Genomic DNA, 144,179 nt, shown 5'->3' with positions numbered 1-144,179 from the left:
ATACAATATGTGGATGTAAAAATTTATACATAAATAATAAAAAATATACATGCAATTTTTTTGATTTGAAACAAAAATTCAATTAATTCAATTTCATAATCACAAAATAATACTTAAAAATATATGAAAATATTTATATAACTAATGAAAATATTTATCTGTATGTTTGATTAGAAGTGAAAATAAATTGGACCAAAACGGGACCAATGAAAATCAATAAAATATAATGAAATTAAATGAAGTTGAGATTTGATTCTTAGATTATAGATTTTTAAAGTTTGGTCGAGCTCTAAAATTTAAAACTTAAATTTAAAATGTAATATATCAATAAATTAAAATGTGTGCATGATTTATAAACCAAACCAACTATACTAGATTTATGGTTAGATTCAAATTCTAAACTTATTTTTGATTAAAAAATCTATTTTTTATTAAACTAGATCATATATACTTTAATCGTTTTTATATTTGGCATACAATTTTAAAAAATAAGTTTATTTAGTTGAACCAGTTTTAAAACCATTTTTTTAAACACTCGATTTTTAAATTTTAATATAACTCAAATTATTTTATTTAAAAATCATGACTTTAAGGTGGTAGCCTTATAATCTTGAGATTTAAGGTGTTTGGGAGTATTTGTGCAATAATGTAGATATCGAAGGTGGTAGGAGACTAGGAGTAGAACTAGTATTAATCATTAATTAGAATTATTTTAATTATTTAAATAGAATTAGGGGAATATTATTTAAATAAATATTTAGTTGGAATAATGATTATTTTAATTAGTTAAATAATTATTTAGTGAGATAATATTTGTTTAATTAGTTGGAATAAGTTTAATAAGAATGATAGTATATTAAAATAAGAAAAAAGAGAAGAGAGAGGGGAGAATAGACAAAATGTGAAAAAAGAAAAGAAAAGGAGAAAGAGAGTTAGGACAAAGGAAAAGAGGAGAAACTCCATTAGAGAAGCTTCGAAAACTCGACATCTAAGTTAAGGGTGAGACTTCCTCTCATATATGAGTTGTATGATAACATGTGGGTAGGAATTTTATTTGTTATAGGATTGTATTTCTCTTTTCGATGTTTTGGGCAATTAATGTTATTACGTTGACTTGATTTGGTCGAATTATGGTTTGATAATGCAATTGTGCTGTATAATTTGATGAATTATGTATTTGGTGAATGTTTAGATTGTTGTATGTTGTTGGAGATTGATGTGTGAAGCATGAGTAAACAATTTTTCATGATACACTGAGGTTTTTAGAAAGTTTTAGGATTGGTTTTTGTACCACAAGAATTTCAGAAAATTGATTCTGGTTCAGTGGTAATCGGTTACCATTTTTGGTGCAACTGATTACACCTTCAACTTGCTTTCAGGAAAAACAAAATTTGACGCAGGTAACCGGTTACATGTTTTCATGTAACTGTCTTGAAAACATAAATATTGGGCATTTTTTGGGACATGTTACCATTATGTAACTGGTTACCATTATGAAAAGCTGTGTACTCATCTACTAGAATTGATGTGACCGGTTACAAGGGTTAATTTATTGAAGTAACCCATTACCACCGTTATGTCAAAATTTCAGAAATTCATAACTTGAGCTTTGGGTGTCTGATTAAGGTGTCGTTCGAAATGTTGGAAAGCTAACGCATGGTACTTTAGTTTAAAAATAAGTTTGAGAATCTAGAAATGATTGATGTTGTTGTTTGGAGACAAATGGTGTATGATTTGTATGTTGAAGTGTAATGAATGTGTTAATGGTGCATTGTTATAATACTAATGTTGGATGCTTGTACTACATGTAGATATGATTTAAGGGTTGTTTGGTGTGGTACACTAGTTAAGGTGAATACCACTGTACATGTTGGTGTTGTTGCATGTTATTTATGAAGTCACGCATCATGGTGTTTGGATGGTGATCCGGTATGGTGGGGATTGTATGTGAGTGGATGATTCCAAATGGGAATCAGTGAAGCGTTACCTATGGTGATGGTAATGATTCCAAATGTTCTTTATTACTTTTATTTTAAAGTATTGTTGTTGTTTTACTGTGCTAATTCTAATTTAACAAATTAGATAAATTGTTCCGAACATCTAGTTCAACATCTATCCCATAAAAAACAAAATTTCACGATAGTCTTTTATTTTATAAGCATTAGTTGTGTTTCAAGACAACAAGGCTTAACAAGAGTCCTGAAGGCAATTAAGGTTTAGTTTCTCAATTTTCTCTAATTTACAAAATTGATCTATCTATTTAAAATTTAAATAATTTTAGTCTCCTTATTTTAGATATAAACAGTTTTGATTCCTCTCATATTTTTGCATTTAAAATTAACTATGTTTTTATTTTTTAAATGATAAATTATTTGTAAAACATAACAAATCGTCGTATATAAACTTATTATTAAATTTTTTAAATATAAATATAAATTAAAAAATAAAAAATTTCATTGATTTTTTTATGAAAAAACATAAGAAAGAGACTAAAATTGTTTAAATTTAAAATAGGATGACCAAAAGTGTTTGAATTTAAAATAACAAATTTTGGGAATCAGACTAAATAGAAGGACCAAAATTGTAATTTAACCAATTTTTAAAAATACTATTTTCATTTGAATCTTAAGTTGATGTTTCGAATTTATTTGTTAAAAACAAAGGGTTTTACTAAAAAAAAAAAAAAAAATACTAACCTACTATTTCCTATTGATGAAGGGAGGGAGTATCAATTAATAATCTAATTAGTTTTGCCTAAAGCTAAAAGTTATTGACACGGCTGCTCACAAAAGAGGCGAGGGAGAGACTTTATTTTGAGCTGAAAAAAAACACCGCATGCAGATAAAGTAACATTAGCACAAATTAAGACATTCGAAGTTAAATTAAATTAATCACGTTTTGTTCTAGCCGTCGTTATCATAACCATCATGATTAACAATATCATTAGTTACATTATTTGATAAACTCGATACATTTAAACAAGACAAATGAAAAATTTATATACAATTGTTGGTGACAAACACTTGTGCCAAAAAAGAAGAATATGCATGTGCCTAGCAATGCGTTTTGGAGTGATTTTCAATAGCATGCGTTGGGTTGAATTAAGGAGACAGGACCACTGATTTTGCACACTAATCTTAAGAGAATGTCTTTTATAGCATTGGTTAGCTAACAAAAGCACACATTGATTAATTAAAATACTAATTATGGTTATTCAAGAAAAATGTACTTACTAACTTAAAGTGACAATCACTTTCTAGGGGTTTTAATTAATTTCTAAACCTTTCTGCATGCTACTTAAAGGTAGTGTATTGGTCACCCATGTCAATTATTTTTCACTAGTTTTTGTCATAATCAATTAATGACAGCTTGTCCTCAAATGAACGTTTCATGAATATGATTTTGATTGATATTGATTGTATTTATTAAAATTGAATTTGAGATGTTTACATGTTTTTACTTTGAAAGATGCAAGACATTCATGCAAAGAAAACTACTTTTATAAAAATGAGATAAAAGCGATTTCTTATGAAGATAAAAAAAAAAAGTTGAGATAGCTTAACTCAATTAAATGATCGTGAATTCAATGGCGAAGTTAGAAATTTTAGAGAGTCTGGGCAAAGATTTTACAGTCTGTTTTTATTAATTTTACATCATATTTCTACTAATTTTGTCATTGATTTTGTTCAAAAATTTTACACCATATTTTTGCTAATTTTGCCCTTAAATTACTAATTTTGTCTCCGGAGTTATCTAAAAATCGACTATTAGGTGGGGAGTATACAACGTAAGAAGAGGTTGAGTCCGGGCACGTGCCCGGACTCGCTAAGCTGTAGATCCGCCCATGCGTGAATTTATGATATAAAACAATTATATAAGTTATATAATTCTTTTTTTTCGTAAAATGGTGAATATGATATCAATATCGATGCCTTCGGATCTCGTTTTTGTCGCAGCTGTTTTTTCAAAAACGAATCAATTTTTAAACTTTTTACTAAAACAATAAAACTATTTGATCATACAAGATGGTGCTTGTGCACCTAATGCAATGAGAGTAATAGTGCACGAATAACACTGTAACTAAAACAATGTAACTATTTGATCATACAAGATGGTGCTTGTGCATCTGATCAATTATGACAAGACCAAAAAACATCATAATTAATGAAAAATTTAAACAAAGTCACTGATAATTAATCATACTGAAGAAAATTAATGAAGATCAGATACATTAATCATTGTCTTTAGTACTAAATTACTAATAATGAAATGATTAGAGATGATCATCATGTGAATGATGACTGTAACTACTAGGAACCATTTGCATGGAAAAAGAAGGATTAAAAGAGAAAGCAATACTAGTTGGATTATTACAATCCATAGCATTAACTTTGTTACCAAAACTTTCAAGTGCCTTAATTTGTGACCTTAAAAACTTGAGATAATTTGCAGCCTCATCAAGCATTGAAGCAGTGTCCATTTTGTTTCCACCAGGTACTATCTTCTGCAAAACCCTAATCCTGTCACTTATTTTTTCCCTTCTTTGCCTTGCAGCCACTGTCTGTGGATCATTTGATATCTTAACATTCTTTCTCTTAGGCTTTTTTGCACTCACATCGATGTCATCGATTCCGAAATTCACTGGCCTAAATGCTGCAGCTCTATACATCATTTCCTTCATTTGCGCTATTGCTTCTCGGTCAGACTCTTCGGTTGAAGATGAACAGCATATTGATGATGATGATGATGGATTTGGTTGTTGGAAATTTATGTTTGTTGAATAAGGTTCTTTGTTAGATCTCGGTTTCTTGGTTTTCGGTGGTTTATCCGTGATAAGGCTAAAACTACCTTCAAGAGATGAAGAATTATGAATAGTACTTGATTTTATTGCTTTTCTTTGATTGATGTATTGATCCGATGAGGTTTGAGACATTGTTTCGTCAAGTTCAACAGTGAGTGGACACCGCATGTCTTTCTTACCAACATGTCTGATCAAAGATGTATCTGGTGTCTGTATTTGTGTCTGTGCTTTATAACTTACACCGTTTGAACCATCGCTTCTGATTGAATGTGTGTCTGGTGCGCGTGTTTGTCCCAATGTTTCGTAACTTGTATCATTTGAACCAACACTTCTGATTGAAAACTTGTCTGATATTTGTCTCTGTGTCCGTGCTTCATAGCTTGAAACATTAGTATCGGTTTCACCGGATGAGGATGTAGGACTGACATAATTGAAGCTCCATAAATTTCTTCTGTCAGAAAACAACTTTGAAATTCCACCATCACCATCAATTTCAACAGAAGTGTCAGTGTTGCTATTAGTATCAGAAAGCAAACAATCAAAAGAGTTGTTAAATTTGAGTTGTTGTTGTTGGTGGGCCAAGTTGAAATCTGGCATGTTGTAATGTCTATTGACTAAAAGGGATTGATCTGATTGATGTATTAAAGGCTCTTCCCAGCTGGATCCAGCTTTTGATTTCACTCTCATGCTTGTTGCATGCTGTAACAGATTTTTACTCGGCATCATAACTCTTTCAGAATTTGAATATGCACTATGATCAATTTCAACTTTATGCATCTCTTGTATTTGATGAGTAAGAGAGTTTGTTATGTTGTAGCATCCTTCAAAATTCTGTTGCTCATGTGTATTCCACAACATTCGCGCGCTCTCTTCCAAAACTTCCGAGCCATCCCAATTCAGATCATCCATAGATATGATTGAAAAATTTCTGTTGAAATGAAATTTGTAAGCATAAATTGATCTTGTTACCTATCTAACATGATGAACACAATATCTAGCCTGTGACACGTCAAATCAAAGGCGTGTCTGGTGTAAGAAACGTCTTAGTATTCAAGACCAACACGATACTAAAACACATGGTTACATTCAATTAATTTCATTTCTTTAAATATTACGACATGTTAGTGTAGTAACGTGTCTGTAACGTGTCTGATGACTGTAAGACTGTATCTGGTGTTCATGTATGTATCAGTGATTATTCGTAGTTTATGACAACTAAATTAACTATAAAAAAAAATTGATATGAAGATCTTACCAGTATTCTACTATTTGATGCAGCTTTATAACAAGTTTCTTGCAGAATCTGGTAGTTTGCAGCAATAATTATGATGAAAGAAAAGAAGCAAAGTTGAAAATTTGTATAGCATTTGAATTGTATAGAATAAGTAAAGTATAGAACAAGTTATTTGGTTTGAATACCTTAATTGAGCTGCCATGGAAGACTAGTACAAACAAACAGGTGCCGTGTGTGTTTGATGCATAATTGGTAAGAAGAACAAAAGGTACTTGCTTTTATAATAAAAACAAACATTGGTACTTGTGCAATTAAATAAGCACTTATATATAAAAATAAATTGAAGAAGCTATTAAAATATTGTTTTTACAGTTTTAGAGCATTGAAAAAGGATAATGCTTTTTCATGAGTTTAGCTTGGTGGTGGATCTGTAAAGCTATTTTTTGCAGTATGACACACTGAGAATTTCAGAAAATATATGTAATTTATTCTCAAAATTTTTTAAGTGAAGAAAGGTATGAACTCTTTTTGGTTGATTAGTGAAAACTGCACTGTAATTGAAGCATCTTACAACAACTTTTTCTAAATTAATCATGATTTTAATCATAGCTTGCAGTATGACTGTAATTAATCATGCATAAACTATACTACTAATTAGAGTAAAAATTGAACTTAAATATATTAAATGTTGAAACATACTCAATATGAAATTTTGTATAATTTATTTAGATTTAGAAGTTACTACATTATTGCATTCAGAAAGGGAGGATTCACTAAGTTCTGATACTCCTAAGTGTAAATACTTCACATGCACCCCATGCCATCATTACATGTTAGTGATGTTACATCTTGCTCAGTACAAATCACTAACACATATACAAATACAAGATACAACACAAACTTTAACTCATTGATATTAATAATTTCAAGACAAAATATAAGTAAGAGCAAAACTCTAGACTTAATACAAAAGTTTTTTTTTATTTTTTAAAGAATACACTCTCAAAACTCAAATCTACGCGACTTAATTAACTTCAGGAGTTTATGAAGTTATTTTGTGAATATCAAATACAATTTTTTTCAATGAAAACATTTGAAAAAAATAGATTTTATAAACAAGTCAGACAAATCCACGAAAATCACAATCGTCCTTTTGTAGTACCTAACTATCAAGTTTAAAATTTAAACTAAATTCGCGACGTCATTTTTATGTCATTTCAACATATATTAAAAAGCACATAAAATTTATACATATTTTTACCTCTAAAATATAATTATGACACAATAAAACCAATACTCTATTTAAAAATAATTAGAGATTAAACACAAAAAATGTGCAATTTTTCAAACTCTTTATTTTATGCTAGGTGAGTAAATAAATATACAAATACACTATAATTTTCTTTTTAAAACTTTTCAAGTTATTATTATTTTTTTAAAGAAAAATATTTTATTCAAAAATCTAGAAGGGAAATCTTTTTTTTTTTTTACTATTCAACTCAACAATGAATGTTCAAACATGGAATCAAGTTCTTATCGAGATTCATGTTTACTTTCTTGCTTTACAGCCACACTAATGTTTCAAAACATTTCAGTCAAATATGTTGGCATTTTTATATTAATTAATACTATCTTTACTTATTTTAATCATAAATCATTTAAAAAAGTAAATTATAAATTTTATAACATCAATAAAATATTCTTGATTTTTTAATCATCCTCTTAATTGTTTATTTTTATTATTTCAATTATTTCAATTTATTTTTTATTATATTATTAATATAAAATAATATTATAAAATAATTTAGACTTAATTACAGTTTTGATCATCTATTTTATTTGATTCACGAAATTGATTCTTCTATTTCAAATTGGCCTCCTCGCATATTTTTTACATTTAAAATTAACAATATTTTTATTTTTTAAATTATAAATTCCTTCTAAAATATTTCAAATATATAAAAAAATGAAAAGTAAAAACTCTAATCAATGCCATTATTTAGTATATTTGTTATTCACAACATTTTCTTTTATATATATATATATATATATATATATATATATATATATATATATATATATATATATATATATATATATATATATATATATATATATATATATATATATATATTATATGCGCTTCATCATTATTCAAACTATTTAATAAAACTTGTCCAAATAGTCTTTAGAGAAAAAATGTGTATATATATTATATATGCGCTTCATCACTATTCAAACTATTTAATAAAACTTGTCCAAATAGTCTTTAGAGGAAGAGCAAAGTGGTTGTTATAGTGTGAGGTCAGGGTATAGGCTTTGGAGGAATGCAATCAAAAGAGGTCGTGAGATACCCAATATTCATAATTGGAATAGTCTTTGGAGTATTAAAGCGCCGACTAGAGCTAAGCGTTTTCTTTGGAGAATTTGTAATGATTGTCTACCCTCCCGAGTGAGACTTTGTCAACATCATGTTCCATGTCTGGTTGAATGTCCTTTTTGCAATAATAGTTTGGGGGATGCGTGGCATATTTTCTTTGGTTGTGCGGAAACAAATCAAGGTTGACAGGCAGCAAGTTTGAGTAATATTATTGATCACCGTATTCTTTCGTTTGATGATGTAAAGTTACTAATCTTTGATATATGCACAAAGGAAGATAGAAATACAGCTGGTAGAGTTGCAGTTGTGTTAGAAGGTTTGTGGAAGAATCAGAACGACCTCATATGGCATAATGAGAGGGAGGAAGCAACAAAGGTTGGGTGGTTGGCGTACCATAGTTGGCAAGAGTGGTTTACGGTTCAGAATAAATCAGAGGATGACCATATTCCTTAACATAGACATCTATGGGAACCACCACCTTCTGGTTGGCTCAAATGTAATGTGGACGCTGGTTTTAACAAGAATTGTAGCACTTCTAATAGAGGGTGGTGCATCTGCGACAGTTCGGGTAATTTCCATACGGCAGGACATCTTGGGACGTTGGTGAGGTTTCGGTCCTTGAAGGGGAAGCATTAGCCCTCAAGGAAGCCATTCATATAGCTATCTCTATGTGTATAGACCGCATCATCTTCGAAAGTGATTCCCTTTGGGTAGTTCAAGATCTAAGAAATAAAATCATTGGTAATTCGGAATTCTTTACTACTTTGAGAGTCATTCAATCTACTCTTTGTAATTTTTCCAACTTTGAGGTGAAGTTTATTAAACGTCAAGCGAATATGGTTGCTCATTCGTTAGCAAAGGCGGTCAATTCTTGGACTAGACATAGTATTACTCATGATATTCCTCCTTGTATTGATCTCTTAATTTATAATGGAAGAAGTTTGTTTTGTTTTGCTAAAAAAAAACTTGTCCAAATATAACACTTGTCCAAATCTAACCAAAAATAGAACTTGTAATATTTAACTTACTAAATACTTTAATTTTGATTATCCTATTTTGTTTCTAAAAATATCAAAATTAATTTTATGAAAATAAATAAATGTATACATGCATGAATGGGGAAACCTCCATTAATTATGCTATTTTTAGATTGGCCTTAAAATTGGCCCTACCATTTTGTCTATTATAAGAATGTCAAATTCTCAATGAATGCTTTTGTTATAAAGCCGCATTCTTCTGACACAAACTACGTGAGCTGTCGGCTTATCGGCTCGGCTCACTTCATCCAATCATAATCGCTTCACACGTGAATTGAACACTCTTATTCATACGTGGAAGCCATTCATTGGAGAAAGTCATGATTAGATAGCTCTTTCCCACGTGATATAAAATCTATACATGGACCACCTCATCTAATCCATTTTATTGTTCTTATTCTCAATGTGAATGGAGATTATGATCATCTACAATCTTGTCCCTTTCATTTGAATATTTTCTTTATTTTAACATTTTTTCAAAGAATAAACAATATCTCCTCTTCAATACTTGACTCATAAGTTTAAAGTTTGTGTAATCAACTTAAATTCCTTTAAAAGCAAAAGGGTTAGAAATGTAATATCTAAGGCATTAGGTTGTCATCACAAAGAGACCATCTAAAAAACAATTTAATGAAATATATTAAAAATAAAATAAAAAATTTATAACTTTTTTTTGGAAGACTAGACCAAAACTCAAGGTATAAATGTTTTTATGTCTCATTAAAAATCGAATTAGTAAAAAGTTAATGGAATAAAACCTTGATAAAAAAAAATAGGAAGAGATAAGACAATGAAATATTTTTACGTCTATTACGATCGTGTTGTGTTCAAGACATCAAAAGCTTTAAGAATAAATTATTTTTCATGTTAGGAGCAGCAGGGAAGCTTGTGTAATTCTCATTAAGAAATATATAATACAACTAATAACAAATCTTCAATCTATTTTCTTATCTTAAAACCTTCTTATCTTGAAATCCGAAATGTTCCCACAACAAAATAGTGTTAAATATGCTACTAATGTCTATAGATGACAAGCATTAATAGGGATATGTCGCAAGAGTTAAGGATATGTTGCACAAAACTAGCATTAATAGGGATATTAATAATATTTTGCAACCAATTTCAAAGTTGTTGAACAAAATGACATAAAAGTTGTAAATATAATTGCAAACTAGTACCACAAAAGATCATATTCGGAATCAATAACAAAACCTTTAGAGCACAAGTTGTTATTAATAGATAACTCAATATAAATTAGTCTCCAAATAGTGATAGACTCAGAAGGTGGAATATCTTTGTGCCAAACTATTTTGGTCCAAGGAAGAATCTAACCAAGAACAAGAGACCTTTAAAACTTATAATCTTCTTTAAAATTGAGAAAGTCATCCATACTTTGAGTCCAAACAATCTTTTTAGAAAATTTAACCTTACAAATAGGTATCTAGCTATGAATGTTACACTTATTTGGAATGGTGTGCATAATAGACGAAATATTATGTCATTCATCATTGTGTATGAAATATGTCATCTTAAAGTTGAGGAGCAGGTTAAAGTTAATAGAAAAAGCATCCCTTAACCAATTATCAACCCAAACATTTAGAAAATTTCTTTAGCCACCTCTTTATGGGGTCACGCCCAGCGAAAAACCCAAATTACTCCTGCTTCGGAAATGAACTTCTGAAACACTTTTTTTTTTTAAAAATTTCCACAATTCGGAAGTGCATCTCCGAAAACACCTCATGGGGGGTGTTTTCGGAGATGAACTTCCGAAAACACCTTTGTTCAGATTTTGGGGGGTTTCGGAAATGAACTTCCGAATTATGCAGAAACTGTGTTTTTTTTTTTATGATTTTGGAATTAAAGATAGACGGCAAATAAAATAATCGATATATAAACAGAAAATACTAATATACTAATATGATAAGAAAAGTGATATATACAAACCGATCCGATCGAAATCCAAATAATAATAGTGTACGAAAGATACAATCCGAAAACAAAAAAAATAAACCCGACCACTACTGGGTGTGCCTAACCCTCTCACCCTGGGCCCTCCTCTGCCGCCTGTATGCCGCCGCACGGCCCGCATCAGTGACGATCATCTCCATCACGGCGACTGCCTCTGGACCGCCCTGATGAACGACACCTCGATCCAACGCGTCCCGCCCAAGCATCTCTATCCGCTGGCAGATCGGCAGGAGATCAATGGCGTGGTCATCCTCGGCCTGCTGGTTCTCCAGGATCTCCTCGTGTGCTGGCCTAGGAGCGCCGGGAGCGTCGGGTGTCAGCAGAGGATGTGACACCCGATAGAACCATGTGACGTACCCCTCCACACTGTGCCAGTTCTGGGTGACCCGCATGCGACGGTACTCCTCCGGTACCACATGATGCTCCCAATCGTCAAACATGGCAGTGAGCTGCACTCTGGTCACTGTGTCGGGAGCAGCCTCAAAGGGTGACCTGGGTATCATCTGCACAAATCCGAACTGCCGCATGCACCGCTCAGGGAGATACCGGACCATGATGGTAGTCTCGCATGCCAACCAGACAGAATATAGAGATATATCGTCAAAGGGGACAATCTGAGTGTAGTCGCTGAACGGCCTCCAGGTGACGTCGCCGTGCATCGTGCCGTCCAAGTACCCACAGTATGGTCCCACCGCATTGTTCCCCCTCTGGAGAACGTATCTGGAGGCCTTGGGCATGGCGTCAACGTACGCAGGATCGATGTGGAAGTCGTGGATGCGGGAGAAGTAGGAGATGATCCAGCTCTGAAACATAAATAAATACGAAACATAAGTAAATACGAAACATAAATAAATACAGAACAATTAAAATGAAATGTACCGTGAGTAGTGTGCAGGATCCGGTCAACTGCCTCGTCCTCCAGTTGGAGGCCTCATTCAGCTTCTGGTATAGGTATGCCAGAGTAGCTGCCCCCCAGTTCCACTGGTGAACGGTGGTCAAGTCTATGAAGTAGCGGAGGTAGGTCATGTCGACGTACCTCACACTCTTGTCGACAAAGATCGCAGCGCCTACCACATGCATGTACCAGCACCGGAGAGCACAGCCACGGTGATAATGTGTAAATAGCTAGTTACCCTCAGCCTCGGCATCGGCCGCCACGTCCAGGTGGTGCTCAAAATAGCGGCTCAGTGTGGTGAACCGGATATGAGGCCTAGATGTCGTGGCGCACTCAAAGTCAGCAACTTCGGGCTCCATACCCAAATAGAGCACCATCCACTTAGTGGCTTCGACCCTCTGGATCCGGGAGTGGGTCAACAGTGCCCCCCTGATCGGCAGATGGAGAAGACACTGCACATCATGCAAGGTGATCGTCATCTCCCCAACCGGCAAGTGGAAAGAAGACGTCTCCTTGTGCCACCGCTCCACAAAAGCCCCCTGCATGCCGTGGCTGATGGTGGTGTACCCCATCATGCAGAGCCCACTGAGCCCTGAACCTCTCACAGCGTCGTTAAACCACTCGGCAGTCAGTTTAAACAGACTGAAAATCTTTCGGGCATGGTTCACCATTTTCAACGGATCTCTCTCCTGTTACAAAAAAACAAATAAAAAAGTATGTTACAAGTTAAATAGACGGTTAAATAGACGGTTAATAAAATATTGAATAAACGTCTAAATTATAAACGGGTAAATAATGTAGTCGGGCAAATTATAAAAAATACCTCTCCCTCCCAGACCCGCCGAGCGACGTGGTCGCGGTACGATATCAGCACGGAAGTGTCAATGGGCCCTCCCGGGTAGCTGTCCTCCTGCTCATCCTTCTCCTCCTCGGGTGGAGGATCAACATCCGGTACTCCCTCCGCCTCGTGGTATGGCACTGCCACCTCCTCCTCCTCCTCCTCCTCCTCTCGCTAGCGGGAAGAAGATACCCGAGTCAGCCTACTCCTAGATCCAGATGAGGAGGTACCCTCGCCCATCTCCACGGGAACTCGCACACGTCGTCCCCGGCCCTACCCCCGTCCCTGTGTCGACGCCAGCTGCGCCACCGCCCGCTCGCGTCTAGTCGACGCAGTCTGAGTCTCTCTACCCTGTCTGATGCGTGCTGGTTTGTTGCCTGACATGTTCCTGAAAACAATTGAAATCGATTAATATGCGAGACAACAGAAAAAACTAAAAAAATTGAAATTCTGATACACTTCGGAAGTTCATTTCCGAAACTGGGAATGGAGGTGTTTTCGAAAATGAACTTCCGAAACACCCCTGCGCAGAAGTTCTCTGCAACCTCCAATGGCAGACCCCAAAATCCTAAATCAAAACTACTTTTATGCCTACTAAACAACCTAATATCAGTACCAACCTATCTTAATGTGATTTTTTCAATTTCTAAACACCCTAATAGAGTAATGAATAATGGATCTAAAAATTAAAATAAAATGATAAACTTACCAATTAGTGTTTGAGATTATTTAGGTTGAGATTGGAAGAAGACTTTGGCAATCTATTTGACTTCACACTTGCTTGTTGCGGAAATTTTGAAAGAGGATGAGTTTGGAAGAAAATTAGGGTAAATGAATGGGGGAGGGGTCTGTTTTGCTTAATCTGCAAAACGCCAAGTATTTCGGAAATGAACTTCCGAAATGCTGTTTTCGGAAATGAACTTCCGAAATAAGACAATTTTTTCAAAAAAAAAAGGCGCTTTCGGAGATGAATCTCCGAAAACACCTTTTTCTTGCATTTCGGAGATGCATTTTCGAAGTCAGGGGTAGTTTGAGTTTTTCACCCGAGATGGGCTAGAAGGTTGAGAGGTCTATAAAGAAATTTTCAACATTTATATAACTCCCATCACCAACAAATCATAGAGTTATTCATCGCATATGAAGTTTTGCTTTTAATTACTCTCTATATGAGTGAATGTGGTATTGAATAAAATAAGATGAGGTGCAATGGATCAACTTGCCTAAAACTTGTTTTGCAAGGGAAAAAACCTATATTATTTATCTAGCCTATTCAAGACAAAATCAATTTATTTATAAAGCCATGTGATTTTATATGTAATCACATAAGAAATGATATCATCCAGTGGCGGTTCTACAGCCCGGCTAGCCCGGACACGCGCCCGGGCTCAACCCTTATTTTCTTTGTATTTTTCCCAGTTTAATAGTCGAATTCTAGACGAAATTAAGGGCAAAATTAATAAAAATAAGGGTGTGAAAACTAAAATAGATGAGTAACCAATGGTCCAGACAGACCCAACCCAATTAATTATATATGAATTATAATAAAAATAATTTTAAAATTAATTATGCTACAGTGTTATAGACCGGCTGGTGTTTCATCTTTTCCCTCTTTATCTTTAATGGTTGGTGTTTCATCTTTTACCTCTTTGTCTTTGACGGTTGGTACTCCAAGATATACATATTTAATAATTATTATTAAATATTATAATAATAGTAGTTTTATATTGTTGATAAAACTTCAATCTGCTAATTATCTTTTTTCTTGAATGATACCATTTTCATTTTTTAGTTTTCTTGCAATTTATGCTTTCAAAAATTTATAATTGATTAGATCTTCCCTAATTTTATAATTTTTTTTACTTCTTTTCTATTATAATTTTATAGCGACATTATAATTTTTCATATATTATAAAATCAAACAAGAAATCATGGGCGTTTAAATTTAATTAAATGGTAAGAATAATACAAATTGAAATGGATGAAAATGATGAGTTTTACTATATGGTCAAATTAGAGAGTTCAAGGAAAATTAATTTGTCAATATGAGAAATTATCTAAGTTTTCCACATAATAAATAACATTAAAATTTTTGGGATTTTTTTTAAGAAATAAGTTGAAAATGTTCAACTATTATTTTATTAGCTTTTGAGGGATTATATCCATTTTTTATTGAATAATTTGTCTTTAATAAAAATAATATTAAAATTAATGTATAAGTAAATTTATAGTTATAAAATAAAATAAATGCATAATAATTTGAAATTTCAACTCAATTATAGACACTATAATAAACCAATATAAAAACTAAAGTGGAAAAAAAATTATTTGAATTTTTAGTTTTTTAGTTTCCTCAAGGGCACACACGTTTACAATTGAACATTTACTATTGTTCATTATAATGTATAAATAGATCCAACAAAAACTAAACGCAATTGGAATACTCTTTATTTCCTTATCATCTTTTTTTAGAGCACAAGTTAGAAAATGCAAGGTACTCGAAATCATGGGCTGAGCTACAGCCCAACGAATCCGGACACGCGTCCGCGCTCAACCCCTCCTTTCGTTGTATACTCCTCACTTAATAGTTGATTTTTAGACAATACCAGAGGCAAAATTAGTAATTTTTAGACAAAATTAAGGGTAAAATCAGTAAAAATATGACGTGAAATTTTTGGACAAAATCAAGAGATTTTTTTTAGATAAAATCAAGAGTAAAATTAGTAGAGACATGATGTAAAATTAGTAAAAACAAGGTGAAAACTTTTTGCTCAGGCTCCATAAAATTTCTGGCTCCGCCACTGATATCATCATGTCATCTATAAATTCTAATAGTATTCGTGCTCATTTTCTTGAAAAACTAGTTCAATAATTGAATGTCTAAAATTCAAAGCACTGATTGAATGAACTTAATTATTTTAGATAAAGATATGAACCCGATCATGAATCAACCAATTATTTAATTGAAACCTTGAGTCAAGAGATTGTATATATAAACTATTGTTTTGGAGTATATGCATGACGCAATGGACTATACTTATCTATATATTCAAATTATAATTCAACTCATCAAATTAGTTAAATTGGTAATAATTTGATGGAGAGAGATCATACTAGTTGTAGGTAGGGATGTCAATTGCATCTGTTAATGGGGATCCCTGTGGGAAATATCTGTGCGGAGATCCGAAATTGGGGATTTTTTTCCCTGTGGGGATGGGGATGGAGGGAAAAGTTCCCCCGATAACACTTTGGGGCGGGGATTGGAAAAGTATCCTCCGCCCCGTGGATTCCCCGACTCCGAAGATATATATTAATTTTTTTATTTTATATATTATATATTATATATTATATAATTATAAAATTTTACATGAAAAATATTAATGTATTAAAAAATGAAGAGTCATTAGAACTTAGAAGTTATAGATTTGTCACACATAATCAACCACTTGCGCTGGACGACATCGGTATTGTGGTAGTAAATTAGTGGAAGCACGGTAGCAAGAAATTATGTTACTATTTATTTATTTATTTATTTTTACATAAAAAATATTAGCAACATCAAGTTCTTTTGCTTTTTTTATTTATTATTAATGCAAGATGTATTTTGATTTTTTTATAAAATAAAGATGCAAATATATGCGTTTTAAAAAAAAACGGAAAAAAAATAACAAAATACTAGTGTCATAGTTTTGATCAAAAAATGTAGAAATTTTCTTAAGATTCGATCTCCGTGGATATCCGTGGGGATCTGTGGGGATGAGGATGGGGGGAAATATTCCCCCGTGGCGGGGATTGAGGATGGGGATGGGGAGTAAATTTGGGGGCGGGGCGGGGAGTGGAGAAGCGTCGTCCGAACAATATCTGCTCCGTTGACATCCCTAGTTGTAGGAAGCTAAATTGCTATAAGCTTAGTTGACTAAGGAAACATGGGGAAATTTAAGTTGCAGTTTTAATTTTCTATAAATTCATGAAAATAATCATCATTTTTTAAAATTAAACTTATAGAGACAAAAAGAGTGTTGGGGAGTTCAGGAGCTGTTATAATAATTTTAAATGAGAATATCAATATGTTATTGGTTTTACGCTTTTGATAAGGAAGGAAAATTAGGGGTGGCAAAATAGGCCGCCCGATCCGCCTTAAGTCCGTCAAAAAACGAGCGGGGCGGGCATGCCCGCCAAGTGAAATGGACATAAAAACCATGTCCGCCTCGTCAAGAAAAACGAGCGGGCGACGTGCTTGTCCGTCTATTTTTATTTATATTTTTTTCTTTATTTTTTTAATAGATTAATAGGTATTTTTACCTTTTACTTAAATTTTTCACTTATTTTCTAAACAATTTTTTATAAAAGCAACTTTTTAACAAATTTTACTTAAAAAGATATTACATATATTTACAAATAAATATATAAAATAAACTATCAAGAATTAGAATTACTATAATTAACTAAAAAAGAGGGAATTTTGGAGGAGGGGCGGACTTTGGCTGGCGGCGAGCATTGGCGGGACGGGCTATGGCGGGTTTTGGTGGGGCGGGCCTAAAATCTCAATCCAATGCGCCATATTTTGGCGGATGCGCGGGCCAGCCCGGCGGGCCACGGCCCGTTTTGCCACCCCTATGGAAAATTTCACAATTCAGTATTTTAAAAGTGAAAATAAATAATAAATGAGTATGCTCCAATTTAAAATGTCATAATTATTTTAAGGTGAATTCTTATCTACCCAACTCAAAAAGTCGGGTAGAGTTACCTTTAGTGTAAAATACTTTGGAAACAACCAAAAAATATATTATTTAATAATTAATTAAATAGGATAAAATTAATTGATGTAATATGATTGGTGGAATGTACACTACCCAACTTTTTGTGTTGGGTAGAGAAGTTGTCCCCTTATTTTAATTTCTTAAAAGATATTATATAAGATTACACAAATTTTTTCATTTTTTTAATCTAAAGTATTTTTAAAAGTATTCAAGAGACAAATAAATTTTCATTGAAGAGTATTAAATATGTAAAGTAAATATCTTTGGTATTTTTTATAGGGTCATGCTAACGAGTGTCCCGGGGACACTGGTTAAGCATTCCAAATAAAGAAATTATTCTAGATCAAAGCATTAAATAAACATAATATTCTTTAAAAAAATCAATTATTTATAATTTCAATGCATTGAATACATATATTTTAGGTAAAAAATTTATCTTTTTAATCTATTAAACGATACTCTACTTATCTTTTTAATCTCTTAACCAGTACCCCGGAGCACTCGTTAGCATTACCTTTTTTTATAATATTGTACGTTTGTTAAGGTGTTGTAATTGACTGATTTGCTCAAACAAAAATTAATATTTATTATTTTTTTAACAATTAAGTTAAATTCGAACATAACTATTTATATGATTATTTCATAAAGTATGTAATAAAGAAAAGGCTGAATCAAGAGTAAATAAAATAATATTTTATAATTTTTTTTTTATTTTCAAAAATACTATTTTATGGAAATATTATATGATCCAATGAATTTTCAATAATATTAAAATACACATTATTATGGAGGAAGACATGCTCAGTCTCATCATCGAAAGAGGAAGACATAGTGCTGGAGGAACGACGATTGTGGAACATGGTAGTAGGCGGTGTAATGGAAGCGGCGGCAGTGCTGGAGGAGGAGCAACGGAGGCGTCAGTGGTGCTAGAGGTCGTATGCTCGTGTATTTGAAGTTACTCAAGGGATGAACCACATGAGTATAACTATTTTTATTATGCATGATAATACAACGCACTTTAGGAAATAATATGATTTTTGGAGATTCATTATGACTTTGAAGGAGGTCGTATGCTTGTGAGGGTTCATCTTGTCACCATATTCTTTCATTCCTTGAATTTAGAACAGTCTTCGTATGTTCTTCATTCACTTTGTTTGAAAATCAATTTATTAATGTCCTTCTTCGCTCTCCTATGTGTTGGTTCACCCAAGGAATAGACTTTACTCCATGACTCCAAGTTAGACGTGTTATTGTGATGGTCATTTCTCCAAGGTGTGTGACTTCGACGCCTCTTATTGTTCTCAATGTTTCTTTATATTTCCCTAAGTTGTTTGATATGTGCTTCCATTCCATTACGTCATTTGTGTTATCTGGTGTCTTTCCTTGGTGCGTAAGTTGTGAGGAGTTACATATTCAAGATTCTTCTGCCTCGTTCCTTCAAACCTAACGAGAATGTTAATGGGGTATGACCTCTCACCCCAAAAACACGCCTATGGTGTGATGGATCCTTGTGTCTAAACCCTCTTATATGTATATGTTATTATGGGGTTTGTGATTATGATGGTTGCGTCTGCTTTCCAAGTAACTCAATGGAGCCTGGCTTCTTGTTAACTCCATGCCAATTGATCCTTAAGATGTATGGAATCTTTTATTAGCCATATAGTAGGCATCAATGTGCCCGTATGTACTCATTAGGTGAATCACCTGATTAAGTGATGCGTACTTTGCTTTACTAATCATATTGTCTCAATCTCGTATCATCTTTCTTTAGATGTGAATGGGATACATGGAAGACATACTACGATTCTTAAGTTAGACAATATGATAGCGAATAGTTAATGGTTGAATTGATAGTGTGATCATATGTCAGAGACGATACCCTTATTGATAGAGTGATTATATTTTGATACACTCCAAATGATTTCAATTCTAGTCGACAATCTAAAGGACCGTTATTGATCGATGTAAGGAGATTGACGTAACTGACTCCAATTAAGTATGGGTGTGCTTTATGTAACTTACAATGGTGCTAACAATTTCGTGCTTTCAAATGCTTGGTTAATAGGCACATCAACTCATAAGGATGATTATGGGGCATGGATCACATTGGATCATCATGCAACATCAAGGTGGGCACCTAGAAAAATAGCTCATAGTCTCCCTATTCAATTTGTTAAGTATTCTAAAGTGTGAACTTCTTTAATATGCAAATTTTGGGTAGGGCTACTTAGACCCCTACTATTTACATAAATATTTATAGTTATAAGTTCTATATAATAAATATTTTTTTAAAACAAATTAATATAAATCCAATCAATAATCATGCAATTTATTTAGTGACCAAATGGTTAGACCAATGATCTTGATTGTATTGATTAATTATACAAATTTTAAAACACATGTTAATTTAGTCTAGTTATATACATTTCAATCTTTCATATGAATATGATAATCAAACTAAACCAACTTTTAGTAATTTACAACAATGATTCACACATTCAAAGATGAGAATAGCTATTTTGAAATGCAAAGAACTAAAAGCAATCGATTTAAACAACGGATATTTCGTGAAAGATTGAAACGTGTGGTAAGAGTGAAATCACTTACCCTTTGGCATCGCCATTGGGAAAGAGAGAAAAATTGTGACTTGGTCACTGCATTCTTTCTCTCTTTTCTCTCCCATTTGAACACTTCATCAAACACATGGTGCCCTCACTCTTCACCACAATACTAGATATTCTCTACTTGCAAAGATTGGATTTTTCCACATTATTTGGGTCTCATCCCTCCATTACTATTTCCCCATTTTCCCTTTCAAATTTACTTCTCACTTTTTTCTTCTTTCTACTCATTGATTTAGTTTTGCCTCCGTTTGTTATATACTCTTTCTTTATACCTTAACCAATTTCATTTGGCTGTTATTGTTGGTTGATTTTGAGCTATAAAGTTTGGTTTTTGAGAAATGGGGTGTGTTTGAATCTGTGGTTTTTTCTTCTCAATTCTCTAATGTGTTCCCCTTCCTTATTGGTAATGTACAATCACAAAAACTGTTTCATGGAAGCTGGTTAATGTTGAATATGTGTTGCCCCTTGATTTGTTTTTATAGGTTCCTATTATTGGCAATTTTATTTCTTGTAAATTAAGGTATCTCTGTGTGCAATCGTAACTGCAGAGACTAATTCCTCGAGGTGACTGAGATCTATTGTAAATTCTATGTGAAAGGAATGGACATTATATGTTTTGTAAATTTGGAAAAGATAAGAAGTTTTTTGTGAGTGGATAGAGTGTGGAAAAAGACTAGAATGAAAGGGGCAATTGATGAGGGAAAGGATGTAAGTCCAATGTTCCCTAGGTTGCATGTTAAGGATGCAGAGAAAGGAGGACCAAAAGCACCTCCAAGGAATAAGATGGCTTTATATGAACAATTTAGTATCCCTTCACAAAGTATTGCAGCAGGAGGACCGGGTTCAGGATCCTTGTTTTCTCTGCCTTTAAGAAACTGCGCAGTTCCTGCAACATCAAGCCATGTGAGTCTTCTAATAGTTTTTTAAGTTTTACCATGTAATCAATTCTTGTACCATCTTATGAGTCTTATCTTTCATTTATTTTCATAGATAAAATGGAACTTGCTTTTTTTAACTATCACTATCCCTATTATACACTAAAGAAAGTTGAAGACTTTTGGTAGGAGTATTAAGCTTGATAGGTACTACTATTAAGTTGCATGAAATGAAATTGTCACTAGAAGAGGATATAAGTTGTTTATGTATAGTTTTATTGGGTATGCCTCATTGTTTCCTGTTATGTACCCTTAGGGCTTGACCCAAATGTTTGTTGTTAGACTGCGACTGTTCTCTCCTGCGGCACGGTTTAGAGGTAATCTTGTGAACTGGATCGTAGTATATGAACACAAGTTGTATTTTGTTAACCTTAAACTTGAATAATAGAAATGTACTGCAGCTGCTTTGCAGTGCAACGTAGACGCAATTAGTAGAATTCCGTTTTCAAATATTGTGTTGGATGTGTGGTAAGGTTAGACAGGATAAGATTAGAAATGACAATATTAGAGAGAGTGTTGGGATATCGCCTATAGAAGAAAAGATGGTGAAAAATATATACTTAGGTGATTTGGCATGTAGAGAGAAGACGCGTAGATTCTGTGGTAAGGAGAATAGATGAGATAGAGAGGAGTCAAACAGCTAGAGGTAGAGGAAGTAGGGGTGGCAAAACGGGCCTGGTCCGTCGGGCTTGCCCGTTTGCCAGCACTTTTTTGCAAGGCGGGCTAAGGGTTTAGGCTCGCACCCTCTAATATGCCCACCCATTCCCGTCCCGTTTTTTGCGGGCACGGGCATTAACATGAAAATTTGTAATTTTTAGGCTTACAAGGTGCAAAGCCTGCGGGCCCGCCCCGCCCCGCCCTGCACACATTTTTTTGTGTAGGCAGATTGTTATGGCGGAAGTTGATATACATAGCCGATCCCACTTAGTGGGATAAAACTTGGTTGTTGTTATTGTACTGTTGAACCAGGTTGTTGTTTTAACAATATCTGTATATTAAACTCTTGTGAAAATAAATGACTTTTTAAAAATCATAATACTAGTAATAATAATACTAAGAACTATTGAAGCTTTATCATTTGGTTATTCTATATACACTTTATTTTAGTTGTGATGTTTATACTGATTTGCAGCTTGGTTGTAATCAAAGCATCAAGTTCTGCAGCTCCAATTCCAATGCAATTTCTATTCTATCTGAGAAGACTCAAGCCTATAATTCAAGAAAGATTAACTTAACGAAGTTGACCGTGAGCCATGACTTAGAACACATGAAACCTGCAAAACAAACTACCAAACTTCAGCAAGATAATTACATCAATAGTAGCAAGAGTTCTCTTAAAACACTTGATGGTGAAGATGCTTTTATAACTCCGAGTTCCGTTCATGTGAAAAGTTCATATTATGGTGGCGTCGTCCAAAATGAAAAAGATGAAGACAAACTTGCTCGCTGCAATTTGAGCTTTTCGTTTAAAAGTCTAAATTCATTTAGAAAGGTGATGAATTCATCTGGAGCCATAGAGCTGAAATCATCACAATATGGGAAGAATCGGATCGAAGAGCATAAAGATGCGAGTCAAATTGATCAAAAGGCAAAGGAAAAATCTCCTCACTCATTAAATGGTTTTGACGAAACAACAAATGAATCGTCTAACTCATCGGCTAAATATACGAATTCTAAATCAATGAAAGAAGAAATTAAAAGTATTTCAGTAGATAGCTTGAAAGCATTGCAAGGCAGCAATGGTCATATACATGAAGATCGTGCAGCTTTTGTAGACAAAAACAACTTCAGAGATCATTGCATGGAGAAGCCAGCAATGAGTGATGTCCAAAAAAGTTCTGGTGAGTTAGAAATCGGTAGAAGGTCTTTACATGGAAAGAGAGAGAGGAGTAGAGATGAAGAGACTAGTAGAAATTGTGATGCCTTGAATAAATCAAGCTCAGAATGTAGGTTTGGTCTGGATATCATCCCCGACGATGTCGTAGGACTAATAGGTGAAAAGCAATTTTGGAAAACAAGAAAAACTATCATCAAGTAAGTTTATCTGTTTAGTATTATGTGTTTATGATTTTTACTCTCTCTCTTTTTTTGCTTACATAGGAACTATACTGAGTTTAATGTTATTTTACATGTGAAACCTGTAAGTTTCTGAATCTTCTACTATACTAATGGTGGCTATGATTACCCCAAAATTGTCTCTTCAATCATCAAGTTCTGTTAACTAATTAATTATACTACTTTTATAGGAATAGTCAAACTTGGAGACCAAGGAACACACATATGAAGTCCTCCACTAAATAACTAGCTTCCAATTGACATACATAAACCCCATCAAACATCACACCTTAAGGGTGATCCTGAAAATATGCTCCGATAGATCTAATTAATTGAAGACATAATCCTAAATTTACGGAAGTAACCTCATCCTTAAGAGAATTTTGAGTATAATTGTAACTACCCATTATACTAATTTTAAGTCCTAACGCCTATTGAGGTTTGTGCAATTGGTAAGGAGTTTATTCATACTTTGCAAGGGCGTTGATTCAACCCCCGCTGCCTACGTAGGGATCTGATGGGTAGTCTGTAAGCACCTTTGTTAGTGCTCTTTAAACTGAGGTCTGTCTTGATTCTGGTGAGTCCTCTGAGTCCAACTCACCTAAACTTTATAGAATTCTTCAACAAAATTTTGTAATAGATCTATGCATGAATGTAGGAACACATGAGATCTACAAAGTTTAGGTGAGTTGGGAAACCTCACTTTCCAACAAGATCCATCCTACTTGAAGTTTGACATTTTTGAAATCGTAACGCAGATTGAATCATGTGAACTATTTCTCGAAGTACTCATATTACACACATTTGTTTATTTTAAATGTCTGTATTTTTCTCCTGACATGAACCTGGCTCTGACATTGCTATATTCAGTCAACAGAGAATCTTCTTCATGCAAGTGTTTGAGTTACATAGACTGGTAAAGGTAATTTCTAAACTAAATGTTTATTGATTGTTTGCTCTGTTGAATATTTGTTGCTTTCATATGAGAAGTAACCAAACATATCTTAAAAGCAGGTCCAAAGATTAATTGCAGGATCACCTAATCTATTGTTTGAAGACAACCTTGTACTTAACAAACCACCAACAAAAACACCCTCCCCCGAGAAACTACAATCTAACTTTGTCAGTGAACAACCATTGACCGTTTTTAAACACGACAGCAAGTCCGAGAAAGCCCCTACGTCCGAGGATGTTAAAAACAGTGCAGTTGGGAACATTCCCTTTCCTTGTGTGAACAACATAAGCAAAGAACATAATCGGCTTTCATATTATGGCAATCATCATTTAGGAAATCTTGCATTAGCCTCTTCTGATAAAAATTCAAATTCCATTTCCATTTCCAAACAATCTTCAAGCATTGTCTACCCCCCGCCACCAAACCAATGGCTAGTTCCTGTCATGTCTCCATCTGAAGGTCTAGTATATAAGCCAATCATTGGACCATGTCCTCCAAACGCCGGCGGCATCATGACACCATTATACGGCGCTTGTGGTGCATTGAGCTTGACTCCAGGAACCAAAGATGTTTTGGATCCATCTCTTACAAGTTTTCATCAAAAGATTGGAATCCTTTCTGGTTCATCATTACCACAACTGTTACCACCATGCGTTCCTTCGTTCATGCATAGATCGATATCATCTTCATCTGTCGAACAAATGGGACAATCTAGTGGTCCTAAAAATCGTCACTCATATGCAGAACTCAATTCAGCAATATTGTACCAGAGTCCTTCAAACATGTCTACTCAGATAAGCCAAGTAATGTCAAGAAATATTTCAACTTATCAATCATTGGAAGATAATAAAGAATTACAAGTAAGTACAGCCAGTAGTCCATCCAAGAGAATGAAAGGAGATGAACTTCCTTTATTTCCACTAGCTCCGACATTTTGGTCATCGCCAGATCGCGACTCGCATGTTGAACATCAGTCAAAAGTAATCAAAGCTCTTCCTCATAATAAAAAATCAGCAAGTGAATCAGCAGCCAAGATATTCATGTCAATACAAGATGAAAGGAAAGTTTTGTAACTAGTTTCTATATATAATATGTCTAATAAAGCAAGATATTCTAATTTGAAACTATACCTTTACACTAACAATGTATCTATAGATTGATAACAATACTTAAGGCTTTTGGAGAGAGATGAAGAAGAAGCAAACTTGGAGAAGCTGGAGAAGGATTGTAAATTCATGGTAAAATGCCATTAAAAATAAATTCATGTACCAACCATTGTTGTGACCACCCAATTTTGGGTCTCGATCAAATAAAGTTCATTTCATTTTCATGCAAATTTTCAAATTCTTAGTTTTTTATTTTATTTTTAAGATTACCCTTTATTTTTAGGTTTAAATATATTTTTTGATCTCTGCAAATATATATATATTTTTTATTTTGGGTCTTGATCAAATAAAGTTCATTTCATTTTCATGCAAATTTTCAAATTCTTAGTTTTTTTTTTAATTTTAAGATTACCCTTTATTTTTAGGTTTAAATATATTTTTTGATCTATGCAAATATATCATTTTTTAATTTTAGTCTCTCATTTTATTGTTTTGTTTTGATTCTTGAAAATATGTCATTTTATTATATTGGAATCATCTCAATAATGTATATGTAATATTTATTTTAGAAAATTTCTTTAGCCACCTCCCTATGGGGGTCACCCCCAGCGAAAATCCCAAAATACCCCTGCTTCGGAAATGAACTTCCGAAGCGTTTTTTTTTTTAAAAAAATTTCCACAATTCGGAAGTGCATCTCCGAAAACACCTCATGGGGGGTGTCTTCGGAGATGAACTTCCGAAAACACCTCATGGGGGGTGTCTTCGTGTTTACGGTGATTTCCGGTAAACAACCGCTAGTCTTCCAAACTATAATAAATATGATTTGGTTACTCGCAGGATCGACTAGATTGATCCTAGGACACATAGTCAAGAAGATTGTTATCAATGTTCATTCGAACCATATTCATGATTTGTCTTCTTCAATAAGCGTTGTTCGATTAAAGAACAAATAGTCTTGATAATCACTTTGTTATATATAAATGTGACTTCAACGAAAAGATAAGTAACATAACATATGAAATTAAAAGGACTATTAAAACGTAAAAAATCTTAAACTGCAGAAACGTTAAAGACTTTGAAAGTAAATAACATGAAAGTAATTCGAAAGTAAATGACATTAAAGTAAAGATACAGAAATGTAAATGGCAAGAAGTAAACGAAATGCAGTAATTCTGGAAGATATTTAAAAACAAAAGATAATACACATGTATTAAAGTGGTGGTGTCATACGTACATTTTCTCAGCGAACTCTTTCTCTTAACGCTTGATACTTGAGTAAATATGTGAGTGATTTGTACAAAATGAACACACAGAATCCTAACATTAAGACTCCTATTTATACTAGTTTCGACCTTAACGGTCCTACACTAATCTGCTGCCACGTTTCTCATAAGAACTTCTAGCGACGCCATCTGTTACTTGGACAGTTACGAAACCGTCTTCGAATTTCAAATCTTCCCGCCTGAGTCCGTCTTCGACGCGTGGCAGTGTATTAAACAAACACTACGAAAAACACGCTAAGTAGTAATACTTGAATATATTTATAAATTTTGTCTAAGTCCCCGAAGACACATACTTTTCACTAGCTTTCAGTATTCATTATCTTCATAGCGAACTTAGAAATCTTTACTCTCGTAGCATGACCATCAGTAGCCATTCTTTTATTTTTAAGGGATGGCCATCAGTAACCATCTTTCCTTCGATTTTCTACTTCTTCGAAGGACAAATACTACAAAACGAAATCTTCAGCTAACAAATTGCCCCCAATAAATGCCTGTTTCGAGAGTCAACAGAAATAGGCGTTTCTTGTCATTATAAGATTTCGTTCTTTATTGATCTTTGAGAGTTCCAAGACTGCTGACTAACGTCATAATCATTGATGACCCTGTTTCCGAAACGTCTTGTCATTTTCAAAGATGTCTTCTCATAACTTACATTCCCACGTTTTAACCTTACTTCTTGATCATTACTCCTACATACTAGGAGTGAAGCTAACTTTATTCGACCGCCGTTGGATTAAATCACCAGCCGCCACGTGTTCTTTGGATTTTACCCAAAAGATTTAAAAAGGGTTTCCGTTAAACCTTTAAATACTTGGTCTTGCACTTCTACACAACCTTTCATTCCTATTTCTTCATCTTCTTCAACAAAAACCAAACATCTTCAATCTCTTCAAAATTTCGCTCCCTTAATCAGAAATTTCTCTATGGCTTCATCTTCAAATGTTCTTCAACCTGCTCTGAAGCTCCAATCAACAACACGGTCTGGGGAACAAGAGCACGTTCAAAACCCTAACACCGAAGAAATACGCGCTATTTACGCTTCCCAGGTAATCATTCCCTTTGAACTTTCTGGAAAATCTCTCGCTTTTATGGGTCCATTACCAGGTGAAAATATCCCATCTCTGAATAAATTCTTCCCTGCTTATTACAAGACTAGACCATTAGTTAGCAAAATTAGGATAGATGAAGATGGCTGTTCTCCCTCAGGAAAATCTGCTAACATGGAAGAAACTCCAACTGTAACTCCTTTAGCTTTAGCGAAAATTAGGTTAAACTATATGACCAACTCTGTAAAAGTGTTTAGGTCAATTCCTTTAGCCAAAGATCCTGATTTGTACTATGCCTGGTTAGAAAAAGTAGAGAAACAGAAAGAATCCTTCTGGAAATCGTTAGGAATATACGATTTGATTCAACTGTCAAAGACAGGTTTAGAATACAACCAACCCATGTTAGTAGCAGCGGTTCACTTTTGGGATGCTTCTCACAACACTTTCCATCTCCCCTGTGGAATGGTTACCCCTACTCTTTTCGATGTGGCTGCGATTACAGGACTTCGACCAACTGGCGAAACCTTCGATCCTAACGAAATGGATAATGATACTATTGGTTTTAATGACTCACAAGTCACTTATACTGCATTCATCCAGAAGCATCATATTACCACCGAAACGGCAGTATCCGATGAAGAACATATTGCTTTCCTAGCGCTATGGCTTTCACGATGTGCCTTCTGCTCAAGATCTATTCAAGTTGCAAAGAGGTACCTTTGCATGGCTAATCAATTGCATGCTGGAAAAAAGCTCAACCTCAGCCAACTGCTTTTAGGGTCTCTTTATGAAAACTTCAGCGAAGCTGCAACCCTCACCAAGAATTTCAAATCCGGTAGTTTACTTTATGCTGGCCCTTTCTGGCTATTACAACTGTGGCTTAATGCTACATTTGAAACTCATCTTCCCTTTCGAGGAAACGTCAATGAGGAGGATAGCAAAATCAAAAATTGAACTATAGAAGGGACCAGGTTAGCTTACCTAACTCCAAAAGAAGAAATTGGAAAGCTTCGTGAACACTTCCTGGCATATTCAATGATGTTTGCCCGGCGTAACCAGTTCGATCCTTCTATGGCCCCATTTGTACATAGAACAATAGGTCCCGAATGGTTTACTCGAAAATTCCCATTAACATCTCAGGATCAACAAACTGAGTCAATGGAAATTTGGGAAGCCTTTCTGACTCCAAGGTTATTTTCTCATCGCCTTCGACCATCAAAAGGTCAATGTATTCTCATGTGTTACCAACCAAATTTGGTCTCGAGACAGTTTGGGTTGGTTCAAATAAAACCCAAGTGTTTATATGAGAAAAGAAACCATATGTGTTTCCATACCTTGTACTTGACTGAAGAAGAATGTAAAACAAAAATCAACAAATACGTTGGCACCACCAATCTTCCTCCTGTCTCTTTCGAACCTGCTTTTTATTCTACACCAGACTTTCATCAATGGTGGACGGATTATTATAGCTCCCAAATCTTTGATGCTGATAGCCTTGCTCAAGAACTAACTGCAGCTTTTACTGATGTGCAGGAGAATTTTCAAAAAGGTACTTCAACTCATATTAAAGAAATCCAAGCTTTTCAAAAATTCTTTGAAACTATCTACAGGCCTGATGATCTTAGTCGGACCGTTCGTGAGGCTGCAGTCATTTTGCGCGAAAAGTTTTCCGCCAAACTGGATAAGTTGAAATTGCCCTCGTATGTTCGACCAGAACTACGCTATGAAGTGGCTTTCAAACTTAATCCTCCAAAATTCCCTCCACTACCGAGTGCTGATTTTGGTGTGGCTCTAAGTCCTCCTTTCCCAGACTGGTTCTTGTGTGGGAATGCTCTCAAAATTCTTTGAGAGAGTACCAAAAAACGCGCTGAACGAGTGGTTCCGACTAAGCATACCTTGGATACTTTCAAAGGACATCTTCATATAGATCTTAAACATGTTCGTGTCCTGACCCCAATACCTGAAGGTTTGGATTAAGACAATCTTTTCGACTGACTTTTCTTTTCTTTGCTGATATACTGATTTCAGTTTCAACTACAGCTGTTGCACGAAGGAGGAAGATCAAGGAAGCTTCTGCCCAAAAAGATTCTGGGACATCTAAGAGCAACAAGCCAAGTGAAAGTGATTCCATCGTCACTGGCAAGAAGCCCACGGTACATACTCATCTCATATTCTTGATTTTGTACAATCTGTGAGTAGTATCCACCTTACTTATCGTCTATTCGCCAGAGCTCGAAACCTCCAACAGGTTCGAAGCGGAAAGCTTCCTCGACAGCTGCCTCAGATGGCGAAGATAAATCCCCTCCCCAAACTAGACAAGGACACAAGAAGAGACAAAAAGTTGTTACCCCTTCAAGAAAAGGGAAAAGGATAAGTCCCTCTAAAACTGCTTCTCCTGGTGATAAGGCGTCCTCTGAAGAGTCTCCTTTGAAAACTGCTAGTAATGCTTTCGTTGTGGAAAGTCATAATTCAAGTCCAGACAATATCCCAACCAAGGTATTTGGGTTCCACCCCACATATTATCTTGTGATTTTAACCAACTAATTAAACTGACATCTACCTTGTTATTGCAGGATGACGCTGGCACTGCCACTTCAGGTTTCAAGGACCATGGCTTTACCATTAATGTTGACAAACTTTACGGTAATTGTCAAATTTTAACTTTCGTCAACTAAACCCCTCGAAGGCTTATCTTTATGACTAACTTTGCTCCGTTTAACATAGGTACCTCTCAAAACCAAACTCATGTTCTCTCGCCAGTCTTCGAAGACGTTAGGCCAATTGCTACCATATTGCCTAATGAACCAGTCGAAGAAAGTCACTCCACTGACGAATCCCCACCTACTCATCAAGACAAAAATTTGGAAGAAGATCATCCATTCTCAGGCAGCGACAATGTGAACCCCCAAACACATGACAGTGAAGATACTGCGTCGGAGCAAGATGCTATGGAAGAGATTTCTCAACCAGAAAAACAAGATCTTCAAGGGACTTCGACTCTTGATACGAAAACCATTCCTGAGACAACTTCGACGCTTGCCCCCGTGAAGCCTACTCCTTCGGAGCTGGAACAACTTAAGCAAACTGATCCTCTTAGTTTCTTAAAGGCTATCATGGATGCGAATACTTCTTCGCCTTCGGAACTTAATGTCTCTCCAGCTGTAACTGCAGAATCTAGTGATAAAGAAGATATTCCTAGCCTCCTCCGACAAATAAAAGAGAGATTCTTTGGGGTCAATCTTGTAGACGTTCTCAACCGGGAACCTATTAAGAGTCACAACTTAAATCAACTTCTAAAGAAGGTAGATTTGCTTCAAGTTTCCACAGAAGTTTCAGAGGTAATTGTTCTGTTAGGCTCTCTACTCGAGCAACTCCAGGCCAACATTCTTCGAAAGCAAAATGTCGAAAAAGAGCTATCTGAGACAATGGCCTCTCATGACTCTTCATGGAACTCTGCTGTGGACGCAACGAAACAAGGTGAGGCCCTCAAGCTTAAACATTCAGAAAATCAGAAGGCCTTTGATGATTATGAGAAGAACATCAACTCCTGGAAACAAGAGATAAAGACACTCGAGGACAAGATAAAAGAAGCTGAACGTTGTCAGGCAGCCATACAAAAATCTAACCAACAAGATTTGCTCGAAGTGGTGCAGTCGGGAATTAAACATTTCGAGACTGCACAGAAATTAGTGCCAGAGATCGAAAGATTGAAGAAACAACGGGCACTAATTGAGCTTCGTATGTCTTCGTGGGAGGCTCAATACTTGAAGATCAAAACGGATCTCCCTAAAGATTTTAACTAGATGTTTTCAGTCCTGTTACTTGTTGCACCTTTGTTTTGTAATCGAAACTACTGTAGACCCATAATATTTGTATGCTTGACTCCCATTTATATCTATAATGTTTGCCAGCATTACTTTTAGCGAATCTAAACATTTCTGCCAAAATATATCTTTAGATTTTCTACAGTGCTTTTTATTTAATGCAACGTGTAGAACCTGAACATCTTTCGCAGCATCCTTGCCTCTAGACTTGACGTTTCCCCTTCTCTAGCCATAATCATTATTAAACAGTGACGTCACTTTCTCCAAAACGTCGGTTTAAGACGTGCGTGCATCAGTTTCATGATTACTTCTCAACTTCCAAGGGCGGGAAACGGCGGAAGCCATAACTTCTTTCTTTGGAAAACCAACCGCAGTCCAATCACTCATTAACAATTTAAAACCACCCTTCAGTATTCCCAGTCTATATAAAGGGTCAAATATCGTCTTCATTTCTTCATTCATGCGCTTTTTCTCCAAACCAAACACAGAAAAAGAAAACACACAACTTCTCTCTCAGAACACCTTTCTTATCTTGCAATGGCTGAAACTCTCTCCTTTAACAACATCAAAGCCCTCATCAGAGGCGAGTTCAGACTCTCTGAGGATGAACTTGTTCGTCATTTTATCAATATCGAAAACCTCTTTGTCAACCAAGAACTGGACTTCTATTTTGAAGAAGTCTTGGAGGGTGCTATCTACCCCAACATGGTGGCAGAATTCTGGATGAATGCGTCTTTACGCATAGATCCTGAAGGTAGGACCACCATTGATTCTGAAATTCGACACGCTCGTCTCAGCATCACTCCCACCACTATTGCCAACCTAATAAGATGCAATAACTCTGGTGCAACTTTTGATGACAACAGTTTCAGCATGACTACTCATCTCATGTTGAGAACTCTTATGGACAACGATCGCTTCAGTGCCAAAGTCATCAGGATCTGGCACCAGATGCTCGTGGGGTTGTTAAGTGCCAAATTGTAGTTATTTTGTGTATGTAAATAGTGGCACTTATCAATACTTTTTGTTAATACCGTTTGAATAATCCCCCGTTTTTGTGTAATTACGTTTACTTTACGAATAATTGTATTTTCATATACTTTTATATCGTTTGATAGTTTTGTTGTATTTTTGTAGGTATTCTTGCGTTTTCGGAGCCTTGAGGAATAAAGTGTCGAAGACACGGCTGCGAGAGCAAAGAGGAAATAATTCTGCTGTTCTGGTACAGGGCTCTTCGCGCGCTGTAGGGCGCGTCGCGCCCTCTTTGAGTTTGAAGAACATAAGCTGGCAGAAGTTAGGGCGCGTCGCGCCGGATTAGGACGCGTCGCGCGCTAGGGCGGTTTGGTAAATTTATACAGGACGCGTCGCACTGAAGTAGGGCGCGTCGCGCCCACTGCGAAACTCAGTTTTGTAAAAATAGTTAATAACAGATTTTTTAGGTTTTTTATCACCTCTTCTTGACAAGTTGAGCTCTGATCCTTTTTTGGTAGTTTAGAGGCTTAGGAAACACCATTGGGTGCGACGTCATGTGGATTGATCATGGATCTGACTCGATTTCATTGTACCGGTGAGATCTTTCCGGTTCATCTTCTCTCTTCCCTTTGTTTCATTCCAATGGTGGGTGTTGTATGTATGTTTCTACTCTTATTGTATGTATATTTGTGGATCTTGGGATCGTTTATATATTCGCTTTACAAATCATCATTGTTGTTGTTCTTGATCTTTTTGCTTAAATGCTCTGGATTTGTGTTGTTGCAGACATGGACACCATAGATCTTGATTAGGAATGATAACTGTTAGTTTCTGGGTTGCAGACATGGATTTAGGACTAACAATCGTAGTGGGTATCGAGTTTAATGCCTCCGTGTTGTTTGTGTCGGTGGAGAAATCGCTGATGTGAATAGTACGGTTGAGCTTTCGTCGGTGTTGCAGACATGGGCACCGATGTGGCATCTCGAGTGATGCCCGGTGATGTTGATGCGTATTGTGAGTGTCGAGCGATAGATCTTCAGATTTAAGTATTCGACGGGTAGAACGAAATGCAATTCCATAACTATTTCTCTTAGACTATTGAGATTGTTTATCTGCTTTTATTTACTTTTCCCGCATTTACTTTCCGCACCCAATTCATGAAACTTAGAACGCGAGATAGTCGAACGGCAGTTCTTCTCACCGATCTCTGTGGACACGATAATTCCCGGATGAATACTTCCAAAACTTTTGTTGCTTGCCGCTCTACCGCTTCAACAAAATGGCGCCGTTGCCGGGGATTGGTTGAGATTAATCGCATTGCGATGGTTTTATGTTTTAAGTTTCGTATAGTTTTGATTAAGTGTTTGGGCAGGTCATTTTCTTTAGGTTGCGTTTGAGGCGAAAGCATTGGCGTACCGCGAGGAAGTTTCTTACCATTCGCGAAACAATAAAGGCGTCGAGCTAACGACGTTAAACGAGCGCTTGTTGGGAGGCACCCCAACGGTTTTATTTTTCTGTTTTTCTGTAATTGAGTTGTGTAGGTGTTAAGTGGTGGCTCACTGGAAAATCTGTCTTTTTAGACTGGTCTGGTTTTTCTGGTGTAGCGCGCGTCGCGCGCTCATGGGTGCGTCGCGCGCTGGGTTGCTTTTGGCCTGTGACCTCTTTTTAACGGGTCACTCGGCTCGCCTTTTTCCCACTTACACCAAGGCTTTATAGTATAGTATTTTATCGATTTATTTTTAATTCTTTTGTTTGTGTTTAGACTCAAATTTTGGCCCGATTACTTGGAGTCTCATTTGGTAATTCTCCAATTGTGATAGATTCAACATGCCGGTTGTGCGGTAATGATTGTTCGACTTTGTACATAACAAGGTACTCGTTTATCGCTTTCTATAGCATAGCATGTTTTTGAGACTTTTCAAATGTACAAATTTCATATTACTCATTCTTTTTGCATAACTTGCTCATGACTTGAATCACAATTAGTTTCCCCTTTTTACCATAAATGTGAGGTGGCTTTCCATTGTGTATATATGTGAGTGACCGACATTTCTTGTTTTCACTGGATATTATTATGTTTAATCTTTCGTCTGTATCGATTTTGTGAATGCACGAAAGTGATCAAGGCACTTGTTTGATTTTGAGCACAACTACCATAAGCCAAATGTCATTTTACCTTATGAGGGTGTGACCATTCGTACCCCCTTTGAGCCTTTTTGTCATTGTCCATTTTGTTTTTGAACTTGAGACATAGTTCACCCTTTTTGATGGATTTTGATTATCTTTGTTTTCTTGACCTTAACTATGATGTTTAGTTGGATTTTTACCTTGCCTTAGAAAGTAGGGAGTATTCACTTTATGTTATGGTTGAATTCAAGTTGGGGAGAAGGTGTTTGCCTCTTTATGTTGTGATTGATGTGAGGTTAAGAAAAGAAAAAGAAAAAGAAAAAAAAAGTGAGAAAGAAAGAAAAGAAAAAGAAAGAAAAAAAGAGAAAAGCTTGAAAAAGAAAAGAACAAAAAGTGTTTTGAATAAGAGTGTGCTAATAAGTTTTGTGTTTGGTGTGAAATTTGTGATGAAGAGAAAAGTTGGATTGAAATTGTATTGTTTGAAACATTGTGGAAGTAATTACTCCCTTAGGTTTAGGCAAGTTTTTGTTTCGATTAGCTTTAGGACTTATCACTTGTTTGTTAACCGAGCCACATTACAACCTTGAAAGCCCTTGTGATTCGTGTCGTTGCATTTTCAATACTATTTTTAGATGAACGCATAATTTTGTCTATTGTTTGCAAGATTGTTGGATGAGTGTTCAAAGTCCTCACCTTTCTGTGTTTTTCATCTACCGATGAGTTTTTGCTAGATGTGATTCGTGATTGAGCTTGTTTTTGTTTAGAATGTTTTGTATCATTTTTGTACTTAGGAATCGTTTCATTTTCATGTTGTCGTTGTAGGATAGTGGTAAGTGTTTACTTTGTTCGTACGTTTTTGTTTGAACCGTACAATTGTTTCATTTTTCTAAACTTTGTTGATTCTTGATTCTTTGGATTTTTACTTTTGCGATTTGAGTGTTTAGCCCTGTTTGAGGACAAACAGATTCTAGTTGGGGAGAGTTGTTAAGTGCCAAATTGTAGTTATTTTGTGTATGTAAATAGTGGCACTTATCAATACTTTTTGTTAATACCGTTTGAATAATCCCCTGTTTTTGTGTAATTACGTTTACTTTACGAATAATTGTATTTTCATATACTTTTATACCGTTTGATAGTTTTGTTGTATTTTTGTAGGTATTCTTGCGTTTTCGGAGCCTTGAGGAATAAAGTGTCGAAGACACGGCTGCGAGAGCAAAGAGGAAATAATTCTGCTGTTCTGGTACAGGGCTCTTCGCGCGCTGTAGGGCGCGTCGCGCCCTCTTTGAGTTTGAAGAACATAAGCTGGCAGAAGTTAGGGCGCGTCGCGCCGGATTAGGGCGCGTCGCGCGCTAGGGCGGTTTGGTAAATTTATACAGGGCGCGTCGCGCCCACTGCGAAACTCAGTTTTGTATAAATAGTTAATAACAGATTTTTTAGGTTTTTTATCACCTCTTCTTGACAAGTTGAGCTCTGATCCTTTTTTGGTAGTTTAGAGGCTTAGGAAACACCATTGGGTGCGACGTCATGTGGATTGATCATGGATCTGACTCGATTTCATTGTACCGGTGAGATCTTTCCGGTTCATCTTCTCTCTTCCCTTTGTTTCATTCCAATGGTGGGTGTTGTATATATGTTTCTACTCTTATTGTATGTATATTTGTGGATCTTGGGATCGTTTATATATTCGCTTTACAAATCATCATTGTTGTTGTTCTTGATCTTTTTGCTTAAATGCTCTGGATTTGTGTTGTTGCAGACATGGACACCATAGATCTTGATTAGGAATGATAACTGTTAGTTTCTGGGTTGTAGACATGGATTTAGGACTAACAATCGTAGTGGGTATCGAGTTTAATGCCTCCGTGTTGTTTGTGTCGGTGGAGAAATCGCTGATGTGAATAGTACGGTTGAGCTTTCGTCGGTGTTGCAGACATGGGCACCGATGTGGCATCTCGAGTGATGCCCGGTGATGTTGATGCGTATTGTGAGTGTCGAGCGATAGATCTTCAGATTTAAGTATTCGACGGGTAGAACGAAATGCAATTCCATAACTATTTCTCTTAGACTATTGAGATTGTTTATCTGCTTTTATTTACTTTTCCCGCATTTACTTTCCGCACCCAATTCATGAAACTTAGAACGCGAGATAGTTGAACGGCAGTTCTTCTCACCGATCTCTGTGGACACGATAATTCCCGGATGAATACTTCCAAAACTTTTGTTGCTTGCCGCTCTACCGCTTCAACAGGGAACTTCCAACCTCGGCGGATCGATGAAAACAACATCATGGTTGAAGACTTGGAGTTTATCCTCTGTGGTCTTCGAGGGAGGAAAATTAACATTCCTTTAATGATCTTTAAAGGACTTGTTAAAGCTGTCTCTATCGGTGTTGACCGTCGAGGGAGTGTGACTTGTCTTCCCTACGGGAGACTCCTCAGTTACATTTTCCTGAAGAAAGGTGTAGTGAGGCGGATGCGTGATTCTGGAGCCAGGGATATGTTCGAAGCTGAACCTTCGCCTGTGCTGTCCTTGGAAGGCTTGGACCAAAGGATCAACTAGCTAGTTTTTTCCTTAGGTTTTTTTTTTATTTATATGCCTTCTTTTTTTCTTCTTCTTTTTTTTTTTTTTTGTAATCTTGGATCCTGTTCTTTGGATCCTTTGTAATGCATGTACTTCTATGCTTTTAAATGAAAAATATTTTTGGTGTCTCCTTAGACTCTTTTCCTTCCATTTAAAATTTATTCTGATCGCAAAGCCATTTTGATCAACGTAGCGTATATGTTTTGACACATGCCTGACCATTTTGGCTTTTCGTAGTACCCTGAGTATCTACGTTTTTGCAATCCTTACTTCGTACATACTTGGTTTATATCTCTTCAAATATTTCCCGTTTACTCTTAAGATCCTACGATCTTCTGCTAATTCTTCAATTTCGTAAGCATTGTTCGAGAATACTTTCAAGATTCGAAAGGGTCCTTCCCAATGTGGGGACCATTTACCAAGTGCCTGATTCTTTCGATCTATAGGTAAAATAACTTTCCAAACTAAGTCATTATTAACAAAAGTTTTACCTTTCACCTTTTTATTATATGCTCTGGACACTCTTTCCTTTTGCCTTTTTATCATTTCCAGTGCTCGAAGTCTGTCTTCGTCCAAATCTACTAACTCATTCATCATTAACTCCCAGTATACGTTGGGAGGAATGTCTGCTTGTCTTTGTATTCTTACCGATTGCAAACATATCTCAATTGGGAGTACTGCATCATGTCCAAACGTCAACTGGAAAGGAGTTGTATTTGTAGCTTCTTTTGGAGATGTCCGACAAGCCCAGAGTGCTTGATCTAAAGTCTTATGCCAGTTCTTAGGTTTCTTTCCCACATGTTTCTTAATAAGGCCAATTATTATTTTGTTTGCTGCTTCAACCTGTCCATTTGCTTGAGCGTAATAAGGTGTAGAAGTAAATAACTTGAAACCTATTTCTATGGCAAAGTCTTGCATTTTTCGTCCAGTAAAGACTGATCCCTGATCAGTTGTTATACTTTCTGGGATTCCAAACCTATATATAATGTGTTTCTGAATAAAATCAATCACAGCCTCTTGATCCACATTTGCCAGTGGTATTGCTTCGACCCATTTTGTGAAATAGTCTATTCCTACCAAAATGTACCTTTGACCTTTAGATGACTTGGGGTGAATTTCTCCAATCAAATCTAATGTCCATCCCCTGAAAGGCCATGGTTTTACTATCGTACTTAATTCGTTTGCTGGAGCGTGTTGGATACCTGCATGTTCTTGGCACTCTTGGCACCCTTTCGCAAACTCTATGCAATCTTTTAACATCGAAGGCCAATACATCCCATAACGAAACAAGAGCCATTTCATTTTGTGCCCTGCTTGATGTGCACCACATGCCCCACTATGTACGTTCGACAGAGCCAAATATGCTTCTGCTTCACCCAAACATTTCAACAATACCCCTTCAGGAGTTTTCTTGAACAATTCATTTCCCATCAGAAAATATGACAATGCTCTATACTTGATTTTCATGTCTGTATCCGTCGAAGGGTTTTTTAGGTAGTTAATAATTGGACTCCTCCAATCTGTGTCTGCCAACGAGTCTATATTCAGTACTTCGAATTGTTCTTTGTTGGCATAACCCAATTGTGAGTTCTCTAGATCACTTGGCGAAAGTTTAGTAAACATTGCTCTTCCTCTTACTTCAATCAATTCTTCCAACTTTTCTTTTGATACTTTATATCCTGAAGCTAATTGTGCCAAGTCGTTTGCTTCCTGGTTATTCACCCTCGATACGTGTTTTAATTCCACATATTCGAATTTCTTGAGTAGCCTATTTGCGATGACAAAATACATGATCAAATTCTCTTTGATACACTTGTACTCCTTTGTCAATTGTTTGATGACCAATTCGGAGTCTCCTTTAATTTCGACTCTGGTTGCCCCCAATTCTAACAAAGCCTCAAGTCCAGCAATTAATGCTTCGTATTCAGCTTCATTGTTGGAGCACAATGGACCTTCGATTTTAAACTTGAGCTTTGTTGGAATTCCATCAGAAGAAATTATCAACATTCCAACCCCAATACCCTCTCTATACGTTGAACCATCGAAGTATAACTTCCAAGGTTTTAAGTCCACATAATGCTGATAATTCTCAACCACCGCATGGTCGACAATGAAGTCTGACACAATCTGACCTTTCATTGCCTTGAGAGGCTGAAATATTAATGAATATTCAGTAAGGGCCAAATCCCACTTGCCAATTCGACTATGTAGTATTGGCTTAGATAACATATGTTTAATAACATCACAATGAGATGAAACGTAAACATCAACTGGCTTTATATAATACTTAAGTTTGATACAGGAGAAATACAAACAAAGGCAGAGTTTTTCTATATCAGTATATCTAGTCTCTGCATCATTGAGTACTCTACTTAAGTAATAAATGGCTCTCTCGATGCCATTCTCATCCTCCTGGGCAAGCATGCTGCCTATTGTTTTATCTGATGCTGAAATGTATAGGCGCATGTGCTTCTTCCCATTTGGGGGAGACAGAATTGGTGGACAAGTCAAGTATTGCTTTATCTGATCGAAAGCTTCTTGATGTTCAACACGCCATTCGAATTTTCCTTGCTTAAGCCGAAGTAGAGGTGAGAAAGCTTGCGTGCGTCCACTCAAGTTAGAGATAAATCTCCTTAAGAAATTTATCTTACCCAATAATGATTGTAGTTCTTTCTTCGTGGATGGGGACTTGGTTTCCCTAATGGCTTTCGTCTTGTTCTGGTTAATTTCTATCCCTTTTTTGTGGACTACGAACCCCAAGAAATCACCTGCCTGCACAAAGAAAGCACATTTAAGGGGGTTCATCTTCAAACCATATTTCCTCATTCTTTCGAATGATTGGCTCAGATGATCGAGATGACTCATACCCGAGGTAGATTTTACCACAATGTCATCTATATACACTTGCATGAATGTTTCTATAAAGTCATGAAATATAGAATTCATTGCTCTTTGATAAGTTGCCCCAGCGTTTTTCAAACCAAAAGGCATCACAACCCATTCGTAAGTGCCTATTGCCCCTGGGCAACGAAATGCTGTCTTGGATACATCATCTTCTGCTATAAAAATTTGATTGTATCCCGAATATCCATCCAACATGCTCAAATACTCAAAACCTGCGGCTGAGTCTACTAGCATTTCTGCTACAGGCATGGGATACTTGTAACACGGTGAACTGACTTTTATTTTTTAAAGCAACAATGTTGCGATGAGCATGAGTCGCCACCGACTTTTATTTTGTCCAATTTTAGGAAAGGTAAAAAGTACAGAAAAAGACCTCTTTTGAAAGAAAATGGGCTCGGGGGGTAAGTTATGAAAAGGGAAGGTGTAAGCACCCTTTTCATCCGTAGTTATCTACGGGCTCTTAACTTGCTTAGCTCATGTTTGTTTGTTTGTTTTGAAAGGAGCATAAGGACTTTAGCGTAAATGCGTAGCCTTAGTTTTTTTTGAAATAGTATTGAAAAGATATTTTTATTGAGCTAGGCAGTTTAAGAGCACTACCCTATTTAACTGGTCTTTTTCTGTAAATTTTAAAGTTCCCAGGACTATCCATACTATATAGGAGTAGGTAGTCCTTGTTATATTGGACGTGCGGGTCATCGAAGGGTCATCGGAGGTCGTTGAAGGCAACATGTAGAGATACCTTAGCAATCCGAAGGGACTATCATCATTTATCGAAGGCAACAATTCGAGGGACCAGATCATGTATTCGTAGGCAACACTTTGAGGGTCATCGAGGGACCATGATCTTTGATGATTTTTAATCGAGGGCCAATTTGCTATTGGTACCTCTACATTTCGAGGGACACGACCATTATTAGTTTGTAAGGCAACCAAGAGGGGCGTACCCTAGAGGTGAGTGCGTGCAAGTGTGTTAGATTCGGTTATTTATTTATCTTGAGTTAAGGTTAGCTAGCGTTTGATTGATTAGTCTTGTCATACAATCCTATTAACATACATCTAAACAGTTATATAAGCAGAAAAGTAAAGGTGCGGAATGTAAAGGTCCTACGCTATTACATGGCTTCGGGGATGGGGATTACATAACCAAAAATGGGGATGCGGAAAAATCCTAATTAAAACTATTACAACCGTGAACAGTTACATAATTTGTAAAAATGCGAGAATAAGACGGTGAATGTACAAATCAAACAAAGCTAGTAGATGTCCATGATAGTAATCTGAAAGCCTCAGGTGTAATATCTCGCAATCAACAAAAAAATGTTAGTAATATCGCATGAAAATAATAGATGAGATATGATAAAAATATGAACAAGTATTCGTCGAAAATTCAAACAAAATAAACTAAAATTAACACAAGAGACAAATATTTTTGGTATTTTAGTATATTAAAAAAAATAATTTAAAATAAAAACATATTTTTGTATTTTTTTTGTATAATAATGAAAACTAATTAATCTACTTAAGGAAAAAAGTATTTTAATAAAATTAAATAAACTAAATATGATATATATATTTTGTATTTTCTTTTTGTTAATAAATAGAGAGTATGAATATTAAAAGATTACAATGCTCATAGCCACTATTAACAACCCTAATCCATAAGAAGATAAAAATCTAAAAAAAACTAGTTGATGAAGGTGGCCGCCGCCCACCCTTCATTGTTTTAAATCTTGACCAGTCTGAAGCTGACACGCGGCGGTTTTATTGGCAGAAAAAAAACAAAATTAGAAAATAACCAGTTCCATATTTCATATAGGCACACGTGAGAGAGACAGTAACATGACTATCAGTCCTCTCTCTTTCTACTCTGCTGCAGAACCACACAAACAAAACCTTATCTTCTCAAATTCATTCTCTATACAAAATATCAAACAAATTCTAAATTTTTTAACCAAACACAATATAACAAAACAAATCTGAATCTTTCTCATATAAAATCTCAAATCAAAACTCCACAAAAACAAACAATCTAAAGATTCAAATGTAAGAGTTACCGGTGGTTGTTCTAGCGGCGTCGGCACCGAATGAAAGGACTGAGAGATCTTTAGCGGCGCTTGCGGTGGAGGTGGGTGTGCGATCCAGCCGGGACTGCCGTCAATCGGAGTTGTTCTTCATGCGATGGTGCTCGTTTCATTTTATCACTCCTCTTTTTTTCCTTTACCGTGTATGTACGTGAGTGTGTTTTTGTGTAATTGGTTCACCGAAGGCGGAGCTTCCGGTGGTTGCGCGGAGGTCGGTGTGCGGCTGTTCCGTCAAGCTTCTGATTGGCCACGGCTTCATCCTTTTTCTTCTATTTTCCTGCAAAAAGAAATTTGACATTCATGTTATTGTAAAAACAGAGATATTGTTATGGTTAGTGTGTTAAAGAAGATGAAGGTTTGTGTTTTGTTTATGAATTTGGTTTTTTGTTTATGTGTAATTTACTAGTTTATGTGTTAGATTTGAGAGTGTTGGTATGTGGCTAAGAAAGTTTGAATGGTTGTAGTGAAATTGTTTTGAAGGACATAGCTTTGAGGATGAACAAGGTTGTATATGATGGTGAGATTAGTGTTAGAATTGATTTTTTTGGGTGGTTGTTGGTATGTCAAAAGCAGTTGTATAAGGGTTAGAAAAATTTGTGAACTTTGTACGTGACAGAGAATGTTTCTTTTTGGGTTTTTTCCTCTCTCTTTTTTCTGTGATATTTCTCTCTTTTTATAGCCACACATGATATCTTGAATTCAATTCTGATTGATTTTTTGGTTTAATGTTAATTGAAGGTAATTGATTTTTGGAATTAAGATTGAAGATCTTGTGTAGTTATAGGAATTTGATTGAGATTTGTCCTTTGAGAGCAAGTTTATGAACGGAGACCGATTTGCAAACATGATACATTTGGTTCAATTTTGGAAAGACTAAAATATAATTTTTTTTACTATTAACAATATGATAATGATAGCAATGAAACTTATAAAACTACTTAAAATAAAAATGAATTCCTAATATAATGAAAACTAGCAAACACGTGACATAATTTTTTTTTTTTTTTAATAAACTAATAACTATAAAAAATTACTTAATAAAAGGTAATGATAAAAAATTAATCCCTAAAATTAAAACGAACGAGTATTTGAAGAAATAATCATCTAAGTTTTTTTTTTGTTTATAGTAATGATAATGATAAAATCTAAAACTAAAAAAACTATGGAAATTTAATATGAAAAATAATAAGAGAAAAAAAAGTCAAAATAATGGAGACGGTGGGATTCGAACCCGGAACCTTGTAATTGCAAACCTTACACTCTTATCAACTGGACTATGTCATTTGAAATAAAAATGACATTTTGCAAACATATGAGGGCAAATTTTGGGGTGCAACAGCTGCCCCTGTTCAATCTTCTTAAACCTGAAGAGGTAGATTGGCATCTTTGCCTATCGGGATCTGAAGGTAGAAGATGATTGAACACTTAGTGCCCCAAAAATTTGCCTTGCTGATGCAGGGACCTATGTCGGAGATGGTTTGAATGGGCTCAAAGATGCCACTAATTGGATTGACATGATGTTGTCGGAGGTGGGCTTAAAGATGCCATCCAGATATTGACAGAAAATTGTCTGAGATGGGCTTAAAGATGCCATCCAGGTGTGTCGAGAAGATGTATGATGGAGATGGGCTTGAAGATGCCATCTGACTTGATGTACTTAAGAGTCAGAACGTGTCGTACGTTAGACTGTTTCTGAGGAAAAGACCTAGGTTGAGTCGTACGTTAGACTGGGTCTAGCTTGCATCAGCATATTTATGGAAAACCGTGCGTTAGGTTGAAGGAATGAGTCGTGCGTTAGACTGATACCCTGTGTTGAGGAGTATTTGAATGTTGATCGTGTCATTACCGTTCGTAGTAGATGAATTAGATCTTTGAGAGTTGGTCGTGTCAGCACCGTTCGTAGTGCCTGAATTAGACTTTAGGTAATAGTTGATCGTGTCCACACCGTTCGTGATGATGGAATTAGATCTCTGAGAGTTGGTCGTGTCAGCACTGTTCGTAGTAACTGAATTAGACTTAGAAGCAGTTGATCGTGTCCACACCGTTCGTGATGATGGAATTAGATCTCTGAGAGTTGATCGTGTCAGTACCGTTCGTGGTCACCGAATTAGATCTTGGGGAGATAATCGTGTCTACATCGTTCGTGATGATAGAATTAGATTCTCTTGTCGTGTCAGCACCGTTCGTAGTAACTGAATTAGACTGGGAAGGTCAGTGATCGTGTCTACACCGTTCGTGATGATAGAATTAGATCTCTGGGAGTTGACCGTGTCGGCACCGTTCGTAGTAACCGAATTAGATCTTTTGTCGTGTCAGTACCGTTCGTAGTAGCTGAATTAGACTTAGTTTGTCATTGATCGTGTCTACACCGTTCGTGATGATAGAATTAGATCTCTGAGTGTTGACCGTGTCAGTACCGTTCGTAGTAACTGAATTAGATCTTTGAAAATGACTGTGTCATTACCGTTCGTGGTAAATGAATTAGATCGAGCGTTGACCGTGTCAGTACTATTCGTAGTAGCTGAATTAGATCTTGGAAAGTTGGAGATTTCATTCATTTGTCTGTGCCTGTATCCTGCAATAGGTATAGTTATGCAATGTCATGATGCATGTATTATGTAATGAGTCCCTCAGAATAAAAGAGAAACTTTGTATGTTATGGATGAATTCATTATGAGGTAATGTATGCAATGTATGAATGTGTTTATGCCATACGATATGTGAATATGATTTATGTTGTCTTTATTGAGAAAATAAATCTCTATGCCTTTGTGGTTTTGATGTCTGATCTTGTTTTGAAGATGCTCAGCTGGGAATTTATGATTCTTGCTTGGGGATAACCAGTAACTTGATGTACCCTGACTGGAGATAAAGATATTAGTAAGCCATGTTGGAGAAGAGCAAAGTGTCGGAGAACCGGTGGTGTTGAAGATGTAAACTCTAGTGGGGAGCCATGTCTTTGTCGGGACGAGTATGTTCGAAGATATCTTCTTAATGATTACTCGGTGGGGATATGATCTTGTGAAATCGGAGCTGTGGGAAGGCATGGATGCCTTGAACATTGCCCCCAGTATTATATTATCTGTCATTCCTGGATTTATATTGATTAGGACACACCACTGAGTATTGATCAAGGTGTCAAACTAGACTTGCATAGATTTGCCCCCGCTAGTAGGGACTTCGGAAAGATTCGCCTCGCGAGGACTTTATGAGATGTGCACTATGGGCGTCATGCCCCTCGTAATCATTGGCCCAGGACAATGCCCCATGTTGATTGGAAATAGACTAAGATTTACTTGGATACATGCCCCTGATTGTTTTTTGCATCTTTGAGAGATTCTCGGAATCTTGACTTGATTGCCCCTGATGAATGAGATATGTCATGCCCCTTGTATATACAAGCTTTTGACTGACTGAGTCGGGCGTACGAGACGTCTCTGCAGCTTTATCTATCGGGGGACTTTCTGATATTCGTGCTATCATAAGCAACATGCCCCTGTATCATGAACTTAGGAATCATGCCTCTGGTTGATCAGGGTTGGAGGTAATTCTAGTTGTGCTTGGGTGAAGGCTCCTGGTAATTTCAGCACTTTTGAGAGATCCTTTGAATCTTGGCTTGATTGCCCCGAATATCTGAACGCTTAGTCCATGGGGTATTTCAACCGTTTTTGTGACCCTGAGGGTGATTATAATTTGAGATGTTCATGCTCGAACTCAACGGAGTTCCGAAGACAACTTGTCCCTGGAGAGGGTTAAACTTTTCATCTGCAGCTCATGATGGAAGTTTTCCTGGTGTCAAGTACTTGTTCATATGCAAAGAATGTTTAGTATGAGAAATATAAATCTAATGCAAAGTTCATGTTTGTCTTGAAGTTTGAAGAAGAATTTTTTTTTGAAAGGATGTCAAAACATCGATTTTTTTGTGAAAGGTGGTGTGATACCAACTCAAGCGTTTTAGCATAACTCCTAGGAGTCAGTTTACCGTATTCTCATTCACAGTATGCTTTCGAATTAACCCTGCCTCAATTAGGACTTTTAAAGGTTGTAACGTGGCCAGGTTCACGGTTTTTTTAGAAGAAAGGATTTTTAGGCTCAAAATTTTATTGGTGCCCACCCCCTTCGTAATGTTCTCCAACCTAAGTTCAGTTAACTCGATGCGAGCATTCATCCTTCAAGATGAGCTTGAGGCGATTGAAGAATCGATGAGGTGCTTGGACGTAGCAGTCACTCTACCTTTTGTATTTGGTGTTTGATCACACGACCACGACTTTTCCCTTTTGTTGAGGATTTTTTTTTTGTTTCCCTAACTTTTGTCTGGACAAATTCTTTTGAATTCCGAGTTTGAAGTCCAGCGGGATGCCCTAACTTTTGCCTAAGTCTTTTTTTTTTTAAGTTATTGACTTAGCGGGCTTTCTTTTTTCTTTTTTCGATTCGTTCTCTTTTTTTTTGGAACAAGTCGTATGATCCTGAGACGTCTTCGATTTGTTGGAAAGATTGTGACTGCCTCATTTCTTGGTCGACGAGGGATAGTCATTGTTGTATCATCATATTTTAACCTCCTATTGCGAGAGATGACCATTGTGGTCTTGACTTTTCCTCAACCTTTTGAAGGATAACCATTGTTGTATCCTTGGATACGTGCTCTTGATGAATGTTGAATGCTCGATCAAGTTAACTGAGCACTACCCTGCCCCTGGGTTAAATATGAGGGTTTTTTCGTATAGAAGAGAAAACTCCTACTTCAAGGCTCAAAGGGGTTGACAAGGGATTAACTTCCTTATATCTCCAGTGTTTGGGAATTTGAAACAATGCCTGTACATCATCAACAGGGTTTTACTCGAAAGCACACCATTTGAGATTATTGGTATTATGTGTTCGTCATTCTCCCTTCAGAGTCATCATGCTTTATCACAGAGAGCTTGGTATCACAAGCAAATAAGAACATATTAGAGCGAGAGCGAATGGATTTTTACAAGACAAACACATCCAATGCATCGTTATTATAGTTCAAAAACAAACAAGTATTGCATATAGACAGTATTAACAAGAACAAGAAAGATTACGCATGAAAATGCATGAGAAATTACGAATTGCCAACATTGAGGAGATTTTCTCCGTATGGACTTATTGCTTCAGAAGGTCCATTGAGTCGAAGGAGAACTTCAAATCTGGCCTGCAGGTGTGAATATGATAGCCTTTGCATCAATCAAGTCTTGTACCTTATCTCGGACTGGTTGGCAATTATCGATCGACTGACCAAGTGCCCTAGAGAGGAAACCAAACCCAGCGTTCGTATCTGAACTACAGATTACTTCTAAGAAGAAGATTCTGACGAAGCCACAAAGGAGTTGTAAGTATCAAGCTTTAGGGATTTGAGGCAGAAAATGAGAAGCTCGTTGTCTGGAAACCTGTTATGCAATGATTTGAATGCAAATGCATATGCAATGTTTTCAAGGATCTTTTTGGAACCCAATTTGCAACATTGAAATGTAGTTGCAGCTTTGTTGAAGAACTTCGACTTCCATCTTTGAACGTCCTTCTTTAAGAATCAGGCTCACCATATCCAGTGGGTCATAGCCTCTGATTCAGGGTATGGTACTTTTGAGCTTAAGAGCATGTGGCTAAAGGAAAATAAATCCTCCTGCCCCTTGATAAGAACTGTACCCTTGAGTTTGAAGACATTTGGCTAGAGGAAAATAAATCCTCTTGCCCCTTGATAGGAATTTTACCCTTGAGTTTGAAGGCATGTGGCTAGAGGAAAATAAATCCTCTTGCCCCTTGATAGGAATTGTACCCTTGAGTTTGAAGGCATCTGGCTAGAGGAAAATAAATCCTCTTGCCCCTTGATATAAATTTAGGCTCTTGATAGTCCTTCCATAGTACCTGGAAAGTATGTGTTATGAATCCCTAAGATCCTTGAAAAAGGTTAGTCAGCATGTTAGGTAAAAGCATAAGGTAATATGGACAAGTAAGTCCTACACACAAAACCTGTTAGGGTATGAACAAATCCTGCAAGGAAACCAAACGATTAGGGTATAAACAAACCTTGCAAGAAAACCAACGGTTAGATAAAGAACACAAACAAGTCACACAAGTAGCCTTAGGTTTAAAGGCTTGCATGAAGTTCAAAGGTAAGTACCCTCCCACTGAAGTTTAGTTGGTTCAACCTGTCCTAGATAAAGATCGGGTTCTAGGGAGCTCATATCATTGACCTTTCTCGAAGGCGCTTATTTCAGTTCGGCAATCGAATCACCAACCGAAAAGGTCCCGAAAGTCCAGTCCATATGAGTGTAGCTTCGAGTATCAACCAACTTCAGTCGGAACCAAAGCCAGCCATCTCGCTACTTTCTAAAAGGCCAAAGTTTAGTTCAACTAAGGTTCTAGTGGCGAATTAGTGCTTAATGACACCACGTGGTAGCCAAGCATTTCCTCGAGTCGGATCCCAAGGAACACCAGGACAAACCAATGTGTCACACTAACGATGGCCATCAGATCAACCACATCAGTATACGTTGTGCAGTCTCCTTGATCTCATGCCATTTTCCTAAGGTACTCAGATCCGGGTGTAGGATCTTTCACACAAGAACAAACCCAAGCAATTCCCTTAAAAATAAAGCATACAAACAAACAATTAAAAACATTTATAATGAACTAAGCCCTAAGGTAAACCCCTCTTAAAAAAAGTCCCCAGCAGAGTCGCCAGTTCTGTAACACGGTGAACTGACTTTTATTTTTTAAAGCAACAATGTTGCGATGAGCATGAGTCGCCACCGACTTTTATTTTGTCCAATTTTAGGAAAGGTAAAAAGTACAGAAAAAGACCTCTTTTGAAAGAAAACGGGCTCGGGGGGTAAGTTATGAAAAGGGAAGGTGTAAGCACCCTTTTCATCCGTAGTTATCTACGGGCTCTTAACTTGCTTAGCTCATGTTTGTTTGTTTGTTTTGAAAGGAGCATAAGGACTTTAGCGTAAATGCGTAGCCTTAGTTTTTTTTGAAATAGTATTGAAAAGATATTTTTATTGAGCTAGGCAGTTTAAGAGCACTACCCTATTTAACTGGTCTTTTTCTGTAAATTTTAAAGTTCCCAGGACTATCCATACTATATAGGAGTAGGTAGTCCTTGTTATATTGGACGTGCGGGTCATCGAAGGGTCATCGGAGGTCGTTGAAGGCAACATGTAGAGATACCTTAGCAATCCGAAGGGACTATCATCATTTATCGAAGGCAACAATTCGAGGGACCAGATCATGTATTCGTAGGCAACACTTTGAGGGTCATCGAGGGACCATGATCTTTGATGATTTTTAATCGAGGGCCAATTTGCTATTGGTACCTCTACATTTCGAGGGACACGACCATTATTAGTTTGTAAGGCAACCAAGAGGGGCGTACCCTAGAGGTGAGTGCGTGCAAGTGTGTTAGATTCGGTTATTTATTTATCTTGAGTTAAGGTTAGCTAGCGTTTGATTGATTAGTCTTGTCATACAATCCTATTAACATACATCTAAACAGTTATATAAGCAGAAAAGTAAAGGTGCGGAATGTAAAGGTCCTACGCTATTACATGGCTTCGGGGATGGGGATTACATAACCAAAAATGGGGATGCGGAAAAATCCTAATTAAAACTATTACAACCGTGAACAGTTACATAATTTGTAAAAATGCGAGAATAAGACGGTGAATGTACAAATCAAACAAAGCTAGTAGATGTCCATGATAGTAATCTGAAAGCCTCAGGTGTAATATCTCGCAATCAACAAAAAAATGTTAGTAATATCGCATGAAAATAATAGATGAGATATGATAAAAATATGAACAAGTATTCGTCGAAAATTCAAACAAAATAAACTAAAATTAACACAAGAGACAAATATTTTTGGTATTTTAGTATATTAAAAAAAATAATTTAAAATAAAAACATATTTTTGTATTTTTTTTGTATAATAATGAAAACTAATTAATCTACTTAAGGAAAAAAGTATTTTAATAAAATTAAATAAACTAAATATGATATATATATTTTGTATTTTCTTTTTGTTAATAAATAGAGAGTATGAATATTAAAAGATTACAATGCTCATAGCCACTATTAACAACCCTAATCCATAAGAAGATAAAAATCTAAAAAAAACTAGTTGATGAAGGTGGCCGCCGCCCACCCTTCATTGTTTTAAATCTTGACCAGTCTGAAGCTGACACGCGGCGGTTTTATTGGCAGAAAAAAAACAAAATTAGAAAATAACCAGTTCCATATTTCATATAGGCACACGTGAGAGAGACAGTAACATGACTATCAGTCCTCTCTCTTTCTACTCTGCTGCAGAACCACACAAACAAAACCTTATCTTCTCAAATTCATTCTCTATACAAAATATCAAACAAATTCTAAATTTTTTAACCAAACACAATATAACAAAACAAATCTGAATCTTTCTCATATAAAATCTCAAATCAAAACTCCACAAAAACAAACAATCTAAAGATTCAAATGTAAGAGTTACCGGTGGTTGTTCTAGCGGCGTCGGCACCGAATGAAAGGACTGAGAGATCTTTAGCGGCGCTTGCGGTGGAGGTGGGTGTGCGATCCAGCCGGGACTGCCGTCAATCGGAGTTGTTCTTCATGCGATGGTGCTCGTTTCATTTTATCACTCCTCTTTTTTTCCTTTACCGTGTATGTACGTGAGTGTGTTTTTGTGTAATTGGTTCACCGAAGGCGGAGCTTCCGGTGGTTGCGCGGAGGTCGGTGTGCGGCTGTTCCGTCAAGCTTCTGATTGGCCACGGCTTCATCCTTTTTCTTCTATTTTCCTGCAAAAAGAAATTTGACATTCATGTTATTGTAAAAACAGAGATATTGTTATGGTTAGTGTGTTAAAGAAGATGAAGGTTTGTGTTTTGTTTATGAATTTGGTTTTTTGTTTATGTGTAATTTACTAGTTTATGTGTTAGATTTGAGAGTGTTGGTATGTGGCTAAGAAAGTTTGAATGGTTGTAGTGAAATTGTTTTGAAGGACATAGCTTTGAGGATGAACAAGGTTGTATATGATGGTGAGATTAGTGTTAGAATTGATTTTTTTGGGTGGTTGTTGGTATGTCAAAAGCAGTTGTATAAGGGTTAGAAAAATTTGTGAACTTTGTACGTGACAGAGAATGTTTCTTTTTGGGTTTTTTCCTCTCTCTTTTTTCTGTGATATTTCTCTCTTTTTATAGCCACACATGATATCTTGAATTCAATTCTGATTGATTTTTTGGTTTAATGTTAATTGAAGGTAATTGATTTTTGGAATTAAGATTGAAGATCTTGTGTAGTTATAGGAATTTGATTGAGATTTGTCCTTTGAGAGCAAGTTTATGAACGGAGACCGATTTGCAAACATGATACATTTGGTTCAATTTTGGAAAGACTAAAATATAATTTTTTTTACTATTAACAATATGATAATGATAGCAATGAAACTTATAAAACTACTTAAAATAAAAATGAATTCCTAATATAATGAAAACTAGCAAACACGTGACATAATTTTTTTTTTTTTTTAATAAACTAATAACTATAAAAAATTACTTAATAAAAGGTAATGATAAAAAATTAATCCCTAAAATTAAAACGAACGAGTATTTGAAGAAATAATCATCTAAGTTTTTTTTTTGTTTATAGTAATGATAATGATAAAATCTAAAACTAAAAAAACTATGGAAATTTAATATGAAAAATAATAAGAGAAAAAAAAGTCAAAATAATGGAGACGGTGGGATTCGAACCCGGAACCTTGTAATTGCAAACCTTACACTCTTATCAACTGGACTATGTCATTTGAAATAAAAATGACATTTTGCAAACATATGAGGGCAAATTTTGGGGTGCAACAATACTCGTCTTTAGGAGTAGCTGCATTAAGGTCACGAAAGTCTATGCATACTCTTAATGAGCCATTCTTTTTAATTACAGGTACTATATTAGCAATCCACTCAACATACCTTGTAGTTTGGATAAATTTGCACCGTAAGAGTCTTTCGACCTCTGTTTTAATCTTCGAGTGAATCTCTGGCGCGAATCTTCTGGGAGTTTGCTTTATGGGCTTCTTCCCTTCTTTTATTGGTAATTTTAGTTTGACTAAATCCCTTCCTAGACCAGGCATCTCATCATAGTCCCAAGCAAAACAATCTCTGTTTTCTTTCAGCATTTTGATGACCGTTGCTTTCAATTCTGGTTCTAGTTTCGCGCTGATATACGTTATCCTTTTTTGATCATTGTCTCCAAGATTTACTTCTTCAAGTGGATCTTGGGCCAACATCTTTATATTCGACGCCATTGGGTCTTTTTCGAATCCCAAAGGTTCCTCGTCGTATATTGCATCCAACCTTTGGTTTGGTTCTTCTCTTATGATCTCTTCGTCTGGAGCCGTGTGTTCAGGGAGTTCGAAACTCGTACGTATCTCCAATTCTGTTATTCCTTCTTTGGTTAGAACTGCATCTATCTTTGTATTTGATAGTTCGGCTTCGAGAGCCGCCTTCCTTTTGTTCTCGGCCACATAGGCCGAAATCTTTTCGAAGAACGAAGACTCAGACATGATTAATGTCATCGTCCCAGCCTGTTGGCCGTACTGTCGGATAATTCTCCAATGGTGCTGTATCTGGTGGACCATCCATGATCTCTCTATCCCATTGGAATCCATTTGGGTGTAACGTTAAATAGTACAATGCATTTTTATTTGGGGTATACATCTCTTCTGCAGCATGACAAGGGCCTATGTTTGCCAGGTTCCTATCGAAGTTGGTTTTGTTCACCTGGTTGACTTCAGCCATGTAGTAACTCTGATCACCTTCGATATTCTCCACTATACCATCTTCTCTCCAAATTGTCACCCTCTGATGCATTGTTGAGGGCACAGCTGCTACCCCATGAATCCATTCCCTACCAAGCAAAAGGTTGTAGTTTGCCTTTGCTGGTATAACCATGAACATGGTTGGCCTGGTAACTGAGCCTACTGTCAAATTGACTTGAACAACTCCCAGTGTTTGTCCTATTTTGCCCTCGTAGTTAGATAAAACCATGTTATGTGGCCTTATATCCGTATCGAACATACCAATTATTTTTAGCATGTATTGAGGCATTAGGTTCACCGCTGCTCCCCCATCAACTAGGACTTTATTAATGCCAACGTTCTCAATCTTAGCCCTGATATAGAGTGGCTTCAAATGATTTCGCATACCCTCATCAGGCCTTTCGAAGAAAGCATTCTGTTCTTCTACTGCACCATTATTCAGCACATAGTAACACACAGGTTTGTGTTTTGTCATTTCTTCGATATCAGCCTCTTCACAGTCTTCCACTTCAGTTTCCTGATTAAACTCGTGAGGGAGTACGGAAACAACATTGCAATTCAAGTTTATAGATGACACTCCATCAGAATCAAAATCATTTGTCATTCTATCCTCTTCTTTCCAGGAATTTGAACGCATCTTTTCTTCTTCATCCAAGAGTTTTTCAGCTTCGAATAATCTGCGTTCCACCGGAGGTTTGTTTGACTTTGCCCCCTGGTATGGGACTTGGTTGCTACTAGATTCTCCAGCTTCTCTTGGCCTGTATTCCTTCTGAGCCTTTTTTATTCTCTGATGCCTTCTCCACTGGGACCGAGACATAGGATTTTTTCCTTTATAATTCTCCAATCGATACGCCTCTCGATTTGGTCTTTGAAATTGTTTCCTATATGCCATTGCAGTTCTACCACCTTGGTCCCAACTTCGCCATTTGTTGGTTCTTGCATCAGCTTGCACCCACCTATCCCTTGGCGCATCTGCAGGGATTCTGAAAGTTACCCTTCGAGTTCTGGGGTGTGGGCTATCAGGCCTCTTTGTTGGAGTCTATATGTCGAAACCGTACAGGTTAGGACGCAACCCCTGAGTTTCTTGACTCATGTAGCAATACACACGTTCGAATGATCGTGCTAGCATTTCGTCATAGACTGCCCCACATCTTGGGCAGAGAGCAACTTCAGTGTTTTCTTTGTGGCATCTGACCAAAAATCCTACCAAGCTTTCCTCCATCTTTGGGTACAGTTGTAGTAGGGGATTTGGCTCTCTTCCTGGGTGTTCCCACCTTTCGCGTCGAACCCTTTCGAAGTTGGCTTCGACCCTTCGATTCAGCATGATCGAACACCTTGGACACATCCATTGCTTACCACCATTTCTCTCGTGGCAATTCCAGAGATATTCTTTGAGGCTTTCGGTTCTTGGAGGAACTTCGATGCCCCCATTTTGCCTCGTCAGCCATGTCTCTAGTTCGCCAAATTCAGACACTGGTCGTCTGGCGCTGACCATGTTAACCGCTGCTGGAGGAACTTCAGAGATCTGGATTTTCTGGAGTTTCATCCTGAGGTCTTCAGTGGCCTCACTGTTTTCTTCCTTCGATGCTTCAGTTATTTCTGTCTTGGAAGATTCTTCAACAACAGTGTTGAAGACTATTTCACCTTTTAGGCTTTCAGTAGCCTGCTTTCCATTGAACATTGCTTTAGTCTCCACAACTTCAACTTCAGATGCCTCCACCATGTTGATATCTTCTACCTCGCAGAGGCTAGCGTCAGCAATGTTCAGGGGATTGGTATCGACCCTCATATGACTCTTGGTCTTGTCAGCAAATTTCAACCTTCCATCATTGAGAGCATTTTGAATTAGATCCCTGAAAAGAAAACATTGAGAAGTTTTATGGCCTAAAAACCCATGATATTTACAAAAACCTCTTTTCTTCCGTTGTTCCAACGGAGGAATTTTTGAATTTGGAGGTAGTATCATTTGGCCATCTTTTACCAATAAATCAAATATTTCGTCACACTTGGTAATGTCGAATGTATAAGTTTTCTTAGGGAACCTATCATTCTTATCGTTTTCTACTGGGTTTTTTCCGTTTGCAGGATTTAGCAATTTGCAGGCGTAAGGTGGCGCTTCTTTCAATTCAGCCAAGTCTATTTCGACTTCTTCAGGGCTATATGAGTCATTGAAAGACTCATCATCAGCGTCCTCGGCTTCGACGTACGCTACTCTTTCTTTCTTATAACTTTTATTCGCCCTAACTTTTTCTGCCTTCAGGCGTTCGACTTGTCGAACCCTGTCTGCTAATTGGGCCATGTCCCTAAGGTATTGGGTATCTAGTTTCTTTCTTATTGAATAATCTAGACCACATGCAGCCATTTCGACAAGTTCATGCTCTGGGACTGTTGTAAAACACCTTGATTTCAACAAACGGAACCTATTTAAATAATCATCAACTGTTTCTGTGAATTTTCTTTTAACACTGGCCAATTCTTTCAAACTTATCTTAGTTTGACCCATGTAGAATTGCTCATGAAAAAGCCTTTCCAAGTATGCCCATGCATCTATCGAATTTGGTGGCAAAGTAGTAAACCAAATGAAGGCATTCTTTGTCAGCGAACTAGGGAAATATTTGATCCTTAAATCCTCGTTTCCCGCTAAGTCTCCTGCTTCTGTCAAATATCTAGCAATATGTTCCACCGTTGACTCATTAGTTTCGCCTGAAAATTTTGTAAATTTGGGTACCTTAGTGCCCCTAGGCAATTCTGTCTGCATGATATAATCTGATATAGGGGATGTATAGTTTGGGCGTCTAAGTCCAGTACTAAGGCCATAACCCTTTCTATCATGGCAGTTAAGTTATTTTCTGTAGCCAGATTTTCTCTTCTGACTCTTTGAACAACCTCATCTGGGTGTTCGTTCCTACCCACAATCCTTAATCTGGGTCGCTCCTCCTCCGTTTCTTGTCGAACGGGGACGGCTCTTTGATTTGAAGCTTCTAAGTTAATTACTGGAGTTCCTTCGAACATCTCTGTTCTTCGTGAGGGGCCTACATCCCTAGTGGCTGTCCTAGATGACGGAACTATATCTTGTACACGTTCCAAAATGGGCCTCTCTTCTTGATTCGAAGGCTGTTTGTCTTTCCTTTTAGGTGGTGTTATTCCCATGAATTCCGCCATTCGATTCATTTGAGATGATATCTTTTGGAAAGTCTCCATGTTTTCTCTATTTGTAGTAGTAACATTTACCATTAGTGGGCTTAAAACTGAAGTCAATTCTCTGGCCAAAACCCCTACCATATCATGGTTGCTTGCATCCATTTCTTGTCGAAGTGCTGCTTGGTTATTTGTGGTAAAGTGGGGCACCTGGGTAGAAAAACCAGTGTTATGTGCACTTCGACCCACTGAACTAACATTCGGTGAAAATGTCGCATTGTTAGTTGGGGCATATATAGATCCTGCCCCTCGTGGTAGGGCACTGCCGCCACCTCCTCCTCCTGCTCCTGCTCCTCCTCCTCTCGCTGGCGAGAAGAAGATACCCGAGCCAGCCGACTCCTAGATCCAGATGAAGAGGTACCCTCTCCCACGTCCACGGGAACTCGCACACGTCGTCCCCGGCCCTGCCCCCGTCCCTGTGTCGATGCCAGCTGCGCCGCCACCCGCTCGCGTCTAGCCGACGCAGTCTGGGTCTCCCTACCCTGTCTGATGTGTGCTGGTTGGTTGCCTGACATGTTCCTGTAAATAATCGAAATCGATTAATATGCGAGACAAATGAAAAAACAAAAAAAATGCACTTCTGATACAGTTCGGAAGTTCATTTCCGAAAACTGGGATGGAGGTGTTTTCGGAAATGAACTTTCGAAACACCCCTGCGCAGAACTTCTCTGCAACCTCCAATGGCAGACCCCAAAAACCTAAACCAAAACTATTTTTATGCTTACTAAATATCCTAATATCAGTACTAACCTATCTTAATGTGACTTTTTCAGTTTCTAAACACCCTAATAGAGTTTATTCAAATGGATCTAAAACTTGAAAAAACAATGATAAACTTACCAATTAGTGTTTGATGATGAGTTTGGTTGAGTTTGGAAGAAGAGTTTGGCTACTTCACATTTGCTTTTGCAGAATTTTTGCAGAGAGTTTGAGTTTGGAAGAAGATTAGGGTAAATGATTAGGGGGGGGGGGGGCTGTTTTGCTTAATCTGCAAAACGCGCAGTATTTCGGAAATGAACTTCCGAAATGCTGTTTTCGGAAATGAACTTCCGAAATAAGACAATTTTTTCAAAAAAAAAAAGGCGCTTTCGGAGATGCATCTCCGAAAACACCTTTTTCTTGCATTTCGAAAATGCATTTCCGAAGTTAGGGGTAGTTTGGGATTTTCACCAGAGGTGACCAAGAAGACATGGGGGTTGATAAAGAAATTTTCTTATTTTAAACCTTATGCCATTAATATTGGAAAAATTAAAATTAAACATTCTACATATTATCAAAATTAATTTTCATATAAATTGATGGCTAAATCAAAAGAATAAATGTTTAGAGCAAAATAACTTATTTGTCTAGGTTAAAATATTCTTACATATGTTGGATGTTTTGATAAGATAATTGTGTGGAATGAGCCTTCTGGTTGGTTGGTTCTTTTTCGAATTTGTTATTCGTCATATACATCAGGAGAGAAGAAAAAAAAAGAGTGTAGGTCCTTAATTTTTGTCTTCCCAATAGCCTTCCATATGACAATCTAGGGCTAATAGCATGACGGGCTTCCCTTAGACCTTATACCTTGGCTGAAGTTCATTCTCCCGCTATGTTTGTACTTTTAGTTTTGGAGTCTTCGCTCTTTCACACTTCTTTTTCTACTAGTATATAAATACTTTACAGGGTTAAGTCTGTCAACTTTTCACATTTTTTCTATTCACATACTCTTTGCGATTGTTTGAATTACATTGTTGCTCTCTGTTGCTGCATTCGATTTTCTCCATGCTTCTCTTTGTATCTTTCATCTTCTCTAACTCTGGTAAGTCTTCTTGTTTTTTTTTTTACTTTATCTCCATTGTCTGGTGATTTTGTGGGAAGGATAGCGAGTGTGTGAGATTTTCATCTCCACCACTTACTTTCTTATATGTGTATCCAGGTGAGATGCCTCCCGCCATCAAATACCCATCTGAACATATTCTTAATAATGAGGTGTGCACCTTATTTTTTTGGGATAAATGTTACTTACTTAGGAAAGTCCCCAGTCTACACTGATTTGTCTGAATCGAAGAACTATAATGTTGTTAGTGAAATGGGGGGACTTTCTAATGTCCAAAAGATTAACATTCCCTCATTTAGCGATGGAATTTGTCAGAGTTTTCCCTATTTGACTTTTTTGATGATTGATGTGGTTTTCTGATAAATGAGTTTCTTCCTTCCTTTTACCCCTTTTGAATAAGAGGTTCTCCGCTATGTGATTGTGGCACCTTCATAGTTGCATCCCAATTATTGGACATTCCTACGAGCCTTCCAATCGGTGTGTAGATATTTAGATTGGGAGGCTTCTGTTAAAATTTTCTTTCACATCTTCCATGTTGGTTTGGTACATCAAACAACCTTTAAGACTGTTCGAGCCTTTTATTGATTCTTTGAAGAATTTTAAATTTTGTTTTGTGGTGGTAGGACTAGTTACAACTGATTCTAGATCTAATCTATGCGAATGCGAGAATGAGTCTTCAAATGTTGGTTGGAGTCATGACATTTATTTCAAGAGAAGTCAGATCTTTCTTTTAAATTGTTCGATCTTTTTCGAAAGGAAAGGGAAAGTCTAGTCATCATCAATGGTTTTCTTGGTGGTTTCAATAATGTTTCTTTATACAACCGTAAACCTAATACTCACATAATAAGGGATCACTGTATGTTTACTTAGTCTTTAGTTTTGGTTGTAGATTAGCAATAGGTTAAGAACTTAATGGGCGTGTATGTTAATTTCCTTGCCTTTCTTGTGTTTTAACCATTTTCACTGATTGATGAATTTTAATCTCCTTTTGGTAGATATAATGATGTCTTATGAATCGATCAATAGTTGAAAGAAGTACTTCGCTCAAATGGAAGGAAAGGTTGTTGAAGCCAAGTCTCTTAGTGAAGGCTTGACTTCTAGTGATGTGGAAAGTCTCTCATATGTGGTTGTGAATGCGGCGAATCATTCGCCTCTAGTGGAATCTTATATTCTTAAAAAGAGCGGAAAATCCAACCAATGGTTATGAAAAGGGAAGTTTATCCTGATCTTTGCTAGTCCCTTCCCAATTTCCCTTGACTAGATCTTTAGAATGATCTCAATTTTGCGTACATTTTAACAAGAACATTAGACTTGGTTATGAACTTGCCCAAAGTTTCTATTTGTATTCACTTCTTTCAAGTGTTAACATGGTCCTTTATAATGGATGACATCTAACTTGAAATTTGAAAGACCATAATGTATAACTCATTAGTGTGGGTGGGCCAAGAGACACTGAATATTTATTCTGCATTTGTTCGTGAGAGCGGTCTAAACCATGCTTTCACGATGGTGGGACCTCCTAAAGATTAGGGGGGGGGGGGGGGGCAATTCTCCCTAAAGAAGATAAAAGGATATGCAGCAAATACAACGAGTGCATCGTTTTCTTTCTTGAATGTTTATTCTCTTTGATAGGATTTTGTCTTACCTTCAATGGTTTCGAGATCGACGTGTTTAATCACTTACAAATTGTTCCTTCGCAGCTAACTGCATATGATGAGTTGAGCTTACATCAATGTCTTTCACTATTTTTTGAATACAAGAAGGGCGTGTCGATCATGCCACTATTGATTCTACGCGGGGTAACGCGATTCTGGTTTAATGCCTTAAATTCAAGATTCTGTTGATATGTTCATATGCCACATCTTCACGACTTAACATTTTTCTCAACATTTAACATAAATAACTAATTTGGCTAATGAAATAATTTTTAAAAGACTAAAATATAACATTTATTAGATAAGAGATTAAAGTAAAAATTGAAATTAAGCCAATATTATTTGATTGATTGGTGGTACTAGAAGAAATGAAAATAAAAAAAAAAAAAATGAACTTCGAGAAAATAAAAAGGTACTCCCTCTGGTCTCATTTATAAGAAAAAATTTTATTTATAGATTCATTAAAAAAATAATGTATCAGGACAACATATTGTCCAGATACATTATTTATTTAATGTATCTAAAAAAAGAATCTTTTCTTATAAATGAGACCGGAGGTAGTATTTAGCCTACATTAAATCACTCTTTAACCACAAACATTAATTATTTAATTAATTGATCACTTTGCGTGACACTTATTTTCCTAGTCTTTACTAAAACAATCATAAATGGAACGTTGCCATCATTAACATTAAAACGTTGAAGTAAAGACAAAGAGCAACCTATCCAGCTAAATGATTCTACTTTCAACTCAAAAAGTTTGGTGCCTCTTAAATGATTCTACTTTTACCTTTGAATAAACATCAAATTATTCTGCTACCTTGTAAAAACAGGTAAGCGAAAATGCTCAAAACAAGAAAAGTTTAGAAAATAAAAATAAATATTAAGTAACATAAATAAATAAGTATTAATTAAAAAATATAGTTTAAGTCCTTTATATTTATCAACTATTTGTTTTGTTTAAATATGTAATTAATATCATTTTTTTGTTTATCTATATTTCTTCTAAAAAAATTATTTTGTTTTATTATTTTATTTTAATATATACAAATTAATTTATGTTATAGTTGATTTTTTTAATTTCTAGAACATTTGTTTTAAGGTCGGAATATCATAGAAAGCTACACCTTTGTGTCCTAACTTATTCTTGAAAAAAATTGTTGCAAATCTTATACAATTTTAAAGGCAAGTTAATATTTATTTTTTCAATATACTTTTTATTAATTATTATTTTTTAAATGGTAAAATAATAATTTATTATTTTCTATATTTGGGTTATTTTTCTCTCTCCAAAATTATTAATGAATGATACTTCTATAAATTTTATCATAATTACTTTTTTCTATAAAAAATTAAATATATTTCTAATAAATTTGAAATGTTAAAAAATATTATTCTCTTTGGTTTTTAATGTAAATATTTTTTTAATAAATTAAATATTTTAATGTTATGTATCTATTATATACATAACATACATTAGTTATTTAATGAATATAAAATTATTATTTTTTATTATATCAATGATGAGAGGGAGTAATGCATTACCTTTTATTTTTAGTTTCTTAAAAAAAATACATTACCTTATATTATATTAAGCAAAAAAAAAAAAAGAAATCATAGAGACACAATATTGTCTTTATAAATTTGTTTTATAATTACTAATGACATTCAATAACATTTTGTTTTATAAATTTTTTACTCATTAATTTTGAGTAACAATTTTTAAAAAAAATAAAAATAGTAGTAATAATAATAATAATAATAAAATTAATTAATTTTAATATTTCAAATAAAATAGGAAAATTTAGTCAAAAAGTAGTAATAAATTTAATAATTAATTTTATGAAAAATACTAACTAGTACTCTCAGGACAATTGTTAAGATTTTAAAATAGTAAATTTATCTCGGTAATCTACGTATTTAATGTCTTGAAAATTGAAATATTAAATTTTCTATAAAATATTAGTTTAACTAAATTATATTATCATATTCATCTAAGTTAATTGATCGTTACAAGAACACCTAATTCAACCGTCCACAAATCTACGTATAAATTTACACTATCTTACTTTCTCATCTAAAATAAATAAATTTTTTTGTCATTAGATTAATAATAGATATACTTATCGCAATTTAAGTGAATTTTATAATGTATATACATAAAAATCAATTACATGAAATTATAAATGATAAAATTTTAAATTTCTTGAAAAATGAAAAATGTAATAACTCAAATTTTAATTACTATAATACACGTGCACCTATAATAGGCCACAAAAATAGGCATAGACAGACCAATAAATAACAATTCAATACTCAAAAAACCAACAACAAAACTCAAACAAAAAAACCTTTTTACAACGTTGTTGTTTCTTTTTCATTGGTTCTTTTCTCTCTCATCTTGAAGCACCCTGTTATTAGTATCAACTTTCCCTTTTACTGAGATTTTTTATTCTCATTCTCTCGCAAAGCAAAACCCACCACGTTCCTATACTGTTGTGAGTGAATGATGAATCATCAATGACATGAAAATTTTCATCTTTTCATGCTTACCCAGAATCACACAACAAATAAAGTTTAGATTTTTTTCATAACCCTTCGATTTTTCAATGATATCATAGTTGTTACTTGTGTTGGGCTGCAGAAATTTTCTCTTTTTATTTAGTTTTGATCTATTCTTTGATATAGGGTTTCATTAATTTGAATAGTGTGTATTTATGAGCATGACAGTTTTGTTTTGATCTGGTTTTGTTTATGGAAAGTGAGTTTTTTGTTTTTGTTTTTGTTTTGGGATTTGGTTGTGTATGAAGTTACACAAGTAACAAGATCTTAGATTTGATTGTAAGAGAAGAAGAAAACTATGCTTCCTACTAGATTGGAGGAAGGGAAGGACCCTGCTGCAATAGCTACATTAAGAGTGACACACACAAGGCAATTTCCTTTGAGGCTTTTGCAGTTTTTCTTACTCTTTCTGATAATTGGAATTGGTGGTTCATTTCTTAGTATGTATATGATTAGGCATTTCGGTATTTATAATGTGGCTTTCGTCCAATCGTCGTCATCGCGTAAGCCTTGTTTTCAGAGGCCGGCGGTTGTGGAGAATTGGTTTAAGGCTCCTTCTAGTTTGTTGCATAGTATGAGTGATGTTGAACTCTTCTGGAGAGCTTCTTTTGTTCCGAGGATTCAGAGTTATCCGTTTAAAAGAACTCCGAAGATCGCGTTTATGTTCTTGACCAAGGGACCTTTGCCAATGGCACCACTTTGGGAGAGGTTCTTTAAGGGACATGAGAAGCTTTATTCCATCTATGTTCATTCGTTGCCGTCTTACAATGCTGATTTTCCGCCATCGTCGGTTTTTTATCGGAGACAGATCCCCAGCCAGGTTCGAGCTAGCTTTATTTTATTTCAAGTTTGTTTGTTGGTGTTTCAATGTATGGCAGGGCCGGCTTTGAGGACGTGCCATACGTTGAAATTTGTTACGGTTAAATTGTATCTAAATAGGATCTCATAAATCTTTGATAAACCGTGGTTAAATAGGGCCTCTAATTGTTTTGTCACAGTTGAATCGTGATTAACCTACACAGAGCTTCCAAAACTTGAGAAGACTCTAATATATGGTCGCATGGTTCTCATGTATGGTCACATGGTTATCAGGATCTTACAATACACATGATTTGTATCTTGATTCAATATTAAATTGAATCCATTCGATACGAGTGTTTAGTGTGTATTAATTTAGACATGAATCTCGTATTGAATTCTGATTATCTTCCTTCTTTACAGGTGGCGGAATGGGGAATGATGAGTATGTGTGATGCCGAAAGAAGGCTTCTAGCGAATGCATTGCTTGATATCTCGAACGAATGGTTTGTTCTTCTATCCGAGGCCTGCATCCCTATCCAGAACTTCAGCATTGTATACCGTTACTTGTCGCGGTCAAGGTATAGCTTTATGGGCGCAGTTGATGAACTTGGGCCTTACGGAAGAGGACGCTACGAGGAAAACATGAAACCTGAAATCAACCTGAGCGACTGGCGTAAAGGGTCTCAGTGGTTCGAAATTAATCGAGAACTTGCAGTTAGGATAGTTGAAGACAGGACTTACTATCCAAAACTCAAAGAGTTTTGCGTACCGCACAAATGCTATGTGGATGAACACTATTTCCAGACAATGTTAAACATTAATACTCCTCATCTTCTGGCGAATCGGAGCCTCACTTATGTCGATTGGTCAAGAGGCGGTGCTCACCCGGCTACGTTTGGGAAGAACGACATCAAAGAGGAATTCTTCAAGAAAATTTTGCAGGATCAGAAGACATGTCTTTATAATAACCAGCCAACTTCACTTTGTTTCTTATTTGCTAGAAAATTTTCACCTAATGCTTTAGGTGCTCTCTTAGATTTAGCACCGAAAGTTCTAGGAATAGGAAATTAGTCTCGCTTCTGAGTCGCAGCATCCTTGAAGGAGCGCCATTTGGAGCGTGTTAGTTAGCTATCAGTTTACTCCATTTCGACCGCATAATGTTTTGCAGAAATTTTGAGTTGCTCTTATGGCATTTAGACGTGTAGGTCATTGAATTTAAACCATATATTTTTATACTAGTATTAGTCAAATTGTAGACTAGCATTTTATTGGATTACTTGTTAATCAAAAAAATATTTTAGTTATCTGTTTGGAATATGCATTCTTCCATTAAAACAAGTTTTGTGTATGACTATTTTATGATGCACTGTTATAACCTCCACTCGCCCGAGTTTCTTCCATATTTGAAGTTGCACCTTCAAGTTAGAATCAATTCTGAGAGCAAAATCAATTTTAGAAATCACCCGAACATATGCAATCTCAATTAACATTCAAGAACACTCCAAGAACTGAAATTGAAATTGAAAAACAAGTAATAAAATGGACATTAAAAAGGAATAAGCAATATGAGCATTGAGTTTGATGGACAATGGACAATTTTTATTTGAAACTAAAAAGAAAAAACTTCCAAAAGAAGAGAGAAATCTAAGGAGTTTATTGACATTTACAATTCATCGTGATATTTTCTCTCAACACCAGGTACATCCTGCTGATGTTTTAGAAGATAACTAAAAGCTAGTGATGCATGAAGTGAAGCTCCATATGGGAGTCCATCTTCATTGATTTCGAGATAAGGCGAGTGTAATGATGACTCAAACTTTTTATGCAAAGAACTCTTCACTCCAAGCATGAAGAAGTAACCAGGTATGGCCTCTTGATAGAATGAAAAGTCTTCAGATCCCATGAATGGGGTCATGGCACTATCAACTTTATTGATACCAAGCATATTCACTGCAACATTCACAAAATGTTCGTGTAAATCGGCATTGTTTACGGTTGGAGGATAGAAAGGTTTCACTCCATCTTGGAAGTCCACAGTTGCATTACACCTATGCACAGCCGCTTGCCCAATGATAACCTGCATAAATGAATCAACTGTCAATTATGTTGACTAACCTTTCATATGAATAGCATTTCCGATACATACCTCCTCAATCCTCTGTCTCAGTTGGTTGAAGCTTTGTTGAGAAAAGGCACGGAAGGTGCCACCAATTGTGACATAGTCTGGAATAACATTGAAAGCACTACCTCCTTGGAACTTTGCAATTGTCACAACCTGAGCAAACATGTGTTATGTATAAAAGAAAAGAGCGGTTGTATGTCGTTCAACAAGTATGCCATACATAATTTTTAAGTAGTCAGAAAATTTTCACAAATAAAAACAATCACACACTCACATACATCCTAAAGGTCTAGCTCATATATCCCTCTATTGTCATCAAAAGCTTGTTTTATAATTCTATTCTTCTTCTGTCATCTTTTGCATAGACGATGAATCTAAATGGCCCTTGCAGTCATGCTGCAAACTTATATATTGTGGTATGAACAGACAAATGCGGCTGTTGAATAGGTTGCTACTTAGGCTCCTTTCTATTACTTGTGTGCTTTCTAATGTCCAAATGTAGCTTATAAATAAACATGAAGAAGACACGCTGATTGCTTAGCCTAGTTATGGATTCAAGAATATCATGCAAGAAAGTAACTAAGATATTATTTGGAAGAGTTTATAAAAACAGCTTGTGACATGTTCATAAACTGTTTTCAGCTTATTTCCAAATATTCTTTGAAATAGCTTACGAAAACATCTTATAATATATGTGAAATTTTTTTAAACTTATTTTATCTTTTATCATAAAAACAGGTTATACAAAAGAACTTTTATGATGTGTGTTTATGTTATAAGCACTCAATTGAGTTGTTTATTTAGACATGGCCTAAGTATGAAATAATGAAAATGAAGAATAGAGAGAATTTACCTGAGAGTCGAGAGGATCAGCCTCGCGAGAAACAAGGTGCTGTAAGCTAATAATCACATTAGAAGCTGCCAATATGGGGTCTATAGCCTGTTGAGGAATAGCGGCATGACCTCCCTTTCCACTTATTTTTGCTTCAAAGAAGCCACTTCCTGCCAATATTGGACCAGACCTAGAGGCTACTTCACCTATTGGTAATTCAGGACCAATATGCAATCCAAAGATAGCTGTAACATTCTCTAATACACCAGCATCTAAAATTTTCTTAGCCCCTCCACCTCCTTCCTCCGCTGGTTGGAATACAAGAACGACAGTTCCCTAGTTTGACAACAAAATAAAGAATTTATCAGTAATCAATGAGAGGATCCATAACAGTTCCCTAGTTAGACATAGAATATGAATGCTATAATATGGTACAAACCAAAGAGATATAATTAGAGATCTCACTTGTATTTCTTTTTCATGGTGTTTGAGAATCTTTGCAGCACCAAGTAGCATTGTAACATGAGCATCATGACCACACGCATGCATCTTTCCAGCTACTTTACTCTTGTGCTCCCACTCCACCATTTCCTAAGGTTCAAACATCATAAATATAATAGCGAAAATCAAAATTCGAGAAAAAAAGACAAACAAAATAACCAAACCCCTTTATCTTAACTCCATATAGAAATTAAAACTTAGACCAGTCTCATTAACTACAGAAAACTGTTAAGAGTTCCAGATATAATGAAATATCGGCTGAAATGAGTTTATAATTGAGTGAGAGTCCTCTCCTTAGAGGTCAGTTTTGTAAGAATTGAATTAAACTCAACTCAAATTCTAATATAGTATCAAAGTCCAGAAGTCAGATTCCATATGTCTTCTCTCTGGACATGAAAGGGGTGTGTTAAGAGTTCTATATCGGATTTGATATGGTCTGAAAACGAATTTAGGGTTGAGTTAGACCTAATCCAAATTTTAGTAAAACCAAAATTCAACCATCATAAAAGAGCATCTATATGAATATCATGTAATTATCTTTGCAATAGTGATAACATTACTAAGAATGATGTAGTTAAAAAAATGATGCAATGAATGAACCTGCATAGGAAGAGCATCCATATCAGCTCTTATAGCAACAAAAGGAGGCAAACCAGTTCCTATGAAGCCAATGACACCAGTGATTGCAACTGGATGTTTATAAGGTATACCCAATTTATCCAATTCTGATCTTATCAGTTTACTAGTCTCAAATTCTTCAAAACCCAGTTCAGGATTCTCATGAATCTTCCTTCTGATACTGATCATCCAATCAAAAACCTCAGGACTCTTGGCAATATCTAGAAAGTTGTTGATTGAGGAACTATCTGACAAGATTGGTGTTGCTGCAAAGACATGTAAAATGAATATGATGATGCAAAAATGGAAAGTGTTGAATTTGATGGAAGTAGAAGACATAGTTTGGTTTGGTTTGGTGTATAAAGATATTGATGATTGAAGAACAACATAAAATGTTTTGATTTTTTTAAGATTAGTAGGTGGGTGGCTCTTCAATGGTAGCGTTAAGTATCTAATTTCTTGAATTCATGTTTTTTTTAATGGAGAAATAACATTTGGACGTCCATTTATGGTGGAGACCCTTATCAATACAGATACATATCCATAAAATTATTTTAGAGATACATATCCATAAAATAATAATAATAATAATAATAATAATAATAATAATAATAATAATAAATATTATTATTATTATTATTATTATTATTATTATTATTATTATTATTATAAAGATCAATGTTAAAAATACCTTTTTATAGATACACTTTAGAACTAGTTAATAAGAATAAAAATGCGGTCCATGTTTCGGGTCGATTTGAACTAAGATTAAAAAAATTCAAATATAAACCCCGTGTGCGATCAATCAATTTGATCTTTGCATATATTGTAGTTTATCAAATTTCCAGATCTTCAATCTCATGTATCTCTGACTTACTTGATATGTGGAAAATGGCTATATCTACAACTACTCGTTCCGCCACCGTGCGTGAAGCCTCCCTGACAGTTGTCGTTGTAGCATCAATGACTATAAATTGGCCAAATGCCACTTCTTCTCCTGGCGAAGTGAATTTCGGCATCGACATTCCTCCATGGCCAAATCTAATGTTCCTTCTCCAAGAGCGAGGGTTGTCCAATCTCTACCACTTGGTGTTCCAACTTCTCTTCCCGTTGAGCGACCAGAGATGTCGCATGGTTTTGGCATCCTCGAAGTGAACCTAGGCACGAACGAGTTGCTCGATAGTATCCATAACATCGTTCAGCAATGGAACTCCAAGGCTACAAAGGAAAGATGTCCTAGTAACATGAAATTTATCTTGCTTCTGAGTTGCAACGTCCTTGAAGGAGTGTTCGTTTGGAGCGTGTTAGTTAGCAATCCGTTAGTTCACTCTATTTTAATCGCGTAATTTATCTTCTGCTTTCTCTATTTTGCAAAAAGTTTGAGTTGATCTTATGGCATTTAGATGTGAAGGACATTGAATTTACAACAACAACTACTACTAAGCCTTATCCTATTATGTGGGGTCGTCTACATAGATCAACTTTCACCATAATGTTCTATCAACGACCATGCTTCTATGTAAATCATTAATCTCAAAATCTTTCTTAATAACTTTTCTTATAGTTTTTCTAGGTCTTCCTCTTCCTAGAATTGTTTGTCTTCTCTCCATTTAGTCTACTCTCCTTATTATAGAATCTACGTCTCATCTCTACATGCCCAAACCACTTAAATCTATTTTCACCATCTTCTCTACTATGGACGCCACCCCGACACTCTCTCTAATAATTTCATTTCTAATTTTATCATGTCGAATCTTACCACACATCCACTACAACATCCTCATCTCTTCTACACTTACTTTATTCTCGTGTTGATTCTTAACCGTCCAACATTGTGTCTCGTACAAAACTGCAAGTCTTTCCGTAGTCTGATAAAACTTTCCCTTCAGCTTGAGCGATAACTTCACATCACATAAAACACCTGATGCATGCCTTTCTCCATTTCAACCATCCAACTTGAATTCGATGGTTTCCATCCCCTTATATTTCTCCATCATTATGTATTACGGACCCAAGATATGACTTGAGTGATAATATAGTCTCCAACTTTTACCTCAAGGCTAGAAACACTTCTTCTTTTGTTGAACTTACATGCTATATACTCTATCTTACTTCTGTTTAGGTGAAAACCATGTGTTTCAAAAGCCCATCTCCATGTTTCTAACCTCTCATTTAAGTCATCTTTCGACTTTCTAAGAAGAACTATATAATTTGCAAAAAACTTTCATATTGGTGATAATTCTTAGACGTGTTCATTGAGTACATCCAAAATTAAGATAAACATGTAGGGGCTCAGGGTTGACCCTTGATACAAACTAATTGTATAGGAAAGTTATTTTTCTCTCCACCACGTGTCCAAACAGTAGTTAATACTCAGGGTCGGCCTTGGGCCAGGGCAACCATGCCCACAGCCAAGGGCCTCAAAAAATCGGGGCCTAAAAAATCAGGTGAAAAGGTAAAAAATTATAATAAATATTAACTAATAAATAAATTATTCACTGATCATGTAATAATTTGCGGCATCAGTAGCCCAATAATAATGGTCATGGTTTGAAACATGAAGGTCTTGAGTTCAATATTTTTGTTTTTATAAAAGTTTGCCTAAAATATAACACAACATCTACAAAGGGTTTCTCCAAAATAAAGTTGTATACATATAATAAACAAATCATATATGTATTGCATAGACCTTTTCAATTTCTTAAAATAAATTTTGGATAATATATACATAAATTATATTTAATTTAGATTTTAAAAATCCATCATAAAATAAATTTATTTATTATTAAATTTATATCATAAAATATAATACATTCTTATTTATTTATGTTTAGTTCTATTAATTTTTTATTTTATTTTATTTTATAAAAAATTTATAATTAAATTTTATTTTATAATAATAAATTAAATATAAGAAATTTAATATTTGTATATGGCCTCTAAAATGTCGAGACCGACCCAGTTAATACTCCTCCATACATGTTTTTAATAACTTGAATATATACATTTCTAATCCTTTTCTTATCTAGTAGTTTCCATACGCATTCTCCAAGTCAATAAAAATTAAGTGCAAGTCATGTTGGTCAATCCGATACTGCTCCTTCACACGTCATAATAGATAAATCGCTTATGTGGTTGACCTTCCTGACATAAAAGCAAATTGATTATCGGTGACTTGAGTCTATTTTCTTAATCTTTGTTCAATCACTCTTTTCCATAACTTCATGATATGACCCATAAGCTTAATCCCCCTATAATTTGTATAATTTTGTATACCTCCCTTTTTCTTATAGATTGGAAGTAAAGTGCTTCTTTTTCATTCATCTAGCATGTGTTTTGACCTCATAATTTTATTAAAGAGTTTGGTGAGCTACTTAATAACTTTTTCTCCAAGAATTTTCCACACTTCAAAAGGTATGTTGTTTGACCCAACCACCTTATTGCTACTCATTCTTTTCAACCGTTCTTTTACCTCCTGTTTCTGAATCCAATGATATAGTAACTATAGTTTTGATCCTCTTCTCTAATTTCGAGTCTCCTAGAGTCTGGTGAGATATCATATCCTTCATTAAATAAGTTGTAGAAATATGTCTTTCACCTATCCTTTATATCTTTTTTCCTGAACTAAGACTTTACCTTCTTCATTCTTAACACACTTCACTTGATCCAAATCTCTAGTCTTTATTTTCCTCCCTTTGCAAGCCTATATATAGGTTTTTCTCCCTCCTTGGTTCCTAGAAACTAGTATAATTTGTCAAAATATCGAGTTCTTGATTCCCTCACCGCCTTCTTGTTCTCATTCTTAGCTTTCTTGCACTTTTTCCAAGTTTCAGAATTTTTACACCTAGACCACTCTTTAAAACAATCATTTTTTACTTAAACTTTAATCTTGACACTTTCATTCCACCACCATGATTTTTTACCTCTAGGTCCAAAACCTCTTGATTTACTCAATGTCTCTTTAGCCACTTCTCTAATATCTTGGATCATCTTGTTACACATGTCAAGGGATGGCAAGTAGACTCAAATCCACGGGGCCCACCTACATCCGAACCCGAGTCAACGGGTGAAAATCCGAGTTGACTGGGTTTGAGTTCGGGTTCGGGTGCCACCCGATATTTTATATATATTATATATATAATACTGTGGAAAGTTGTAGGAAAATTGTAGGAAAAATGTATTTTGTTACGGATTCTGGTTTGGGTGAAAAAATTCGAAACCCAACGGGTGTGGGCGTATGTATTGTTTTGCCATCCGAACAGTATTTGGGTTGGATTCGGGTGCCGATTTCAGGCAGTGTGAAACTCGCACCCGACCCGACCCGTTGTCATCCCTATACATGTCATTTGTACTTCTTTGTGGTTGTCCAAACCCTCCGTCCAAAATTTTTTATTAAAAAATTCTTTATTTTTCACACTTAAAATGCCACCCTTAACAAAAACTTTAACCAAAACTTTGTTAGATTCCTGAAATAACTTTACAGTTCAAATATATTTATATACTACTATTAGTCCATATATAGACTAGCATTTTATTGGATTACTAGTTAATCAAATAAATATTTTAGTTATCTTATTATTCTTATAGAAATATGTATTCTGCCATTAATATATTTGTGTATGGCTTTTTTATTATGCACTATCATAACCTACACTTGCCCAATTTTCTTCCAATCTCATGATACATTTAAGCATTGATAAAGACACATATTTATACAATAGTTATACGTTTAATGACTTCATTATACATTTGGATAAGCGTTTCAATAGTCCATACCATATTGGTTTCTGGGTCGATGTGGCTTTTGATGTGGTCTAGCTCAATTTGGCTAAATACCAAACACATGCTATAAGAATACATGAAAGATACATGTAAACTGATTACCAACTAGTTTAGATAGTTATGCAATCTCATTCAACATTCAAGAACACTCCAAGAACTGAAATTGAAAAACAAGTAATAAAAAGGACATTAAAAAGGACTAAGCATCAAGTTTGATGGCCAATTTATTTGTGATTGAAACTAATTAGCATTTATAATTCATCATGATATTTTCTCTCAACATCCTGCTGATGTTCTACAAGATAACTAGAAGCCAATGATGCATGAAGTGCAGCTCCATAAGGAAGTCCATCTTCATTGATTTCGAGATAAGGCGAGTGTAAAAATGACGACGCCTTATGTTCGGAATTCCTCACTCCAAGGATGAAGAAGTAACCAGGCATGGCCTCTTGATAGAATGAAAAGTCTTCAGATCCCATGACCGGGGTCATGTCACTGATAACTTTATCAATTCCAAGCATATTCACTGCAACATTCACAAAATGTTCGTGCAAATCGGCATCGTTTACAGTTGGAGGATAGAAAGGATTCACTCCATCAAGGAAGTCCACAGTTGCATTGCACCTATGCACAGCAGCTTGCCCAATAATAACCTCCTCAATCCGCAGTCTCAGTTGGTTGAAGCTTTGTTGAGAAAAGGCTCGGAAGGTGCCACCAATTGTGACATAATCTGGAATAACATTGAAAGCACTACCTCCTTGGAACTTCGCAATAGTCACAACCTGTGCAAACATGCCATTCATATTTCTAATCAGAATTTGTTACACAAATAAACATGTCATCTTTTTCATAGACCAAGATTCTAAATTTACCTGGGAGTCAAGAGGATCGGCCTCGCGAGAAACAAGGTATTGTAAGCTAATAATCACATTAGAAGCTGCCAATACAGGGTCTATAGCCTGTTGAGGGATAGCAGCATGACCTCCCTTTCCACTTATTTTTGCTTCAAAGAAGCCACTTCCTGCCAATATTGGACCAGGCCTAGAGGCCACTACACCTATTGGTACTTCAGGAGCAATATGCAATCCAAAGATAGCACTAACATTTTCTAACACTCCAGATTCTACAATTCTCTTAGCCCCTCCACCAACTTCCTCTGCTGGTTGGAAAACAAGAACAACAGTTCCCTGAATTAGACAAAAAAATATAAAGAATTTATCAGTTATACATGAGAGAATGAATGCTATATATGGCTCAAACAAAAATTATCCTCTAAGACAAATTAAAGATCTCACTTGAATCTCTTTCTCATGCTTTTTAAGAATCTTTGCAGCACCAAGTACCATGGCAACATGAGCATCATGGCCACAAGAATGCATCTTTCCATCTATCTTACTCTTATGCTCCCACTCCACCATTTCCTAAGGTTCAAGTTCCAACATCATATATATAATATCATCAAAATTTAGAAAATGAAGTAATGGCTAATGAATGAACCTGCATGGGAAGAGCATCCATGTCAGCTCTTAAAGCAACAAAAGGAGGCAATCCAGTTCCTATGAAGCCAATGACACCAGTGATTGCAACTGGATGTTTATAAGGTATACCCATTTTATCCAATTCTGATCTTATCAGTTTACTTGTGTCAAATTCTTCATAACCAAGTTCAGGATACTCATGAATCTTCCTTCTGATACTGACCATCCAATCAAAAAGCTCAGGACTCTTGGCAATCTCTAGAAAGTTGTTGATTGAGGAATTATCTGACAAAATGGGTGCTGCAGCAAAGACATGTAAGATGAATATGATGATACAAAAATGGAAAGTCTTGAATTTGAAGGAAGAAGAAAACATGGTTAGTTTTGGTGTGTGGGGGAGTGTGAAGATTGATGAATGAAAGGAAGAACAATATATATATATATATATATAGTATGATTGGTAGCATTATTCGAATGCCACGTGTTCGTATATTTATTATCCATCTATCACTATAGATATACATCCATTCAAAATATTATCTATATGAATTCTATATGACTAACTTTTATATCTATCACTATAGATATGAAATTCTGTTTATTGAACGATATATACAATAACACCTTATTCAGAACCAAAATGAACAATTAATGTGTTGTGTTGAATTTATATTAACTTTACACAAGATGTGTACTTTGTACTAAGACAATACAATAGGAATTATAACACCACAATTTTCAGCTTTAATAAATAAATCACTTTGTTACGCTTAGTCAATAAATCACTACCCAAGCAAAGACCTAATGACATGAAATTCTAAGAAATTCGTAAAAGTAACCTAACTTGCAGTTTTTAAGAAATTAACAGAGAGAGGGGTGTGTGACAAATTTATAGCGGTTCGATTATTGTCGTCGCTAAGCCTACTCTATTCTCTAATGGTTTTCCATTGAAAATTTTGGTTTTCCACTATAGTTTGTGACAAATTACACAATGTTTAGTACAATCACAATGTCTGAAATAATGCTAAAAATATAAAATCTTCTATCTGAATCACTTGATTTGTACACAATATCCAAACTGAATTCTAGCGAAATCTTTTCTTGAATTCGTCTTGAATCTTTAAGCCCTAACAATCCTTTTCCAAAGTCTACAACGATCTTTCCTCGTTCCTACCGGTATCTTGAACGTTTGTATGTCTGAAGATTAAGAACTCCCACTTTGTCCGTAGGATTCCAAAGTGAATAAGGAGAGAAAAACCTCCTTCTTTTCCTATTGGACATGTAAATATCAGCCACAACACCACACACCTTACAAACCTCCAAAATCTTTAAAGAAACTTTAAACACAATAATAGAATCTCCTCAACAATCATAAATATCCAAAGATGAGAATTAGATCCACACGAAAAAGGAACTAGAATGAGTTAGATAATTGCAGAAATCTTTTGCAAACACTAAGAAAGATTCAAAACCGATTTTAAAAATGAGAGAACAAGTGAGCTGTGAGTTTTCAAATCAATAATAAAAGTTTATGTTTTCTAACTCTGTGTTTATTTCCATGTGGTATAAAAATTTACAATTATCTACAAGAAATAAAGACATAATCGTCTGTAGTACGAAATAATCATTTGTATTATAGTTAATAAGTTTGACCATCTAGATTCCGAGACATTGATTGTTTTGGTAAGTGTGGGAGTGTGAGTAGGGGTGAGAATAGGCTGGGCTGAATCAGGCTTTTGAAAGCTTGAGTTTGACCTGTTAAAAAATTCAAAGCCTAAGTCTGACATGTAGCATATCGTAGGCTTATTTTTTTTGGCCTGAGTCTGGTCTTTTTGAAGGCCTAATTGGCCTATTAGCCTACTTAAAATCCTATTTCATTTGAACATTTGTAAATAAGTCATTCAACTCAACTTTATACAGACTAACAAATTAAAAGATCATTGAGATTAAATGTTTGTTTGTATTTATTTTGAGTTTACATAGTAGCATAAAGTTTGTGATAACATTTGTTTGAAAGAACTTATGGAAGCAACTTATGACATTGTTCATAAGATTTTTTTTATCTTATTTTCATAATTTCTTTAAAATAATTAATATTTATTTTTATATTTTAATTTAAAGTACAAAATATAATATAATAATAATAATAAAATCATTCATATTTATTTAAATAGGTCCGATCTCATAGACTTAAAAAACTTTTTATATGGCATGTGACCTAGCCTTTTTAGCTAAATATATAAAAAAGCCTAAACTTTTTTATTTATATTAAAAATCTAACTTAACTTAAATTTATGTAGGTTGGACCGTAAACCCCTATTAATCGCCTTGATTCGTGAACAATTATTTGTTGATTACAAAAAGGTTGTTTTAGTTTTATAAGCCTCGTCTTATTTTGACACAAGTTTTAATATCTACACCGTATGCTATTGTTTCTAAATACAACTTTATTTTTATTTTTTGACTTTGCTCCTAAAATAAGAAGACAAGATATAGCATTTATATGTGTGGAATGATCTGTTGATAGCAAAAAAAATGTTGTTTAGTTTTTGCGAGTAGGTTTTGGACTCTTTAATGGTTCCATGTACTACCCATGCCTTGCATCTTTGTCTTACCCGTGTGATGTGATTTACGCGTGAAGAGATATATATTACTATATATTAGAAACAGTGTTTATATAATAATCAAAAGCCACTCTCAACTACTTACATTATTGTTTGGAATTACATTGTAACCATCATGTAGAGGGCTGTTCAAAACCGAATCGGTCCAATAAATTGCTGGATCATAATTCTAAAAAGTTTGTCATCGAAGAAATCGAGTCGAGTTGCGGACTAGGTCACTCTCTTTAAGACGTTTCGCAGTACTGCAAAAAATTATGCAAAACAGTCGAACTACCGCGCCGCCTCAAGGATAAAACAACTCAATTTAATAATGTACGATTACTACTTGCACAATAAATAATCGGTCTAGAAATACACCCTCAGATGATACTAAGACCATTCAAATATGATATACATACCACTTTAGTATCTGGTATAACGACCAATTGTAGTAATTTCTTAAACAATTTCACACTTGGATCATATGGTGTGCACGCAAGTTTACAATCAAAGTATTTATATTTCTTTAAGATCTTCTCCACATAGTGTGATTGATCTAAAGAAATTTCTTGCTCGAATTTCGTGATCTTGATACCAGGAATGGCACTTGCTTCTCCGAGAACTTTCATATCAAAGTTGTTGCACAATAATGATTTCACAACATTAATGGTTTGAATGTTTGATCTAAATATGAGTAAATCGTCTACATAAAGACATATGATAGTGCAAATGCGGTTCTCAGATTTGTAATAAACGCATTTGTCACTTTCATTTACTTTATACACATTCGATATCATTAAGCTATCAAACTTTTCATGCCATTGTTCAGGAGCTTGTTTTAATCCATACAGAGATTTGTCTAACTTGCAGACGTTGTTTTCTTGTCCGTGTATCACAAACCCTTCCGGTTGTTCCATATATATTTCTTCATCTAAGTCACCATTTAAAAAAGGTTGTTTTAACATCCATTTGGTATACTATCAAGTTATAAATAGCAGCTATTGAAATAAGTACCCTAATGGATGTAATCCTGGTGACTGGAGAGAAGGTGTCAAAGAAATCTATATTTTCTCTTTGTCTAAAACCCTTGGCTACAAGGCGAACCTTGTATTTATCAATAGTTCCACCAGGTTTTAGTTTCCTTTTCAAAATCCTTTTACAACCGATTGGTTCGCAACCAAGAGGCAAGTCTACTAAGTGCTAGGTCGTGTTAGATTCTAGCGATTCTATCTCATAGTTTATAGCTTCTTGCCATAAATCTGCATCCATATATGAGAAGGCTTCTTGAAGATTTACTAGATCTTCTTCTACATTATAAGCCGCATAATCAGGCCCATAGTCTTTAGAAACTCTTACTATTTTACTTCGTCGAAGTTCTGTTTCTACATTGTCGCTGCTTTCTGTGCTTCTTATCACATAAATGTGACTCGATTGAGCGCCCCCACTATTTCTCGATTTGAAGGGCAATTCATATTCATAGAAACCAGCATCATTTAATTTTATGATCACTTTTGCATTTAGGTCATAAAACCTATATGTCTTACTGTTTGTTGCATACCCAATGAATACACATTCATATGCTTTACTAGCGAGTTTAACTCGTTTTGGATCCGGAATTCTGACATAAGCCAGACATCCCCAAGTTCTCAAATAAGACAAGTTTGATTGTCTTTTCTTGAATATCTCATAAGAATAGATATTACTCTTTGACTTGGGAACTCTATTCAGGACATAACAAACAGTCAATAAAATTTACCCCCACTAGTGAGGTTCAGCACCAGAATTCATCATTATTGCGACAACAAGTTCAGTAAGAGTTCTATTCTTTCTTTCTGCTTTACCATTCATTTCAGGAGAGTATGGAGCAGTCGTTTCGTGTACAATTCCATGTTGTTTATAAAAATAATTAAATAAACTAGAATCATACAGTTTACCTATCACTACAAATTCTTACTAAATCATTTTCAAATTCTTTACAAAGTTTTTAAACTTATCAATTTCATTAACAAAAATATCATTCTTTGTGATGATGGTGTACAAATCTACCCCAATAAACTGACTAAATCTTTTCTTATTTTTTTAAAGAGAGAGAAAAAAACATAAACATGATTCTTTATAATCTCTGGAGTATACATGACATCCTTCAAGATTAAAGTCTTTTCATAGGTGGCCATGTTCCACTTCTCCAATATCGACAACATTAGTGGTCTGGACATCTCCCAACAACCCTTTCTTATCTTTAGTATTCGTGTATGTTTTAAACGTAACACGATCATAACAAACACGACGAGATGTTATGACATCTTGGCCAGCATCTGTCAGGAACCATGTTTTAGCAAAATTGTTGTCAATCCTAAAACCATGGTACTAACAATCTCCCCCTTTGACAAATTTTGACTAAAACAACCAAAGCACAATTAAGTCTGGAGATAGAAATAAAATCACAAACAAAAAAAAAAACATAAGATTCATGAAAAACATGAAAACTCTGTAAATTGTGTGTCATTTTCAATACATTAACACAACTCAATAGTTTGTACAATCAGACATTTTATTTAACACAACTTAATAGCTTGTACAATTAGACAGAAACATATCAGGGATAACATATTGTTTCAGATCTATCCAAGAATACCCCCTATCACACAAAATCAATTCTTGTCACAGAAAACTAATTCTCCCCCTTAAGTGAAAGAATAAACTTTTCCCGAAGCACAAGAAAATCAATTTGAACTCAGACTTGAACTATCCAAGTTCACCATACTAGAAAATCATGCAGCATAAGTAGCACACATAACACAGAGCACAGTAGTCAAGGTTTTCCATAAAACTCAACAGTCAGGATGTTATAACATCTCGTAGAATATCCTACACACATAAGTAGTAGAAGCAAAAGTAACAGCAACACCAACAGTAACAACAACAACAATCAGTACTAGCTCTATTTAGGTGCAAACAGTAAGAAACTAAACTAGACTTTTCTAATTAACATATGAAGACATGTGACATGTAACACTCTTTACTCCTACAAAAACAAAATAAAATACTAAACTTACTGATAATTACTAACACACTATACTATTTTTTTTAGTCAAAAATTGACAAAAACATAGTGAGTGTATAAAGACATTGGAAACAACCTAGAAAACAAAAATAACATTTTTTGTATTTTTTATTTTAACAAAAAATAAAACAGTCAAAAAAATTACCCAATCCTTCCACCCGAGTCCTTGTAGTTGACTCAATCTTCATCAGCATCTGAGTCAGAGTCATGAACATGATTTTTCTTGAATGACTTCATCTTTGACACCGATTTCTTCCATGTTACTGATGCTCCAGTAGATGTTCCAACATTGGACACATTCTTCTTTAGATTAGTATTCTTATCCTTCTTGGCTTTTAGTAGGAGATCCTTTTTAACCTCAACATTTTTGTTTGATTTGCTCATGTTGAAATGCAGCACGAGATGAGGAACAACCAGTAAGGTATTTTAAATACAAAGAGAGTTACTTTGTTTGAAACGATTCATTGCTTGTAACGACAACTCAGTCAATGAGAGAGTGTTTGGAAGACGTTAAATCATCTTTAGAAACAGTGCACCACTCATCGTAGGAGAGAGATACTCTCTTGTTTACCTTTTTCTCTTTCCAAGCATTGATTGTTGAAAAATGTTCCAACATTTGGAATGAAATTCTCTTATGTCATTGGAACATGTTTCTTTTGAATTTGCACGCATCACTAGATGAAGAGGGAAGAAATTTTATTGGCAAGCCTTCCAGACAATAATTGTTACGAGTCTTCAGCAGTACACAATTCTCAAATTACCCCTTAAAAACTATCAAAATGGATAGTCTCTAAAGACTTAAAAATATTTCTCTAAGTGGATTCACAGAAGTTCCAAGATTAGGATAAACACTATAACCTGTAGCAAGGCCCTTGACAAGGAGATGACCAGTAAAATGATCTTTTATCTGCTATACACACTGACATTCTTGAATATTTAGATTTAAACTATTTTCCACAGTACAATATCAGGACATTTTGTTGGACATTGCATTCCTTTAGCATCCAAAACAATTGGGAGTAACAGTCTCCTTCAGCATAATACATAACTTTTGAGAAGGACAAGAATTGGATTCTTGTTGATTCAAGGAACAACATTTGTTTCTAAATAACCAATTTTGGTCCATTAGTTATTTTATCCTAGTCCGACTCTTTTGGATAAATTACTTTAAGCATGGATAGCTATAATGGATCCAGGTTAACTCAGACCCATTCTAGAACTTGACCTAAGAGTTCAAACATGTATAAAGCCCCTTAAGCTTGAATCTTGTTAGAGGCAAAGTGGGAAAAGTCCTCCAAGAAACCGAACATGCACAATGGTCAGGGTCAGTCCTGGGTCAGGGCAACCAGACCCACAATCCAGAGCCTCAAAAAACTTGGGGCCTCAAAATAATTGTTCATGGGCTTGATAAAAAAACATTAAGTTTTGTATATATAATTTGTAACGAAAATAGTATAGGTATTATAGTCGTAGCTCAGTGGAAGACGATTGTTACTTTAAATCAAAAGGGAGCGTGTTCAAATCTTGGCTCTAGCAAATATTTTTTCCTTTTTCTTCAAAGAAGAACCGTAAATTGATATATATGCATCATACATACTTTTATTGTTATTATTTCTGTTTTATTTTCAAAAAATAATCCTTCTTTTTTTTTCAAAAAAATATAACCTTATTAATAAAGGTAGATAATATTAATCTAATAAGTAATTAAAAGTTCACATCTTTCACTAAAACAAAAGGGTAAAGTGGTGATTTTCTCCTTTCTCTTAAACAAAAGAGAAAAATAAAATTCAAAAATCAAAATTCAAGATTGATTACCCAATTTTTTCCTTTTCTAATTGGTCATTTTTACTTCTTTTTTATTCTTTACTATTCAATTTGTATAAATTTTTCAAATTGAAATTTGTTTAGTTCGATCGTGTTTGTTATAGCAAAAATTGTTTTGATATAAGTTCTTCAAAAATTAAAAGTAATTGTGAAAATTTTGTTTCAAAAAATACTAGAAAAGAGACTTTTTTTTAAATAGCTAGAAGGTATTTTGATAATATTTATTGGAATATGACTTTTTTTTTGTTGGTGATGCTATTTACAGTTTAAATAAATGATGTTATTTTTTTAAAAGAAATATATATTATTTACAGTTTAATATTAATTAAATTAATATATATACTAAAATATCCTCAATTTTATTTTATTATTTTAAAAATATTATTTTCTTTCACATTCCTACTTTTCTTTTTGTGATTTTTTCTCTATTGCTTCCATCAACTTATTATAATTATTCTTCACGTTCAAATTATTTTTTATTTTTTTATTTAATAAAAATTATAACTAATATAATTTTTTGTTTTTTATTATAATTTATTTTATGTATTCAAAATTTGTTATCAACACATAGTTTATTTTGTGTCGAAAGTTTTAATATGAATCAAGTGTACTCAATTTTTTTAATATTATGCGATAAGTTATAACTTTTTAATCACTCAGTTATTAAAATATTATTTCCAAGAAAATATTTATGAAATTTTTACAATTAAATATCATATCACTTATATAAAATTACAAGGATAAAATTGTAAATTATTATTAAAATCCCTCCCCTCCCCTCTTGAACCAAACATATTTTTAAACGAGATTCATTCCCTTCCCTCCCCTCCCCTCCCCTCCCCTCGTTTGAACCAAACATATATATAATTACAAAAAATCCCTCCCCTCCCCTCCCCTCCCTTCCCTCCATTAAAATCCCTCCCCTCGTGAACCAAACATATTTTTAAACGAGATCCCTTCCCTCCCCTCCCCTCCCCTCGTTTGAACCAAACATATATATAATTACAAAAAATCCCTTCCCTCTCCTCCCCCTCCCTTCCCTCCATTAAAATCCCTCCCCTCCCCCTCATTTGAACCAAACAGACCCTTAGGAGCAATGATACGTTATACATATACACCATTTCTTTACATCTCTCCCACATATAACTATTAGTGTGTAAAAGTATGATTAATTCAGTTAAACAAATAGTAGTAATTGATTCAATTTATAGTTAAAATTGTAGTTAATTTAATTACATAGAAATTGCGAGCAAAAAGTAAAAATTACTATCAGAGCTTGTTAAGCTCTCATACCATATTAATAACAATGACTATCAGAACTTCTTAAGCTCTCATACCATATTAAGATATGTGGTTGGTCCTAATTCAACTGTACAAAATCAATTTGTACGATGAAGATTGTCCCTACTTATAAACTCAATGCATTGATTAGCTATGTATATACATGTACATTAGTGTAGGAAAATAAATGAATAAACTATCACTAACTAACTGCATAATCACACTTAACTAATCTATACAACTATACAACTTAAATATATTGCCTATATATGTCAGTGCATAAACTAATAAAAATAAGAACAATTGACATTTTAACTATGAAATAATTAAAGTAAATATTTGAGATTTGTTTATTTATTTTTTCATTCTATTTCTTTATATAGTGAAACTGAAAGGTTCTATGACAAAAAAAATTATGTGCGAAGACAAAGAACAACGAAAAAACTAAAATAAATAATCTTTAACAAAAAATAATTCTCTTTGTAATAAAACAAAAATTTAATTTAACAGAAGAATAAAAAAAGATTACATAAAGTACAATAGTGCAATATGATCCTAAGTTCAACATAAAGACTAACAATACCTAAAGAATGTAACATAAAGGAGCAATTTGAGGAGAACAAATCTAACATTTATATTTCATCAAGATATTTAACGTCGGCAGCACGAGGCATATTTTGCCGATGTTTTAGAAGATAACTAAAAGCTAATGATGCATGAAGTGCAGCTCCATAAGGAAATCCATCTTCATTGATTTTCAGATAAGCTGAATGTAAAGATGACTCAGACGGGTTAGGTGGGGCATTTTGCATTCCAAGCATGAAGAAGTAACCAGGAATGACCTCTTGATAGAATGCAAAATCTTCAGCTGCCATGGCTGGTGTCATGGCACTATCAACTTTATCGATACCAAGCATATTCACTGCAACATTCACAAAATGCTCATGCAAGGTACTATCGTTTACGGTTGGAGGATAGCTAGGTTTCTCTTCATCAAGAAAATCCACAGTTGCATTGCATCTATGCACAGCAGCTTGTCCGACAATAATCTGCATAAAAGAACTGGTTTTAAGGTCTGTCTGTGTTTTACTCTCGCTCAATCAAACTGAATTGATTGATTTCGATTGTATACCTGTTCAATCCGCTGTCTCAGATGGATGAAGCTTTGATTAGAAAAAGCTCGGTAGGTGCCACCAATTGTAACATAATCTGGAATGACATTGAATGCACTACCTCCTTGGAACTTTGCAACTGTCACAACCTGTGGGAACATACATTATATAAGGAATGATGATCCTTGGAAACAAAGTTATATCAAACTATCTCTATAAAAGAAAAGCTCTAACTAAACCTCCTATCATTTTTAATTGCGGTCCTGCAATTGTGGCCACAAAATTGCTGACCGCTACCGTTCCGCAATCCCACAATTTCACCCATGTTTCTTTAAATACTTTTATCAAAACTCAAATTTCAGAACTCCAAAGCTCAATTTACCTGTGAGTCTAAAGGATCAGCTTCACGAGAAACAAGGTACTGTAGGCTAATGATCACGCTAGAAGCTGCCAATATGGGATCTATAGCCTCGTGAGGACTAGCAGCATGACCTCCTTTTCCACTTATTTTTGCTTCAAATCTGCCACTTCCTGCCAATATTGGACCAGACTTAGAGGCCACTTCCCCTATTGGTAAGTCAGGAGCAACGTGCAGTCCAAAGATAGCAGTAACATTTTCTAATACTCCAGATTCAAGAATTTTCTTTGCTCCTCCACTTCCTTCCTCTGCTGGTTGGAAAACAAGAACAACAGTTCCCTAGTTACACAACAAAATAAAGAATTTATCAGTAATCCATGAAAGGATCCATAAGTACAAACCAAAGAGAGTATAATTAAAGATCTCACTTGTATCTCTTTTTCATGCTTTTTAAGAATCTTTGCAGCACCGAGTAGCATGGTAACATGAGCATCATGACCACAAGCATGCATTTTTCCAGCCACTTTACTCTTATGCTCCCACTCCACCATTTCCTGAATGGGAAGAGCATCCATATCAGCTCTTAAAGCAACAAAAGGAGGCAAACCAGTTCCTATGGAACCAATGACACCAGTGATTGCAACCGGATGTTTATAAGGTATACCCATTTTATCCAATTCTGATCTTATCAATTCACTTGTCTCAAATTCTTCAAAACTCAATTCAGGATTCTCATGAATCTTCCTTCTGATACTGACCATCCAATCAAAAACCTCAGGACTCTTGGCAATCTCTAGAAAGTTGTTAAATTTGAATTTGAAGAAAGAAGACATGGTTTGTTTTGGTGTGTGTGGTAGTGTGAAAGATTATGTGTTGATAAAAAAAAAAGCTTGGTTTATGTATGATGATTAGGTAGTTGACAGTTCCAATTTCTTATGGCTCAGATATTATGTCTTTCTGGTATACACTGATCCACGGATGAATACAATAAAAAAATTTAATGAATTCATATTTTTTAGTCCAATGCATTAAATGCAATGCAGCCAATCATTAACATTTTATAATAAAAAACTGTTAGCATAGCTGTCATGAACCTAAAATTCTAAATCTCTGATTACTTACATAAGTTGCTCATTAATGCTTGCACCAACCACATTGTAGTCACTATGTACATATTAACCAGCATGAGTTCACGCAGATTTTTATCTGTTGATAACAAAAAATATTGTTTTTGTTTATGATCCACATGGTGAATATAAAAAAGTCGATGTTAAAAGAAATACATTATATGAAATACAGCCAACCATTTGTACATTTTATAATAGTAACAAGCTGTTAGCTTATCATAGTTAGTATGTACCAACTTTTTAATTCAAAATTCGAACATGTTACAAATGGAGTTGTTGTAAGTGTTGGTTGCTCTTCCTCTCATGCATCAGGAGATGTTAGATCCTTCTTTAGTTTGTCGGTATTTTGTTGGCTTGGTCCTTTCCTTGATCTTTATTTCTTGCAATGACTTGCCTACACTTAAAATTTCCATCAAGTACTCAATTCTTGAATTCAGCATGCGAACGAATTTAGTCATACCTTCAACTCTGAGATGGTTAACATGAGACGAGCTTTGTCTTGAAAAAGGGCTTTAATTTGCTCCTTTTTCTTCTCAACAACTTTATATTCTTCAATCTAGTCAAGGTACATTATCTTGTAAATTTCAACAAGAGCACCATCCGATAAGTCATCACCCCTAATGTCACCATCATTATGAACTTTTGAACTTGATTTTATTCGAGTAGTGAACGTCACCATACTGTTAGCTTGATCATATTCACTTCATCTGACTCATCAGTAGAGAAGGTGGAATTGTATCCATTTTACTATTTTTTAAGAAAGTTTGTACATTCAACCTGAATGTATCTGAAACCTTTTGTTCAGTTTTTTTTCCATCTTTTCCTTTACGCTAGAAGTTGACACATTTAGAATTATTTTGTTGATTGTCTTTAACATCTGTATAAACATTATTCTTGAACCTCTTGTCAAGTTTTCTCATTACTTTGCTAAAAATCTTAGCTAGCATGAAAATAGACTCAATCATATTATCATCATCATCACATTCTACCTGGTCATCACAATCTTCAGTATTCACTTTGAATGTCACACCTTTACTCGTTTTCTCGGATTTGTCAGTTATGGTCATTTCAAAAGTGAATAAGGGTCCAATTAACTCATTAACTTTCATTATGGAAACATCTTGAACTTAAATGGTTGTAACCTCATATCAATTTTGGGCAGAGATCTTGAGATTTTTCTTATAAGCTTTTCTTCACACATCTTTTCACCAAGAGCAAAGGAGTTGTTAGCAATGTCACCAAGTCGGATATTGAATTCAAATATAGTTTTGTCTTCCTTCATCTTCAAGTGCCAAATTTTGTTGTAAGAATTTGAAGTCTTGACATACGAACTTTGGATGTACCTTTATAAGCAACCTAAAGTGTCTCCCAAGCCTCCTTAGCATTGGTGCAAGTATTAATGATCCTAAAGATATTCTTATCAAATCCTTTATATATGGCATTAACAGTTTGAGTGTTGTCTTCAGTTGTTGATCTTGGGAGTCCATCCATGTATAACTAATTTTCAAGTCTTGTTTTCCATTGACTTTAGAAAGGAAACCATTCGAGCCTTCCAATAGTCATAATTCGCACCATCAAGAATTGGTGGTTGATTCACAAATCCTATTCCTTTGGCATTGCCCATCTTAAACAGATTAAATAGAAAACCTTGGAGCTCACACAACCAGAACAGTGTGTCAGCTCTGATGCCAATTAAAATTATGTTTGATCAACGACAAGATGTCACATACTGTGTTGAGACAATGTGCAAGACAATATGATGAACAAGTAGAGAAGAACAAATAAACAAATAATTAACACACATAATTGTTAGCCTAGTTCGGTGCAACGTCACTACGTCTAGAGGGCATTAGTCCAATGAAGAAAAATTCACTAATCAGTAGTCAATAGCACACAATAGTCTCATCTGAACTCTCTCAGTCCAGTACCCTTTTCTTAAAACTACCCTTGAATTTCGATCTAGGCTTCCCCTGATACATATTAGTACACTCATATCATACCTCTGAAACATCCTTATACAACCAGATATATAGCCGACGTTTTTGAAAGGGAAGTGGTCAAACTTCATCCAGTGCTAGTGTCGATTGTGAATGACAGGGACCATACTTTCATGAGCAATTTTCGGCATAATTGTTTAAATTGCAGGGAACTCAATTTCGTATGAGTACAATCTATAATACATAAGTACGGGTATGGTACCCGGTGCAGGTACCGGTACCGATACGGAATACGGCAATTTAAAAAATATAAGTTATTTAGAAAATACATGAGTATATAACTAAATTGCTAGATTCACAACAAAACATCATTATAAAAGTTCAAGAAAATAAAAAATAATATTAAGATACAATATCGAAGAAATTAAAATACGTAAATATACTATATTGATATTTGAGAAAACTACAAATTTCACTCAAAATCGAATAATAAAGAAAAAAAAGAAGTACCACGACTACAGTACATGTACCCGATACGGGTGGGTATCCAGTACCGGTACTTCACCATTTTAAAAATACCCATGCTTGATGCTTTAGATAGTACAATTTACCATCTAGAGTCGGATGGTCAAACTGAAGTGATTAATAGGGTGTTGGAAACCTACTTGCATTGTTTTTCTTCTGAGTAACCAAAGGTTTGGACGAATTTTATTCATTGAGCAAAATACTGGTACAACACTATTTTCCAGACTCAATTGGTTCTACATCGTTTGAAGTAGTTTATGGGAGATCACCACCCTCTATTTCCCACTTTATACTTGGTGAGATCCTTATAGAAACAGTGTCTCAATACCTAAGGGACAAAGATGAAGCCTTGAAACTGTTGAAAAAAACATGCTTAAGGCAATCTACATTGGCTGTTGGAGATAGAGTCTATTTGAAGAATAGAAATTCTGTCATTCATTAGTTCTTTCTCTTTTTTAGTTATTTCTTTCTCTCTTTCTTGTTATTGTTTAACTCTTAAAGTCACTAATAACTCAAACTCTACCAAATGTTATTTATGATCTCTAGTTGTAAAACAAAAGTTGTGGTTCGAATAGGTACGAAATATAATATAAATTACAAGATTATCATTTGTTAATAACTTAAAGTACAATAGTGCAAGATGATCATAAACTCACAACTTAAAATATAACATAAAGTAAAATAGTGCAAGATGATCATAAGTTCATAACTTAAAATATGACATAAATCATCATAAGTTCATAACTTAAAGACTAACAATACCTAGAGAATGAAACATAAAGGAACAGTTGGAGGAGAACAAATCTAACATTTATACTTCATCATGATATTTGGTATCAGCAGCACCAGGCATATTTTGCTGATGTTTTAGAAGATAACTAGAAGCTAATGATGCATGAAGTGCAGCTCCATAAGGAAATCCATCTTCGTTGATTTCGAGATAAGGTGAGTGTAATGATGATTCAGACGGCTTATGTGAGGCATTCTGCACTCCAAGCATGAAGAAGTAACCAGGCATGACCTCTTGATAGAAAGAAAAATCTTCAGCTCCCATGGATGGTGTCACGGTACTATTAACTTTATTGGTACCAAGCATATTCACTGCAACATTCACAAAATGCTCATGCAAGTTACTATCGTTTACGGTTGGAGGATAGCTAGGTTTCTCTTCATCAAGAAAATCCACGGTTGCTTTGCATCTATGCACAGCAGCTTGTCCGACAATAATCTGCATAAAATGATTGGTTCTAAGGTCTGTGTTTTACTCTCATTCAAAATGAATGGAATAATTTCCATTGCATACCTCTTCAATCCTCCGTCTCAGATGGCTGAAGCTTTGTTTAGAAAAAGCTCGGTAGGTTCCACCGATTGTGACATAATCTGGAATAACATTGAATGTACTACCTCCTTGGAACTTTGCAACAGTCACAACCTGCAGGAACACACATTTATGTAAGGAATGATGATCCATGAATAGGTTTTTTACCATTTCTTCTTATTTCTGATGTTAAAATATTATAAGCTATTTCTATAAGTTCTTCTAATCAATATCATAAACTTCAATTTACCTGTGAGTCAAAAGGATCAGCTTCCCGAGAAACAAGGTACTGTAGGCTAATGATCACATTGGAAGCTGCCAATATGGGATCTATAGCGTTTTGAGGAACAGCAGCATGACCTCCTTTTCCACTTATTTTTGCTTCAAAACGGCCACTTCCTGCTAATATTGGACCAGACTTACAGCCCACTTCTCCTACTGGCAGTTCAGGAACAACGTGCAATCCAAATATAGCTGTAACATTTTGTAATACTCCAGATTCAAGAATTTTTTTAGCTCCTCCACTTCCTTCCTCTGCTGGTTGGAAAACAAGAACAACTGTTCCCTGAATTAGGAAGAACGATAAATACAAATAATATAAAGGGATGGATTTTTAAAGTTGATGACAATTTGGACAGAATATAACATAAAGGAAACAAAAATAAGGGCAGGTCAAAAGGGGACACACTTGTATTTCTTTTTCATGGTGTTTGAGAATCTTTGCAGCACCAAGTAACATGGTAACATGAGCATCATGACCACATGCATGCATCTTTCCAGCTACTTTACTCTTGTGCTCCCACTCCACCATTTCCTAAGGTTTAAACATCATATAAATATAATAGCAATGACAAAAGGCAAATTTGAGAAAAAACAAACAAAATTACAAAAAACTCAAGCTGTTGGATTCAAGGGTTTAATGTTCGAATCCTGCCTGAAACAATCATCGGCTAAACTCTATTACCAAAATCCTTTTCCTTAAGAACTGCAGAGTTAATTAAAAAAAAAAAAAAACAGAAAAAAAGTCAACTATCTTTGCATCTATACTATAGGGTAAGGCAATATGAATATCATGTAAGAGTGGTAAGGAGTTTTGGTGGTTTAGGGGAATAACGTAGACTTGAATTCTCTAATAACATTACTAACAAAGGACTAATTATTAACATTTGTAGTTAAAAAAATGATGTAGTTCATGAACCTGCATAGGAAGAGCATCCATATCAGCTCTTATAGCAACAAAAGGAGGCAAACCAGTCCCTATCAAGCCAATAACACCAGTGATTGCAACCGGATGTTTATAAGGTATATCCATTTTATCCAATTCTGATCTTATCAGTTCACTTGTTTCAAATTCTTCAAAACCCAGTTCAGGATTCTCATGAATCTTCCTTCTGATACTGACCATCCAATCAAAAACCTCAGGACTCTTGGCAATGTCCAGAAAGTTGTTGAATTTGAATTTGAAGAAAGAAGACATGGTTTGTTTTGGTGTGTGTGATAGTGTGAAAAATTATCTGTTGATAACAAAAAATGCTGCTTTGTTTTTGTAATATGAGAGTAGGTAGTTGACTCTAATGGTTCCAATTTCCTATGACGTAGAGATTTGTCAAATTCGTATATAATGATCCACGGGTGAATATAAATATCAAAAACATTTTATGCAATGCAGCCAATCTTAAACATTTTATTATGACAGACTGTTAGCTTAGCTGTCATGAATCTCTATAAGCAAAAGTAAGAGTTCTAGAGATTCACACAGGTGTTGTAACTGAGTTCAAATTTGAGTTATCTGTTGATAACAAAAAATATTTTATAATACAGCCAACGTTTAACACATTTTATAATAACAAACTGTTAGCTTAGCTGTGAATGTAATGAATCTCTTTAAGGAAAAGTCAGAGATCTAACTCTATGACTACCTACATAAGTTATCAAGGTTGGTCATTCATAACATGTCAACTAAATTTACTCACCTAGTCATCAGTACAATGAATTCTACGAAGATTATGTACCTCAAGAATATGGCGGCATTCCAAAAACACATTGCTCTAATTCTTTGTGGTCGGAATTGTTTCTTCTTGATCATCCAATTCAGATTTTGTTGGAGGAATTGTTTCTTTTGATTTCCGGATTGAAAATCTGACAAAGACACAATTTCTTCTTCTACTTCATTTTGGGATTTAAAAACTACTGAAGAAACTGTTTCTACTTGATATATCCAACGGAATCCTCACTGTTTTATCGCTACTTCATCATATAGAGTTTCATCAATAAAGAATCTAAATGTAAGTTTTGGATTGTAACCGGTGTTGTTCACACCATTACTGACTTTTATTTTTCAACTGCATCCATTATCTGCCTGCAACTTGCTGGATCATACCACAAAACCAAATGATCCGACATCCTGTGGACTGGCGTATTGCCATCATGCGCAGGTTCTTATTTTTAAGTTTGCCTAAAATTATAATTTACAATATCATCTCTATATAATAATAATACTTAATTAAACATGCACAGTTTCACTCGAACAATTCGAATAATTATGCCACAGGAGGAGCCGGCAATGATTTTTGTGGACATTGGACAACAAGTTTAATGTGTGAAGTCTCAAATTACTCATGCATGAAGATTTTATAAAGTTAAGAAGTTTACTATAGTCCAAAGAAAGTTCTGGAGAGGTTTAGATGTAGATTGATAAAGACATAGTATTAAATGTTCGCTAACATCTATAATTCATCACGATATCTTTTCTCAACATCAGGTACATCCTGCTGATATTTTAGAAGATAACTAGCAGCTAATGATGCATGAAGTGCAGCTCCATATGGGAGTCCATCTTCATTGATTTCGAGATAAGGTGAATGTAATGACTGCAACCGTTTATGTGACGCATTTTGCACACCGAGCCAGAACAAGTAACCTGGCATGACCTTTTGATAGAAAGAAAAATCTTCAGCTGTCATGGATGGTGTCACGGCACTATTAACTTTATTGACGCCAAGCGTATTTACCGCAACCTTCACAAAATGCTCATGCAAGTCACCATTGTTTATAGTTGGAGGATAGTTAGGTCTCACATCGTCAAGGAAATCTATAGTTGCATTGCACCTATGCACTGCAGCTTGCCCAATTATAACCTGCATGAAAGAATCATCTTTAGAGTCTGTTTGGATTGAGTTTATCAACTGGAATAAGAATTCGCGAAACTGTTTCCACATTAAGATTTTTTTTAAATGATATTCGATAAAATACAATAAATCTTAATCAAAATAAGATAAACAAGATCTTTGTGGATAGACTACTTTGTACCATTTTTCCGGCGAAGTGGCTTAAATGTTTGAAACACAACACTACCTATTGCCGGAAAATGGTCCATAACACAACTCCTACATTTCAGCCCAAGAGGCTCCACTGCACCAGAAAACTTCCTCCAAACCTCATTGTTATACTCACTACATGTCCTTATCGACACCGACATTGTCCCCGGTCGGAAAATCTGAACAACCTTCCTTAACATATGAATCATGTTATCATCATTGTCGTTTATGGACCCGACACATTCAAAGCTTGCATAGCTATAACCATCTTCCGGAGTTACATGAATGGTAGAATACAATTCTCCATCAACGCCATTATCGAATAGCCATAAGTATCAAATGCAAAATCACAAATGAATGCTTCTTTGTTGATTTCGTTTATCCCGGTTAGCTCAGTCATTTCTTTTCCGGCTGGGTGGCTGGATTTTTCACCTTTAGGTTGGCGGAAGAATTTTCGGGCGAGAATAGGATCAAGTCCTGTCATGCAAATCTCCATTGTGTATAATTCTTGATCATGTTCATGTTGATAATGATGAGGGTTTTGGGTTGCTGTGAAAACATGCCATGAATGAGAAGAAGATTTTGAAGGCATGATGGAAGCTTTTCTGAAGCAAAGATTTGAAGGGATAGTCTTTTGTAGGAAAGTGAGTTCGTCATTGAATGAAGTGTGAGGGAAAGGTTGTGCGTTTGGGAAAATGAAGCTACCTCTTGCGTAAGAAAGAGAAGAGAGTGTGAGGTTTAAGTGATTATTTGCAAAGTAGATTAATGGGGTAATCGATTTGAAACATAGGAATCAAAGTAAGAGTTACCAAGTGCCGAAACGACTGTGCATAAACTGTGCTTTACTCTCATTCAAACTTTCGAAGCTTTTTCAGTCATTATCATGTATCAAAACAGAATTGATTGATTTCCATTGCATACCTGTTCAATTCGCTTTCTTAGTTGGTTAAAGCTTTGTTTAGAAAAAGCTCGGTAGGTGCCACCGATTGTGACATAATCTGGAATGACATTGAATGCACTACCTCCTTGGAACTTTGTAACTGTCACAACCTGTGGGAACATACATTATGTAAGGAATGATGATTCTTATAGAAACAAAGTTATATCAAACTATCTCTATAATGGAAAAGCTCTAACAAGTTTTCCACATTGATTATGCAGAGATGAAAACAAAACAGGTGGAAATTCTCCTTGAATAGGTTGTTTACTTTGGCTCGTAATATTTTTCAATTACTTCTTGTTCTTTATGATGTTAACATATCCTATTTCCATAAACTCTTAAAAACAATTTCAAATATACTTATACCAGTAGATAAACTCAAGTCTACCTGTGAATCTAAAGGATCGGCTTCACGAGAAACAAGGTGGTGTAAGCTAGTAACCACATTGGAAGCTGCCAATATGGGATCTATAGAGTGTTGAGGAATAGCAGCATGACCTCCTTTTCCACTTATTTTTGCTTCAAAGCGGCCACTTCCGGCCATTATTGGACCAGACCTAGAGGCCACTTCTCCTATTGGTAAGTCAGGAGCAATATGCAATCCAAAGATAGCTGTTACATTTTCTAATGCACCGGCATCTACAATTTTCTTAGCCCCTCCACCTCCTTCTTCTGCTGGTTGGAAAACAAGAACAACAGTTCCCTGAATTAAGAAAAACCATAAATAATTTATCATTTATACATGACACGATGAAGTCTACAATAACAAGAACCAGGTCAAAAGGTGACTCACTTGTATTTCTTTTTCATGGTGTTTGAGAATCTTTGCAGCACCAAGTAGCATTGTAACATGAGCATCATGACCACAAGCATGCATTTTTCCAGCTACTTTACTCTTGTGCTCCCACTCAACCATTTCCTAAGATTCAAACATCATAAATATAATAGCAAAAAGCAAAATTTGAGAAAAGAGATACAAACTAAGAAAGTAATTCATGAACCTGCATAGGAAGAGCATCCATATCAGCTCTTAAAGCAACAAAAGGAGGCAAACCAGTTCCTATGAAGCCAATGACACCAGTGATTGCAACTGGATGTTTATAAGGTACACCCAATTTATCCAGTTCTGATCTTATCAGTTTACTTGTCTCAAATTCTTCATAAAACAATTCAGGATTCTCATGAATCTTTCTTCTGATACTGACCATCCAATCAAAAAGCTCAGGACTCTTGGCAATCTCTAGAAAGTTGTTGATTGAGGAACTATCTGTTGATGATAACAATATGGATGTAGCAGCAAAGACATGCAACATCAAAAAGTATTTGAAGCTTTTGAATTTGAAGGAAGAAGAAGACATGTTTGTTCTTGTGTGGGAGTGTGAAAATGAATTAGATGAAGATTTTGTTTTGCAAGATGAGTAGTGGTTGACTCTTCCGTGGTTCCATCTACCTATGACATGCCTTGGAGCTTTGTCTTACTCGTAAACTATGATACATTAAAGAGTTTTTTTTATGATGTATATATTAAAGCAAAAGATACCACCTCATAAATACCTAATGAAATATAAGACACTTCATAAACCCCTAAGGATCCACATGTTTGGTAATATCTAAGACACACCACCTCGTAAATGAAATATATTGATAAAAATGAATAAGAAAGATAAAAAAAATGAGACTACACTAAAATTTAAGGTATGAGAACTCATCTACTTCATTAAAAATCATTAAAAAAATTCAATGAAATAACACTTTGATAAAAGAAAAGAAATTTAGAGATAAAACATTCAATCAAAAATAAATAATCAAATCAACAAAAACTAGATGGACTAAATATTCAGGATCTAAGAGACTTTGACAACACATATTCATCAAAAACCTTAAAGCAATGATCGAGCATATGGGTCACCTCTCTTATATACCCAACATTTTCTTCATTTTCAGTCGATGTGGAACTTAACCACTCACACTTAGGAATTTGAACAAGCTCCCATGTTTGATTTTTCTTCAACAACTTTGTCTCATGCACCATTGTTTTCATCCTCTTATCTTTCTCTTGGCTGGCTATATCTCGAAAAGTAGAATGGTCTCTAAAACTAGTAAGAAGTGCATAGGTTGTCAAGACTTCATCTCATACCTTTCTGAGGCTTGGTTGAATGGTGTTCTATGTCACATAAAAGAATATAATCTTTTACTCCATCTAAAACTCCAGATTTATGGTCAATTTCAGTATCAGAGATTTGTTCTTCCTGTTGTACAGACACTACTTACATATTGTTCACTAGTGGTGGATCAACATCCACTTGAATAACCTGTTTGTTGGAAGTTGCTCCTTCAGATATTGATACATTTGTTGCAACTGATTATTTCAATATTAATTGCTCATCAAAAACAATATCTCTGATGATTACCAACTGATTATTTCAACATTAATTGCTCATCAAAAACAATAACTCTCTTCATAGAGCCAAGACATTTTTCCTGCAAGATCAACAAGATAAACTAGATACCCAATCTTCATTAGGTCCTTGAGGGTAAGTGAAACCTTTGTTGAATTTAGGAAACCATTGATAAATGCCTTTAGGAATTAAAAACCTCCTAATTTTGCATTTAACAATATTATGACCTTTCACACAACAACAACAATGACAACACAAGTTTAAAAGTGATTTACTAGAGCTATTTATATCATTTTCAACAAGAAGCTCCATTTCTTCGTCATCCTAATTTTCAGCATCACTTGTTTCACTATAACTTTGCTCATTTGTTGAGAAACTCGAACTATAAGTCTTTAGAGCAATTGACATCTTTTCTACCTCTGTATCCTTACCTTTCTCCTTCTTTAACTTATTCTCATTCCTTTTATCATGCTTCTCTAAGCAAGTGAGTTCTTGCTCATGTTCTTCAAGCTTACCAAACAATATGGTGAAGTCTAGTCTTGTGAGATCATTAGCTTCCTTGATCGCGGTGAACTTTGGCTATCATTCCTTATTAAGACACCTTAGTAGCAATTTCATAAGACACCGGTTTGCCAAGTTTAAACGATTAATGAGATGGGTGAACTTTTCTTGCATGTTTGCAATGGTTTCACCATGCATCATGCGAAAGAGCTCAAACTCATGATTCATAGTATTAATTTTAGCGGTTTAACAATGAGAAGCACGGTAAAATTCATCAACACCAAGATAAGATATGGGAATGTTTCGTGCTATCCAATCGTAATCTCACTTTTTCTTATCATCATCACTTTATTGTGCTTACGATTTAGGTGTGACAAACACCATTAGCATTGGTCACGGTAATTCAAATTTGACCTTTGATAATGGCATCTCACACACTCTTATCATATGAGTTTATATGAATACGCATAAAAGCTTTCCAACAATCATAGTTTTTACTTTTGAATATAGGCGCTCTATTGTACGCCCCTTTAGATTCGGTAGCCATTTTCTAATCAGCATTTTTTAAGCACACAGAATAAATCAAAGCTCTGATACCACTTGTTAGACGATGACAACTTATCTAGAGGGGGTGAATAGATACCCAAACAAATTTTTCACTTAAAAATTGTTTTGAAAAAATGGGTAGAAACCATGGTAAGCGGAAGTTATATCCTAGATCTCAAGTCGTCCAAATCGAACCGGTTACTGGAGGCTCGGATATGCGAATTATATCAACGATATGGAAAATGATGATAAGTGATTAATACGATAAATTTTCAATTAATAGATTCACAACAACAACCATTAATACTTGCACTCTAGCCTTTAGTGCGTAACAATTTTCCAAATCATGGCCTGCAGCATCTTGATGGAATTCACAATGGAGATCAGATCTGAATCCGGCTGAAAAAGAATTTGGAGGAGTTAGAGACATAGTTGTAATCAAACCTCTTTCTACCATTGTAGGATACAGTTCAACATACGTCGTAAGAATAGGATCGAAGCGAGTTCTATTGCAGTTCTGATTCTGCACAACAGCTGGACGGAAATCAATATACTCATATGAATAGGATAGAGACAACATTTGCTTCTTCTTTCTTCTTCTGAAAGTTCCCAAAGGATTTCTTCACACCGGAAGATTCAATAGCTTTAGACACTTTACCATTCTTAATACCTTCTTCAAGTCTTTGGCCAATAGTCACCAAGTTTGTGAAGCTAGAAGACACACTACCAATCATCTTTTTCCAAAAGAAATTAGACAAGGTATCCATAAACCAGCTTGTGAGCTCTTTCTAAGCTAGAGGTGGTTCAACTTGAGATGCCAATTATCTCCAAAATTGAGCAGCCTTGAAAGATTTCCCTCATCATGAAACATGTTTTGTAGTTGACGAAGGTCAGGAGCCATGTCAAGATTATATTTGTATTGCTTCATAAAAGCATCAAGTGAGTCTTGGAAGCACTGGATATGGTTCCTTTTGTAATCTCACTTTTTATGTAGCTTTTTTCGATCATCAATAAATACATGTCTCTTGTTTTATTTTAATATTAATCGATCAATATATTTTTAAATATATCGATGTCTTTTTAAATTTATAAAATAAATTCATGTCTCATGTATTATTTGTATAAGAATTTATAATCATATATTACAACTATTCTCATTCTTTCTAAATATCAAATAAATATTAAATCTAACAAATTGATTCATGACAAATTGTTTGTATCAGAAATATCAATGTAAGTTTTTATTTTTAAATATATTTATCATATTTATAAGGAATTGTAAATATATTAATTAATAAAATTTATAAAAAAATGAATTAATAAAAAAAAACCGAAAGGGGAGTGGAGTAGTATGAATGAGCCAGTAACTGAAGCTCCATCCATCGCCGCCGCGACACTCATTTTCAAGCTTCATCCATCGCCGCCGGGACACTCATTTTAACAGTGACAACGGTAAGAGTCTATGAATGCATAAAATATAGCTTATTGCAAAAATCGATTATTCCACCATGCTTTCTCGTTTAATCCCCAAAAAACCCTATCATTTCCGTCGCCTTTTCTCTCTCCCTTCCAAACAACCCTATTTACCCAATTCGCATTTCACCACTCTTCCAAAACCCTTCTCCAGTAGCAGCAGCAGCAATAACAACAATAACAATACCAAGGATCCGTTTTCCAATGTTTGGAAGAGTTTCGGAGAATCCGACGACAAGTTTGACAATTTGTTTACGGAAGAAAGCCAAAGTGTTGATGGAGGGGAGAGAGTAAGGAAGGTTGCGGATGCTGATGCTGATGAGGATAAGTGGTATTTGGAAGAGAAAGGTATTGATAATGAGGATGAGAATACTTTGTTTAAAGGAATCGACAATGAATCCGAGGGGAAGACTAGTGGAAGTGGTGAGTTTGGTGGCCACATTGATCAACCTTGGAACATGAAAGAGGATACTGGTGATGTTTTTGGTTTCAAAGAGGAGGATGTTGTGGGTAAGGAGGAAGTTGGGGAGCTTCATGTTTTTGAGGATGGTCAGACGAAAGAGGATGTTGAGAAGCTTGAGAAGGAAGAGAAACAACTTACTGTCATTCTTGAAGGTTTGGCTTAAACCCCTTTTTGTTATTTGTTAGTTTTGAAACATTGTTCAAGTTGATGTTCTACCATAGATTCATATAGAGAATAGTTTTTGGCTTTGCAATAGGTTGTTATATTATTCTAGCTATATAATTTAGTAACGCTATTCCAATTTTTGCATTAGAAAAACCAACTTTAATGTTTGGATATCATAAAATGAACGAAGCGGAATATAGCGGAGCAGAGTGGAATGGAGTGGAATGAAGATTCCATTCCAATTGTTTGAAAATTTTGTAATGGAACAAGGCAAGTTCTTCATTTTGTTGCTATTGTGAATGCAGGACCAAAACGTGCTTTTGGTGATTTGATTGCTGCTTCAGGAATCACGGATGAAATGCTTGACAGTTTGATTGCGTTGAAAGATTTTGAAGGGATTGATGGGTTGCCCCCTCTTAGGGTAATAGAAGATATGCGCTATGAGAACAATACTAGAAAATCCACCAGAGCTGAAATGGAGCGTCTAAAGCAAGAGGAAGCAGCAAAAGCAAGAGTGAGACAAGTAGATGATAAAGGACGTGCTTATGGAACAGGAAGGAGAAAATGCAGCATAGCACGTGTCTGGGTTCAGCCTGGTAACGGTAAATTTATGGTTAACGATAAAGAATTTGATGTCTATTTCCCTATGATTGATCACCGTGCTACTCTCCTTCGGCCTTTCTCTGAGACAAAGACGTTGGGGCTCTGGGATGTTAATTGTACTGTGAAAGGTGGTGGTGTTTCAGGTAAGATTATTGACTTTTGTTTATTTATGTGGCCTGATTCCTATGATTAGCATCAAATTCTTTCATATTGATTTTCTTTTTTCTTTTTGTTGATGAATGCCTACTATGCTAATTAAACTTTGGGGATATAATATAACGACTGTAAATATAGAGTATCTTGTTTATCGCCAATTCTCCCAAGGAGTTTGATAGACTTCTTGGTAGTAAGACCAGAGATGCTATACATAGACAATTGCAAGGTTTTCACTTCTTTTGCTGGTTCTTCCTCCTCTACTTCTTCATCTTCTTCTGATTCAGCCCCAATACCTTCCTCCACCAAAATCACCCTTAATTGTTTATTTGCACAGATGTGCCCTGGTCCAAACTTTTCATCACACCTATAGCATAACCCTTTCCTGTACTTCTCTTGCAATTCTGCATCTGTTAACCTCTTAAAACTTCTCCCTTTAGATGAAAGATTTGTTCTAGAGTCACTCGTAGTGCTACCAATTGATGAAGCAGCCTGGTTTTGACTCCTAGAATTCGGTGCCCATGTCACAGTTTTTGTGCTATTATAGGTCCTGAAACCAGATTTACTCCCAGAACTTGTTCCACCATTGCTCTTGTTCAGCAAATTATTTTTTTCATCCACCCTCTGAGCATAGTCCATTAATTCAGACAATGTCTCTACTGGATGCAATTTCAATTCTGCTCTAATAATATATTTAAGTCCATTTCAAAAAAATACCTTTCAAATAAGATGGCTCTGTGCATTTTAGCGGGCCAGCATACAATTCAAATTGTTCTCAATATTCCTCCACAGTCCCTGTTTGTTTGAGACTCAACAATAATTCAAAAGGACTTTGAATCATTGATGGTGGAACCTTCTTAGTATGGCAGTCCTAAAATTTTCCCAAGTAGGATCCTGAGTTGAGAATTCCCACCATTGATACCACGCCAGTGCCTTGCCTTCCATAGCCACCATCACAGCTTGTAATTTCTCGTTCTCACTCACCTTTAAGTCAAAGTAACGTTCCACCCTGTTCAACCAACCATAGGCGCCAGTGCCTTCAAAAACAGATATCTCCAATTTCCTCCATCGTTCTTTGCGTTTTCGAGAATGGTTAGTGTGTATAGAAGCATCGTCATCACTGTCGTTCGGACTCCCCGGTGTTGTTCGCAGTGTGCAACGCATCAGGGCGGTTAATTCTGCTACTCGCTGGCTCGCTTCAACTCTTTCCTTGCGATCATCTTCGAGGATTTTCTCCACATTTTCCCGCATAGCTAACAACCCTTCTGTAACTGCTACAGATGCCATTCAAATGACTACTTATCTGCCTGTGCTGCTACTTGGCATCATTTATCTTGCTTTTTATTGGTGCCCCTTCCTCTTATAAGTATTCTTTATGAGGGGTCTAATATAATGTTTTACGATTATTGACAATATATTTTCACGACCACTCGGGTATAATGTATTTGCTTGCTTGGAATAGTGATGTTTGGAATAGGGAGAATGAGAAGTATCTATGTATCTAGAGATGATTTGCATGTTATTCTGTATCTAGATGTTGCAATCAAAGCAAACATGTTCTGTCTTGCCCCCTTTAAAACTAATTTAGATGTAAAAAAAAGAAATTAGATTTAGATAAATTATCCAAACTCATCTTCATGGCTCTTTTGATTGTAGTTTGGTTTTTCAGTTTTTCTAAACAGATATTTATCCTTTTTGATTTAAGAGTCTAAAAATAAGAAATAGTTATGTAAAATAGATACAGCAAGTTTTTCAGTTTTAAAATTGTTTCTAAGTGCTGTTTACAAATAGTTTTGAAGAACTAATGAAGCCTGGAATTGGCCTTTGCAATATCATTCATGACTGCAATATGTAAGAGAGAAAATATTTATGAACTGATTTTTCTGTTTTGTATTTGCGACATCTATCACTGATTTGAAAATATGACCTCTATAAAACCTCATATTTTCATATCCTTGTCTTACTTTTTTCTTGGTTTAGTCCAAAATGTTCTGCCTCTTTAATTTTGGCCGTTAAGTAAATCACGGTTTGAACTTTCAATTTTGACATTTAAATCTTTGAACTTTCAAAAATCTATTAAACTTCCACCGACAATCAAACACTAAGGAAAGTGCGAATAACATAAATTGGAGAGAAGTTCCAATTGGATAACTTATCATAGTTTAATTGCAATTCATTTCTCCCTTCATATTATCTGAATCAATAAAACCTGTTTCATGTCAATAGGGCAAGTTGGTGCTATACGATTGGGTGTTAGCAAGGCTTTGCAAAACTGGGAACCAGAATTGCGACCGGCACTTAGAAGCGGTATAAACTTTCTATCTTTCTATGTTGATTCCTTCTACTACTTTGTTTACCATGTTATGAAACTCAATGAATTGTCATTGCTCGGATCCGTGCTAGTCTTTTACTTGTGGTTGTGTTGGGTATGAGCTGCTGCTATATAAATCACTAACTTTAATTTTCTCCGATATGACCAGTTGGCTTCTTGACAAGAGATTCAAGAGTGGTAGAAAGGAAAAAACCTGGAAAAGCAAAAGCAAGAAAAAGTTACCAATGGGTCAAGCGTTAATCAAGTATCATTCTCTCGGTGGCATTTTTTGTTGGGAATATTGACAAATCCTCAATAACTTGTTAAAATTCATTGATCATGTACTGCACCATAAGAGATGTTAACCAATGTTTGGATTTCGACGACTCTGATGATAGAAGAATATTTGTGTTACGTGTCATTTGCCCTTTCCAGAGAGATTATAATTGCTGTTTTTTTACAGTAGTCCTAGCTTGTTGTATTAGGGATATGCATTGTGGTTATTTTTGTGTAGTCATGTTTTTGATATACTTGTATTTCTGATAAAAAGTGGAACATTTCATGCTTTATCTTTTTGGTAAAATAAAGGGAACCAACATCATTCTTGAAGCAAGATTATCCAATGAAATACTGTCATCAAGATAAGCATGTTACATGTTACAAAATGAATATGTCTTGAGCATTTAACATGTAAAAAAACACTTTTTTCAAATTTCTTTTTCTTTCTCTCTAGGGCTTCTAAGAGAAGTATCTTGACATAATGGTGATAATGATGCTTAGGTTATATATGTTGTGACGCATGAAGTGTTTTCTTGTTTCTCTTTAACATTTAGCTGTTGTTGGGGGACTAGAAGAATTAAGAGAGGGAAAAGATTGAGAGAAGAAAAAGAAAAAAAATGAGAATTTCAAATTTTATTTTAAGTCTTTTAGATTGTGTGGAATGTATCTTTAGTAATCTAAATTTGATTTTATCTATAACAAATTATGAAGATTTTTTAAAATGTGACCTTAATAAAATGGAGATATTTTTGTAATGATTATGATGGTCGTGTATGTTCCAAATTTAATATCAAATATTGGTGAAGAATTATAAGTGAATTGAGTACAAGTATATATTATTCCTCGAAATTTTGGTTTTATCACAATAACAAAGAATATTTCACCGACTTTGTCTGTCCTCATAATTCCACTATAGAGGAAGTCATATATGCTTGATTAACCATTAAAAGAAAAAAATTGAGTGTCAAGATAGGAGAAAATATGCTTGAGAATCACTTAGTGACCCACGAAAATGCTAAGAATTTGCATATTTAAATACTTCCAAGGTCTATGTTTACAAACTAAAAAATTCTAAATATATTTATATCATAAAAATAATATTTATTTAATAACTTGTTTATTACAAAAGGATAAGTAGGTTGAGTTTTAAAATATCAATTTACTAAAGAGTTTGCTTGTTTTCATATATATATATATATATATATATATATATATATATATATATATATATATATATATATATATATATATATATATATATATATATATATATATATATATATATATATATATATATATATATATATATATATATATATATATATATATATATATATATATATTCATAGTATATTTTATTTAATCAAAGGAGTTTAATATTCAAATTATTTGATAAGTGTAAAGGAAAAATTGGACCATTAGTTCATCTGATCATGATGTACATTAATAAAATAAAAATTTATAAATAAAAATTTAATATTTAAAATATATGATTTAAATACAGTTTTAGTCTCTTTTGTTTTTTTTTTTTAATCTCTTCATTTTAAAAATCAGCTATTTGATCTATTTATATTGATATTTATAAGATTTTAGTCCTCATCTAATTTGAGTATCATTTTGAATAATGTGATACTTTATTTTACGATGTGACATGACTTAAGTGACTTAAGTAAAAAATTAATTAATTTAAATTATTATTTTAATATAAAAAATTAAAAACAAAAAAACAAAATTATAATTATAATTTAACCTAAAACAAAATTGAGGGGAATTGTGAAAGACAAGAAACAGAGAAAAGTCAGAGATTAAAAACAAGAATATATTCACACAGTGTTTCTTCGCTAACACATGAACAATTACGCATGTCCAGCAACACTTATTGAGTGTATGAAGTTACAATAACACAAACATCGCCATTTGTTTGTGGCAAAAGCTTATACAAAGTTTAATCAGAACTAGATTTGTTGAATCAGATCTAAAATCCCCAACGAAATTATATAAACATTGTGGTTCTGAGTTTCTTTTTTTTATTTTTAAATTGATTTGTTTGTTAGTTGGGTATTTGTTTCTTGTGTGTTTTATGGGTTGTAAACATGTAAGTTGTTGGTCATGGATTCGACGCAAAGGTCAACTTGTTAGAAGGAAAAATTTATTGTGAGAAGTCGAAGGAATATGGGATGTGTGGATGAGAGAGTTAGTCGAGTTCCCCAAATTCCCATTTTGTTCCTTCCAACAAGGAAGCTTCTTCTTTGAATTATCACTCCTTGGTTTTTCTGAAAAGTGGTATCCTACTCGTACCTCTATCCTACTTGTACCTCATGTGACGTTTGTTGTACATTTTATAGGGATTCTCCTAAGGTTTCCTATAACATTGTTTGATTTCCATGCAGATCGTCCATACTGCTTGACGGTAAGATATAATTTGTTATATCGTCAGATGGTTCTTCTTTTTTCTCTTTTGCTTGGATCAGGTGTTTTCTTTAAGGTGGGCACATACCTACTCGTAAGGTCCTAAACCTTCTTCTAGATGAGAGATATTTGTCCCTTAATGTCACTTCTTTAATGTCATTGTGGCCATAAATATCTTCCACTTAGGATTTTATGAGTTTCTGGATCATTCACCATTGTGTAATTTATTAGGATTGGGACAAGGTAGGAACACATTCCATTTCTAAATGCTTCTAGCTTTCTAAATCAAGAGAAGCAAAACATTAATGGATATGGTAGAAAAATAATAAAATTAATCAAGGGGGACATGGTGAGAAGATCGAATTACGTCTGATGGAAGAGAAAGATTACAAACTTATTGCGACACACAAAATAGTTAAAATTTCATAATACACAACATTTTTCCATCATTAAAATTAAAAGATTTCGTCTTGGCCATTCTACCAATGGGGCGTACGTGGACATCTTGGGCATTTTTCTGCTAGCGCTAGCCAACTGAAGTTTCAGATTATTGAAGTATATTATTTCATAAAATGGATAGAAGTTGAAGTTGTCTCCAAGATCACAACCAAAAGGGTTTGTTTCTTCTATTGGTAGTGGATCGTGGGAAGGTTTGGTTCGTTGGGAGTTATCATTTTTGAAATGATAATGAATTTTCTAGCTCCATTGTGATTGATTTCTATCACGACCTAGGAGTACAGACGAAGTTTATTTCTATTATCCACCACAAACGAACTGATAGGCTGAGTCGACGAAAAAGTAAGATTGGATAGGATAAAAAAATTGGATGAAGCCAAAGGGCTCAGGGCTGAATAGCTCCACCAAAAAGACTCCATAAAACAATGGTGTACCGCGTTGGCATGCTACCTGCTGAAATCGACACGCCCACATGAAGGCGTTCTCAAAACAACAAAGAATAAAACGAGACGGGACTTAGATGTGTAGTCGACTTGATTGATGAGACATATGATATCACACACATTAGTGAACTCTCCACCAAACAGACGGCGGCAAGATGGTACAATAGGAAAGTGGTCTCAAGAGAAATACATGAGGGCAAACTCATACTCTAACATGGTTTCGTGTCAGCCCAACTGAGAAAAATACAACCTAGTTGGGAAGATTCTTACCGCATATGCCAGAAGTTACCCAATGGAGCTTACAAACTCGAGGAGGTGAATGGAAGACGAAAGACATTTAGTTTATTAATGTATGAACTCTCCTAAAAACTATTTTATTTACCGTGTTCACATAAAATAGGCCCATTGCTAAGTGTATATCAATGTTGGACTTCCACTAGAAGATCATTGTCGCCCTCAGAGGCATTATTAATGATGGACTTCCACTGACATTTTTCGCCTTCAGAGGCAATATTAATATTGAACTTCCACTGGAAGATCTTTGTCTCTCTAAGGGGAAATATTAATGTTGAACTTTCATAGGAAGATCTTTGTCGCCCTTAGAAAAAATATTAATGTTGGACTTCCACTAAAAGATCTTTTCCGCCCTCATAGGCAATATTAATAATGGACTTACACTAAAAGATCTTTGCCACGTAAGGGAAAATACAGATAATACACCAACACAAAATCTTATGCTTCACCTTACTCACAATTAAACTTATCTTCGAATCACATAGTATACCATGTAATGGGTCCTTTAATAAACAACCAAATAGAGGACTCAACTTAAGAGTGTTTCCTAAGGGACTTGACGTAAAAGTCTCGCCTTAGAAACTCGTCTTAAAAGTATTGCTTGAGGGACTCAATTTAAAAGTCTTGCCTAAGGACTTAACTTAGAGTTTCACATAAGAAATAAAAGTAATTCACTTCGTCATTTACAAGACCTCGTACTTGACGAATTATGTACTCGGATAACTATGTTTTTACCACAAAAAAAAGAGACAAGGCAAGCTAGTTGGGGAGAGCGCATGGCTAGCACCTCTCGCTGCCTAAAGATGAGGTTGTGATCACCCATGAACCATGATGTGCGTCCATTGGTTGCAACATTCACCCTTTGATCATATCATTTGTCCTCTATTGGGCTTCGGCAAAAGCCACATGCTGTCCATTCGCGAAACATGGAGGATTGACGTGTCTTTGGAAACTAACGACATGAACTCTTAGTCAAAGGGAAAAGTTACGTTCTCCTAGAGAATATGGGAAAATAACAGTTCCTTGCTTATAATAGGTGTATAATAACTATCCAATAGATCCAGAGATCGAGGCCCAATAAACCTCTATAAATATCTCAATCACGAGGTTGAGAGGGAACATTCAATTCACTTAGAAACAACATAGATAAAGAGTTTTTCACCATCCCTACCTGAACTTGCTTTACACCAACAACAATCTTAAAATACTCAGGGTTGGCCCTGGGCCAGGACAAGCGAGCCCACAACCCAGAACCTTAAATTATAGATTGGGTGTTTTAAAAATATAAAATGTGTTAAGGCTGTATATATTTATTGTTCGGATTATTTATTCAACAATTTAAATTGGCTCGAGGAAATGAATTAACCCATATACCAAAAGGTAGTATGTTTGAATCCTGTTCACACTTTTTTCAATTAATTGTTTTAGAACATCAATTCATTCAAAAATTACAGAAATAAATGATTCCTACAGTATCCACCATTTCACACCTCTTAAATTAGTATTTAAATTTTTTTTATTATTTCAATTTTATTTATACTACTATATAACTATAATAAAATTTTAAGTATTCTTTTAAAGCTATATACTTAAAAAAATATGTATTAATATATGTTTTATACTAAAAATATTTGTACATGTGAGTATTATTTATACATTTATATTTTTTTATCTGTGTGAACAGATACATATGATTGATCCAATAATTTTTAGATATATGATAAAAATTCAATAAATAAACAAATTTTACACAAAAAAGTTATGAAAAATAATTGTATGAGACGATTGTGATTTTGATTTTGATTTTGATTAATTATTCAGTTTTTTGCTAGGGTCTATTTTATTATTTGTCTCGGACCTTTAGAAATTCATTGTATTTTTAGGGAGTACAAATTTATTAATTTGAAATTTGTCTCTCTGGCTCTTGGACTTATTGTTAATAAGGATGCATATTAAAACAAAACGGTTAACATAATTTGTTATATGAAAAAAACAATCTACTAATCTTTTGACAATCAACAATTACCAAACCAAAATAGGTGGAGTCTTTTAAATTATCTACAATTTGCTAGTAACCGCAGAGAAGTCCTAGTCATTTATCTGTAAAAATAACTTTTACATATTTTTTAAATATTAAATCTACTTCAGTCGTATAACATAACATATCACAATGGCTCTATAACATATTGACTTTGTGAATGTGTGATTCTCTTACGAAAAAAATTACGATCCAAATTTTTGATGCATTCTACAAACAATATCATGTAAGAAACCAATGTATAGAGCAAACTAGAGGGCTAGTCTCAAATTCAAGACTTCCACAATATCGAATAAAAAAATGCCTCAAACTCATGACTTTCAAACAAATGAATAAAGAAACATTGCTAGCCCATAAAAACAAACAATGAATCATATCTAGGGCAAAAAGATTGACCGTCACATCTTTATAAATTATTCAAATCCTATCTTTTAAAATCCATCAAACCAAGTGCCACATTTTGAAATAACCTTTGACCAAAACCTCATTATGCTTCTTTTATCTTAGTGCCTCACATTATTATCTCAATTTGAAAGAATAAAATTATAAAATTACACCAAAATTTAATATTCCTTTTATATACTACCAATTAAATCCTACAAAAAAAAGTTTGTAAAAAATAAAATTAAAATACAAAAAATATAAATAAGAAAAAAACAGCACGTGTACAGCACCGTATGTTACCAAGAGGCTGTTTTTCTGAACACATTCCTCAAACTCCTCGAACTTAGATCCTAGTAAGTTGTATTGTTCCATGTTTTTAATTCATGTTTATAGTAATCTTTAATTTCGCCACTTTCTTTGAAATTATCGTCATTCTGATTTCACTCATATACAAGCCAATTTTCTCTTTGCCCCTTCCCTAGAGGTTTCTTTTTTCAGCTTAATTTAATTTCTCTCTCAAAGTTTTCATTTTTATGGCATTTCCATAACCCCTCTTGCCCAAAAAACGGATCTTTCTTCTGCCCATTTGATAACAACAACTAGTTTGACAGTTTTGATATTTTTATTGTGCATTGAGTTACTTGGGTTGAGAAAATGAATGAGCTTGAAAAGGAAGAAGCTGTTTTTGAAATTGGGGTGGTGATTCCAAGGAGGATCATACAGGAAAAAGATGAATCCTCTGACTGTGCTTGTGTTCTTGTTGAGGAATTCAAGAAGGTGGGGTTTGTAGTTGAGAGAGTTGTTGGCATTGCAGATGAGTTCATTAAGGTTAGGTTTTTTTTTCAATTCCTTTCTATTTTGAATGTTTTTTGTCTTCTTGTGGAGGATATGTTAAGTGTAATTTATGTATTCAAATTCAAATCTTTCTTAAATGTTTTAATGCTTGAGAGAATTTTCATTCCATATTTGGTGGTGTTTATGTCTTATAAGTTTTTATGTCTATACTATTTCCATGATAGAAGATAAAATAAAGTTAGCTTATTTTCATAAGCTATTCTGGAAAGCTTATTGACACATCAGCAACTACCATAAGTTCTCTTTAACAGCTTTATAGTTATAACTAGTTATATTAGCTAATAAGCTCGAATAAGTCAATTCAAACAGACAAGCTCAAATAAAGCTCGAATAAGTAAATCCGTCCGATTGTTTACTCCGTTTTGTGTGTCTAATTTAAGCTTTTTTGTTGAGTAGCTAAAAATTGGCAGTGATGTTTGTTCAGTTGGCTGCACCTTTGGAGACATTAGGGAGAACTGCAGCTGAACTACAAATCAAGAAAAGGACTCATATAGGTATATATGCAAATCCTTGAATATGGGGCGTGTGTTATATCTAATGCGATTTTACGTTTAATTTCGCGATGTTAAATGTGTTACTTGTCTCATGCTCGATGCTAGGTATGGATTTACAATTTGAGGTGGAGGAAGTTGAAGCTTTTGTAAAACAGCCTGATGGTTCTGTTTTCAGCTGGTGTGAGCGTTTTCATTGCTACTGTCACTTGATATATGGAATAGTAAGTTCTTTTCATAGATGTTCGTATTCTCCATGTGTCTAAATCGTCAAAATCCATCGCTAAATAGAAAAATAGTAATGTTATGACTTGTTATTTCACGTTGTTGCTATGATTGGTATTATGGATACAAATATTATGATATGGAAGACTCGTGTGAACTCTCCTATAATCCTATTGTGATGTTTTAACATTTTGGTTCTCTTTGAATTTTGAATTTGCAGGTAAACAATAGCAATTCAACGATAACGCTTAAATTTGATGGGAAGGAAATCTATTGGGAAACTGGGGAGAATCTGATTCAAAAATTGGAATCGGAGAACATTGTTAAGCAAGTCTTCCCTTTGCACGGTGTTTTTTCTACTCACACTTTCGATCAAATTTTCTCTAGGTTTGGTATCACTCGAATCCCAAACTAATGTGTAATGTTTCTTTTTATTGGTAGATGAAAAGACGAGAAAGAAACTTCTCAGGACTTGGGCTCTTCACTGGTGGGACCTCACGAGTCAGCCGATCGACGAAATTTATTCATATTATGGAGCAAAGGTAAATGCAATTCTAAGCCATACCACAATATATGAAAATGATATATCCATTCTCCTTATTCTTTGAATGAATGAATAATCTGCAGATTGCAATATATTTTGCTTTTCTTGGAATGTACACGCGGTGGCTATTCTTCCTCGCTGCATTTGGTCTTATATTGCAATTAATTGATCTTAGGTGAGCCAATCTATCTAGTAGTGTCTGTTTATTTCTATATTTTTGCATCTAGCAAGTGATTTGTATATCTTATTGCATTTCAGGTCAACGAAATTAGTAGTGCTTCCTGTTTTCTTCGTCGTAGTGATACTTTGGGCTGTAATGTTTTGTCAGTTCTGGAAACGTAAAAATTCAGCACTTTTAGCCAGGTAACTGTCGTTTTAGCATATAAAAAATGTTCGAAAATGAGTGTTGTTTTGCTTTTTTCGGTGTGACATTAATGCTTTCCGAGGTACTTTTCCTCTTATATTGTGGTGTTCCTTGCAGATGGCCTCTTAGCTTTGCAGCTGTCGCTGATCCGGGATACAAGATTCCAGGAAGGAGAGACAGTTCCCTACAGCCGCCAATGGAACTCCTTAAAATATTTGAGACTGATAGAGCAAAAGGGAAGAAAGTATTCCAGAGACATGAGTGGTTAGGGCGTTTTATGCGATTCAGAAACGATGCTTTCATTATCTTCAGCATAATATGTCTCCAGTTACCTTTTGAGTTAGCATACGCACATCTTTATGAAGTCATTGGGTCCGATACAATTAAGTGAGAATCCGAATCAATATTCTACTCTTTAGAGTTGATTGAATATTCTTTTATTTGCTTTTTGCAATATCTTACATTTGATTGAGTCAATTATTTCATTATTATGACTTATTTTATTTGGGTTCAGGTTTGGGCTCACTGCTGTTTACCTTTTTGCCATTCAATATATCACTAAAATTGGAGGGCGGGTATCTGTCAGACTTATCAAAAATGAAAACAACGAAAACACAGAAAAACGTGCTGATAGCTTGGTCTACAAGGTAAACAACGAAGAACTACTTGGTCCTGTAGTGCTTTTATTTCTTGCTCTAAAACTGAACATGAAACTTATAGCATGTTTGGATCTAAGTTTGGCACCCTTTTCTCGTGCTCCAAACCCCTATGAGTGTTATTTTATAGAAGCTAAGATTTCTAGATTCTAGTAAACATGAATTTCCACCGTGAAAACCAATGTTCCGAAACATAGGCTTAGACGGTTACTTTTTTTTTCTGCAGGTGTTTGGTCTGTATTTTATGCAGACATACATTGGAATTTTTTATCATGCCTTGTTGCACCGTAACTTCTCAACTCTTCGTAAAGTTTTGATTCAGCGACTCCTTCTGTCTGAGGTTGTACAGAAAAAGCTTTCTCTTGCTATCTTTGTCTCATTCTTCTCCTCTTTTCCCCGTACTTTTCTCATTTCCTCCATCTTTTATTCTCAGGTGTTGGAAAACTTGGTGGAAAATTCGTTGCCTTATCTCAAATACAGCTATAAAAAGTACAGTGTTAGGTAAGCCTTATTTATCCCCTGCCAGGCGCGAACTATACAAGTTATTTTTTTTATTCCGTAGTACCATTACAAAGTAGTTAATTTCTCTTTTTCATATGTTAAGACACAAGAAGAAGAGAGAGAAAGGAGAATCGACCGACAGAATTCAATTTAGCTCTAGAGTGGAGAAAGAATACCTCAAACCTTCTTACTCTGCCAGCATCGGCGAGGAGCTTGAAGATGGGTTATTTGATGGTACTGCCTAATCTATTATGCTCTCAAATTGGATTGAATGTTTAATTCTATAACATATGAAATATTTCGTGTTGGTGAACATTTGTTTGCCGTTAGAAGTTACGAGACTCAATTTTTTTCATTGAAGTAACTGAAAATTTCTAACCTGGTTGCAGATTTCTTAGAGTTGGCATTGCAGTTTGGAATGATTTTGATGTTCGCTTGTGCATTCCCACCTGCATTTGCTTTTGCTACCGTGGTATAAATGCCTTTCTCTTTCCTTGCTTACTTTTTTAGGCTTATCTTATAAGTTATGACATAAGTGCTTATGTAAATATTTAGAAGAAATATAAAAATAGTTTATAACATTTTTTATAAGCTGTTTTCAACTTATTTTCCTAATGTCCCATCAAGGCTTATAAAAACAGTTTACATAGATCTTATGCAAAGTTTCCTCTTCGATTGTAGAAATAGCTTATGCATTAACGCTTAATTTATGTGTTCACTCGGACAAACCCCTCACTTGCCTTAACCGTAACTATAAATTCTCTTTAATTCATTTTAAGTTTTTGCGAAATTCTATGTCGTTGACAACTCAGTTCCTCCATTTTCAGAACAACTTAATGGAAATCAGAACAGATGCCCTGAAGCTGCTAGCCATTTTGAGACGTCCTGTTCCTCGTGCCGCTGCAACCGTAGGAGCCTGGCTTAACATATTTCAGGTATTTATTTTACAGGACTTTGGAAGGTTATGTTGATTATTACTTCATCCTCCATTCCTTCGCACGTTATATCAAACTACAAATTATACTAGATTCCCATCTCACTCGCTGACCATTTGAGGATATCCTTCACTTTTACAGTTTCTCATATTGATGTCAATCTGCACCAACTGTGCTCTTTTAGTATGGCTATATGATGAGGAAGGAAAATGGAAAGTAGAACCTGGACTTGCAGCAATTTTAATCATGGAACATGTCCTTTTGTTGATTAAGTTCGGCTTCTCTCGCTTGGTTCCCGAGGTAATTGTTTCTTCTCTCTCGTGTACATCCACATTAATGATTCATTTCCATGTTTGAGAAGTTTTGTGAGAGACGACACAAACAGGTGGAGTCGGAAAACGAGCTAGCCCAACCGGCCGGCCCTATAAAGCATAGGGCCTTGTTTAGAACTTTTTAGCTTGGCTTGGCTCGAAGCAGACCAGATATTCCGTTTTCCAGCTCTACTGAACAGCTTAAGGCACTGTTTTCTTTTGCAGGAACCTGCTTGGGTGAGAGCGAACCGAGCGAAACACACTACACAGGCGCAGGATTTATGTTCTAAGAAGCTTTTAAGAACAATCTCTGGAGGAGAAAGGAACTTAGGAGAGATGAAGGTGAAGAGGCTGTAGTTACAGTGAAGCTTTTTCAGTTTTTTGAGTCTCACTTTTTTGATACTCCAGCAAGAGATAAAGAAAGCTTAAGCTGGATTTTTATTTTTGTTTTCTCTATTTTCTATACGAGAAATGTATATCGAAAACATCGATTTCTTTTGCAGTAAATGTAAATATAGAAACTACTAATGACTTGAAGTTTTTTGAAATATAGAAAGAACATAATACAAACTCATTCTGCAGAATTTATATACATTTCACACACTTTGATTTTAAATTTGTGACTTGCCATGATATCTTCCAAAACCACCGCTAACTTGTCGAGCATAAGCCACAACAGCTTTAGCCCATCTTTTGATTTCACCTTTCAGCTTCTTTGAATCCATCTCTTTCAGCTTCTTTTCTGGTTCCATAGACACAGGTTCAACAGATGAAAAACAACGATTGAATCGTCTTCGTTTTGTAGATTTCTGGCTCTTTAGAATGGAATCTGTGTTGCCATTATTGAAAGATAGAGATTTCTTAACAGACATATATAGCCTGATGTTTTGATGCTTTGTTTGGTAGTACTATGATTAGTTGCTAAAATTTGTTTGTGAAAATTAATGTATGAAATTATGATGTTTTTGTACTGGTTTTAAAGGGTGGCGAATTGGAATTAGACAAGTAACATAAGAGGTGAATGCGTGTCATAATTTGCTTTCATTGACTTTAGACTTTGTCCATACTACTAGGATTTTTGATGGATGGATAAATTCCTTAACAAGTTTCATTTAATTAATTAATACTTGATCATATATTATATTTCCTACAAATTAAATATAAACAAAATTTAATTTAAAGATGTGTTATTTAGATACACAATAACCTGTATAAAATATAATCAGGATATATTTTCTTTTGTCTAAAAAAAATCAAAATCTATAATGACTACATCAATTAGATAATGCTAATTTAGAATTATTAAACTGAACAAATTTGTAAGAAAATCATTTTCTTTAAGTTTGTGTTAAGCATTAATAAAATTATTATAAAAAAAGTCAGAACTTATGTAGATTGAACATATTGTAATAAAAATGTTGGTAGTATACAGGAAACAAGGATGTTGTTTATCTTTCAACAACTTGGCATATTCTTCTGGATATGTGTAGGAGCCAAGTTAACTTAACTAGGAAGAATAATTAGGAAAATAATTGATTTATATATGATTAATCCCATCATTCAACAATTAGTCTGAATAAAATGTCATGTAGTGTTCAAAATTGTTGCTTTCTGGTGCTACCTATATTTTCAAGGAAAAGTCTTTAAGTGAGTTGTTCTTGCAAACATAAAAGAATTGGAAAAGTAAAATCTAATCATGCTACATTATCAAAAGCACTAAAAACTTCTTCATTATTTCGGTCAACTTCGATTTTCTATGAACCATAAAAAGCCAATATCAAGACAAAGATAGATCAACCAAGGTTTCATGTACTATAGTAAATAATGAATTGGATTTCAAAACTCAGGAAATCTAAGATGGAGTCATACATAGAGAACAAATACAAAAATGAAGAGTAAAAAACAAGGGGTCTTCAAATGCAACAAAAATGTTCTAGATTTGCTTTCACTTATGCGTGTCTATTCCTCTTCTTGACGCCAGACTTGGCAACTTTGAGGCTTCTGTGAACTGCACTCAACCTTGCAAGAGCTGCTTTCTTTAAATCAGGCCTATAGTAATTGTCTCCCACCTATAATAGCACGTCACAATGTTCAGTTAACAATTAAAAAGCGGCTATATCGCTATGGCCATGCATCAGAAAATACTGCCAAAAATAAAGTTAGAAAATCAACAATCACACAATCAGTAACGTATCGAGAAAACAATTTTACATCATACCATAAACATAGTAATGTGAAAGACCAAATCAGTCAAAACAACAAATGCAGAAGAGAAGAACAGGCATAATGCTAGAGGAAAATCAGACAGAAGTAGATTTTCATTTCATCTAACAAAACTTATTCCGAAAACAAGTTTCAAGCTCAGAAGCCAAGCGTAACATGAATATTTCATAGAAGAAACCCACATAGGGATTCTACTTATATGTTAGAGCCTCATCACTGCTGAATTATGTATGAAACAGATTCAAAAATTTAAACTATCATAACCAATAAATTAAACATAATCATACGTGCATGTGTCTCGTAGGTGATACATAGATCTAAACAAGCCAGCTTACAACAAAAAATATTAAAGCCAAAACAAAAAAGAATGCTCAAGTTTATTAATTCAGTAACATATCATACACAGAAACAGCATCAAGTTTCATGTATTAGAACAAAAATCTTCATACTACATCATTAACATGCTCCAAAGATTGTGATAAAAAAAATCAACCTGATTTTGAACAGCCTTTGCCATTCTGCTAAACTCCTTCTTCATCACTGATCTCTGAGACAAAACAGAAGGCTTATTCTGTTTCCTCGGCTTCGTTGTAGCTAACAACACAGATTGATCCTTACCAGCAGCTTGAATAGCAACAGTTTTCTTGTTTGCCAATCCTACCACACAAAAAGTTCATTTTTTTTCCAAATTCCAATTTTCAGTGAAACGTAAAAATTTCATTTTTTTTCAAATACCCATTATCGAAATCACAATAACAGTATCAATTGCATACCAGAGAACTTGTAAGAGTTGAGATTGTAGAGATTGTTGCTTTCTCTACTGAATTGAACGCTCTGATTGCCGTTTCCGAACTCTTTGACTAAGAAGGAGTTGTTCTTCTTCACGATCTCCCATACGAGTGGCCCTGGTACGGTCGACATTTTCTCCTCTCGCCGGCAAGAACAACGAATTAGGGTTTGTTAGGTTAGGGTTTATATATTGCAATTAGAATTGAAATTTGGGAGCCCTGGTTTGTTGATTTGATTGGACCGGTTCGGGAGGTTCGACCCGGTTCAATATTCTAGGTCCGATATGAATATAATCAACTTGGACCAAATAGTAAATAACTAAAATGGTTTTACACGGGAATTTCTTAATGCACCTTAAGTTTAGCGCAACGCGCAAAAATACTTAAATGCTTCTAGATTTTGGAGATGTATCTATGGGATGCACCAAACATGTATGAAATCTCAAACTTTCTCGAAAATGTATATCTGAAATAAAATTGGTTGTCTATTTCCGAACTAATGTGTAGTAGAATGCAGAAAAAAGAAATGAAAAACACTAACTTGACAAAATCAAAATATGATTGATACCATAAAATCAACAATACATAAGGGATTTTAATGTAGATCAAACATTACACTTCAATATCCAATAGGACTTTGTAACATCTTGATAATATCATCGACCGATTCCACATAGCCATTAAATCAACAACCGTCTTTAACTGATGGTTGATTAACTCAAGTTCCTCATCTTTGTCAACGGATGGCGAGCGGTACTCGATCTTCACAACTTTGCAATTGTCGTCGTGTAGTAAAAGGTCTTGCAATATGTATTGCAAATCTTCAAGAGGGGATGTACTAGGTGATCTTAAATTCTAGTGACGGTAAAGTAAATTTTTCCAACATGTCGTTTGATGTTCATTCTACTTTTTTTTTTGTGGTTTGGTATGAAACAATATGACCATACATGCTTATTTATAGTAGTAGAATGCTAACACAAATCCTATCTTGTGACAGAGAAGATTCCGAAAATGTAAACTCCGGAACCACCCTTCTTTCATTTATTCCGGAGATATACTTCAGGAACTTTCCCTGATACAGTTAAATAGAAAACAAAACAGAAGCAGAAACAGAAAAAAAACAAAAAGTTGTATTCAATGTAGAATTTTCTGACTAACTACAAAGTGCATATATTAGACACTATATCACATTAATAAAATGTCACTTACAATTAAATGATAAATAACTACTTAAATGAACATAAATAATTGTCGCTGGCCAAATCTACATGTGGTACCCCCTTTGAATTTTCTTTATTTTTTCCATTTCAATGTTGCTCAATTTGGTGTACTCTTGCATCCTTTTAATAAATTGGTTCGGCATAGTCTCAGATTTGATTGTATAATGAGTTGTCCACTTCGGTGACGTAAGTGGTATAGGGCATCTCAATTTCAAATACACTTGAACAAATATTCGTGGATTCAAAACCCACCCAACACAGATGATACGATCATTGAGATTTGGTGGTGGAGCAGTGCGTTGTGGGAAAAAAGTTTCCAGGAAATCGTATCTTGTAAGATCAATACAAACACCCTCATAGCACTTGCTAAGATATGACACATCTCAAGAAAGTGTGTTCATTTATTCTCTGGTCCAAGTCCACTAATTCCAGGTACAAGAGAGTGATAAATTTCTTCAACTTTCTCTTTATTCCCTAACACCCATGTGTACAATTCTTTATTGTTCCTCAACACTTTGATAGAAGTATGGAGATTTGGAGTGAAAAACTTAATTGAGAATGGAAGGCCTTTTTAGAGAGGGTTTAACGAAAATATGACAAATGAAGCTGATTATGCAGGTTGGTGTTTTTAGCAATTTTGCTTTTGATTTTAACGAAGATGCATCTCCGGAATAATTTGACATGCAAAGTTGACAGAAATTCCAATTCTCTGCAAAAATATATCAGAGATGCATCTCCGAAAATATACATGTAATATTTCTGAATGAATTTATTAATTCATAATGCCGGAGATATAACTATGGGATCATTTTTTATTTGCCTCTTGGGTGGCCCACATTTGTTCACTTATGTGTGATAGAAAGGGTGCGCCCGAAAATATACTTCTGAAAACAGAGAAGTAATTTTGAGTTTGTCGTAGTTATTTTGAACTATATAAGGTATACTAAGAAATTCCCTTTTTATTTTGCTACTTCACTCAATATCATACTTTTCTGAATTTTATAAGTCACAAATTTATTATTATATCCTACATAAAATATTATTTTGTATTGTAGTAAAAAAATGTTAACCAGTATTTTTTTGTTCATTGTAAGTATTTTTAGTAGTTGTTTTAAGGAAATTTAGAATGTTTGAAAAATAGATAATAGATGAATAGGATACAAAATATATGTGTTAGGTCTATGATTTTATGATTGGCAAAAATTTTGGTAAAACATGTATTATTTGATAAAACATGTATCACAGCCAGATGTTGAGCAAGATTTCATGACATCTTGACCAATTGGTATAGCAGGTTCTGCTGTTACTTCTTAAAGATTCTGGATTTGATTTTGTGAGATTCTCTATGGATATATCTCACATAGGATATGTTTGGATCAAGTGATTTTATCTTCAACTATGCATTAGTGTCTAAAATTGGATGCTGAGACAATTTAGGAAATATGTGATTTTTTGTTCTATAATTCAAGGAGATTTTTCTGCATAATTGGTCCAACCATCAGCTTGTGGATCAATAACAAATTGGGTAAAGAACTCGAAGCCCAATGATAGTTGAGGAGTTTATAAAGAAAAACCTAAACCTAATGTTAAAAAAACTTAAGAAAAATAAGGGGAAGTTTGTTATTCAAGAGTCTTAGGGTTTGAGAGTTTTTTCGTTGTGCTTTATTTTTGTATGTTACTCATGTATCTTGTTGGATGTATTGAGGCTGATTAATTGTTCATTATCAAGCACTCAAGAGCTTTTAAGCAAAAAGTGTATTATGCTTAATTGGAAGTGTGTTCTTTTGTTTTTGTTATTATCGGTGAGGTGATTGTGAGAAGAGAGGGGGTTCTCATATATAGGAGTTTCCTAAGTAAAAATTGCATGGGTAATGATTAGGTGATAAGGTGTAAGCTAGGGTTGTTTAGATTTGAACTAATTCTATCATAGTGGATTTACCTTCTTGGTTTGGATGCCCCAGAGTGGGTGAGTTGCATCGAACTGGGTTAACGTTTGATTGTGTCTTTTACCTTCTGCAATTTACTTCTGTATAATTTATTATTTGAAAAAATTATTTTGTCAGTCAGATGATGTCTTGACAGTTGTCTTGACATTATGTTTTGGTGTTGTGACATTAGTCTTAACATCTATGTTAAAGTGTCAAACTTTCAATATGGATTTAAAATCAAATTATCGAGTATGAAATAGACATTTTAGTGGAATCAGTTGCATGAAGTCTAACTTTATATTGAATTTTTGTAAATTTCTAATGACTGCGTTACATTTATGTCGAACATTTCATAAAATTCGATATAGTCTCATACATTTTATCGAATTTTATTAAAGATTGGTGTCAACCCCGCATTCTACTTCTGATTTATTTAAAAATTCAATAAATTATGTTTAACAATTTTACTTTTTTTAGTTAAAGGGCATTAAAGTCACTAAATGTATGTTTTAGGTGAAATATGAAAGAGAGAAGTATCTCATTTCTCATTAATTTTATGAGGAATAGAAAAGAGAGAATAAAATGATATGGCTTTAACTACCCTTTCTTTAATCTCACTTAAAGTGAGGAGAAAAGAGAAAGAGAATTCATTTGCCTACTTTATTCCATATTTGCCCTTATATATTATTCCCTCTCTTCCTTATTATAAATCAATTTTAATTTTTTAAATTTATTGAATAATACATCATTTATTAAATGATTCTAAAAAATCAAAATTTACTTATAAAAGAAAATGGAGGTCCCATGCATAATATTTTCATAGTAAGAATTATTTTATTTTATTTAAAACTTTACACATTTTCCCTCTATTTTTCTTATATTTCTCTTATGACTCTCGCTCTCTGTTACCTATTTCTCGCTTCTCTTTTCGCTTTCTAAAAGATGAAACTAAATGTCATTCTTTATATATACCATATGTCTTGATTTAGTATGTGTGCTTTGTAAGTGCTTTACTTTATTAAAAGCAATGGAGGCAATATTAAAAGTAATGGAGGCAATAAGTAACTTATAATATTCACCACTAAAGTGGTCTTTGGTATGTTGCTTGTATTATCAATGTATCCCTATAAATAAAGGTCCTTTGTGTCATATTAAAGAAAGTTTATATATAAATAAATAAATTAATTAATTAATTAATTAATTAATTAATTAATTAAAAAAAAACTTTCAAGACATAATAATTCAATTTGAGATTCAAAGTTTCTAAAAGAATAAGTTTTTGGGATCTCTCTAAACATAATAACTTCAAACTCCAAATTCAATATCACTCCCCTTCTTTTAGATTCTTAATCTCAATTATCCTACTAAATATATCATGTTTGATAAATAAATAAAAAAAGAAGCTTAACTGATAAGTTAACTTAAAACTATGAGGTGAGTAAACATAGAAAACATATAAAACAAAAGAAAATGATAATATTCTTGACAATCTGTATATGTATCTATGACATGACAAGGTTCCATACAATACAAAACTGAAATGGTGACCCACTCACAATTACAATTTTGTTTTAGCCTTTGGAATGGAGAGTACAATATCTAAAACTACTGTCCCAAACAAACCCAATATCAGGTTAAATACCTAATAATAACCACCTCTCTTCCAATGTTACATTATTTACAGAGCCAGCAGAATGGCTCATTCATGTGAATCAAACTCCTACAACTTCTACATAAAAATGTCTTGAAAATTGTACACAAGATTCTCATACCTTCATGGCAGAATGTGAGTGATGCTGCAATGCAAACTCTGGATAAAGTTTAAAAAATAAAAAAACCAAAGGAGCGATTTCCTGCACCATCCCCAATAACTTATTTCATGGGTTCGTTGTTGATACTACACGGTGTGACGACCGTGCCTGACCATTCAATGCCTCGTGTATCCTACTGAATACTACTGTAAGAGGAATACAAGCAATGACAGGACCTTTGAGCTTATCTACGACCGGTTTTCTCTCTTCTTCTGACTGTTTGTGACCGGTCAATGAAGATAACTTCCTTATTTTTTTATTCAACAGCCCGGATTTTTTTGACTTTGAAGATTTCCTACGTGAAAAACGTGATGATTTCTTAGAAGGTTTACGTCTGGTTACTGGTTTTGGCTTCTCCGCACAATAGATATCACCAACTTCCTCGTCACCTCCGATGTCTGCGATGCCGCTCAAAATTTTATCACAATGACCTTCTTGCAATACCTCAACTGTCAAAGGGTGTCCAATAAAGGCTTTATTATTCACTTTACTCACAAGGGAAACCAAAGGAACATGTTGCGGCCGGTAGCTGGATTTAACTTCTAGTTTAACGTCATATAATGTCCCATCCGAAGTTGAGCTTTTTCCAGGAAAATCAGACATTTCATATGCCGAGTTAACAGTGAAGCGTGACTGGCGATAAGGAAGTGATCTCTGAGGTGCAAGAGATCCATTTGGCAACTGCTTTGCTTCTGCTGCTGTACCCCTGATATGCTTGCTCAAGTCCCGAAACCCTTCTGCTTCACCTTCAGCAATAGGCTTGCACTTGATTTGAGAATTACAATTGTATGAAGCATTGGATACACCTGTGCCATTCCAATCAACTTTCTGTTTCTGACCGGCACCCTGACAGAATCCTTCTGAGTTCCCTGTTCCGGTTAAATAACCGCCGGATTCGCCATCCATGCCCGCATAATTTCTAGAGACTTGTTTTCTGTTTTGTCTTGTATGTCTTAAGTTCCTCTTTCCTTTAGACTGCCACTTTGAACTATCTTTGTCTGCTCTATCACCAACAATATCGTGACCAGCAGCTGAACTCGTAGAACCAGTTTCATTCTTGCAACCGTTTCTCAACCGAAAAGTTTCAGATTCACTAGCTTGACAAGATTGCTGCTCCAATGCATTAACTTCAGGTATGCCGTATGAACAAGAAACAAGTGTGGGTGACAAACCTAACACAGGAAATTACAACAATAATGTAAGGTAATTATACAGCATAGGCATAGAAGAAATATAATCAAACTCTATTCTACGGCTTAGGAAATTGGCAAAAGGGTTTCATCGATATGCAAACCTTGGGAAAGGAAAAACATTAATACATACAATTACCTTAAGTATACTTACTACACATCTAGAGCACGAAGTGAAAATGAACTATGAAACATTTCAGATATAGAAGAGTTGAAGACAGTAGAGAAATCATATTCTAGAATACCTGAAGTGGGTTTCTCCTCCTCTAGAGCCCCGACAAATGGCACATCAAATAAAACGTCAGAAGAATCATTGCCAGCTAGGGCTGGTATTTCAGAAGTCTCCTTCTCCTTCTCCTTGAGATCAACTTGGGAAAAACCACTACCATGGTCGTGAACAGTTAATGAAGTCCCATTCTCACAAGCAGCCTCAGCAGCACTATCAGAGTTATGAATTTCCATTGCAGAACTTTTCTTTGAATAGGTAGAATCAAATCCTGAAACCTTTCCGTTAGTTATCCCATATAGTGGAGAATTGCTTGAACTAGGAAGTTGTTCACAAGTAACAGGAACTGATACCATTGCAGTACTCTCTAAAACCTTAGTCAAAGGCCGGCGCCGATTTTTTCTTTTTAAGAATTCGTGAACATTTGAAACTTGTGATCTCTTTCTTTTCAGAGAAGAATAACCCTTACCACCATTTACAGAAGTTCCATTGGCCATGCCATTCCCTGTGATTGAATTGTTAAGGGAAGCACTGACATGCTGAGCTATATCGGTTGGACCTGAACCAGGAGCCTTTCTCTTTGACACAACGCCAATGCCAAGGTCCTCGAGCCCTCGCATTCGCTTCACTCCTTCAGTTCCATCGTCTTCTGAATCATTAGGTGTTCTTCTCCTCCTTCCCTGCATAGATTGAATCTTTAAAGAACCATTATGATTAGGTTCTTCAAAAGATATACCAGATTGTGACAATTCTGGCGCTGAATTGGAATTGTCTTCAGAATCGCTCAAATCACCAATCACGTCCTCGTTGCCATTACCAGAATTAGACATCACGGGTAATTCTTCAGCTGATTCACCATGTTCACTACCAGATTTATCTGATCCGGGGCATAACGGTAAACGTACCTTATCCAAGTGAGCACTCTCTAGCTCAAGAGCGTGAAGAATAGCATCTTCTCTGCGAGCATACTTCACTGCCTTCCTGCCTAAACCAGCAGCAGACGCCTTTGCCTTCTCAATGCATTCATCGTACTCTCCACAACGGAAAGCTTTTACTCGCTTTGATTTTTCAAGATTATACCAATCCCTGCACCACAAAGGAGTTTTTTCAAAATCAAACCTTATGCAGACATAAATGAGCTTTATTGCACTTCAAACAACAAACAAATTCAAGAATCAAAATAAACAGAAACTTGACCGAATGTAAAGTAAGCATGAATAAATAAGAACTGAAACAAAACATTAGAGAGATTTCTTAATCAATGTCACATGACACTGAAGTTAAACCCGTATCTAAAGTAGTATATTACAAGCAGTTTCATAAGTTTCGCTCATCTAAAGATTGCGAACTGATCTTTTGCTACAAATAGTATCAGGAAAAAAAGAGCATTCATACAAAGGCTCAAGCAGAGCAGTCACTTTTGCATGCAAGTGCGATGATACCGAATAACCTCAACACAATTCTCCACATCAATGGGCTCGTATCAAACAACTGACAACATTAAAAAGAAAAAGTTTCAATCATATTTTCGGAGAAACATAAATTAGTTCAAGGCACTCCTAAGCTTCACATCAAAACAAATAAGGCCATACTTAATTCATCTTCCAAGTTCAATAGCTTGTACAATTTTAAATAGAGATACCTATATATTTCAAATTAAGAGCAATGCTCAATGGCTGCATAGTTTTCTAATATATCAGAAAACAAAAAACAAGGACATCCCCTGTGTCAAAGATGAAGGAATCATGATTAAGAAAGATAAAAAAAATCCTTCCCAAAGTAGCTACAATAATGTAACCATAAACACCAAATCATGTGTGTGAATTGTAAAAATCATTTTGAAAAAAGGTTTCACAATATTGGTACATCATAACTTAACATCTTATTAAAGTTATTGAAAAGCTTGTTTCAAATATAACAATCCATTGCATGGCGTCAAAGAGGACTTTAATCGGGAACTCCCCAGCCGCTGCCACCACCATACACACGAGAAAGTAAAAAGCTAAAACTCTAGTGATCAGCGTTATCAAATATCCACCATGGCAGCACTATGGTGGATATACAAGGTGGTTTTTGGGCTTGCCGCAATGGTAAATATTGGCCGATATTGCGTGTTTTTGTACCATAATCCGCTAAAACGGTTCCGCAAAGCAGACGGTATGGCAGGATTTTGACTCTCCGCCATTGACAATACAGTTAGTGATCAAGTCGGAAACATTGCAAGACTTCAGGATAATCAAGCCAGCATCATATAGCTACAGCAGTATTCCATTAAGGGCACATTTGACATATATGAAAATCAGAAAAAAGGATGGCTAGACTAGCATCACACAAATCACTATTTATTAAAGCTTAGGCCTCCTATCATGCCAAAATCAACTCCTCCCATCACCCACTCATCCTCTCTTCAAACCACTGAGTTAATGGTGGGCATGACGAAATGGCATGGCAGATTTTGAGACAACCTCCCTAGGCAATTTGTGAACGGATACCCGCCATGGCAGCGCAGTATTTAGCAATGGCGAGTTTAAATGGAAAAATTTTGGCCTTCCACCATATTTTGTCACCTGCCAACAACAACACTACTTCACACCAAACCCTCCAAAACCCTTCTCCATACCTATTCTCAATCCTCCAAATCAGGGTTTTTTGAATCAAAACAAATTGAGGGATCCTAAACCCCTCCTAACTCTCAAACACACCCTCAACATCAAAATCAACAATCTTAAGGATAAAACTTGTAAACTATCAACCAAAAAAACAAAATAAAAAAACTGATAAAAAAACATCTAGAAATTGAAGAACGAGAAGAAACACTTACACACTAGCATCATCACGACCCAACAGCTTAACCGGAGTACCCGATCTAGGAGAAACCAAACAACCCTCAGACAATTCATCAAGACTCATTATCCGACCAGGCCACCACGACCCATTTCTGCGTCGGACCCAAACCAAACCACCAACAGAAGCATTTATCCCATTGATATTCGATTCTCCAGAACTACCCATTTGACCCAAAACAGAAAATCACAATCCGACAGAAACAAATTCAATCCTAAACCCTCATTGCAGAACAACCCAAGTTCAGAAACAGTTGAAAGGTTTCACTTTTGAACGAAACAGCACAACCCCTTTAAACCTAAAACACAAAACACAGCAAACAGATATCAAAGATTGAAATTTTATCGATCCTGCATGCATAAAAAGGTAGGCAAAAAATGGGTTTTCAGCTACCTAGTCAAAGGGGTTGTGAGCTGAAAGAGGTGGAAGCAAGGATCTAATTCAGTGTTTTTTTTGACATTTTGCTGCTACAGTTTGTTTCTGTGGTGTGATTTTGTGAGAGGATGGTGTAGTGACCGTGGCACTCACAGAGGGTACGGACACCTGAATGTGAGTGGGTGGAAGAGTGTGGGTGGAGAGAGAGAGAGAGAGATGTTCCCTGTTTGGATCAAAATGAGACTTATGGTATCTTTAGGAGGGAGTTAAGAAAGTGCTTTTTTTTTTCAACTTAAATTTATTTTTATGTGAATGATTAAAATGATTGATTTTTTTTTAGGGTTTTTCGAAAGTTCACGAATAATGTTTCTAGATACGAAGATAAGTTTAACGATTGATATTTATTGATAAGTGTCTTCGAATCTAAATGAATTTTGGTTATGTTGACGTAACAATATTTTAATTTATTATTAACAATTCAACTCTGTTTGGTAAAACTAGCTGGTAGCTGGTAACGGATGACTTTTAGCTGTTAGCTGATAGCTAATGACTTTTAACTAGTAGTTGGTAGCTGATAAGTTAATTTTAGTGTTTGATAAATTAGTTGTTATACTAGTTGATAAATACAAAATGACATAAAAGGACATTCTTAATTAAGAAATAGATAGTTTCATTATATTATTGTATTATATAATTAAATTAATTTTTATAAAATAAAAATACATATATTAGCAAACACATACAAAAAAATTAATATATATTAAAATTAAAAATAACATTAAAATATATCGAACAATTATATATAAAATTTTAAATGAACTTATATAATAAAATTTATATATAAATTTAATGAAATATATAAAATAACATCATTACGATTTTGAATTCAATTATACTAATTTAAAATAATAATCTCTTAATGTTTCTCTAATTTAAAAATTAGCAACACTATCTCTACATTGCATTTTTTTGTTAATCGACATGAATATAATTATACAACGCAAAAACTGATTTAAATATATATATATATAGCATTTTTTTGTTAATCGACATGAATATAATTATACAACGCAAAAACTGATTTAAATATATATATATATATATATATATATATATATATATATATATATATATATATATATATATATATATATATTGTTATGAAATTAACCAAAACAATATAGAGATGAAGGAGAGATGAATGAGAGAAAGAGAAGAGAAAAAGTAATATTGTATCATCATCTTCTTTCTAGTTACCTTAACATCGCAACATGATCCATATTTATAGTACATGACCAATAACAACCATTAACTAAGGAAATACACAAAGGTTAGGAACTTAATTTATAGGAGTTAAGGAATATAAAAAGATTGGGGAAAATGAACATCCACATCTAGTTTTTGGTAAAGGAATATAGATTGGGGAGTTAAGGAATATAGAAAGATTGGGGAATTAATTCGCATCAGGCCAACGAGTTAACACACCTCTTCCCCTTTACAATTAGTTTTTGGTAAAGAACCTAATATTTCCCATCTAAGAATTTTTGGATGTGTAGTGTATGTTCCAATTTCTCTACCACATCGCAATAAGATGGGTCCTTAAAGGAGAATGGGAATATATGTTGGATATGAATCTCCGTCTATTATAAAGTACCTTGAACCAACAACAGGAGATTTATTCACTGCTCGTTTTGCTGATTGTCATTTTGATGAATCAAATTTTCCAGCATTAGGGGGAGAGAATAAGAAACTGGAAAAAGATACCAGTTGGAATGAATTATCATTATCTCATCTTGATCCTCGAACAAAACAATGTGAACTAGAAGTTCAAAAGATAATTCACCTGCAAAACTTAGCAAATCAATTGCCAAATGCGTTCACTGATCCAAAAGGTGTGACTAAATCATATATACCAGCTGTAAATGTTCCAATAAAAATTGATATCCCTGTTGGACAATCTAATGAGTCTCAACCACGCCTAAAGCGTGGTAGACCAATCGGTTCCAAAGATAAAAATCCTCGAACAAGAAAGGGAGCTAAGAATAAAGATGGCCCAAGTGAGGATATAGAAAATCTAAAAGAATCGTCAGACATGATAGACATTTCATTTCTAGAAGAGATTGATCAGGTACCTGAAACTCATGAAAATAAAGAGATCTCGATAAATTATGTCCAAAATGGAATACAATGGAACCGAAACGAAGTCGACATTGATGATGTTTTTGCATACAATATAGCGCTAAATGAGATAAATGGCAAAGAGGATGAGGAACCAACGTCTATCAAAATTTGTAGACAAAGTGAGGACTGGCCAAAATGGAAGGATGCAATTGAAGCAGAATTAAACTCACTCTACAAAAGACAAGTTTTTGGACCTATAGTCCGAACACCTGAAGGTGTGAAGCCAGTTGGATACAGATGGGTTTTCGTACGAAAACGAAATGAAAAAGGTGAAATTGTGAGATACAAAGCTCGACTTGTCGCTCAAGGATTTTCCCAAAGACCTGGAATTGATTTTGATGAGACATATTCACCTGTAATGGATGCAAGCACTTTTCGATATCTAATAAGCCTAGTAGCACATGAAGGGCTTAATTTACACATGATGGATGTTATAACAGCTTATCTGTATGGTTCACTTGATAGTGAAATTTACATGAAACTCCCTGAAGGGTTCAATGTACCAGATGCACACAACTCCGAATCTCGAGAACACTACTCCATAAGATTGAAAAAGTCTCTTTATGGTGCTGATAACGTGTTATGAAATTAACCAAAACAATATAGAGATGAAGGAGAGATGAATGAGAGAAAGAGAAGAGAAAAAGTAATATTGTATTATCATCTTCTTTCTAGTTAACTTAACATTGCAACATGATCCATATTTATAGTACATGACCAATAACAAACATTAACTAAGGAAATACATAAAGGTTAGGAACTTAATTTATAGGAGTTAAGGAATATAGAAAGATTGGGGAAAATGAACATCCACATCTATTTACTATTATTCATAACATATATATATATATATATATATATATATATATGGTAAAATTGTATTTTTGTTAAAATAATAGGGGTATAAATGAAATAAAAAGTCACAAGCTAAAAGCTCAAAAGCTACTTTAAATAGCTTTTGAGAAAAAAAAGCTAAAAGCTAGTAAAAAAGCTACAAGCTAAAAGCTAAATGACAGTTACCAAACAGAGCTTTTTTGTTAATATGAGCTGAAAAGCTAAAAGCTAAAAGCTCTTTTTTTTTGTTACCAAACAGACTCTAAGTAACGTCCTCCCTAAGTAACACCTTCCCTAAATTAAATGTCTTTACTAAATTAAAGCGTCTCGATAACTTTTTGATTGATATGAAATTATTTAAATTTTAATTTTAATATTTTATAATTTAAAAAAATACTAAAGTTCACTCTCATTAAAAAAATCATGAATATTTATCAATATTTCCTTATAAATATATTCTAATCTATTTTTTTCCTAAGAAAGATGTTTTTATCTATAGCATTGTCGTAAAATAAAGAAGGTTTTAATCTTATTTGTTTTAGCATATCTAATTATTATATTTTATGTGAAGTTTCGAGTTTGAATCATGAAATTGTATTTTTTTCATCTTATTTAATTTTTTTTTAGTAAATAAATGGGTTAAAACTCGAAAGAAAATACTACAATGCTACAAGGCGGGGGAAGGAGACATCTCATATATCATCATCTAGAATTTTCACTAAAATAGTAAGTGACTGGTGAGAAACTCATGTCCCATGATTATGCATACACCTTATATTGGCTAGCATATCAGTGCACTTGTTTGCTTCTTGATAAATATGATGAATCTTAACACTCCAATTCAAATTCAAGAGACTTTGAATCTTCTCGACAAGTTTCCATCCAGAGACACTACCATTACTATGCTTATTAATCATACCCCGATGATATATGAATCCATGTGCACTTCCAATTTATTATACCACGTTCTTTTGGCCATAGTTAAACATTTCAATAATCCACATAATTTCGTTACATATGCGGTTGTTAATCTAAGTGATTTAGATAAACCATTAATCCAATGACCATCTTTACTAAAAAACAAACCTCGACGCCTAACACTCGTGTTAGGACATCATTGCATTTCTTTGCCCACTTTACATGTGTTGTGTTGCAAACTTCTATTTGAAACCATATTACTATTATATGATGTCAATAAGTTCAATAACTTATTTTAATTTTTATGTCAATGGTTAAATGAATGATTTTTTAGGGTTTCTCAAAAGTTCGTGACAAATGCTTGAACATACAAGGATAATTTTAGGAGTTGGCATTTTTTTATAAGTGTCATTTCATATATGTTATCAAATTTATCTAAATTCTCATTATATTTATCAATCATTCAATGTCTTAATTAAGTCAACGTTTTCATAAGTCTTGCATTAAATCATATTATCTAAATTTTAAATTTGATTTTTTTTTACATGAAAAAAAAAAGTTTAAATGCACTTTTCATCCCTCTAGTTTGAATTCTTTTGTCCCCTATTTTAAAAATAATTTTTTGGTAATAATTTTAATTGTTTTTTAATAAATTAATTAACTAAAACTTTGAAATGTATTTCAAGGCTTAAAGACCGTTTTTCATTTTAGCATATGTTTATTTCTCAACGGCCCATTTTCTATTACATGAACATATTGAGAGTATTATATAAGTGGATTGGAGTGAAAACCGGCCTTTGAGAAGTAGACATATGTTGAAATGAAAAATGAGCTTAAGCCTTGAAATGCATTTCATTTTAAAAGTTTAGTTAATTAATTTTATAAAAAGTATTAAAAATAAAAACTAAATTGCAACTCTGGTCCCCCAATATATTATTCTAGGGAGTTAATCCATATTATTACAAATAATTTTTATATCCTAGTCATCACTGTCACATATGTAAAATTGAAGGGGAGACCATGAAAATTCCAAGGGAAGTAAAGTTCGAGACCAAAAAGCTAGTTTTTAAAATAAAGGGACTAAAAATTAAAAAATAACAAATTAGGGGGGCAAAAGTGCATTTACTTAAGCCTTTATTTTATAAAAAATTGAAACATATATGTCATATTAGTAATAAAAACCTAAATGGTTGTCAAAATAAGTTTGAAAATTTGGTGGTCATAACTCTCACGAGCAACGATTAAGTGTTGTCAAAATAATATATTATTGTAGAAGATTGTTTCTTAATTTTTATGGTTACTTTTAGAATTTTGTTTACCATTATATTGATTTAAAAAAAAATATATTTATAAATTTCCACATAAACCATGGGGATCCATGTGAATCTTCATAGACAAGAATGAGGAACAAAATCTCCTTGTGATGGAGATCCGAGACAAAAATGGAGAATAAATTTAAGGACGGGGATTGGAAAGGAAATACATCCTCGTCTTTGCCATATTGACATCCCTAATTCATGGTTTTGTCAACCACTTGCTACAAGCAGATTCCATCCTTCCCGACTTTAACATTTTGGTGTCATCTTGTTAAGTAACAGTGTAGAAAAGGATTAAAGTGGCTTAAGCTGATTGAATAGATTATGATAATATCAATGTTGCTTACTACACAAGTAATAAAAGATAGTTAGACTTAGCTTGTAACTACCTTAACCAAAATTTTAAATTATGTTATGAATGCTCATGCGCTTGGTAGTGCGTGATAGCTAGTATGTAGCTTCAATGCAACTATATAAGATCATGTAACCTCATTATGACCGTAATTTGTATAATACTTTCACTTTCTTCTTCTCTAAGCTTTCTTTACTCCTTTCTCTCAGAGTTCTTGTTTTGAGCCTCTGGATCTGAGAGTGCTTTATTTCAGCTTTTCATGACTCTACACAATTGAACAATTATTGATTTTTCTTAATTCATAGATCCTCAATTGGACCAATCAAGCTCATTTTTTGTTCATCTAAGTGATGAACCTTCTTCAGTTTGCATTTCTCCTAAGCTCAATGGTTCAAATTACAACTCATAGGCTTGTTTTATGCGTCAAGCGCTTGGAGTAAAGTTGAAACTTGAGTTCATTGATGGAACTATCGCTCCAATCACCAATACTTTTGATCTTCTTTATCGTGCATGGAACAAGTGCAACATGCTTGTACACTCATGAATCCTCAACTTCATTTCTAATTCAATCGTTCAATCTATTATCTTCATGAAGAATGCAATTTATGTTTGGATCAATCTCAAGGAACGCTACTCTCAAGGAGATTTGGTGCGTATCTTTGAGATAATGCAAGAAATTTATGGCATGCAGCAAGAATCAAGGTTTGTTACTGATTTCTTCTCAGATTTGAAAATTTTATAGGAAAATCTTGATATATATATATATATATATATATATATATATATATATATATATATATATATATACCTTGTTATTCCTACATGTAGCTTTCGAATTAAACTTTGCATGTGAAGTTCTGCGCAAGACTAGACAGCACCCTACAATTTTATATGCAATTCATTTTTTTAAATAGTCTGAATTCCAATTTCTTTGTTATGAAATCTCAAATCTCGAACATGGATGCACTCCTCGTATGCAGAAAAAGTTTTCAAAGCATACCTCTACAAACTCTAATGATCAAGATTCTGATGAAGTTATTCAAGATTTTGATGTGAAACTAAGTCCAATGTCAATTACTTACGAGCAATATGATTAGCTAATGCACTTCTTCAACAACCAAGCATCAATCAACATGCTTTTGCTTCTTCTGATTAGGTTCATTCCTCTAAATCAATTGGTCATTCATAAATTGGTATGGTAGACACGAGTCTTTCTTATTCAAATATTTGTCAAAATTTTAATCTAGATGCTTGGATCATTTATTCATGTGCAATTGACGACATGTGTGTGAAATTCTGGTGTGTGAAATTCTTGTATGCATATATCATACTCCCTCCATTCCTTATTATAAGCAAAATTTCACTTTTTAGATACATTGAATAATTAATGTATCTAAACTATATATAGTCCTAATACATTAATTATTCAATGTATCTAAAAAGTGGAATTTTGCTTATAATAAGGAATGGAGGGAGTATGTCCTAAGAGATGTCAAGACACTAATATATTATTAAAACACAATGACAAGCCAAATACAGCTTAGAGTACTGAAAATAAACAAACACACAGAGTTGTTAACCCAATTCGGTGTACAACAACACCTATTCTGAGGGCTAACAAGCCAGGGAAGAAGTCCACTAAATAGTATCAGTTTATAGACCCACAACAAACTATTACCAATTTACAATCTACTCACCTAATCACTACACATTCTTAACTTTTACCTAAGACTCACCTAGGTATGCGAGTCTTCTCAATTCCCTTTCAATCACAACAGTGATGAAAACACTAATGCTTAGAATATTTCAGAAGACACACTTCAAGGGCACACAATCATTTAATGCATAAAAGCTTAAGAAAGATTGACAGAACTTACAACCCAATTGAGACAACCTACTTTTATATAAAGACGATATTAGAAAGGCTCATAATTCACAAGAACACACAAACTCTAAGAGATCACAATATAATAAGTTCCACACTTGAATTAGGTTTATGGCCTTCTTTTATAACATTGAGCGGACTGGATTTGGGCTTCAAAAACGCAACAAGTAAGCTGCTAACAATTTGCATAATCTTCTGCATGAAAATAGGTCTTCAATGAAATGTTTCCTGAAATGTCTCAACATTACCCGACTAGCTCGTCACATAGCACATTGTAACGCGGTGGGAGAACTGACTTTAGTTTTGATATTTTGCAAAACGATGTTGCGGTAAGCTAGAGTCGCCACTGACTTTTATTTTATCCAATTTAGGAAAGGTTATAAAAGAACAGGAAAAACCTTTTAAAAAGATTTGAGTTTGGGGGTTAAGTTATGAAAAGGGAAGGTGTTAGCACCCTTTTCATCCGCAGTTATCTACGGGCTCTTAATTGCTTAGCTCACTTTATTTGTTTGTTTGATTTGTGTGTGTGTGTGTCTTGGAAAAGAAGATGCCAATAGTAAGGCAAAACTTTGCAATGATTCTTGTATCAGTCCTCAAGAATGTATGCAAAGTGTTTTTGAATTCTTTGTTTGAAAATAAGTGTAGTGTAAAAAATCATTTTGTCTTTTAAGTTGTGAGCAAGCATTAAGAGCTACTTACCCTAATCATTTAGTCTTTCCTATACTTTCTTACTTTCCTTAGGGGATAGTACTAACAATACCATTTGTGGGTAGGTAGTCATATTCATTGGATGTTAAGGGACAAACGAGAGGGTCATCTATGGTCATTGAAGGCAACATATAGGAATAACATTAGCAATTCGTAGGAACGATCATCATTTTAACCTTAGGAAAAATTGAGGAACAAGATCATATATTCGTAGGCACAAATCGAGGGTCATCGAGGGACTATGATCTTTATGATGATTTATAATCGAGGGTCTTTGCTAATGGTATCCCTATGTTCGAGGGACGTGACCATTATCTCGAAAAGGCAACAAGAGAGGTTACCCTAAAGGTAAGTGTGTGAGAAAGAGTGTGTTGATTTCAAATATTTTATCTTAAGTTTATTGTTAGCTATGTTCAATTTTATCTTGCCATGCAATCCTATTAGCATACATCTAACAGTTAAATAGCAGTTTAAAGGTGCAGAACGTGAATTGCGGAAAGTAAAGTCCTACGCTATTACAAGGCTTCGAGATAGGGGGATTACAAAGAAACTTTGTAGAAAATAAAGAATGGAAAATAAAAGTCCTAAGTTAACTTATTACATCCTATGAACAGATATATAATTGAAAATAATTAGATAGCGAGTAGAATCGAAAAATCGAGAAAAGGTCGAGGATGGAGAGAAAAAGATTTAAGGTTAGAAAAAGATTTAGTGTTAATATTTAAGTGACAACCTTATTATAATTTTTTAATGAAAACAAATTTAATTAGTTAATTGTGTACAATTAAACCTAATTAGACCTAATTCTCAAGTTTGTGAGTTTCAACCCCAACGATTTAAACTCGAAAGTTATTGCCTAGGTGGGTGGTAATTTCGAATAGTCATTTGAAGGAATTGGAATTCGCGAACTGTTTGGGTTTCGGTGACCTAAAAATCAATGCACAGAGTTTGCTAACATGCAGGGATCTTGTAGATCCTGATATTTATATAAATTTTCTCAATATTTCTAGTAAGCTAGAGCTTAATTTGCAGCTTAAAACGGAATACTCGGATCTTTATAGATTTAAAGTATTTCTTGAGAACATCATGTTGAAACTATTTAGATCTCAACATCATTAACTATTTTTCTGCCACATTACCTAGTTAATTTGCTCAATCAAACTATTCATTTTCTTTATCTATATATATATATATATATATATATATATATATATATATATATATATATATATATATATATATATATATATATATATATATATATATATATATATGAGTATTGTTAATATAAAATTATAATGAAATAATAGTTTTATCTATAAATTTACTTAAATATTATTAAAACTCAAAAAAGATTATATAAAAAAATATAAATTATACTTATCATTATCATTAATAATTATTATTATTAACAATAGATTTTTAAATAATTAACGTTATGTTGTTAGCAGTGTATTATTATTATTTGTATTATTATAATAAAATTTAATATTAAGAGACTTAAGTAGAGTATATTAATATGATTATTTTTAATATTGGTTGTCTTGTAACTTAAAATATAAGATAATTATTTTGATATTTAATAATATAATTTCATTATTTAAATAAAATTAGCATGAAATATTAAATAAGTTAAATAAACTATTTATTGTATTATATTTTACATTATCAATTGAAAAATAATTGAAGTAAAGAAATTTGAAATTTAAATAAATGATAAAATTTACAAATATTAGTGCAATAATTTACCTTCCAAGGTAATGAAATAAATTTGAAACTCTTTTTAAAGTGACAACAATAATTTATCTTCTAATTCGTTATATTATACAGTCCAAATTCTTCAAAAAAAAAATTATAATAATTATATTTTCTAATGCTTGAAAGTCAATACCAAAAAAAAACTTCAATAAAATTAGAGAAAGCAAAATGTTATTCTATGAAGAAGAGAAGAAAGATTTTTGTCTACACCAATAATATGAAATTTATTACTTTAGCATTTTACTTATTTATTTTTTAATTTTATTATGTTTAAACCTTTATATTTTTCTTTATTTTTAAAACTATATTAAAAATACTAACTATCAAATTATTAATATTTTTTTATAAATGCAATCAACATAACAAAAAAATTAAATTAACATATTTTAAATATTTTTTTAAATTTTAATATTTTTTATGACAATAGATACTTTAATTTATTTTTATCTAACCCTCATCAATAGCCTAGCTTCTTCAACAACAATTTTATTAAAAAATATATTTTTTATTGTGATTTTTCAAACCCTGCATCTACAAAATAATATAGATGATACTAATAGAATAATAAAATTATGAATGAAATAAAATAGAAAAAATAAGGCAAGAGACATTAATAATAATCGTTAAATAAGCTTGGAACTCAACCTCAAAAGCTAACTTCAAGGGTGAGGTTGCCCTCACAAAATTTTACACCCAACAATCCAATGTGAGTTTTGAAACGAACTCCAACAAAACAACTATCAACTTCAACAATAATAAAAACATGATTCATAAAATAGTAGTTGCATGATGAATATATGGTTTGAGAAACATGACTAAAAATTAGCAACTTAAAAAAAAATATTGGTAAAAATATTGTTGAAGAAGTTGAATTATAGAGTGACTGGATTAGAAGAAGTGAAATATCTATTATCACATGTAAATGTTTATCTTGTGTTGCTTCAAAGTTTACACCTATAAAAAAAGAGAATTTCTCAATGCACCCATGATTCTTTTACACACCGCGTGAAATTTCAATTATGCCTCCTGTTTCCGTAGATGCACATCCGAAAACACTTTTTTAAAAATAAATTGGTCACCTTCGGTAGGTACATCTACGGAAGTATAATAAACTAGTACAAATAGGGATAAAATACACATAAATTCAGTTCAGAGATTATTTCGTAGGTGCATCTATAGAATGGTTTAGTGTCACACTATTCCGTAGATGCATCTACGAAAGTATCTGATATAGTTTGAACCAGCTTGATTACTCTCCTATTATTACATTTCTTCATCAACACTCATTTTCCACAACCTAAAAACCCTACTTCTCCAATACCATTTTGACTCCAAAACTCAAACTTTTTGGTGCAACAAATCAAAGGGAGCAAGAGAAGACTGAATTTCAGGTAAATATTCATTTTCAACCATTGCATTGCTCACATTATGCATTAAATTTCTGTTAAAAAAAGTAACATTACTTCCGTCGATGCATCTACGGAACGTGTTGAAGATGAACACTTCCGTAGGTGCATCTACGGAACAATGTCTGTGTTGTTTTTTCCAGCAGTGTTGTAATTTTTTTGTTATTTTAGAAATTATTTGTAAATAGGTATGGTGCACCCCGATAATTTTGCAAGAGAAGTAGTTCCTTTAGTCGATGTTTCTCTGAGTGTTTAAGCGGTAGTCGGCTAGTCGCAAAGGCGATAGATGTCGGCGGTGACTTTAATAGCAAGCAAGACTTTGATGATCGTGAAAGTATGCTAACATGGATTCGTAGGAATTCAACTAACCTTGGTTTTGGTGAGGTAATAGGAAAATCAGATAATGGTACGGCAAGAAGAAATGTAACACCCCAAATTCTACCCAAAAATTATAATGCGGAAAATATCAGAGTATTTAAAAATTTCAAACAACACATTGGAGTATCACATATCAACTTAAAACTTCAACTTGCATTTCATTCAACAATGATACATAGCATTTGAATAAACAGTCAACTATCAACTTATCTCAACTCAAACAACTTTGAAGTATAATAAGTACTTCATATTATTCAAATTTGAATCAACGATTATAATAACAACAACTAAAATATCAACAACCTAGAAATAAAGATATAAGCAACCCCCCAAGTGCTACGTATCAGAGCGACACACCAACTGGACTCGATGAAGCAACAAACTTCCACAACTATACTTAAGTACCTGCTCATTTCTCATGGTAGGGGAAACATCAGCAGCAAGGGTGAGATATCAAACTATATAAATAGGATCATGATAAATCATATATTAGGTAAAGAATATAAATGAATCACCGCCTCACACAACATCAATATAAACAACACAAAGAACATCATCAGTGAATAGTCGTGATATCAACATATAAACATATTCAACAAGTCATCATATAAGCATCGTCAACAAGTCAACACATAGGCATCTTCAACAAGTCAACATATAAGCGTCATTATCGATATATAAGAATTTTCAACAAGTCAACATATAAGCATCCATATCGTCATATAAGCATCGCAATGCATAATCAACGACTCCAACCAACAACAATGGACAATGACTCAACTGTGCATATGCATGTGGTACCAATCGGAGCTTCAGCCCCCGTCACCAATTGCCCAATTCAGAGGCATAAGGCATAAGCCTTCGTCACTAATTTGCCAATCCAGGCTGTCACAGAGTATGCATATGAAATGTGACTCGACAAACAAGACAATACAACATACTCATCACAATCACATATCATCACGAGGCATAAGCCTATATCACAATCAATTACCATTTATACAAGGTAATTCACGTCACCATAATATTTCATCTTCACTTAGTCACAAAATCATCATCACAAATATATACAGCATCACGTATTACAAATTATCACAAAACATCGTCATGTTTCGGCACATCATCGCAATTATACAACTTCGCATATAAACAAGTCATTACATATATATCCTCATGCTCCGGCATATCACAACAAACATACAACTTCATGTATTAACAAAATCGTCACAAATATACAATTCACATATCATTAAGATTATTACAATTATCATCACGTTTCGGCACATCGGCACAATTACTCAATTTCACATATTAACAAAGTCATCCAAATCAAAACCACAATTTTCGATCAATTCGTAAGATAATCTCAACATGCTAATTTATCAAGTAAACCGAATCAACTTCCAATTATCAACTAATTCAATTAGACATAATATTACTTATCAAGACAGCATCATTGGCATAGCAATATATTATTCTCAACATAAATATTCAACCAAATCACGATTACGGTCAAATTCTCAAGATACCGTAATTTACCGATAAACCGAATAATTTATCCAAGTCTAAGTATATTCCAATTAATTAGAATTATTGAAATTAATTCTACTATTTAATTAAATCAACCAATTAATAATCATATTATATTATTTCCAATTCCATTATATTCTATTCCTAAATTGTGGGTCAATTCCCATCACAAAACCAATATTTATTGACATCTCTAACAACTCTATTAGTAACTCTAACTACCCTATTGACAACTCTTTCGACATTGAAATAACTTAAATTATCCAATTAACTCAAATATTTAACTCCTAAATATTATACTATTTATTATTATTATTATAAAGAAATACATATCTATTAGTAACTTGAACCAATTGTTCTAGGTGGGAGACAGAGCTTTATAGCACAACAGCTCCGAACTGTAAACAAATTAAAGAATTTTGTGTGGTTTCAGTTTCTTTTTACTTCCAAACACATGACTCTGAACAAATTGTTAACAAAAGAGAGGAAAACTGGAAAAAATAAAGTTGAAATTGAAGATTCAAGACTGAGAAGATATAAAGAATAAATGTTACCTAACAGGAGAAGAATCGGACGCCGCTGGGAGGAATTGCTTAGGGTTTGCAGAATCTGAAGTACCAATATATAGAATTCTAGATTGGGCTGAGGAATGGATTAGGGTTTGCAAAATTGAAGCACCAAGATATAGAATTTCAGATTAGGCTAGACTTGATTATATTGGGTTGGGAATTGATCAGTGCATTTTGATGCACATTCCTCTACGGTTGTACTTATACATTTCCATGGTTTGCTTGTCTTATTTTTGTATTTTATAATGTTTTTATATTTTTAATTATTTTTATTGTTATTTGATTTTCGTATTTATTTTTCAGCTTTAGTAGTCTGCACGGAAACAATCATAACTGGAGTTCCGGGAGTCCGATTGAGGCGTTCTAATAATCGCCGGAAAGCTAAGAAAAAGAGCTACAACTTTTATGTTGGAGTCAAAGTCAGAATCGGAACCTATATTTCCCAGAATTGCGTTTAAAGCTGCAGCACTATTTAATTTTCAGTTTTTGGGTCGTTTAGTAGTGGGTCTGGTTTTGTCATTCGACCCAGTTGGGTCATAAACGTTTTTTGGCTGATTCCTAATAGGTCTAGCAGCCGTGTTACTGTTTATCACTTTTTACTTTTCACCAAATAATTTTGAAAGCTTGGTACGAATGATGAGGAACTGATCCCCGAAGGCAATTTCTGCTGGTTACGGTTTCCAATACTTTGAGGTTTTTAATCTTTAATCCAATTTCTTTTCTCTTTCAATTATATTCTATGAATTTGCATTTGCTTAATCTGTTATTTCGTGGAATATTTTGATTAATTTCGTATGATTGTATTCCTAACTGTTAATCGTTGTTTACGTCGCTTCGTCGTTAAATTGCATTTCTATATCGTGTTTGCTTAATTCGCGATTGTATTAACCCGTTTGCTTAATTCGGAATAGGAATCCAATCTGTTTAATATCTTTTGCGCTTGTCAATTGATATTGAAATCGAATAGAGATCGAAGCCGCTTAGGGAATTGGTAAGGTAGAAACCCATGATAAGCCGGAACCGAAAACAGTAGATTGGCTTAATTTTATAATCACTTTTTCAAAACAACTTATTTCGTTAATCGCTTTTGATAATCATTTTTTCTATAATTCGAACCTAAACCAACCCCCCTAAATCGATTTACCTTTGGTTAATAATCAACGAGAATCCTTGTGATACGATACGCGAGTCACTTGTCGCTTTCTACGGTTTTATTCAAAACTACTCGTTTTTGATCCGCTTGCGACATCGGATCAAATTGGCGCCGTTGCCGGGGATTCTTGTCGTTATTAATTGATTTTAGAGTCTTAGGTTTAGTGTTTGTGCGTTTAGACCATAGGTTCCTCGCAGTTTGGGCCATAACGGCTTTTTGAGTCGAAAAATCGATTTTTTTGGAAAATTGAGTCTGATCGGTAATCTGTTTTTGCATACTGGAAGTAGAAAAATCGTGCGATCAATACTCCCTTACTCTAAAAGAGTAAGGGAATTCGACCCAAAATCGCCAAATTCATCGTTTTTCTATTTTTAATGAATTTTTTACTATTTTCATAGAGTCAAAAAAATCCAAAAAAAATCCCAAAATTCTTATTTGTCTTAATTAGATTAAATTTCGTGTTTTTATATTTTTCTGAATTTAGTTTAATCGTTTTTATTCTTTCTATTCGTTTCTGCATGTATGGGACTTTATCGGTATTTCGGTGTTTGTTGAACTCATGGCTGAACAAAGAACACTAACGCAGTTGGCTGTCCCTAATGTGAACTATAATGGTTTATGTATTGACTATCCTGCGGGTGATGCACCTTTTGAATTGGAATATGGTTTAACACATTTGTTGCCTAGGTTTAATGATTTTGTAGGTGAGGATCCGCATATGCATCTGAATGAATTTCAGGTTGTGTGCTCTGCACCCTCTGAACCTTCACTAGAGGATATTGTCAAACAAATGGCCGCAAATAATCTCCAGTATCAACAACAAATAGATTCTACTCTTCAGACTTTGCAAACACAAATTGGACAACTTGCCTCTTTGATGAATGCCATGCAGCAAGCTCAAGGATCAAACCAACAACCCTTGGAAGAGCATTCTGTTTTTCAAATAGAGTTGATTTCTGAAAATGTTGATGATACTTGTAATGATTTGCTTGCATATGATTTTCCATCACTGTCTGATTTTGATGATGTTTACTCATGTTCTGATTGTACTGACACTAACATTTGTGTTGTATGTGCTGAGATTGATGTTGCCTTGCAGGGTAACATATTTACTACAGGTGAAGTTGTTATCGATGAAGTTGTTCATGCAACTGATACTCTTGACATCCCGGCTGCCCCAAACACTCCTTCCATTAAGCAGCCACCTTCCCCCGAGCTGAAGCAACTTCCTGAAAATTTGAAATACGCTTATTTAGAGATGAATGAAAAGCTACCGGTTATAATTTCTTCTAACCTTGATTTTGATCACGAAAATAAGCTTTTGCAGGTTTTGAAGAAGCATAAGAAGGCGATTGGGTGGACATTGGCCGACATTTCCGTTATTAGTGCGTCCATGATTTTGCATAGGGTCTCAATTGAAGGGGGAGATGAAACAAAAGTAGTGAGGCAGCCCCTCAATCTTTTGAACTCTGATATGGTGAAAAGTAAGATCACGTGTCCATTCGACACTTTTACTTATCAAAGATTATTCTTTGATCCTGGAATAAAAGGCGAAGGCACTAATAAAAATTTCAAGTTAAATGGCCATTACCCAAAGCTACTCCATAAGAGTCCCACTTTGGAAGAAGAGAATGTAGAAGATCCCTCACTAGAAAAGGCTGTGATCACCTATCCTCCTTGACTACTCGGGTGTGTTCTTTCCTTTCTCTCCCTCTTACTTTAATAATTATGTCCTTTCATTGAGGACAATGCTTGTTTTAGTGTGGGGGAGGGAATTCTTTGTTTTATTTTCTTTTGTTTTCTTGTTTTGTTTTCAGTTAAAAATAAATAAATATGCATCGTTTTGAAAGTTTTAGGCTATAGACTGATTTGAGTCAAGTTTGCGGAGACTTGGGAAAAATTCACAAGATTGATATCGTTTTAACACCGTAAGTCTCCTGCATATGGAAATTGATTTGAATTTTTTATTATGTTTTAGCCTTAAATTCTCATTCTCTGACAGCTCTTGAGTAGTTTATTTCAGCAGTCGGCACCATCTCTCACACACTTTACGCAGGGAAGCCGATGAATATAAGTGAGTGTTCCGAAAAAAAATACAAAAAAAAGGGAATGCACCTTCTAAGTTTGGTGATCCTCACCCGGTCACTTAACCCAACGGTTGTGTAATCTTCAAAAAAAAAAGTTTTCAAAACTCTTTGTTAGTTGTTTCAGCGGTTTCTGGTGCTGAACTTGGTAGGGAGGATTACGGTCCTATCCCCCGCAACTACAACTGAGTAAACAAAGGGTTATGCCACGTAAGTACCAGAACCCCGTACAGAAAAGGATCAGAGTCACTAACCGGTCGTCTTGCTATAAGTGTGTGGAGATAACGGGCTTAATGTGATTGCGCTTGAATGAAAAAGAGTAAAAAGGATGAGTAAGTTAGGCTATGGTATAATAATATGATTTGAATTGGTTTGTGTATTTAGGAGGCTTATTTCTGCATATCTGTGGTTAGTGTTCTTACGATGTCCTTAGTGTGCAAGATTAGTACATGTCGATGCAAACTTACCGGAAGAAGATTGGTAGCCTAGGATGAGTAACTGTTGATGTATTTCTGCTTTCTTTGTTTTGTTTTTCATTTTGCTCGGAGTGCAAAAGTTCAAGTGTGGGGGAATTTGATCAGTGCATTTTGATGCACATTCCTCTACGGTTGTACTTATACATTTCCATGGTTTGCTTGTCTTATTTTTGTATTTATAATGTTTTTATATTTTTAATTATTTTTATTGTTATTTGATTTTCGTATTTATTTTTCAGCTTTAGTAGTCTGCACGGAAACGATCATAACTGGAGTTCCGGGAGTCCGATTGAGGCGTTCTAATAATCGCCGGAAAGCTAAGAAAAAGAGCTACAACTTTTATGTTGGAGTCAAAGTCAGAATCGGAACCTATATTTCCCAGAATTGCGTTTAAAGCTGCAGCACTATTTAATTTTCAGTTTTTTGGTCGTTTAGTAGTGGGTCTGGTTTTGTCATTCGACCCAGTTGGGTCATAAACGTTTTTTGGCTGATTCCTAATAGGTCTAGCAGCCGTGTTACTGTTTATCACTTTTTACTTTTCACCAAATAATTTTGAAAGCTTGGTACGAATGATGAGGAACTGATCCCCGAAGGCAATTTCTGCTGGTTACGGTTTCCAATACTTTGAGGTTTTTAATCTTTAATCCAATTTCTTTTCTCTTTCGATATTAATCTATATGTCTTGTTTGCTTAATTCGAGTTATATAGAATATTATTGATTTATACCGATTGATTTATGTTCCTTGACTTTTATCGTACTTTATCGTTGCTTAATCGTTAAAGTGTGTATGTTAGAATTTGCTTAATTCGTGATTGTGCTTAATCCGTTTGCTTTATTCGGAAAATAGGAATGAAATCTTATAATGTCAATTTCGCTTGTTAATTGATGTTGTAATCGGTAGGGAATAGAATCCGCTTAGGGGATTGAAGTTTATTGAACCAATGATAAGTCGGTAACCGAATCAGTAGAATTGTCGTTTTAGCTTATTTACATAATCACTTATTTTAATCAATTTTTCACTATGTTATTATTAAATCAATCCTAAACCCCCCTTAATTCGAATTTCAGTCAGTTAGTAATAACTAAGAATCCTTGTGAGACGATATCCGAGTTGTCGTTACCGCTAAACTATAGTTTTCAAAAATACTCGTTTTTGACCCGCGCGCGACAGCAGATCAGGAATACATTGGGCCTAGCCATTACTAATGTATCTCCGGTCGGATT

The 144,179-nt window shown here is 34.6% G+C and overlaps 12 protein-coding genes and 1 non-coding gene across 14 annotated transcripts; 4 read left to right on the top strand and 9 right to left on the bottom strand.

Annotated features, from left to right (window-relative positions):
• Positions 1-4,116: 4,116 nt before the first annotated feature.
• Positions 4,117-6,262, bottom strand: LOC131618112 (transcription factor bHLH87-like). Its single transcript, XM_058889375.1, has 3 exons — positions 6,221-6,262; positions 6,057-6,104; positions 4,117-5,770 (listed from the first exon to the last, which is right to left on the bottom strand). The coding sequence occupies exon 3, from the start codon at positions 5,708-5,710 to the stop codon at positions 4,274-4,276; it is 1,437 nt and encodes a 478-aa protein (XP_058745358.1). The 5' UTR covers positions 5,711-5,770; positions 6,057-6,104; positions 6,221-6,262; the 3' UTR covers positions 4,117-4,273.
• Positions 6,263-20,404: 14,142 nt separating this feature from the next.
• LOC131616306 (ELF3-like protein 2) lies at positions 20,405-25,807 on the top strand. Its single transcript, XM_058887600.1, has 4 exons — positions 20,405-21,437; positions 22,602-23,503; positions 24,395-24,446; positions 24,539-25,807. Exons 1-4 carry the CDS (start codon positions 21,213-21,215, stop codon positions 25,550-25,552), a joined length of 2,193 nt encoding a protein of 730 aa, XP_058743583.1. The 5' UTR covers positions 20,405-21,212; the 3' UTR covers positions 25,553-25,807.
• Positions 25,808-62,231: 36,424 nt separating this feature from the next.
• On the top strand, positions 62,232-64,580 carry LOC131616305 (glycosyltransferase BC10). The gene is made up of 2 exons (XM_058887599.1): positions 62,232-63,282; positions 63,684-64,580. The coding sequence occupies exons 1-2, from the start codon at positions 62,761-62,763 to the stop codon at positions 64,332-64,334; spliced, it is 1,173 nt and encodes a 390-aa protein (XP_058743582.1). The 5' UTR covers positions 62,232-62,760; the 3' UTR covers positions 64,335-64,580.
• A 260-nt stretch (positions 64,581-64,840) lies between these two features.
• On the bottom strand, positions 64,841-67,830 carry LOC131616299 (IAA-amino acid hydrolase ILR1-like 4). The gene is made up of 5 exons (XM_058887592.1): positions 67,319-67,830; positions 66,683-66,808; positions 66,239-66,553; positions 65,410-65,538; positions 64,841-65,340 (listed from the first exon to the last, which is right to left on the bottom strand). Exons 1-5 carry the CDS (start codon positions 67,673-67,675, stop codon positions 64,927-64,929), a joined length of 1,341 nt encoding a protein of 446 aa, XP_058743575.1. The 5' UTR covers positions 67,676-67,830; the 3' UTR covers positions 64,841-64,926.
• Positions 67,831-72,213: 4,383 nt separating this feature from the next.
• LOC131616301 (IAA-amino acid hydrolase ILR1-like 4) lies at positions 72,214-74,016 on the bottom strand. The gene is made up of 4 exons (XM_058887595.1): positions 73,616-74,016; positions 73,414-73,539; positions 72,991-73,305; positions 72,214-72,900 (listed from the first exon to the last, which is right to left on the bottom strand). The coding sequence occupies exons 1-4, from the start codon at positions 73,970-73,972 to the stop codon at positions 72,370-72,372; spliced, it is 1,329 nt and encodes a 442-aa protein (XP_058743578.1). The 5' UTR covers positions 73,973-74,016; the 3' UTR covers positions 72,214-72,369.
• Positions 74,017-82,977: 8,961 nt separating this feature from the next.
• Positions 82,978-84,811, bottom strand: LOC131616302 (IAA-amino acid hydrolase ILR1-like 4). The gene is made up of 4 exons (XM_058887596.1): positions 84,267-84,811; positions 83,863-84,177; positions 83,501-83,629; positions 82,978-83,417 (listed from the first exon to the last, which is right to left on the bottom strand). The coding sequence occupies exons 1-4, from the start codon at positions 84,669-84,671 to the stop codon at positions 83,001-83,003; spliced, it is 1,266 nt and encodes a 421-aa protein (XP_058743579.1). The 5' UTR covers positions 84,672-84,811; the 3' UTR covers positions 82,978-83,000.
• Positions 84,812-87,997: 3,186 nt separating this feature from the next.
• On the bottom strand, positions 87,998-90,676 carry LOC131616303 (IAA-amino acid hydrolase ILR1-like 4). The gene is made up of 5 exons (XM_058887597.1): positions 89,944-90,676; positions 89,434-89,559; positions 88,996-89,310; positions 88,731-88,859; positions 87,998-88,655 (listed from the first exon to the last, which is right to left on the bottom strand). Exons 1-5 carry the CDS (start codon positions 90,220-90,222, stop codon positions 88,239-88,241), a joined length of 1,266 nt encoding a protein of 421 aa, XP_058743580.1. The 5' UTR covers positions 90,223-90,676; the 3' UTR covers positions 87,998-88,238.
• A 669-nt stretch (positions 90,677-91,345) lies between these two features.
• Positions 91,346-94,512, bottom strand: LOC131616300 (IAA-amino acid hydrolase ILR1-like 4). Its single transcript, XM_058887594.1, has 5 exons — positions 94,004-94,512; positions 93,796-93,921; positions 93,391-93,705; positions 92,984-93,112; positions 91,346-91,882 (listed from the first exon to the last, which is right to left on the bottom strand). The coding sequence occupies exons 1-5, from the start codon at positions 94,358-94,360 to the stop codon at positions 91,472-91,474; spliced, it is 1,338 nt and encodes a 445-aa protein (XP_058743577.1). The 5' UTR covers positions 94,361-94,512; the 3' UTR covers positions 91,346-91,471.
• A 3,269-nt stretch (positions 94,513-97,781) lies between these two features.
• Positions 97,782-102,225, top strand: LOC131616304 (small ribosomal subunit protein uS9m). The gene is made up of 4 exons (XM_058887598.1): positions 97,782-98,536; positions 98,855-99,295; positions 101,532-101,612; positions 101,786-102,225. Exons 1-4 carry the CDS (start codon positions 97,957-97,959, stop codon positions 101,875-101,877), a joined length of 1,194 nt encoding a protein of 397 aa, XP_058743581.1. The 5' UTR covers positions 97,782-97,956; the 3' UTR covers positions 101,878-102,225.
• Positions 102,226-108,250: 6,025 nt separating this feature from the next.
• Positions 108,251-113,385, top strand: LOC131616297 (anoctamin-like protein At1g73020). Of its 2 annotated transcripts, none has more exons than XM_058887589.1 (16): positions 108,251-108,747; positions 109,199-109,268; positions 109,374-109,489; positions 109,711-109,837; positions 109,932-110,032; positions 110,118-110,209; positions 110,293-110,397; positions 110,516-110,785; positions 110,913-111,045; positions 111,281-111,394; positions 111,488-111,555; positions 111,659-111,789; positions 111,945-112,027; positions 112,383-112,490; positions 112,632-112,790; positions 113,027-113,385. In XM_058887589.1, exons 1-16 carry the CDS (start codon positions 108,574-108,576, stop codon positions 113,156-113,158), a joined length of 1,983 nt encoding a protein of 660 aa, XP_058743572.1. In that variant the 5' UTR covers positions 108,251-108,573; the 3' UTR covers positions 113,159-113,385. The 2 variants fall into 2 exon arrangements, with proteins under 2 accessions (XP_058743572.1, XP_058743573.1); XM_058887590.1 differs by having other exon boundaries at positions 108,616-108,747; positions 109,171-109,268.
• Positions 113,386-114,590: 1,205 nt separating this feature from the next.
• Positions 114,591-115,991, bottom strand: LOC131616298 (large ribosomal subunit protein eL28y-like). Its single transcript, XM_058887591.1, has 3 exons — positions 115,798-115,991; positions 115,518-115,681; positions 114,591-114,870 (listed from the first exon to the last, which is right to left on the bottom strand). Exons 1-3 carry the CDS (start codon positions 115,943-115,945, stop codon positions 114,751-114,753), a joined length of 432 nt encoding a protein of 143 aa, XP_058743574.1. The 5' UTR covers positions 115,946-115,991; the 3' UTR covers positions 114,591-114,750.
• On the bottom strand, positions 115,158-115,247 carry LOC131621190 (small nucleolar RNA R24). The gene has a single exon (XR_009289516.1). It is a non-coding gene; the product is annotated as a small nucleolar RNA R24 (small nucleolar RNA).
• A 4,448-nt stretch (positions 115,992-120,439) lies between the features above and the next one.
• Positions 120,440-125,649, bottom strand: LOC131616295 (uncharacterized protein At1g51745). The gene is made up of 4 exons (XM_058887588.1): positions 125,425-125,649; positions 125,009-125,329; positions 122,207-123,273; positions 120,440-121,943 (listed from the first exon to the last, which is right to left on the bottom strand). Exons 2-4 carry the CDS (start codon positions 125,197-125,199, stop codon positions 120,838-120,840), a joined length of 2,364 nt encoding a protein of 787 aa, XP_058743571.1. The 5' UTR covers positions 125,200-125,329; positions 125,425-125,649; the 3' UTR covers positions 120,440-120,837.
• Positions 125,650-144,179: the final 18,530 nt, after the last annotated feature.

This window comes from Vicia villosa, linkage group LG7, assembly GCF_029867415.1.
Source record: "Vicia villosa cultivar HV-30 ecotype Madison, WI linkage group LG7, Vvil1.0, whole genome shotgun sequence".
Taxonomy (NCBI): domain Eukaryota; kingdom Viridiplantae; phylum Streptophyta; class Magnoliopsida; order Fabales; family Fabaceae; genus Vicia; species Vicia villosa.
Note: the sequence above shows the minus strand (reverse complement) of the source record. Positions and strands in the feature narration are given on the sequence as shown.

Coding starts and splice junctions, on each gene's coding strand:
- LOC131616303 (XM_058887597.1), bottom strand. CDS start 90,222: ATGTCTTCTTTCTTCAAATTCAAATTCAACAACTTTCTGGACATTGCC. Junction 88,860..88,995: donor CTGATCCTTTTGACTCACAG/GTAAATTGAAGT, acceptor GTGTTCCTGCAG/GTTGTGACTGTTGCAAAGTT. Junction 88,656..88,730: donor TGAGACGGAGGATTGAAGAG/GTATGCAATGGA, acceptor CATTTTATGCAG/ATTATTGTCGGACAAGCTGC.
- LOC131616304 (XM_058887598.1), top strand. CDS start 97,957: ATGCTTTCTCGTTTAATCCCCAAAAAACCCTATCATTTCCGTCGCCTT. Junction 98,537..98,854: donor ACTTACTGTCATTCTTGAAG/GTTTGGCTTAAA, acceptor TTGTGAATGCAG/GACCAAAACGTGCTTTTGGT. Junction 99,296..101,531: donor GAAAGGTGGTGGTGTTTCAG/GTAAGATTATTG, acceptor TCATGTCAATAG/GGCAAGTTGGTGCTATACGA.
- LOC131616298 (XM_058887591.1), bottom strand. CDS start 115,945: ATGTCGACCGTACCAGGGCCACTCGTATGGGAGATCGTGAAGAAGAAC. Junction 115,682..115,797: donor CAACTCTTACAAGTTCTCTG/GTATGCAATTGA, acceptor TTTGTGTGGTAG/GATTGGCAAACAAGAAAACT. Junction 114,871..115,517: donor CAAAGGCTGTTCAAAATCAG/GTTGATTTTTTT, acceptor GTGCTATTATAG/GTGGGAGACAATTACTATAG.
- LOC131616302 (XM_058887596.1), bottom strand. CDS start 84,671: ATGTCTTCTTTCTTCAAATTCAAATTTAACAACTTTCTAGAGATTGCC. Junction 83,630..83,862: donor CTGATCCTTTAGACTCACAG/GTAAATTGAGCT, acceptor ATGTTCCCACAG/GTTGTGACAGTTGCAAAGTT. Junction 83,418..83,500: donor TGAGACAGCGGATTGAACAG/GTATACAATCGA, acceptor TCTTTTATGCAG/ATTATTGTCGGACAAGCTGC.
- LOC131618112 (XM_058889375.1), bottom strand. CDS start 5,710: ATGGATGATCTGAATTGGGATGGCTCGGAAGTTTTGGAAGAGAGCGCG.
- LOC131616295 (XM_058887588.1), bottom strand. CDS start 125,199: ATGGGTAGTTCTGGAGAATCGAATATCAATGGGATAAATGCTTCTGTT. Junction 123,274..125,008: donor GGTCGTGATGATGCTAGTGT/GTAAGTGTTTCT, acceptor TTTGTGGTGCAG/GGATTGGTATAATCTTGAAA. Junction 121,944..122,206: donor GGAGGAGAAACCCACTTCAG/GTATTCTAGAAT, acceptor TTCCTGTGTTAG/GTTTGTCACCCACACTTGTT.
- LOC131616297 (XM_058887589.1), top strand. CDS start 108,574: ATGAATGAGCTTGAAAAGGAAGAAGCTGTTTTTGAAATTGGGGTGGTG. Junction 111,556..111,658: donor TATAAAAAGTACAGTGTTAG/GTAAGCCTTATT, acceptor TCATATGTTAAG/ACACAAGAAGAAGAGAGAGA. Junction 112,028..112,382: donor CATTTGCTTTTGCTACCGTG/GTATAAATGCCT, acceptor CTCCATTTTCAG/AACAACTTAATGGAAATCAG.
- LOC131616305 (XM_058887599.1), top strand. CDS start 62,761: ATGCTTCCTACTAGATTGGAGGAAGGGAAGGACCCTGCTGCAATAGCT. Junction 63,283..63,683: donor GGAGACAGATCCCCAGCCAG/GTTCGAGCTAGC, acceptor CCTTCTTTACAG/GTGGCGGAATGGGGAATGAT.
- LOC131616301 (XM_058887595.1), bottom strand. CDS start 73,972: ATGTTTTCTTCTTCCTTCAAATTCAAGACTTTCCATTTTTGTATCATC. Junction 73,540..73,615: donor TGGATGCTCTTCCCATGCAG/GTTCATTCATTA, acceptor CTTGAACCTTAG/GAAATGGTGGAGTGGGAGCA. Junction 73,306..73,413: donor AGCATGAGAAAGAGATTCAA/GTGAGATCTTTA, acceptor TGTCTAATTCAG/GGAACTGTTGTTCTTGTTTT.
- LOC131616300 (XM_058887594.1), bottom strand. CDS start 94,360: ATGTCTTCTTCTTCCTTCAAATTCAAAAGCTTCAAATACTTTTTGATG. Junction 93,922..94,003: donor TGGATGCTCTTCCTATGCAG/GTTCATGAATTA, acceptor TTTGAATCTTAG/GAAATGGTTGAGTGGGAGCA. Junction 91,883..92,983: donor TAAGAAAGCGAATTGAACAG/GTATGCAATGGA, acceptor TCTTTCATGCAG/GTTATAATTGGGCAAGCTGC.
- LOC131616299 (XM_058887592.1), bottom strand. CDS start 67,675: ATGTCTTCTACTTCCATCAAATTCAACACTTTCCATTTTTGCATCATC. Junction 66,809..67,318: donor TGGATGCTCTTCCTATGCAG/GTTCATTCATTG, acceptor TTTGAACCTTAG/GAAATGGTGGAGTGGGAGCA. Junction 66,554..66,682: donor ACCATGAAAAAGAAATACAA/GTGAGATCTCTA, acceptor TTGTCAAACTAG/GGAACTGTCGTTCTTGTATT.
- LOC131616306 (XM_058887600.1), top strand. CDS start 21,213: ATGAAAGGGGCAATTGATGAGGGAAAGGATGTAAGTCCAATGTTCCCT. Junction 21,438..22,601: donor TTCCTGCAACATCAAGCCAT/GTGAGTCTTCTA, acceptor ACTGATTTGCAG/CTTGGTTGTAATCAAAGCAT. Junction 24,447..24,538: donor AGTTACATAGACTGGTAAAG/GTAATTTCTAAA, acceptor TCTTAAAAGCAG/GTCCAAAGATTAATTGCAGG.